The sequence below is a fragment of the Uloborus diversus genome, chromosome 4 (assembly GCF_026930045.1).
Source record: "Uloborus diversus isolate 005 chromosome 4, Udiv.v.3.1, whole genome shotgun sequence".
In the NCBI taxonomy this organism is placed as follows: domain Eukaryota; kingdom Metazoa; phylum Arthropoda; class Arachnida; order Araneae; family Uloboridae; genus Uloborus; species Uloborus diversus.
Window position 1 is genome coordinate 105,090,187 of NC_072734.1, and position 144,179 is coordinate 105,234,365.

The following is a 144,179-nucleotide window of genomic DNA, read 5'->3' on the forward strand; positions in this document are numbered from 1 at the left end:
GATTCAGTCTGAGTAGCGATTCTCATCGCATACTCGTCTGGAGAGAGCGGGGAAGCCGCAATCATCCCTCGAACATCATTGAAAGGGACAGGTATGGAGGTCGCAGTGTTCTCGTTTGGGGAGGCATCATGCTTGGTAGTCGTACAGACCTTCACATCTTCGACGCAGGTTCAGTCAACGGGACCCGTTATTGTAACGAGATTCTTCTTCCATATGTGCGTCTTTTTAGAGGCGCTATGGGTCCGCAGTTCCTTTTCATGGACGACAATGCACCATGTCATCGCACAGTAGCTGCCGAACAGCTCTTAGAGAGTGAGGATATTGAACGTATGGATTGGCCGGCACGATCTCCGGATCTCAATCCCATCGAGCATGTATGGAATTTTCTAGGCAGACGCTTGGTAGCTCGTACCTTACCACCAGTAACGATTCAGGAGCTTCGATTGGCGCTGCAAGACGAATGGGCAGCAATGCCTCAACAACTCATTGACACCCTCATTCTCAGCATGGGCAGACGCTGTGAAACCTGCCTAGCAGTCGGGGGAGATCATATCCCCTACTAAAGACCGGATGTTTCTTGCTGGACACCCATCACAGGGATGTTTCGGCCTTCAGTCGCATTGCGCTCCATGCTACTTTTTCAATAAAGCTTCTTTTTATCCCTCTGATTTCTCTTTTAGTAAGTGTTGTTTACATTACACATGTCCTTACGTATTGGGGATCTTACGGTATTAAATGTGTTGATTTGGAAAGCTTTTGTACAAAGTTATATTGAAAAAACCGTCTCGTCCTTAATTTTTGCACACCAGTGTATGTCATTTTGATTCAGGTTTTCAACCAGTTTATTTTCGCGTTTCCATGGTTATGCTTTTCGAATCCATTGTTTATTTCCTTAAAATGCATCTGATTTCTTAAACTTATTTTATTTCATGTTTCCTTGGTTACGCTTTTAAAATTCATCTTTCGCATTTTAATTTCTAAAAAGTATTTTAATATCTGTCGTCATTGTTTGTGATTGTAATTTTGCATGGTGTTATCTTTCTCTTACTTAAGTTATTCTTTAAGTTATTAAGTTATTCTTTTAATTAATTGTTGAATATATGTCACTAGACACAATTTTTGTTCTCAAAGTAGACCGGGAAAAGCCGGGCAACGCAGCTCTTAATATATAAAGATTTGAAAGCTACTGTTTAATGTGATTTTATACCTTTTTGTTTGTTTGGCGAAACATTTATTATTGCCAAAGAAAAAACATCCGCTCCACTCGCAAAAGGGCTGGGTTCCGGTAGCGTGGTCTCTTGGCACGTTAGGCGCTGAGCAGGTTCAATCTAGGATTATTGTTTCAAGGCAACCGTTAATGTAATTCATTGTTTTGGCGATTTGTTTTGAAAGAAAAGAATGTTTTGATTTGTTTTTATCCGAGTGAAATGTACAACATTTCCTTCTTTTTTTCTGACGATGATTTTTGAATGTTCCACGGGATGTTTTTTTTTTTTCGTTAGACGGATGGATTACGATAGCGTGGTTGCTGGGCACGTTTGGCGATAAACAATAGAGCTGCGGAATTATTTTTACATTTGAAAGATATTATTTGATGTCTTTTTTTTTTTTTTGTTTATTTGGCGAAATATTTTAAATTGCTGTAAAAACCGCTTCACTCGCTAAAAAGAGTTTTAAAGCAACTGTAAATCTAATTAAATAATTTGACGAAAAGTTTTAAATACCAAAGAAACTTAAATAGTTTTTTTTTTTTTTTTTGAAAAGGTGTGTACGCATTTTATACAAAGAAAAACGATCATTTCACAACAGAGGGGGAGGGGCGTCAACTTTTTTTATTCAACGGACATTCATTAAATTTTTAGCACGGGCATCGCTATGCGGGTACTGCTAGTGTGTATATATATATATATATATATATATATATATATATACAGGGGCGGACTGGCCAGGTCGGCTAGTCGAGGATCCCGACTGGGCCAACCGCCGAGTGGGCCACTTCCATCAATTTTTTATTGAATTTAATACAACTAAATTCACACCTAGCATTCTTTAAAGTGTTATAATATAAAAAAAAAAGCATGTAATTTGTTTACTCTATGAGAAAATAGCGTTTGAAAACAGATTTTTTTTTCCATCCTAGCAGTGACCAAAGAAAATAGCAGAAGTTCAGAAGAAGCTTTTCTCTCTTATCAACTTTCTCTCTAGGTTTTAGAGCTTTGGGGGCCATGACTATCAATCACATTGAGGAAACGAAAGGAGGCCAGAGAAAATGGGGTTCGACACGGCATGAAAAAGGGCCCGGGAGGAAAAAAGAAGCATTAAAAACTTAAATTTGTACATCTATTAACAAAAATTAAAGGGGCCTGCACCACTAAATAAAGCTGCCCGGCCCTTCCAATGCGTGGGTCATGCTTTGGGGTGTTGATACAATGAGCAGGGGCATGCACAAAGGGGGGGGGAACCCTGTTGGCCGGGTGGCCGGTTCCGAGTCTGAAGGGGGCGATTGAGATTTTTTAAATGAGGGGTTAAATAAATGTAGGGACGTCGGGGTAAACAAGATGGAGGGGGAAGAGGGGGCCGTAAAAGTCATTTGTGACGGGCCCCAAAATGTCTGTGCATGCAGCTGGTATTTACTGATTGTGAGATTCATTTGAATGCTGCCAGGCAAGATATTTCATTGTTCTATTGTAAATTTTCGCTATACGAGTATTATCATCTCAGAATCGCGTACGGGAGAGCAAGTCTGGACTACGATCAGGGACGTGCACAGAAATTTTGGGGCCCCTCACAAATGACTTTCCCTAGCCCGCTCCATATTGTTTACCCTTGTACTTCACGCCTATAGTTTAAAAAATATTGGGTCCCCTTCAGGCTCGGACCCGAGCCAACAGGTATCTCTTTTCCCCGCCCCCCCCCCCCTGTGCACGCCCATGAGGGGCGCATACACAATTAGTTTTTTAAGGGGGCTAAGAAATTGAAAAGTTCACCCCTCCCTCAGTACAATTTCCCGTAGCGAAGTTTTCATGACTTTATTTTCAAATGTGTTTGATTTTTTTTAAACTTTTTTTTTCTTCAGGATCTTTTAAGATCAATTAAAGTACTTTTAAGTACATGAATACTATGCACTTTTCTGTTTTAAATGTGGAAGTAAATTATCTTTAACATTTCAAGACAATTAAACACTAAACGCTGCATAATTTCACCGAGATGCTGTAAAATGAGTGGTTTTAATTAGGAATATTTTCATAATGATTATGACACATGGACAAGGTTATTAAAGAAACCCATGCATCATTTGAGTTTTTTAAATGAATTGATATTTTAACCATAAAATATTATGTAAATAAGATAATTATAACTTTATAAATAGGTTTTACTGAATAATTCAGAAGTTACTTCTTTGAGAATTTCAAAGAGTTGCTGATTTGTTCTTAAAAATTTAAACACTACATGCCGTTTTAATTTATATTATGATTTTGCCAAGAAACTATCATGCATGATTTATTTTATTTTGCATTTTTTATAAGCTGAAAAAAAAGCTTTGATATCGCAAATAGATTCCGGGATTAAAATAACTTTTCTAGGAACATTTTCACGCATGTTTTTTTTTTTTTTTTTTTTTTTTTTTTTTTTTTTAAGAAGTCAATTACTGATTCCATCAAAAGAGAATTTATAGACGAATTGCGGTGTATTACGTTCCTTTTAGTTCGAAGTTGGTTAAATTGCCACTGTGATCCCTGACTCTAGTATTACTTCTTTAGCAAACAAAAATGCGTTTATTCAAATAAGATGTGTCTTTTGTGTTCTTTTTAAATAACTAAAACATTTCTTCATGTTATATAGAGGAATAAATTTTAAAAGCAAATGATTAGTTAAGTTAATTTTTACTTTTGGGGGGTGCCCGGGGCCCCTGTTCCCCCCCCCCCCCCGCTATAAAATCCGCTACTGACTACGATAAACTGAATCTTAAACAGGACAAAATTTCGACTTAGAAGGGAGAGCTCTGATCATTGGCAGAATTAGGAGTAACTTCGGTGGGGGGGGGAAGCAAGGTTTTTTTTTTTTTGAGCAACATTAGTTATAATCAGGGCCAAATTTAGACTTAACAGACTTCCTAAGGTATTTCAGGTATCAGGTCTCTTTATAGTCCTAAAGTCACCAGCGATAGTCTTCAGTCTAAAATTGAGGACTTTGATACAAGAAACAGTTTACGCCCAAACATTTTCCTTTTTTAAAATTTATTTTTACGTGTGGAGAAGATATATGTTCTGACTGGTGCAACATCGAGACACAAATTTAAGATTAGACCTCTGCTTTGTAGTCCATTATGTGGAAAAGATATTAGCCTTTCTATCGGACAGTGATGAATATTTGTTGGTCTTACTAAAAATGAATGAGTCTGGACTTACCTGGTTTTTGCATCAAGTCCCTCATTTGTGTTTTTCAGATTTAAATACTGATAAATTGCCAAAGACTTCGAACCTTCACCATTCCCTTAAAGTCACTAAAAATAGTTTAAAATTTCACTTACAGAAATTTCCGTGGGAAAACTCCGAATTTTTTTTTTTTTTTATCTGCACTATAGCCTAAAATTGATTTCAGTTTCAGAAAAAAATGCCCAGAGGGAACTGGTGTTTTCCTCAGACCAGAAAAGGGACAGTGCGCTTTCAGATAAAAGAGTTTTAAGAGAAGTTTTGACAAATAAAAAAGATGCTTCTTTTACTTTTTGGTATACTAGGTACATACAAAGTTCAAGTGTTTTCGATAGTAATTATTTTTAAAATTTGAAAAGCTTTTTGATGTTTAGTTTTAAAGGTAATGCAAAACACATTCAGATATATTCTAATAGGATTCTTGTATGATTGAAACGAGGGAGTTACGTTTCAAGGGCAGGCTTGTGTGAAATCTTGACCTTTTGAAAAAAATTCGCTTTTGTGAAGTTTTGTTTAAACTTTTAAGGGGCAAGGAGGGTTGGTTAAGTGTTGGGTCAAAGGTTAGCTTAAAAGTGGAGGGGCACGGCGCCCTCCTAAAAAATCTTGGGGGAAACACTCGGGAAAACTTTCCCCTTTCCTTTCAATGTTTCCATTATGTTTTTAAAAATCGAGTATACTTCAGTTTTTAAATGCTTCCAAATGAGATCACTAAGCACCTACTCCCTCAAACGTGACCAAAGATAGTTTTGCGTTTTTTAACAGTTCAAATTCGAAACGTTTTCGTTGAGAGCTTCTGATGCTTCCCTGTTCGATTAATTTTACCATGGGTAGCCTAAAATTGCATTTTTAAAATTCCCATTTCGGAGAATTTCTGAGAAAATATTTTCTCAGATATTTTCTCAGAGAGCCTCCGACATTCTATTGTAAACATAGATAGACTAAAATGGACTTCAATTTTGAAAAAAAAAAAGTTTAGAAAACCAAATCGTGGTGGAACCCCTTCTTTTCTCACTCCTCCAACGTTACCGAAAATTGCAAAACTGCGGTTTTTGACATCAACTTTGAAAATATCGCTTTATTTTACGTTTCACAATTTTCTTTTTTTAGAACTTTAAATTAGTTGTATAGAACTATAGTTGTAATGTCTTTGCTCGACTCAGAAGAATGGAGATCCGGTACAGTTTAATTTAACTTTTTTAATTTACAGAGGTGGGCCAATATTCTTTTGCCGACTGGGCCAAAGTCAGCCAGTCCGCCCCTGTATATATATATATATATATATATATATATATATATATATATATATTTTAAATCACTGTGGTGACAGCAGGATATGTTCAAGATACATCTGGCACATGGTGCAACCAGAAATAAATCTTTTTTTGGAGGGGGGGGGGGAGCACATTGAAATAAATCTGATCCGAAAATCTTTTTTATCTGACAGGAGAGGGAGGTCCGGGGTTCTCCCCCGGAAATTTTTTTAAAATTTGTAGTCTTAAAAGCGCAGTTTTAGATTTTCTTTGCTGATATTAAGAGAGGGGGGGGGGTATAGCGATCTTAGCAGAAATTTCTAGAGATTGAAGACTTAAAAACGCGATTATAGGCCATATTTATTGACGTTAGGGTAAGTGATGGAACTCAGGGACTGTCCCGATCGATTTCTTTTTAATAGATCGAAATCAATTCCTCCTCCCCCTGCAAGTTTTCGAAATTGAAGTTTAAAAATTTTAATTGTAGACAATCTTTGAAGATTTTCGGTAGAAGATGATTCTGGTGCTCTGCCCAGGAAAATGTTTCAAAATTTTGGTCCTGAAAACTTAAGCAATGATTTATATTCAGGAGCTGTTCCACTTCATTTTTTGTGAGTATGGTTTAAAAAACCTAATTGTGTATGATATTAGAGAAAGGCGGTATAGGTACCCTTGCCCCAAAATTTTCTAAAATTCAAATCTTTAATTCACGATGTAAGACCGTATTTTGTTATAGCAGTAGGGCCAGTAATTTTCGAAGATTAAAGCTCCAAAAACGCAATTTTAAGCAATTTTCGATGTCGCTGAGTGTTTGGGGGTTTCACCAGGAAATTTTGCGAAGTTAAAGATTTGGAAATGAATTATCCGATTTTCCATTAGTCTCATAGTAGTGAGAAATAGACAATAAAATTATCTGGAATGGTTTTGGTTCTTCTCTTTGTATTATGTATGATTTTCGAAACCCTATTAACTACTAACTACAAATATTTATACACCCTAATGGCGGGGGTCTTCTCTAAATATTGGTCAATGAAAAGGGTTAGCTGACTATAAAATTTGGGAAGCCCTAGTATAGAGCAAATAATGAGAAAAACTCTGTATTGCTAATTTTCATAGCGGTTTATTGCTATTTCAAAGTAAAAATATAATGAACGATAATGTAGTAAAACGATCAGTGATAAATTCGTTCGTATAAAAATTAAGTTAAAAAGTAGCTTAATATGGGAAAATTGCTACATTGATTACCCAGAATATTAATGATTTTTAGGAAGTAAAGGTGGCCAAAAGGTTTAGCACATTAAACAATAAGGAGAGATTTCAACAGTGTATTTTTTCTTGCTAAGTTATTTAAAATTTCATCAAAATTTAGGTTTTCCATCAAAATTTGTGTTTTCTAATTTTATCAAAGATCGCCTATAAGGCGGTTTTAAGACTACAAATTCAAAACATTTCCGTAAGTGGGCCACGAATTTTTCCTCTTCTAACATCACAAAGTTCTTCTAAAACTGCGTTTTTAGCGCTACAATTTCGAACATTTCCGGGGAAGAACCTCCTAACTCTCTAAGATAATCAGACACTTTTGTAATACATTTGTCGAGTTTCAATTTTGAAAAATGAATGGAGGAGTATTACATCCCAACCTTTTCTTCTCCTAGCCATTACCTAAGTTCATCTAAAATGCATTTTTAAGGCTGCAAAATAGAAAATTTCCGGGTTGAGAAACCCGCGAACTTCCTATTTCTGAGTGAATACCTAGGTTTGGTAATGACTAATGACTCCCTCTTAAACCATAAGCTGAATCCTCCTCATCTTCTTTCTCTTTCTGTATATTGTATACACACATATATCTTTATTTAAAAAAATAAAATAAGAAGTCACCAATTTCATACACTCTTTTTTTTTTTTTTTTTTTTCGTGACGGCGGAGGTCCTAGCTCCCTATTTCTCAATCCTCAATCTTTTGCGCTGAGTTACTTGTCGGAAGATATGGTCTAATTCTTCCCATAATGGGAATCAAGCTCGATCGCATGGGACAACTAGTTTAACACAAAAGTAACTTTGCTAAATAATTCATACTTCAATTGATTTTTTTTTTCTATTTTAAGGCCCCCTCTCTCCTTGCGCATGAACATTATTCAGCTCAGAAACATCAATGTAGCTATTTTTCACATTTTAAATTTTTCTAGATAGATAGTATTAGCTAGTTAGCATATTTTGTTATTTAGTTTAATCACAAGACGCCTTATTTGATGCAGTTTTGCAATTTCGCTCCCCTTTTTCAACCTAGAGTTATGAAATAAGTAAAGAATATTCAATGTTTCCAAATTGGAAATGAATACCAGCCAAAGAAAAGAAGTTAAATAAATAGCATGCTGCATGTTCCAGAGGCGTATCCAGGAATTAATTTTAGGGACTGCAGCTCTGTCAACCCACTCCTGAGTACGCCACTGCACCCTTCTGTGTGATAATCATACAAAGAGCAATAATTTTTTTTTTCGAAGCGTTAGTGAACGGATCATTTTTACAACACCGACAAGAATAATCGATCGTTAACAAATCTTAACAAAGCATTCTGTCAACAAGATAGTACAAAATAAATTATTATATTAAATAATTACAATAAATCAATTAAAGTATTTCTACGTATATACCATTCTTTTTACTTACATTTCAAAGTACTTCCAAGCAGTTTTTGTATAATAAATTTATATACACTTCTTAAAAACACATTTGGGAAAAGTTTTACGAAAGCAAACGCATGCATATGGTTCTCCTCATTTGTCTCAAAGAGCTAAAATGAAACTTTATTTTGGGCAAACACTGGAAATCTCAAAACGCGGCGTCCTGCGGAAGGGCCATAAGCAATAAGTTCAATAAAACTCTCTCGGAAATCTTCCGACATAGACAGTGCGGAGCCTCGAAGCACTATCGGAAACAGTCGACCAGGGCCTTTTTTAGCGGCGCACCGGGCATTTGCCCAAATACCCGCGTAGCCAGTTCGACCATGCCTCTGGCTTGGGGGTGCTGGACCAGGGATTGCTCGGCTTGTGGTCTGCTATAAAAAATCAGAGTTGTCTTCGGGTCCCATCCAACTGGTTAAACAACAAACAGTTGTAGGTACAGGGGAGCCTGGAGTGAAAAGTGAAAAGTCTGCACTGGTAAGTTTATTTACAAACTTACCAACAGACTGGGCTGAATGCCTAGAGTCTCAAGGGATTCTAATGATGCTCATCATCCACTCTCGGCGCTCGAGTCTTGTTTGACTCACCCTGTAGTGTCGTTTTTCTGAAGTTTCTTTTGTTTTAATTATACGTAATAAATTATGTATCATGTAATTGCAACACATTCTCTTTTTTTAAGGGACTGTACTATAACCAATTGAAGCTAACTTTTATCTCCATGAAAATACAGCGTCAATGAAATGAAACGAAATGAGAAGATTTCATTTAAATTATTCTTGTTTTCCCAAGCTGTCTGAATAGAATTTACCGCAGCAGACGTATTTACAAATTTCAAAATTTGTTGTAGCAATCTTTTTTAGAAGGAAAAGCTTAATGTTTCTAATGCTTATTAATTAAAAGAGTGATATAATGTTCAGAACCAAAAAAATAGCTGAGCATATACGAAAGTTTGATGCATATCCTAAAACATTAGAAGATTTTCGAATTAAAACATTTTCCGGCGCGGCTGGTTTGTGTTTCATTTCTTGTCAAATATATCTTTCACTTCGTATGCTTTTAAAGCAATTCCTGTAGCTGTTAAGTGTATTAATTTCATTAATTGAATCTCTTCCCCCCATGTTTGTTGGTTTTCCTCGGAAAATTACACCTTACAATGTAAAAATTGGCATCTAATTCATAATGTTCTATTTTGAAAAAAAAAAAAAAAAAATGTTACACGGTATTAAAAAAATTATTTATATTTTCGCTTATTTATTAATCTTTTTGTTTTCAAATTGCACCTCCGTGGAACCAAATTTCGATTGATTTTTTTTCAAATATTATTGAAACTTTATTTAAATAACAAAAATCAAGAGTTGTATGAAATTACGTTATTAATGTTTTTTAGTGTTTCTGTGTAATACCAGTATAGATGACTGAAGAGTATGTAATTACATCAGTACTGTTATGCTATTTTAGTTTTCATTTTGTATGTCCATATTAGTTATCCAAAACTAAATGAAAGGATGCATAGAGAGAGCATTACACACTTTTTCTTTGTAACTACTTTGATATACCACCCCAAATTGTAAATTTGGCGACTTTTTTTTCTCGCCAAGCATTATACCTGTACAAAAAATGGTACAAAATACAAGAAAATACTACGTTTGGCAACAGCAAAAACCTAAAAGCTGAAAAAACCTAAATTGTCGACACCAAAATAAGAAACAGCAACCCTAAATAGTTCTTAGGGAGTGCCAGTTTTGGCGCGTAATTTTTGGGGGGGTATATCAAAGTTATACCTTTTCGGAATTTGTGCGTTTGCTAATTTTTCCTATTTCAGGCAAAGTGTTTTGAAAATGATATTTGAATTAAAAACAAATGAGAAGTATCCAAGTGCATTTGCTCAGGAAAACAGAAATTTGATATTAACAAGTTAGCACATATTTGCTGATTAAAATGTCCCTGTAATTTTAGTTTCAATTTAGAACCTGATAATTTTGTAAAAGTTGATTGCAAAAGGGCGAAAAATCCAAGTTAAATATAACGATAACTCTGAAGAATGAAATTTTGCTCTTTGTGAAATACTTAGTTGCAGATATATATGCAGTTTGATAAAAGTTTGAAAATTCATAAACGGGGATTTTGTCCACATTGACCTTGATTATAGCAAATAAATGCCTGTTTTGTTCAAAATAAGTTGAATTTAAAATAGCAAATGCAATTTACAAAATGTTACATAAAATTTTATATAATAAATTTTTTAAGCAAATAAAATATTTGCTAAGAATAAAGTGCACTTAAATAGAACTGTAACAAAATAGCTCTTACCTTTTTATATTTGGCATTACTTTAATTGGTATGGTTGAAAGCATAGTCGGATTTATTATTTTGTTTAGAGGCCGATGGTATGAAACCTAATTGAACAACCATATACCTATGAATGAAACAACTGTAAATAATAAGGAAAACTAGCAGTTGTCGGTTCTGTATTTTGCTAATCTTACATTCATTGTCTTAGACTAGTGGAATTTGTTGGGGACCTTTCCGTATGTTTTGATTATTGTAAATCAAATTTTCTTCTCATTAAATGACCTGTAGTATTTCCAAATTCTTATATAATATTATCTTTATGTTTATTTCAGTTACCATAGTGAGTGCGATCCTCATCACATTACTATTCATTTCTGAGCTCAACTATTATCTTACACCTGAAGTGACAGAAGAGCTCTTTGTAGATGTCTCTCGCAGTGAGAAATTGAGAATCAATCTGGATGTCACATTTCCTAGAGTAACTTGTGAATGTACGTTTTTCATCATTTACAGTATAACCTCGTTTATCCGGACTAACTGAGGCCAAAGGGAAGGTAAAGAGCAGTAAATGTAGAAATATGCGTTTTTGCGATATTTGAAGAAACTCATTTTGGATTCCATACAATAAGGAAATGTTGGAAATTGGAGGGTTTTTTTACGAGCTTTATTTTGAGCGAAAACCAAGTAAGCAAGTTTCTACAGAAAGCAAAAGTACAATAGTTCAAAAAATTACAGATAATGCTCATTACCTTCCCTCATCAGAATGAGATGCTACATACATTTTATCATTTTATTATATGTTAATATGTGAAGCTGCCAAAGCTTTGGCATATTTAGAGCTTTGAGCAAGCCCCGCTTCGTGCTATCACTAAGGTACTTCATCATAAGAATGTTTCACAATTCACTTAAACTTTTCGAAAACTTTTTAAAATAAAGATACAGGGAAACCCTAGCATTCCTCCACCTCTCTCTTTGTACTACTCGCTATTCATCCAACTTGTTCAAGTAAAATTGAACTCATCATTTGTACACTTCTTCACTATTCACACAGTATCACTTAAAAGAGTTTGTGGAGAACCACAGAAATGTGAGAGAACTGACATTTGAAGAACTCTAAATACTGTGGAGGGAAGAACTAGTTAAGAGACACAGGGAAGCAAGAAGATGTGGTTAAAGAAATTTCTTCAGGTGATTTAGAAAGTAGTAAATGAAGCATTTCCGCAGCAGAAATTAAAGAAGTGTGCCACTGGAAGAAAACTCATTAGAAAAATGCCATTGTAAGACTGCTGTGGTCAACTGCAACTTGTTCAACGCCATGGTTATTGTTCAACAATATTGGAAAGGTTTTCATAGAAGAAAGCCAAAGATTCTTCTAGTGCAAAAATAGATAAAAGATATATAACCTGAAAGAGAGGAAACACCTGAAGGATTTTTTGTGGAAGGCGACTCCCCTTCCTAACAGTGGCATCAACACCCCTCTTTCTTGTCCTCACATTCCACTTATGTATTTCATGTACAGTACTGTTTATTTATTGTTTTTCATAGGTTTAAATAAGCAATCTTCCGTAATCTGGAACACATTATTTAAATTTAGATACAGTGGACTCTCTCTATTCTGAACACTCGTGAGACCGAACAAAAGTGTGGGGATTCAGATTATGGGGGTGTTCATTACAGAGGGAGAATGGATAATCCGTGTATATGTGTTCTATTTCTCAAATAGACTATGTTCAGTACTTTGCCTAGCAAGCTATACCAGTTATTGAGATAAAAGTGCTGTATTTTGGATTGGTGATTAGTGCAATGCCTAATTCAACTGAGTAGGACCTAAACCCTTTCCTTTCTTTCTTTCTTTTTTTAATTTAAAAAGTTTTATGTAGCATTCACTGATAAAATATTACACTACAGCTATTGGTACAGTACCTGAAAAAGAAAAAAGAGTAATTTTTAATTGGTTTTGCATTGTGTATTCTCTTACTCCCCAGGAATGTGCATCTAGATATTCGTTTCATTGAGGTAATTGTACTTTAAAAGTATTGACTATTGGTACAATGGGAAGATTCTTGAAACATATAGTTCACTTCCAGAAACTTCAGGCTCATATTGCTCAGTTGAATGATTTTATGTGATACAGTTTTATCCAGGAAAATATAATTTTTCTTTTTCCTCTCTCCATCTTCCCTTTATGCCCTTCAATCATTGTGTTCATTCATAGGAATTCCTGAGTACTGATTGTGAACATGCTCAGTATATGGAGAGGTAATTCTTGAAGGGGGTTGAAAATAGTGTTCATAATACTGGGGTGTTCATATTATAGGGTGTTCAGAGTACAGAGAGGTCAGCCTATGTTACGTCTATGGAGTTTCGCCGGGACCATCAAAATGGGTTCAGAATATTGCTGTGTTCACATTAGAGAGTGTTCAGATAGAGGGTACTGTAGTAGCTTAAAAAATGATTTGCCTTGTAAAAATGATTTGCCATTCGAACTGCCTTCTGGAACAAATTGTGAATGAATAGCCAGATTCTACAAAAGAAAAATTGAAGTTATGGTTTTCTAACTGCAAGAAATGTTTATTTGTGACAGTAATGAGAAGAATTTGAGAAAAAATTAAGATTCTAAAGTTTTGGAAATTCTGTGCAGAGCTGTTTTTACCTATAGGCAAGACTATGCAGTCGCCTTGGGTGAGATTCTTGGGGGTGGTAAAAAGACCTAAAACCTAAATTATAATAAAATTTATAGCAAAATTATTATTCTTTTGAACTTAACCTGTAAGTAAATTAAAATATTATTTATAAAACTGTAGATAATATCGATTTTATAAAAGTGTGTGTGTGTGTGTGTGAGTATATTTTCTTAAATTTTTTTCATAATAGAAAACAAATCTTTAAAACTTAAAAGGATTAAGTAATACAAATTATCATGCAACAGTGTTTCTTCAGGTTGTTGGGGGGGGGGGGGGGGATTGTTTTGGGCCTTTTAAAAGCTAAAATTAAATGATAAATATGTAAAATAATTTATCTTTTCTCATCAGTGATGTTCTCATCAATTTTTCTGAGGATATACTCCCAGTAATCAGTCATGCACAATATGTGTATGTAATCATATACATAATATGTCATAATATGAAATTTTTTGAAGTTTGAAGGTATACACTACTGTAAAACCTGTCTAAAACGATACTGTAGGGCCTTAAAAAATATTGTTATAGACAGATTATTGTTATAGACATTTTGATTATTCATGCTGACATTTTTCTGAGACCAAAGAAAATATCGTTATTGACAGGTGTATTGTTATAGACAGTATCGTTATACACAGGTTTCACTGTATATGAATAAAAAAAAAAGTTTGACTGTATGTGCGGTATATGGAGTATAACTGTATTTGAACACCACTTTGTTTGGCATATACATTTCTTTAAATGCACTGTTTTCTAAAACTTGCATTATATTTAGTTGTACATTGAACTTATTTGCAATAATTTTCTTTTTTTAGTTCTTTCCATTGATGCAATGGATATATCTGGTGAGCAGCAAATTAACTTAGATCACAGTATATATAAAAGAAGGTTGGATGAAAATGGAAAACCTTTAGAGAAACCAGAAAAAGAAAGAAAGTATACATTTTACAGTTTTTAATTTGAATGCCCTCCTTGAGCTACTCATTTTGCTTGAGACTAATGTTTCATAGCAATGGTGAAACTGTTACACCAATCATATGTGCCATTTAATCACTCTTATTGTATTTTTAAATTAAAGTCAATTGCTTTTGATTTTGAATTTATATTTTTTATAACAGTTTATAAAATGGGAGTTGAAAATCCTCCTTTTCCCTTGAAATTCCACTTTTTTTGTGATTTTTACCTGAGTTTCGCTGTTATTATTATTTCTGCCTTGTTTGTTATTTTGATACAAATTCCACTTTTATTGTAATTTTTCCATGATTTATGTGTTGTTTTTATTCAAATTTCTCAATTTTATGATGAAAACTGAATGTGTCATGGAAGCAAATTCCCACTTTTTTGAACAATGTGATTGTAGAATGAAGCAAACCAGAATAGGACAAGAAAATAATAATTTTACTTTCTATTTTTCATTATTTTGTATCACAGCATGCATATCTGTCGGCTTTAGTCATTAATCCTAAAATTTCTGCATTTTAGCTGCTATTGTGCTTTTACATGCTAGTCCAGATTTTTTTCGTATTTTGAGCTCAGAGTACATCTATTTTTGTTAAACTCTCTTATTTTAATCTATTATATGATTCTACTTCCTAGACATAACTTTGTGCTGAAAATTATTTTCAATCCTTCTTATATTTTATTTTTTGTTGTGGACTTGCCCTCTCATTCGAAAATTTCTATCCAGTTGCATCCAATTCCTAGTTAGCTTTAGCCAATACAGTTTTCAAAATTTAGCCTCAGTTAATTCTTACCTGGTTTACTAAAAATAAAGTTTGTGCGGAAAATTAATTTTACCTAGTAAGTATTAAAAACATTTAGTATGACAATAGATTTTAGAAGTCAAGGAATTTTATTGTTCTCTGGAAAAAGTTAGGCAGAAGACTAAAAAATGTGTAAATTATTCAAAGACAGGGTCTTATTTTCAACCTTTCTTAAAGAGAGTTTTTTTTTTAATTGAGCATGTGAGTATGTTAATGTAGTAAGTAGAATTTACAAAGCAAATTTACATGTTCATTATTGAAACATTACATTGAGGTTTTCTCAAGCTGTTTTTGCGCATTATGTTGTAATTAATATTTCTATGTTCTATTGAAATATACCAAATGGTCGTATTTTGCTCCTTTCGTAATAGTTAGAGCAGGCAAATCTCAACAGTTTCAAGACTACAAAATAAAAATCATTTTTGGTTCTTCTAACATTGATTTTCAAAGACCTAAAACATTTTGATGGAAAATTTCTAATTCCAATATTTTTTTTAGCTTTTTTTTTAATTGTGTGCTTTTATTCCTGTGAATAAAACATAGCAGTTCAAACAACGTACAAACACAAATTTTTTAAATGTTCATGGTGGTGTATGCTTAAAGCATACTGTTATTCAAGCATTATTATTAATTGATTTGTTGTTAATTCATCTTTTAAATATGTTCATATCTAGTTGCATTTCAATTGCTTTGATTTCTCACCCCCCCCCCCCTTTTTTACAAAAAAATTTCCATTTTTTAATCCACTTTAAAAATGTGTTTTTATTTAAAAAAAGTCTATCAATTTTTTCCTTTTTAAATTTCAGAAATAGGATCCTCTGCTGTTCTGAACATGGTAATTATAATTTCCATGTTTTATTTACCCTAAATATCATATCAACATATTATTTTTAAAATTAAATTCTTGATAATTTTGTGGAAATAGTATTAGTCAAAAGTTAAAAGTATCTCTAAATTAAGTTTAATGCTGTTCTAGAGTTTATTTATTTTTGCACTACCATTAAAGTAGAAAGTGAAACTACTGTACCCATGGGGAGGAAATTTACTTTTAAAGTTTTGCTGATCACTGAAAGGGTAATCGGTTGAGAAATTTTTCTGTCAGAACATACATTTTTTCATTTGAAAATTTCAAAGCTAAGATTTTAGTACCTGTTTTGCCTCAGCAATTAAAATTAAAAAAAAAAAAAAAGCTGAATGCATTACCTGAAAAAAATTATCAGAGTAATTATCTTTGTGTACCAAACAGTTATTTACTGTAGTTTTTGTTTATAATCCAAACAATGTCTGAAACTTGAGGTGATATTGGGATTCTTGGCAAATGTTACTTTAAAAAATGATAAAAATGGATCAGCTAGAGATAGAGAATGATAAATGCAAGTTAAGCATAAAAATTGGTGTACCGCTAGCTACAATGCTTCTCATATAAATAAATCAAATCCTTTTGTCAATTGTCTGTTGCCTGATCATTGCATTTAATTTCAAAATAAAACATACCGCAATTTTATGTTTTCACTTCATAAATAACTAAAGTTTAAACTACATTGTCTAAAAATTTGTTTTAAAAAAATCACTTCTCTTTGAATTATGCTCTAAAACAGAATTATGGTGCATTACATTTGATGAAGCAATAGTTATTTATTTTAAATAAAATTACTTCTTTTAAGGAGCCTTTAAAAAGTGCTTTATTTGAGGAAAAAAATATTTTTGAGAATCAACATTAATTGAAATTTTTGCATACTTGCATTTCATATTTGATTTTATAGACAAATAACATATGATTGGATGAAACATGTTTAAGAAGTTTGTGTGCTTGCCATTTTAATCGTGTGACTTAGCCGCTGGTTGTTAGGGTTGTAAGGCATGTTAACTTTCCTGCTTTTGGCAAGAAAGTTCTGATTTTCCCCTCATTTCTCTTACTTTTTTATAATTCTTGCATATTAAATGCAAAATTTACACATTTTTCATGTTTTTTATGCTTAAGTCTTGCTTTTTTAAGCATTTTAAAATCCAATTGCATCTTCTGCGATAAAACTTGCCCGCTTTTGCTAACAATCTGATTCTGCCATTTGAACATTTCTAGTTTTGTACTCTTGATTATTTTCAATACTTTTTATTACATTAGCAACTGTCTTGCAAGCTTGTTATTTATTTATTTTATTTTTTGTTAAGTATCCAGATTAAAGAAAAATCTCCAGATTTTGCTGTTAGATTGGCAAATATGGATTGTATTAGGCTGATGGATTTCAGCAATATATTAATCCATGATTGTCTATGAAATAACTGTTCCATCATCACTTGTGGTTCCATTGTCAGAAAATACGCTGAATTAAATGTCATTATTCTATAATCTATTCTTTTCACACGTTGGCTGCCAACTACAAGATTTTTAGTAGGTTGTGTTCTTTTCTAGGACACCAACTGCGAGTTATCTCGTTCTTGTTTACTTGCCATTTTTGTGCAGATACGATTAAACTCAGAATATATTAGTGCAAATATCGATCGATGTCTTCTGGGAAAAGAACAAAAACTCAATGCTGGATTGCACAAACAGCAAATTTATTTTAAAAATAACAAAAAATATAACTATAAAAATTAATTCAAATTCAAGAAATAAAACAATATTTTATTGTTTGTGGAACTTCTTTAAACAATCTTCCACACAAAGGACTGGCTTCTCTTTTCATGCTAGACATAAATAATGCTTTCTCGCATTTTTTTTTTTTTTTTTTTTTTGCTTCAGTACATATACAATGTGTCTTTGTCGGACGCTGTTTTTTTTTTGGTAGGTGGTTTCATTTTTCATACTTTTTGATGATAATTATGCACTAGAATTAGAGTTTTTAATAATAAAATGTGGTTAAATTAAATTGTCATTTTAGGGCAGATTCTAAAAATTGCTGTAATGTGTTTAAAAAAAAATCTCTTTTTGCTTGAATAATTGGATATTTACCTTATATTTTATTTTTAAGACTGTTCCTCCTACGTTGGATCCAAACAGATGTGAAAGTTGCTATGGAGCTGAACTCCCACCAAGAAAGTAAATTGATGACAGATTTTTTTTCCTTAATATTTTCCTGATACAATCAATCAGCTTCTACCAAAAACTGATGTCATTTATTTGTTTGACTGTTTTCCCATGAGAAAATGTAGGCTGTTATTGTATTGTTATACAGAATGTCTGAAAAGTCGTTGACACATTTTAAAAAATCATAGAAAAGCTACAAAGTGTCATATGAATATGCAATTTGCCCCAAAATATTTCCCAGATTCAAGAATTTTTATGACATTGTTTAAAAAGAAAGAAAGAAAAAGTATAAGTATTTGCTGTATCACCACATTAAGAAAAAATAGCTTCATGTGAGGTATTTAAATATTTTATTAAACACAAAAAACACAAAGCAATATCTTTCTTTACCAGCATTCAGCATGGGCACCATATGTTGCTCAAACCACATCTAAACAGTGCTCAAGTTCATTCCATGTCCACAAATGGTACACACATTGAACTTGAGTAATGAAAGAAAGTATTGCTTTCTGTTTAATAAAATGATTACACACCTCACATGACGTTTGATTTTTTTACTATGTTGATACAGCAATTACTTGTTAGGTTTTTTTTTTTAAATGACTTCATAAATTCTTGAACCTGTGAAGTATTATGGCTCAAACCGTATATGCATACAATAATTTGTTGCTTTTCTATGAATTTTTTAAATGTGTCTAAGACTTTTCAGACACCCTGTATTTTTTATCCGATAGCTTATGAATTTTGTCTGTGCGTTTCTTTGTTAAAGTGCTCATACCCTCTATGAGAAAAGTTTCAAAAGTTCTTTACAAAACTAAACAAGTAGACTTTTCCATATGCTAGTATAGGTTTTCTTATGATAAACAACATATGCACATAATGTTATGAGAGCTCAACAAAACTTTCAACAGTCAAGCTGCATGCCTGCCAACTCTTCCGTTTTAAAATTTATGTTTTTTTCACTAAATCTTGCAATCTAAAGCCAGTAGATTAAATTCGTTTTTTTGATTTTTCATCGAATTTATTGTTCCTATGGCTTTTTTCTCTCCCACAAACCCTAACTCTTTTTCTGTGGTATTAATAATATTGACAAAGTCTTATCAATACTGCTTTAAGTATGTTGGAAAGTGAAACATTTCCTCAAAAGCGCCGACATAAGGACATAGGACATGCAGAAGAAACTTGTTAACATTCATCCAGGGGTGAGTAAAATGGAAATTTAGGGGGGGGGGAATCATGATTACATTTTGACCTGTAAGTTATATACAGAAGTAAAAAAAAGAGGCTAGGATTGGAACCAAAGTTCATTATTTCAAAAAACTGTTTTGTGGTTAATTTTAATACAAGATTTCACCAAATATATTTTGCTGCTCTTTGAAGAAAAAGAAAGGGAAAGTTTTGTGATCTCTCTCTCTCTCTCTCATCCTTACTTATGGCTTATGATTTGCCATATATTTCTTACATTAATGCATTTGAGTTAGGGTTCATGGGGATCATGGACAGGACCTGACTAATTCCGGGTCCCAGATCCCCAGGGTGACTAATAAAATACCTTAGTGATTAGTTCTATCAGAACAAGCATCTTTGAGAAGCCCTGTTACACTCAATTTCCCTATAAACTCTGAGAAATAATTTGTCTAGCAGCTAAAATGTTTTTCTAGCTCCCAAGATTTTACAATTTTGTGTGGTCTCTGATCGTGAAGCAGAGTTCAATGGGGTTGCTTCCTTCCCTCAGTCAAAAGTACTACTTTTAGTCACTAAAATTGATAGAGTAAGCAAATAATAATAATAATAATAATAATAATAATAATAATAACATGGAACAAGAAAAAAAACTAATTTTCCCAACGCTTCATTTTTAATTAGTTTTTTAGAATGTCCAATTTTGAAAATAAGGCGTAGTCTTTATGACGTCACAAATGATGTACTTTTCTCCGCACACACTGCTTAGCGGGTCCCCCACATGGCTGGGTCTGATGGTCAATACAAATGATGTATTTTGGCACATCTGTCTACCGCGTTTCCAGGTTATGATAATCAAGAAGCAAATTAAATATTGAACTCTATGCTTGCTATCAACCATATCGTTGCCAGTACACGTGAGTAAAGATGCGAATTAAATATTGCGCTGTGTGAATGGCATTTCATCATTTGTGATGTCAGTGGTAGAAGTGTAAACAATGAAAGTGCATCAATTAAAATAATGTTTGAAAAGATATTAAACTTTGTCAAACTATTTAAAAAATGGTCAGATCCTATGTTTTAAAGCATACTCTTTCAGAAAAAAATACTTCTAAAATTTCAGAAGCGACCCCATTGTATGAAAATTTGTTTATTGCAAGAGAAATGGATTTTGCTCCATTTTGTATCATGTGTGCTGCAAAAAAAAGTATAAACTTTGGCAGCTACAAATAATTCAAACTGGAGGGCTCTGCCCCCTGCTCGTTTTGCTTGCCACCTGCAGCGGATTAGAATCGATGATTTTAATGTTTTCAACCCAGGATGTCCAGCCCCTTAAGGTTTAAAGGGGTTAGGCAGGGCAGTATAGCTTTTCCCGGATGTCCTGCATCCAACAATATCAGTATTGTCCTGGGTAGATATTGCCAGTTTGGAAGAGATAAGGTTAGATAAGGTTACAAACACACACACATACAAATTATTAGTATGTATCAATAAATTAGTTTTATCTTAAGATAAATCTAAGTACTCAAATGACGGATAAATTATTTTATTTTTCCTGTGCTAAAATTTGTTTAGCCAAATGTAAAGTATTATACAGTTTAAGTTAGCACAATGAAGTTTGAGGATTAATGTACAATAGCCTAAAATATATTTGCTAATTGCATCACAGATTTTATAAAAGTTGAATTTCTGTTGACTGACTCTTTTATACATTTATGCATATATGTATACTGGTATATTTATTTATTTATTTATTGTTTAGCTGTTGCAATACCTGTGAAGAAGTTCAAAATGCATATCGTTTAAGAGGATGGGCTGCTCCTGATGCAGATAGTATTGAACAGTGCAAAAGAGAAGGTTGGAAGAAGAAATTGCAGTCGGTGGATAAAGAAGGATGTCAAGTTTTTGGATATCTTGATGTTAATAGGGTTGGTACAAACGAAAGTTTTGCCTGAAATGTTAATTGTTTTAACAGACCTGAAAATATACACTCATTAATGTTTCCCCAGATATTAATTAGCTCATTTCTACGGGAGATACCTTTCTGGACAAATCATTTATATTTTGAATCTAGTAAGATTAAGGGGCAGATTCAACTGAAACATTTTTCGAACGTTTTCCCCTTTTCCATCAAACGCTTCAATCAAAAGCAGCGACTCCGGCTTCAACTGAAAGATTCGAACGTTTTGTACTACGTGTGACCCATCCGAGTGGTAGGATTCGAACGATTGGGAAGATTCGATTGATTTTTGTTTATCTTCCAGCAATGGCGTACGAAGTGTAGCGGCCAGAAATCGCTATCGCCGATGAAAAATATTTTGCTATATTCGCATCCGCAGTTGATTTGCAGGTGAGTGTTACATTTTTATTACAAATAAATACTTTTATGACTTCTGTAACGATGATTGCTGCTTAAAATTAAGTTTTTATCTAGTTCGAACATTCATCCTTTTTTTAAACTTGATAACATCGTGGCAAGCTTCCAAAATTAAATCAAAATTTGTTTGCCAAGAAGCTATTTTATAAAAGTTCCTCTAATTACAAAGTAATTGTAACATATGACAGCATTGAGTCTTGATTATTTTAGGAAATTATTTAATGAATTATGAAACTATTTAATGAATTATGAAATTATTTAATGAATTATGAAATTATTTAATGAATTATTACTTTATTTAATGAATATATCTACTTCCAAAAATTCTTTCACTGCTTACATCTAAGGTTAATTAAAAGATATTGCTTATTACTGAAAATACTGGTGTTTTTTTTTAAATTTATTTTAAATTCTATGAATAACAACTATGTCTATAAAAACTTGCTTCTTGTAACTGATTAGATTTCAATAAACAAATTGAAGCATCTAGGTTTAGTTAAACTACTTGGGTTTTCAAGAAAACAGTTTCGTATATTGCTCCTCCCTCCCCCCTCCCCTCTTCCAAGCGTTTAAATGCTTGTTATTTGTATAAATGAGTGTAATATATATTTTTTTTAAGGAAATGAATAAACAACTATTATTCTTCATTAAAAATACATTATTTTGAGAACTTTGAATCATATTATTCTTAGCAATTTCTTTGACATTCTAGATGCTGTCCACTTGCACCTTCTCAACGCTGGAATCTTCCAAGGGGGGCAGGAGAATGGAATTCTTCCAAAAGTTTCAGTTCCCAAGAAATATGAAAATGACGGACGGAATGCAACTGATCAAACAAAGGTGCAAGTACCTATTATGTTCCCAACTTGAACAGAAGAGGTAAATTTGTTGTGAATATCAAATTGTGAGTACAAAACATGTGTTACATATGCATGTAAAATTAATATAGTATATACACTAGGGTGGTCCTTATTTTTGAAGTTGTTGATATTTTACACGACGCCCCCTCAATTTGTTCCATTATACAAATAAATGATCCATGCAAAATTTTAAGTCAATCCATGAATATTAACACGTGCCCCTAGGGGCCCCTTTTTTGAGTTTTGAAGAAAAATTTGGGGATTTTCTCATTTTTACGTAAAAATATTCCTAGGTTTCATATTTAAAGTAATTTTGAACCTTAATAGATGTTGCTACTTCCAGATGAACCATTCTCCCACTTTCATTCTGTAAAATTTTACATATTACATAGGGTACATGTACACCAATGGCCTTGGGACAGGCATACCGCTATTCACGCTCGTTTCAAACCAAGCGGCATGGGAACATTTCTTTCCACCAAGATGGACACAAGGGATTCTAAAGGCTATTAATGAATGGCCTAGGCCATTATTAATTATTTTTGACAACAACAAATAGTCTCCTTCAGGCTTTGGGGGTGTTGATTTAGAAAATTTTCTGGGTATGTAATAGGTGTGGCAAATAGGGTCACTATGTTTCCATGCTATAAATATAAGTAATGACAATTATATTTTAATTCGTTGTTCTTTAGTTATATACTTAAAAGTTTATGCATTCTTATAATTTAAATTTTGAAAAATCCTTGATTACCCTACCATAAAAATAAATAATATCTAAAATATAAATTAAAAAAAATTCCAGATCGGAATAATGTAAAAATCTATCCTTTAAACTGTCTTCTATTTCAGAACTTAGTCCTTTCTTATCATCAAATTCCTCTTGCAATTCACAAGATTTAGAATCCGAAATGGGTATCTATCCTAACCTGTTGAACCTTTTTTCTATATCTGGTCTACCACAACGCAAAAAAGCTTGACAACTATTGAGATCTGCTGGCATCTCATCAATGTTAGACAAATGTCATATTAAAGACAAAGATGCTGCTCATTTATTAACAGCCTATGTAGATGCAGTAAATTTAAATCCAAATAACCTTATGATCAATTGTACATCCCTTAAGAGAACAAGAGAAAATCCTTGAGAGGTAAAATTAGATTTCATGAATTTAAATTTAGATTTTTTAGTTATCTCCTGGAATACAAAGCTATACATCCAGATGTAACTGGAAAAAACGCCGATAGGCTTACCATGATAGCTTCAGGTTCCAATGTTGAACAGCTACTCAGAATTTCGGAGATATTTCTTCAGTCGTATATGATATCTTAGATGATTGCTCTTTATTGCTAACTGTTCAAGCTGTAGTGTTTTATACAGCGGCTTACAATACCGGCCGTATAAATTGTGCAGGTAATTTTTTAGAGCAAAAGCTTAACGGTGATATATTGCATTTGTATTGCTATCATCATGCACTTGAAATCGTACTGCAGAGTGTCTTTAAAGAAGTTTTTGCCTTTCTTAGATCTACACTCGATATTCCATTATTTAAGCGCTTCAAAATTCAAAAATTACACATACCACTTAAATTCTAAAAGAAGAATTTGATGACATATTATTGTTCATAGAAAGCGGAATTAAGAAATATTACAGAGAATTCTCCTAACGTGTCATAAAATTTCTTGGTGAAGTCCTCCCTCCTACAGGGACATGTTTTCGGCAACCTGGAGCTTATCTGTGAACCAGATGGGTGGCAAAAGGAATTTATTGTTTGAATATTTATATATTTAGGAAACCATTTAAATTGACCTTACATGAAGAGATTGCCCGTAAATGCTGTTTTACAGTTAAATGTTGTATGAAGATATAGTTTTTCGCAGCAATCCATTCCAGGCCTTTTAAATTAATATAAAGTCTAGTGTCTAAAACACCTGCAGCGTACAAAATGATGACAAACATGCAGCAGAAGCAGTGATTGAAAAATTCATAAATCACTTATGGTAATTCGGGGATGAAGTAGTAGCTTTGTCCGTATTGGATGAAGGAATTAACTTTGAAGATAGGAAAAGAGTACTTCAAAAAAATGCTTGCTGAATAGGAAAACGTGTCTGATGACTGTATAAAAAATTTCAAATAACCGTAGATGATTTGATGGAATACTTTTTTTAGTAAAGATCTTCCTCTTTTAGAATCAATTACAAGTCAATAAAACTGTTTGATAAGTTACAAACACCAAAAGATGTTTTCCTATTTGATCCTGATTCATGGCGATGCATTAAAATGAAGGAAGCTATTTAAAGGGAAGAGATATCGTTAAAATGCTGAAAGTTGTGGATGACACAACTGAAAGAGGAGCACAATTAATCGAAGAATTTCTCAATCAATTTACCAAATATGAGTCACAAAAGCAATTTAGTATTTTACTGACACTCCAAGACTATCGGGAAAAAAAATGCACACGATTGAGATACATTGAGAAAAGCGTACGATTAAGGTAAAGTTTCTAAAGCAATATTTCATTCTTATTCAATGTAAAATCTTTAGACGATATGAAGTAATTAAAAAGATTAATTTTAGTGCTACCTCGCTGTCAAAATATTTTGCAAACATAGGAGAAACGATGTATGTGGTCTGAAGTTAAAACTCGAAGATTTGTGGGAAAATTATCAAAAGTGTTCAAGTTCAACGTCCTAGGGGCACGTGTTATTATTGACCGATCGAGTTCAAATTTTGCACCGATTACTTTTTATTATAGTGTCACAAAACTAGGGGGCGTCACTTGTTGAATTCCGAAAAAAATTTTTTCCCATATACATAAGGACCACCCTTATATACACGTACAGTGCATGTGCAGAGTCGGACAAAAATTGTGAACTCTTGGTAGCCAGAAAAAAATTGTAGGCTACCAACAAATTATTTATCCGAGTTAATAGGAAAAATCTGAAAGATCTTCTGAAAGAGTCTTTGCTCTAAAACAACTTGTCACCTAGACTTTTTTTTTTCTTAAGTCACCTGTGTGACATGTTGGATCCAGTATATTTGTAGAACTGGTGCCTGACCTGTTACTTTGAGATTTCCCATGCTGAGGAGATCAATTTCAAAGCTGCTTTTTATTTGGCTTTTCTTTGATTAACCTTGTTGTACCAGAAATTGAGCAATCCCTGGTCCAGCACCATCGGAAGTATCGTTTCACTTCGAGGACTTTGTGACTACAGCATATTTAACATGCCCCAGTCACCATCAGCGAACTCGGAACCCTCCAGTTACAAGTCCGAGGTTTTTCTGATCAGGCCTGAGCATATACTTTAAACAGGGGTGTCATAGCGCAGACTGCGCCATTAAATTTTAGGGGCCAGTGAGCATATCGTCACCTCAGAGCAACAGTAGTGTTATTTCTGGAATTAGATAGCTCACTGTTGCTCTGAGCAACGATATACTGAATACTGGGTACAGCACTAGGTATACGAATATATTAAGCTTAAAAGAAACTGTAGACAAATGAATATGAATTGTTTATAAGGTCACCCACTTCTAAGATCAGTTTCAAACAGTCCGGAAGGGTGACCTTATATCGAGATACAGCTCGATTATATCTATTATGATTCATTTTACGACACTATTTTTAAAATTATTGATTAATATATTCAAACTAATTAATATAACTTTCTGAAATATATATTTTTCACGGATAAGTTTGTTTTCTTTCTTCAGAGTCAAGTAATGAGGTTCGGTAGAAAAATCGAATTGGCAGATAAAATGTTATACTTACTATAGTTGGGGCAAACCTAACTCGGCAGTATTGTGAAGGCTAGCCAGATCCTATCTCAGTATTGCATCGTTGCCAGGTTAGGTTTGGCCGAACTATAGCTACCTGAAATACACCGCCAGCTCAGTCATTCCAACCGAGGACTGCAGTTTCGTGCTTATTAGCACTCAACAGCCCGGCATAGGAAGTGACTGAGCTGGAGGTGGAAAACCTCTTAAGGAAGCCAAGAGTGCCAAACAAATTGAGTGCTAATAAGCACAAAAACTGCAGTCCTCGGCTGGAATGACGGAGCTGGCGGTGTATTTCATGCATTTCTGCCTTAGCCCTGGCCAATGGGCGGTAACTTACAGAAATTATAGCTACCTACTTGGCGAATCAGAAGAGATTGAAAATTGTTTTTGAGTTATTGGCTGGCACATTCCATTCTAACATATTTACTACAGACTGCTGCTTGTAAAAATGAAATTATTAATTAAAAAAATTATAGCAAAAAAAAAAAAAAAAATCATGCAGCAGTTTGACAAATTAACTATATATTTAAAGTACAATGCCTAATATCTCTTCAAACCTCGACACAGTGCTTTGAACTACTTATTTTGCTTGCTGTCAGCTTATTTTCCTGTTGCCAAGAAAAAATCTAGTCAAGTATCCTACCGTAGGTAATTTTTTTGTTTTGACGTGTATGTTTATGTCGGGACTCCTGATAGTGTACTCAATAAAAAGTTTATTTGTTACCAAGAGTGTGCACAGGAGAGGGAAGGGACACCCGTGCCCAATAGGGGCCCAATATTTTCAAAACTAGGCTTGGAATATAGAAGTAAACAATATGAAGGGGGGGGGAGGGACGGAAAACTCATTTTGTGATGGGACCGAAAATCTGTGGACGGCCTTGTGTGTTACATATTTTTGATAATGCATTGATACTCTTATCCTTCTTTTGTAATTTAGGTCTCTGACAATAACTGCAAATAATTGGAGTTGTTGAAAGATGGTCAGGTTGTACCTACGATTCTTACGATCTCAAAGTATGAGTGCCAAAGATACTGATGATGACAGCAAAGGAAACTAATAATTCCGCATTTGTGAAAGCAAATAATGTTAGAAATTGTGTAGCACAAATCTGCAATAAATGAGTTTGTACTTGTAATAAATGTTTTGTTTTATTGAAAACAATGTTAACTATGCACTATTGATAAGTTTATATAATTTTGATAAATTTAAAATTAATGGTAGTTATTGTCTAATGAAACATTGCATGGCTAATTACAGGAACTGTTTTTTTTTTTTTTTTTTTTTTTTGGAGGAAGGGGGAGGAGTGTAATTTCTGTGAAGACTGATTTTAAAAAAAAGAATAATTTGAATTTTGACATCTTGAATTCAAATTATGTTTTTCGCAATCATATTTTTTACGTGTGTGCAGGCATGTGTGTGTGTGGGTATTTGTCTCTGTGCAGGCGTGTGTGTGTGGGTATGTGTCTGTGTGCAGGCATGAGTGTGTGGGTATGCATGTAAGTGTGTGTTGTGTAGGCATGCGTGTGTGTATGTAGGATATGGACGCAACCTGGAGACGGTTTTTGCTGGAGGAGCAGCATCGTGAGGCCAGTCGACGGTGGTGCTGGCAGAGGGAGGCGGTGGGAAAATAAAATTACAGCACGCCAAAAACAGTCAAGTGAGAACAAAAAGCAATCGTGATTGCTCAAAAAAAAAAAAAAAAAAAAGTTGTAATGCTATTTACAAAAAAGCAGGAAGTATTTCAAGGTTAAAATATTTTTTTATATCGTTTTGCCGTACTTGGTTATTGATTGCATCTTTCTCTCAATTATACTGCTACTCGTAAATTGCATTTTTTGTCATTTTCTAAACCAAACGTTCTCTCTTTTTTTTTAAAGTAATGTTTCTTATAAAAAAAAAACAATCAGTAAAAAGAAATTTAACAACATTAAATATTTACAGAATACTGAACACTTAACTGTAATTTGTTTCGTAAAAATATTAAATCCAATGATAAAATGAAGTTCTAATTATTTAAAAGGTTACTTTTATACAGAAAACATACATATCATAAGTGTAAAAATAAATCAATAATTTGCAATTAATAACTATTCATTAAATTTCAATATTTCAACTATGCTGTTGCTTTTAATAGATGTAATACACCACTGAACAATCAAAATGTGATTGAAAAGATTTTTTGTTTCAAAGTTTTATGTACAGGGTATCTGTTATATTCAGAGTTTTCAAGTCCATGACTTTCCGTTGACATTTCTCGCAATAATTGTGCTTTGTGAAAATAAAATTGCATCTGAGCTGCGGTTACCCCCCCCCCCCCCCCCCTTCAATATACTTCTAAAAATTCAACTTTAAGCAAAATGTATTGAGCTAAGCTATTATTATAACTAAAAACCAATTAAAGCAACAATTGTTTGTGATGCAAGTTACATGGAAAAAGTAAGATCAATATATTTTTTTGCGATTTACAATGAACCATGAAAATTTAAAATTACAATACATTTTAACTTCATGAGATGAAAAAAATATTTTTTATTCTAAGAAGAAAAAGAACCACACAAATAAATGGTTATGGTTATAAAGTTTCGGTAGCTTTCTAGAAAAAAAAATGTGTGTGTGTCTTTTTTCAGATTTGTATTTAACACTAAAAGATAACTTGCAGATATCCGGAAAAATAAACACGAAACGAGAATGACATGACAAACGTAAACAAGGACAACAGCTGCAGTTACAGGTAACTTCATTCCCTCATTCAATTTTGTGATTGGCTGCCTCGAACTTCCGGCCATATGACGAAACGTCGAGCAAGGAAAACATTCGATTGCAACCCTACGCGTTTCAATCGAACGTCAAAAAGCAAGTTGAAGTGCAAAATTCGAACGATTCCGAAAACGTTCGAATTTGAAGGAGAATTTCGACCGTTCCTGATTCGATCGAACGCGTTTCAGTTGAATTCCCCGCTAAGTCATTTCTGCCTTTATTTATTAAGTATTCAGTGTAACATTACTCTAAAATTTACATGAGGTACTTTTCATTTTGCCTAGTGAAAAGAAAAAGAGAAATAATTTAATTCCATTTCACCAATTGATAACAGCCATTACTTATGAAAAGTGACTACTAAACTTAAATTTTCTGGTTATTGACTACTAATTTAAAATTTAAAATTCCAGATTAACTTATTATAGTGTAAATAGTTCCTCTACTTATAAAGAATGAAGTTTTGGTTGGTGTGCTTGTGTGTTTAAATTTTTTTTTTCATATTTTTTTTTCATTCTTGTTAAGAATAAAAATTTTCCTATCTAGCAGAGAAAGTGGGGAAACATTTCCATTCATTCATGCTGAAAAAGCATAGAAGTTTCCTTTATGTAACGCTTTGTCATACGAACATTTCCAGTATGAAATTTATCCTTTTTCAATACTGATGGCAGCTTTATCATTTAATATTTCTTGCTAAATTTCATGGGAGGGGAGGGGGGGCATGATAAAATGTATAGATGTCGCAGAGTCAATAGATATCAATAGTGCTTTAGTATTACAGTTTGTCTAGACATGAGATTAAGTACAGTCGGACCTCCATACATCGAAGTAGCAAATTGATGGAAAAAAATTCAATATATAGAATTTCGATCTATAGAAACAATCTTATTTTATCCTAAAATTCTTCTAAAACATTAAAATTAAAACTCATCCCTATCACAATTTTCGTGTATGAAACCTAATTTTTAATTTATATGAGCATTGGATTAAATGAAAGTTAATAATTAAAAAAATAACAGAAATTGCATTTTTGTGCTTTCATACATCTTCATTCTTCGGCAATTCAACTTGATCCACAACAATAGGGGATTTTCATTTTGACGATGTAATCGCAAGAAAATAAAAAATCAATCTGCTTAACTTGAATGAGTTTTATTGCAGCTAACAAGACTAGGAATGATAATCAATGGACAAAAGGGCTAACTTGAAACTGATTTTACAATGTTAGTGGTTAGAACTAAGATATTTGAAATAAATTTGAGGGAATTGAAGAACTCCAGAACAAAACAACCAGCTATCTACACACCCCTCAACCCCAGATTCTTTATGAGTTTCGTAGCAACCTTTAGTAAACATAATTTTCTCCCCTAACCTTTATTTTTCATGAGACAAACAATCTAAAGTGGAAAAAAAAATCTTCAAATGTCTCAAAAAAAAATTCGATATGTGGAGATTTTTTCGATAAATAGAAACAATTTTTCTATGTAATGGACATAGAAATTTGTTGGGATTTCGATATATAGAAAATTTGGATATGTGGAAGTTCGATATATAGAGGTTCAACTGTATTCAATTTTTCTGATATTTTTCATTTTTTGTTTGTTTTTGTTTTGTTAATATATTGGTGTAAAAACATTTTAAAGTTAGTTTTGATCTTTTATTAGGTTGCTGGAAACTTCCACATAGCCCCTGGGAAAACGTACAGTCAGCACCATGTTCATGGTACGTATTATTTCTTCTCGTTATTTATAGCAGAGTTGTTTTTATTATTCAATTATTTGATTTCAAAAGGAACATAATTCCTATATATATATATATGAAGAAAGTTGGAAGTTTTTGCTGCAGATTTTCATAAGAATAAGGGGGGGGGGGGGGCATCTTTTTTAAATGAGTGTTGTATGACTTTACCATGGTCAATTTTTTTTTTTTCACTTTTTTTTTGAGAGAGAGAGAGAGAGAAATGTATGAGTACTATTTTTTACATAAACTGCATTTTTCTTTATTAATTTTTGAGTTTTAAAATGGAAGTGACGCTAATTAATGATTTTTAGAACTTGGTTCAACATTATGATCAATGCATAAGTCAGATAATTTGGGTTATCCTTATTTAAATGAGATTCCCTAATCTAGAAAGAGTTGGTTCTTTCTACATTTGATAGATGTTTGTGTAGTTTTTAAACTGTTCATTTGTGTCTTGCTCAAAATTATGTTTGATAACTGAATACTTAAAAAAGTGAATAAAATTGAATATTAAAATGAAAATCTCTAACAGCTCTTTGTGCTAAAGTTTGACCTTTTAAAAAGTAAATTCTTATATCTTTTTCCAAAACAAATGGTATAACAACAACTTTTTTCTTTGGAAATGGGTTTTTTTTATAACTTCCAGACATATATGTTTTGCAATTTTCTCTCTCATTATTTATGACTAATCAGTTACTAAATCTTCAATAGGGGTTAGTATAAACCATATTAGCATCAAGAAATATAAAACTTATTAACTAAAATAGTTAAAACTGAAAATTAAAACTAGTTTCAAGGAAAGAAAAGAAAATTAAAACTTTTTCTAAACCCGGCCTCACTTCACTATGGCTCAGTCTGGTTTTGATTATAAGGGAAGTAAATTAAAGTATTCCAGTGAACATAGATTCACCGAGAAAACAGAACATTTAATTTAATACATTACTTTGTGTTGCTGTTGCTTGAGTTTGCAGTGAAATGAAAGTAAAAAATAAATCAATATTTTTCACTAAAAATGTGAAAATCATTTTATATTGCATAGATAGTAAATGTACTATATTTTTTTGTTTGTCTGTTTTCTACATATTCTTAAAAACCAGATTTTTACTGATTTTTGTGCTTGCAACATAAAACTACCCATGAGAGAGAAAAATTTTTCAATCCATTCAAACCCCAAATTTGCAAAAGTTGTCCTTGTATTTTATTTCGACAGCAATACCAAATGCAAAGCGTGTTTGAAATTGCTCTTCATTGAACTTAAAATCCTTATGTGTACAAATAATGGCTATTCTTGGTAGTACTGTCAAACCTTGATATCTCGAACCTCCTTATCTCAAAATCCTTGATATCTTTAAAAAAAAAAAAAAAAAAAACCCCAGCATTTTCTATAAAAACCCCTATGTATTTTCTATAGTTACCTCAAATTTATTTTTCGAAACCCTTGATATGTTGAAATTTTCGCACAGAAGCAAGTTTCAATTGTCGTTTTTCTTTGGCAATGTTCATAGTGAAACCAATTCCAGAGACAATTGCTTAACGTTTTCGTCCCTTTTCTTAGAAATTTTGTGAATAGGGGACTGGGGCAAGATAATAGGGGAGTGTTGGTATGAGAGGGTGCTGCAGGACATAAAACTGGTCAGTAAAAGTGGTTAGTCCAAACTTAAATCCAATGTTAAGCGCATGGCATTATCAAGGACGGATGCAAGGGGGGGGGTGATAGCCTCTCCCTTGAGGGCCCTGCGCCGATAATTTCTCCGAATTGAGGTCCAAAAACGATAGTGTAGGCCATCTTTGACATGACTTTAAGGAAAGAAATATGGTTCAAATCTCCCTCCCGGAAACTTTTTGGAAGAAAAATTTCAAAAGGGCAATTTTAAACGGTCTTTGTGTGCTATAACTACGTTGGTTTTCTCCAGTTATTTCTCAGCATAGGGTTATTTCTCGCTCTTTGGTGATGTTTGGAGGCCTTCCGCCAGGCATTTTTCAAAATTTAAATCTTGAAAGATAAGATTGTATGTATATGGGGTAGTGTTAGGGGAAGGAACGGGTTCAGTGACTTTCCTCTGGTAGTTTTGCAAATCTGATGTTCCAAAAGGCGAAATTTTAGACGACCTTCAATGATATTAGGAGGAGGGGGATCTGAAACTTTTTGCCGGAATTATTACAAGATTGAGTTTATAAAACGTTTAGAGTAGCTGTATATCAGATATGTTGGAGAGGTAATGGTAAAAAAAACAATAGCCTACCCCTTGATAAATTTCTGGATCCGCCCTTGGGCAACATTGGGCACCAAAATTAAGCTGGAAGCCAATATTTTTTCGCCCCAGGAATAACTTGATATTTACCATGGAAAACCATATGTTTGAAGTAACTAGCGGTAATGGAAACACAATTTCATAATTTCATTTGTAACTGTGTTTCTCAACCTTAAAAAAAATTCATAAATTAAAAAGTGTTTGTAATTATAGAACACCCTATTTTTTAGTTTCCCATTCGTATTTTACTGTGAATTGTATTTTATGCTTGTATCTACATTTTCGGGACAGAAGGTAGTTTTTGTACATGCAAAAATATTTGCTTATTAGTAAAATTAACAGTCTGCTAAATGTGTTGTGAGTTTACCAAAAGGTGTTTTAACTATAAACTAACAGAAATAAGTGTATAATTTATACATTTTTTCCACTTTGTATTTCCTAATTTTAGAATGTGTGTTACAGTGAAACCTGTGTAAGTTGACCACTTGCAGTGCATTACTTTTGCAGTCAACTTAAATAGGTGGTCAACTTATAGAGGTTGAATTATATGATAAAATCTAATTCTGTGCCCGAAAATAGCGGTCAACTTAACAGGTTTTACTGTAATAGTGAAAAGTAGGGGTGCAATGAGAAAAAATTCTAATTCTTCGAAGGGTGTTATAGAGGAGATGGAAAAGTTAGGGAACCCCTGCTGTATATATGCTATTCCGAGTGTGAATACAAGGATACAACTGATGTGCACATGGAAGTTATTGTGATTTTAGATAATTTATAATCATTTTTTCATTCTGGAAGCTTTTATTTTTCATTATTGAAATGATTTACTGTCGGCTCTCTGTTTAACGACTTTCAAGGGACCACAAAAAATCGTCCTTAAGTAGAAAGCGTCCTTAAATAGAATGATTTTAACTCTATGGCAGACCAAATGGGTCATTAATATAGTTATCTTAATATATAATAATCTTCTGTGCGGACGTTTGTCACCATAAGGCTTTTAAACGGCTGGACCGATTTTGATCAACTTTTTTGTGTGTAATTAAGTAGTGGCAAGCATGGTTTCGAAGCGCGATGGATAGAATCGGAAACGTTTTTGTTAATTAATTAATTTAAAACATTGGATGGTTATATCTCCCAAATGATTAATATTTATCTTAACCTATTGTTGAGCGAGAACTGAAATAAATATTTAACCCGTTGCCAAAGGACAATAAGAAAGCCAGCTCCGCTTTTTGTAATAAAATTTCCTACTGCGATATGTCATTTGAGAATAGATAAATGAGAGAGAGAGAGTGAAGCCTTCATTTCTTGAAAGCAACGATTTTATGTCCTGAGATGTATTTTAAAGTAAAGTACCGGAAGGTTCACGCAATATGTTCTGTCGTCGTAGTTGAACCATGTGACCAGATCGGTGCTTTAGGTTTTCCTAACCAAATAACCAGAAAGTACCGTACCTAGCAACATTTGTTTCTCGGCTCAAATCCATCTGAGTTTTGGCACCAATGTCAAGAATACTTTAAGGATTATCTAACTAATCAGTACATTATTAAAAGAAAAGATTATGGAATTTAAAGACGAAACAAATTTTATTTTCGTCCAGATAAATTACAACAGATTAGAACAGAGTAGTTCTGTACGCAAAAGATCAGCGTAGTGGAAGATCTTTATCTTTCGTGGAAAGAATAAATTAGGCAATGTATGAAGATTTAAAAGTTTTTGTTCAAAAGATCAGACTGCTAACCGGTCGTAGTTGGCTTCGCCCACTCATCGGATGGATTACAGTAACGTGGTGGCATGACGACTTTGGCTATAAACAATAGAGTTGCGTGATCATTTGTTTACATTTTAAAGCTACTGTTAATGTAATTTATTGTATTTTTTGTTTATTTGGCGAAATATTTCAAATTGCAAAGAATTGCTTTTTGTTTTTAGTCATTTCAATTGAAGAATATGTTTTTTTTACACCAGGAGGGGGGGGGGTGGAGGGATGAGTGATTTTTGCTTAATCAGAGAATTGTTTTTACCTTTATCATTTTTTTAAACGATATCTTTTCCATTGTTTTATTCTTTTTCATATGGGGGATGTTGCTGCGGGATTTCCCGTTTGTTGTAGATAGGGTAGTTAATTTTTTACACCTAATATCTGACTACGCTTTTTATCCTTTGAGTATGGCTGAAAGAACAAACCATCAAGTACAGGAGAAAAAATAGTTAATAAAATAACTACCCAGTGGGCATTAGATAAATCAAGTTGTAATAAATATACGTATTCTGACACCCAGCAGCTATAAACATTTTCTTTTTACTTATTTTTTTCCACAAAACGGTTCACACACTGATAGTTAATTGAAATTTTTTAACTTTTCAATTTACAAAGTTTGAACAGAACAACATCTCCTCTAGTATAAGTTAAATATAGTTAAAGTCGTTAAATAGAGCGTCCTTAAACAGAGAGCCAACTGTATTTTGTAACCTGGTTTGCTATATGAGTTTTATTTTAAATGCTTTACCTAAACACTTTTTTAAAGGTCTTACAAATTGCTCATATTTTATTTCTTGTATTTTTAGTTCATGATCTGCAACCCTTTTCTGCTAGTCAAGTAAGTCTTGTGCCATTATATATTTATTTGTATGCTTAGAATTTTCTTTTTGAAATATAGTGTTTGTAATAAGGTATTTGTCAAATGTTCATTGAAAGTAAACTAAAATTTCTACTACATTAAGTAAAAATCTATGTTTTGCAACATCAAAGTAGTATATGTTTTGCCAATTAAATTAAAAATTTAAAAAAAAAAAAAAAAAACACTGACTGAGTCGCAAATGTAGAATCAAAAATGAATATTGAAAATACTTTTAAAAGCCTTGTACTATTAAAAATCAAATGAAAGTATTTTGTTTGTTAACAAATAGAAACTGGCCAACAATGAATTCAGTTACCAATAACTTGAATAAGGGCTTAGCCGTATTTAAAATCTGCTTTAAAAAAGCATTATAATTCTAATTCTGTATAACATGGAAGATCCAAACTCATTCTATCAGACACAGAAAAAAATGCTCTTTATTTTGGTACTAAATCTTAGAATTTTTAAATGTGTTTTCACTGCAAAAATCGCAAAAAACTTTTTTGAGGTTTTTAATTAATATCTTCCTCAATTAATGTCATCCGAAGACCCAACCTAACAAAGAACATTCTTGATCAACTCCCCTTTTAAATAAAATGTTTTTTTTTTTTTCAAAATCAGTCCATCTTTTTAGGCGCTAGAATGCCACAGACAGATACACAGACGTGTCAAACTTATAACCCCCTTCCTTTGTGTTTCGGGGTTGATTTAACTTAAGCTATCTTAAGCTAACTTTTTTGTTTTTCCGATTCAGTTAATGTCCCTGTGCATTTTTCAATCAATTTGAAAGTTGCAAGTTCATTTAACATACAAGCTATCTTAAGCTGACTTATTTGGTTTATAATTTCAATAGTATTTATACTTAACCTGAATTTAGTTATTGTTAAATTATTGGTAGTTACTTATTTTAGGAAAATATTAAAATTTAAATTTGTGATAGTTCAACTAGATGTACAATTATGTGCATGCATGCACAAACACATGCACATATACATGTACAGCAACCCCTTATTGCATTGTGCCTCATTATATTGCTCATTTGAATACAGTGAAACTTCAATAAGTCGGAAGTTGCAGGGAAAGCGGAAAAATTTCGAGTTGTCGAAAATTCGGCTGATTGAAAACAAAAACAAACCTATAGAATAAAATAAAATACTACCACTGACATTTTTGTTTTTAGTAAAACCCATTTAAAGTTGCGGTCCTAGATAGGCTTTCATTGAAAAGATTTTCTAAACTGTATAGCAGCACTTACCAAGGCTACTAGCATTAGGTCTTGCAGCAAAACAAAGGAGAAATTCACTTACCATTTGTACAGGTTATCTGAAATTTTTTAATTTTATGACTTATATCCCTTTGCTTCTCATTTTCTCAATTACATATAATTTGTTCGATTGTTCAGTTATTCTGTGTTATAAACTTTTGATCCACTCCACTTGAAGTTGCACTCAATGAATATTAGCATTTTTTTGTGACCAACTTTCTGAAGTTGTAAAATTATCATATTTATTTTTCCCCAGCATGTTCAAATGTTATCTATATACCAGGGCAAATCAAAAAGTCTTCGCGCCTATTTTTTATATGCCAAAAACAGGTACATACAGGTATTTACATCTGTACGTAGTGTACTACGTATCTTACATTATTTCTCCACATAGTCACCACACCGGTTCAGGCATTTTTCCCATCGCAGCACTAAATTAGAGATCCCCCTGTGGTAAATTCTTCCGGCTGCCTGTGGAACGACAGTAAGACCACGTTCTTGGCTTCTTTGTCGCATGTGAATCTCTGTTCTGCCAGAAACTTCTTCAGTAGACCGAAAATGTGAAAATCATTAGGGCAAGGTCTAGGCTGTAGGTGACACTGTGAATTGCTATGGGTTTTTGTCCATTGCTCCATACAAAACGAATAACACTTCGCTGCTCATAAGTTGTGGACGTCTGTAAAACAGCTGTCATCTTAAATGACTGATAGCAGCTCTGCTTTTCCGAGCAAAAAGCAGATATGACTGGAATGGTTCAAGGAACTGTCACTGCTGGGAATGTATATGTTTTCTTTGCATTCACAGCCATATTTTGGCTGAAAAAAAAAATAAGCACAAAGACTTTATCATTTTCCCTCGTAAATATAGTCAGACCCCGATTTAAACGAACCTCTATTTAACTAATTTTGCGATTTCGCAAATTTTTCTTTTTCCCCGACGAAAATGAAGTCAAAACCCTCTATTTGCCGAATAATAAACTCTGATTTAAGGAATTAGTTAAACAACCGATTTTTTTTTAAATTAATTTCAGTTAGGTAGGTGTTTTTCAAATATTATATCCACATTGTCCGAAACAGAAGGAGACTTTTCTTGGAGTCGGCAATTTTTGACAGGAGAGGAGGCAACCAACAAATAGTGATTCTGATGCAAAAAGCGATAATGAAACTCTCATTAAAACTTACTTTTTTTTCAAATGATTTTTTACATGGCCTGGAAACTAAAAACATATCAGATGCAGCAGGCTGCAAATGACACAGTATTTTCTTCTCTCCATAAAGTCAAAACAGAACTATTTCGAGTCAAGAAAATTGTCAAACATCTATTACTCAGTAGTTTAAAATGTGAAATTTAAATTGTGGAATGCTGAATAAAAAGTGTGCACTTTGTAATTATGGATATTCTTGCACAGTTGCATGATAGGGATTTTAGATAAGGTAAGTGCAAATTGAAAAAAAAAAACCCTTTTCACATCCCGATATTACGAATAACCCTGATTTAACGTATAAAAGTTTCGGTCCCAATGAATTCCTTAAATCGGGTTCCAACTCGAATTTTGAAGTAACCAATATTTTTGTGTGACAAGTATCAATGTAGTACTTTTTTTTCTTTAATTGCATTTAATTTGTTTAAATATTAGTGTGCAATTTTACTTTTTGAAATCTTTTTAGTTTAACTTAACGCACAGAATAAGGCATTTATCATTTGGGAAAAATATACCTGGAAAAACGAATCCACTTGATGGCACAATGCAAGTTGCAGATAAAGGTAAGTTCATAACTTTTTTTTAATACTAAAATAATAACAACAACAACAACAACAACTGATGTTTCCTTGTTGGTTTAATTTAAAGTATTTGACCTAAACATTCAGGTATTCACAATATTGTGTTTTGAGCAATTGATATTTAATATTTGTGCATAAATGGCCAGTGCATCAAAAGATTATGGCATCAAACTAGGTGTGTGTGTAACCTCAGGTGTGTGGAGAGTGTTTGATTTACACTTTTTTTTTAATGACTTTTTTTTTATTTCTTTTTTTGGAAAATTGGACTATATTACTGAATTTTAAGGTTATAATTGATTAAATGACCTTTTCCAAAAAATTGAGCCCATAGGCTGAAAAGCAGGATGAATGGCTACATTGCAATGGGTAGGTAAAGAGCAGTAACTGCAAATTTTTCATTTTTCATTGTTTTGCATTTTTGTCATCTATTGTATCAGACCTTGAAGAGTTCCTATTTTTCCTACTTTTTCCTACTTTTCAGATCTCTCTCCTTATTTTCCTACTTTTTCCCCTACTTTTTCCTTTTTTTTCCTACTTTTTCTTTCTTTAGTATAGAACTTTTAATTGTGCATTGATTCTTATTTTTACAACGCCGCACCGATAATTTTCTGCATGTTTCAATTTTGAAAAGCAAAAGAAGCAAGCAGATCCTGAGCTTTTCATTGACTGACTACATTAATTTCTGGAAAGAACAAGAACACTGCGGCGTTTGCCTGTTTAAAAGTTAATTTTTCGTAAGTAACTTTTTTGCCGTTGCGGCGTTTACGATCGACTTTTCTTTTTATCGCCCCGACTTCAGCCTACTGTTTTAACGAAACTAAAAAAAAAAAAAAAAGACACTGACACATTCTGATGCAATTATATATTATTTACTCGTCAATTACAAGCTTTAGTTAAAGCAAACGGCCGACTGTTCAAAAAGTTTGGGAAAAGCCGAATTTCCTAATTGGCAAATTGTTTGTATGACTACAAGTGAAATGGAGCTCTATTTAAACAGAAAGGCAAAAAAGGAAAATAAGGAAGCAAAAAATGAAAAATTTGTACACTGTACATATTTTATTAATGTTAGTGCAAAATAAAATCGACAGACAACAGAAATTGGCAAAAACGGACCACTTCAAAAATAATCGTGGAAACTAACTTTTTTCGTACATAAATGTGATTATTGTTCATTCTAAATCGTAAACATTATTATAAAATTCATTAAATTTAATTTTCTTTCCTTGCAAAGAGTGTATTTGCAAAAAAAAGTGGCAAAACCTGGATGGGCAAAACATTCCCAATTTTTGGAGAAAAATCGGAAATCAATTTAAATGGGAGATTCTGTTTTTATTTCTTCACATTTTTAAAAGTTGATTGATAGAGCCACAAGCGAATATGTATTTTTTTTTCTTTTTAATGAGTATTTTCTACTCTGATATATCATCAATATCGAGGAGTTGCTCATCATTCTTATGTGCTGGGTTTATGGCAATGGGGTATTTCTGAACATTTAAAAAAATTTTTCAAAGACTCTTACTCCTTTTGGGGTGCGGCAATTATACCGATGGGGCGCATCTACTGTAAGTTATTGTACTTAGTGCTTCTGATCAAAGGGTGGGGGGAGAAAGAGATATATGTAGGCATTTGATGCCAGTGGGGGCCCCCTCCCTCACTCTCAATTTCGTGAACAATTTCCGAATGAATATTTTTGTTGTATGGTGAGAATTGAGAGAAACTACATTCTTTCCCTTTTATGCACAGAGAAACATTAGAAACTGATCTTTGTCTTTGATAAAAATGTTATGATTACCATGCATGGATGTTTCCTTTTTTTTTTTTGGTGACAAAAATTTTTGAACAAGAGGGAGATAAAAATCACCAAACCATTAAAACAATATTCTTTTTTATTGCTTGATTAAAATTAAAACTTGCCGTAACATTGATTCCCCCCCCCCCCGGCCGTAACATTGATCCCCCCCCCCCCCCCGAGGTGGCTAGCGAAGGATGTATACTAAATGCAAATTTTATCTGAAAACAACAAAAAGTGCCCAAACTTTTATAGTTAAGCATTAATTTTCCAAAGCCAGGGAGGTAAGAAATTGACCCCACTGACCCCCATAAATGACGTGCCTTAAACAAAAATGTATGTTGAATGCTAAAAATACAGAACATAGTACAGTCGACTCCCGCTACAACGCGATTCGACTTACGCGAAATGGCTATAAAGTGATTATTTCACCAGTAAATAATATTTGACCTAACGGGAATTCCTCCCCCGCAACACGAAAATTTTCAGAAGGGAATCACGGTGTGAAAGTGTCAGCTTTGTTATTGGCTACTAGAATATTAATGGACCTTAATCCCTTTAGCATCACTGGCAGTAGAAGTTCCCACACCGTACTAGTCTAAACATAGCTGTGTTTGTGTGTACAACTTACTACTCCTCATTTACCTTTTTTTTTCCGTTCTAAATGCGAAAGTTGATGAAATATAATGACATATCTAAGAGCACAGTTCCATCTAAAGTTTATGAAAAGATAAAGAGAAAGTTTCTGACATTTAAAGAAATGCTAAAGTTTCTCAATGTGTTTGAACAAGTAGGAAGTGGAGCGAAAGTAGCACGACAATTAGGTGCGAGTGAATCTCCCATACGTACAATTAAAAGTCGAAAAAAGAAAATCCGTGAAAGATCGCCGCAGGGGTATGCACAGGGTTGGAGGACACCTGTTGGCCTGGGTCCGAGCCTAAAGTTGGTCCTAGATTTTTAAAATGAGGGGAAATATGTGTAGAGATGTAAGGGTAAACAAACAATATGAAGGGGGGCAGTAAAAGTCATTTGTGACGGGCCCCAAAATTTCTAAGCACACCCCCTGGTTCGACTAGTAGTGTCTAAGCAAAATGCAAAAATTTTGAAAATGGAAGCTCCTTTTGTATTGAGAATGAAAGAAACCAATAGGAGGGGTGGAAGCGTTATAAAAGAGCTACCGAATCAACTGAATTTAAAAATGTATTAGAATAATGATTTTATTACGGAGTATAAATCATCAACATCTTCATTTTTTAAAGTTACAAGTATCATTACTGGATCTACTGCACAGTATTATTATAGTACATCATTTTATTATTACAATACATACAGTACGTACCGTACTGGTTTATTTTATGTCACGTTGATCACTGATTTCGTGCACCTTGACAGTATTTTATGTTAATTAAAACACCTTTTTAAAAAGTACAAATAAAAATTCAGTTCTTTATGTAAGAAACGATAATGTGTAGTTAAGATATGGTTTAAAACAGTTTGAGGTGGTGTTAACAAGTGTCCAAAAAAACTAGGTATGTTACAAAAAATTTTACACTTGCACAACTTATACAATGCGAAATTTCGACATACGCGAGAGGTCTTGGAACACATCCCTCGCGTAAGTTGGGATTCGACTGTACAAACCCTTTAGTTTACTTATTTCTTTATTTATTTAGTTTAATTATTTTATTATAAATTTTATGTCCCATATTTAAGAACAAATTTATTTTAGTTCTGCATTTTCAGTCTTTTTCCTTTTTTTTTTTTTTCAAATTTAAACATCTGTCTCTGTTTATGCAAGAATGCATGTCAGCTGCTGATTATTTTCAACTAAAACTAATTTAATATTTGCTTTTGTATTATAGTTTATGACAACATGAGCTGAAAGTCTTAGGGTATTTTCAAATGATAAATAGATGCTCTCGAATGTTTTCGTCTTTGACAAAACAAATCTTTAACAGAAATTGGTTTTATTGCACCAAAATAGGAGTTTTTATTATTATTATTAGTTTTTTTTTTTCACACTTAAAAATTTTGTTACTGTATTGTTGAAAGGTGTTTGTTTGTTTGTATTTTATTTTCATATTTTTGTAATTAAGATCTTTGTTTCCACCAGTTTATTTTTCATACTAATGATTGTCAGTCGTCTTGACGTGTGTGTAGTCCTATCTCTTCCTATTTTTTCCTACTTTTTTAAGTGATTTTTTTTTCCTACTTTTTAAATTTTTGATTTCCTTATTTCCTACTTTTTCTCCTCAAAAAACCACTTCAGGGTCTGTTATATGTTAGCATTACTGTACAATCATTTGCTTGTTTGGTTTCTACTAAAAAACGAGCTGATGTGTGCATCACATGACTTTCTTTTATGCTAATTTAATGATAATAGTGCCTTGGACTTGAAGTAGGCAAAGAAACACTTTACGTAGTTTCACCCCAAGTTTGTTGCAAACTGAACCGAAGCAAAAAAAAAAAAGTTTTTTTAATGTGATTCAATTAACTCTAAATATCGCCAATAGTGTAAAAAATGAAACTAGAAAAAAAAAACGCCAAGTTGGTGACAAAACTTAGCGACCAAAAGCTTGATGATATATTGCCAAGTGTTTGTCAAATTATAACACCACTTGAGTTTGCTTTGAAATTAACAACGATTTCCCTCCAAAAAGGTGTAAAAAAAAACCCTTTGGAACATCTGAATGCAACCAAAAAGGTGAAATGCACAACTAGATCCCACAAGGAGTCAACGTTCCAAATTTCTACTTTCTAGGACATACCGTTCTTGAGTTATGCGACATACATACATATGCGCATACATACATACATACATACAGACGTCATGAGAAAACTCGTAGTAATCAACTCGGGAATCGTCAAAATGGATATTTCGCGTGTCTATACATTCTTAGGTACTTATCCACGTGTGGTCGAGTCAAAAAAAAAAAAAACTCAGCATTCATTTGGAGGTGAGCAAAATGGAAATTAAGGCCGATTTTTGAGTGAAACTTTTTTCGCAAATATAATACTTCTTTTTTTTGTAAAAAAAAGTAAAAAGTGGGAAAGAACCGTCAAATTCCAACACTTTATTAAGTTGACCACTTTTGGTGCATTACTTTAGCGGTCAACTTAATCAGGTGGTCAACTTATAGAGGTTGAATTATATGATAAAATCTAATTCTGTCCTGAAAATAGCGATCAACTTAGACAGGTGGTCAACTTACAAGTGTGATCAACTTAACAGGTTTTACTGTATTGAATACAAAACATGTTTCTTCAAATACCTCAAAAACTCTTTTCAGAAGATACTGTCATTTACCTGCCCATGGCAGTACAGTGGGACTCCCTCCATTCAATTCAAAGTCACATTTAAATTTGTATGAAATAGTAACATAAGTAAAAAATGAGATACATTTATCTACATATATATAAATGGATGTTGGTAAATGGGGGATGGATGTGTGTGTGTGTGTGTTCCCCAAGATCTCAGGAACTACCCGGCAAATTTGGCTGAAACTTTGACCGTTTGTTCTTTTTGGTACTGGGAAGGTTTATAGAGCGGTACGAAAAAAATCTGATTGATAGTTCCGTTTTTATTCCAATTTAAGTCCCAATTTTTGCATAAATGACCCAATATGGGGGTGAAAAAATCCTTGCACGTGTTAACATTATGTGTCCATCGAAAGCGCTAATTTTTCTGCTGAAGATGGCATCTGTTAGAAAGTTCAAAGTTGTGTAAAAAATGAGTTATAAGCTTTTTAGTTCCATGTTTGAAGGCTTTCATCAACATAATTCATTATTTAATGTATCATCTCAACTCCCAGTTGATAGTTAAAATTGTTGTATTGTTGAATAATTTTGCATTTCTTCTGACTGTTTGAGACTTTTCTCAAGTCAAATCTTAAAGTAACGTTTTTCCACAAGATTGGCTAATAATAAATGGATTTGGCTGATTGTTTTCCTTTTAAATGGAATTTTAATGATTTTTTTTTTTATTTTTATTATTATTATTATTATTTGCTCTGATCAGACACTTTCTTATTATCCAATCTACCAGTCGAAATCTCACCAAAATTTTTGCAGAAATATTTCAGTAGCTGATGCGTTTGGCAGTTTTTTCGACTGCCTCTGTTTCTGAAGCTAAAGACTTTGTTATAATGTATCTCAACTTCTACCATGTAAACAAAATATCGCCATTAAAAGAATCTTTAAAACTTTTTTTCAATATGTGAAATAGTCCATCAACTAAATTAGACAAATCCATAAACAGCACAAAAACTTCCATTAATTTTTTTTTGCACAATTTCAAACAATTGCCAAATTTTAGTACTTATTTTGCAAGCATTTCGGATGAAACTTTTTAGCGCATTTTATGGTGACCAAAAGAATCTCAGCATCTCTTTAACAAAAATTAGTAAAATTCAGTTTTACGAAGTAAGAAGAGGGATCATTATCCAAGGTATCCCAAAACGATTCCCGCAAAATCGGTAACATTTTAAATCTCACCAAGAACCCACAATACTTGAAATTTCCCAAAATAACTAAAGCAAGTATAGTGGGATTATGGGCGGCTACATTTTCCAAACTGTTCGTACTTCAATATTCATACAGAGATGGTAAGACTAAAAAATAAGTATTAACTGATAAATTTTTTTTTAACATGTGAAGTTTAATTTCATATTTCGAAAATTCTTCAATTTGTATATTCTTTAAATTCTTTCACTTAAAACAGAAAACAAGTGCAAGTAACGATTGTTTGTCATAATTATTACTGGCCTAGGCAACACCGGGTATTTTTGCTAGTGCACTTATAAAGTAAATTCTTCTTTCTCTTTGTAAATCGATTGACACTATTGTTTTTCAAGCAGCTGTTAATTTTCAACTTGAAAAGTGGTGTGGCAAGGCTGCTTTACTTTCGGAAGTGAGTTGGCACTTGCTTCACCCCCCCCCCCCCCTTCCTCTGTGCGAGCTGCCTATGTTTAATGCAGGAAACGAACACATTATTTGACTTTCTAAATGTCAGAATTTCTCCAATTATTGCATGCTTAAAGTTTTTTAAATGCAATATTTTAGTTGCTTCAGTTACAAAGATCTCAAAGTGTTGATGAGTGACCCTATCCCGTACCTCAGGTATGCTAAGAAGAAATTTAAAAAATAAACTAGACTGAATTACTACTTTCAAGTGCATGAAAGTAAATTGCTTTTGTACATGTAAAACCTATATGCATTTGTCCTTATAATACATAATTATTTCCTTATTTAAATCCATTTTTACCCACTTGAAAACCTGGAAAAGTCAGGGAAAATTTCAGCCAACTGAACAAGTCAGGAAATTTATTAATATCTGAAAAAAGTCAGGTAATTTTTAATTCCTAAAGAAAGGATTGGTTTTTTACTGTTTAAAAACTAAACACAAAGCATTGCCTTTACTTTGCTTAACTCTAGAGTATTTTTATAGCAATCAAATCCCATTTTAACCAGGGGGTGCTGAGGAATAATTTCACTGTTTAGAGAATTTCATTGTACTAATGTTATGAATACAGTTGAGTCTCGACTTACCCAAGGGGAAAAGATCCAAGACCCCTCGCGTAATTCGAAATTTCGCGTTGTGGAAAAGGAAGTGCTCACACATTTTGTGTAAACAAACTTGGTTATTTTATGCATTTTTGTAAACTCTCAAACTGTTTTAAACCATTTCTTATATAAACAAGTGAATTTTTTACTGCATTAAAAAATTGTATTACTCAACATTACAATGTGCAAAATCAATGGAAGAAAGAGGCATAAATTAAAATAGTATGGTATATATAGTATGTAGTGAATAATAAATTGCAGCACTAATAATAGTACTGTACAGTAGGTACAGTAATGATGTTTGTAACTTAAAATTTGAAGACGGTGATGATTTATGCTGCCCAATCAGATTGTCATTAGTCTTCCCCTTACACTGCGTCAGAAGAAGAGGAAGAACAAGAAAAAGTGAAGAATTAATCTTCTGCTAAAAATCTGCATGTTGTGGGCGTAAAAATCGCGTTAGCTCTAAAATTCGTGAAAAACGCGCGTTATAGCCATTTTGTTTAAGTCGAATTACGTTGTAGCATGATTCGACTGTATTGATCTAGTCCTATATAATTTGAATTGGGGAGAACCAAAGTCTCTACTAAAACAAGACTTTTGCTGCTTACTTCGTTAAAATGGGATTTATTTCTTTTTGAGATAAGCAATTTCAATTTCTTTTTAATAATTAAAATTTTTATATCAGACAAAATTATATCATGGAAATTGAGTGTTGAAGCTACTATTTGAAACTTGAAATTTAAAAAATGAAATAGAGTAATTTTAATGCAGTAAACTCCCGATTATTCGCGGAATAGGGTGGTACAGTAACCGCGGATAATTCGAATCGTAGGTAAACGATACTTAGTGTGTACAAGCTAAAAAATATTAATAACACTCACACATGCATTTAAATTCTAACTAAAAACATTGCTACGTTGTATCTATTAACATTTAATATAAAAATGTATCCAAAATCTAAAAGCACACAATAATACAAGGTTGAAAAAAAAAATGTGAAAAGACCCTCGGACAATCCAACCATCGATTATCGAGAGTTTACTGTATATTGATAGAATTTTATAATAATTTTAAAAGAATGTAAAAAGATATGTATAAATCAATGGAAGGAAATATTTTACAAATACAAATGTGACGACCAGCAACAGGCTCTGGGCCCAGCTAGGCTGGTCCTAGTCAATTAATTATTCCTCAATGGAGATTAATGGCCATCTTAAAGCTATCCCTTGCTCATTACCGCCTCTTCTGGTAAGCTATTCCAAGTGACCATGACCCTACTAAAGTAGTAGTTTTTCCTAATTTCCAAGTTAGCCTGAGATTTAAATAGCTTAAAACAATGATCCCTCATCCTGCTTTCCCTGCAAAAATTTGATCCATTTACACCTTTCATTTTGATAAATTTAAATTACTGAATCATGTCCTCTCTGACTCTCCTTTGCTCCAGGCTACACATGTTAAGCCTATTAAGTCTGGTATCATAACCTAAATCTGAAAGTCCCCTTACTAATCTACTTACCCTTCTTTGAACCCTTTCCAATACAAAAATATCTTTCTTCAGATAAGGCGACCAAAACTGAACAACGTACTCTAAATGAGGTCTTACTAAACTCCTATATAAAGGCAGAAGAACCTTCTTAGATTTGTTTGAAATAGATCTATTGATAAACCCAAGCATTTTGCTGGCTTTGTTACTAGCAATGCTGCTTGACTAAACTTGAAGTTCTGATTTATTAAGATACCCAGATACATAACATTTTTCTGCCTGATTAATGACTGAACCCTGTAAACGATATCTCGTACGCTTATTTCCATGACCTAAGTGTAGCACTTGACATTTCCCTACATTAACTGCCATACCCCATTTACCTGCCCACTTAGTAATATGATCTAGATCCTCTTGAAGTTGTTTTAATTGGTCTTCATTTTCGACAATCCCCATAACTTTTACATTATCAGCAAAACAATTAATGCTTCCAGAAATATTTTTATTGATGTCATTCATCAAGATAATAAACAAAAGAAGCCCTAAAACTGATCCCTGAGGAACCCCGCTTAAAACATCACTCCATTTAGAATGATTTTCTCTCACAACTACTCTTTGCTTCCTACCAGTGAGCCAATTTCTAACCCATATCTATTTAAATGATAATTTTTAAAAATACATTAACTTTTTGATATCTGGAAATTTAATGTTGCCAGAATAAGAACATCAGGTGGAAAAGTCAAGGAAGTTGAAAGCTGATCTGGAATAGACACCCTGTTTCGATTGAAAGAATTTCTTGCTTGTTTTGTGCTAAGGTTTGTTCATGAATAATGTCGCCCTTTTTAAAAGATTTTTGTAACCTACCTTCCACCTTTGTCACAAGATGTCACACTTCACCTTATCTACTTCCCTCCTCGTCTCACATGCCATGCGGTATTGCATAAACATATAGTTATGAAAATGTTTTTATTTAAAAGAAAATGAGTGATGTCACACTTCTTGTTACACCTTTCCTCCCCCTTGTCAGGGATATCTTGGCCCAGACCCCCACCCCCTTCCCATTTTGGCCCAAAAAAAAACTTATGACCACCCCTCGGGAACTGACCCCCTCCAGAACCAGAAGCTGAATCCGCCCTTGTCTGGAGTATATTATTTTGCTCCTAAAATGCCAAAAAATTCTTCAAAAGGAATAGTGTGCATTGAAGGGGGGAGGGGCATTGGTGAGATAGAAGTTTTTATTCTTGGTAATGAATATGGGAAAACTAGCTCTTCTCAAGCAATTAATGGTAGGAAGGGCATTGTACCTTGGAACGATCAGCATAGCCCTGCCGCAATTTGATGACTGACAACACTAGCCTCTGACAGTTCTTCGCTAAGCTATTTTAGTCTGTAGTTTAACTAGCAACTTTAAAACAAGATTTGTAGAATCTAAAAAATAAAAGAAAAAATTTCATCTGTAAGAAATTTATTATTGTTACTATTTAATTTTTTTTCCTAGTTGATTAGTGTTAAAATTAAGTTAGTGTATTAAACTTTTAATTGCGTTCTACTTATTGGTAAGTAGTCAATCAGAACAACTAACCACAAACACTTTTACAGGCTGTGTTTTTTTTTCTTTCTTTTTTTTAATGTGTTGTATACATTGAAAAAAAAAAAAAAAACTTCTTCTGTCCTTGGGAAAACTCTGCAATGTCTCTGATATCAAAACTAAATGAAGATAAGCAAAGCCTCAATTTGTCTACTATAGTAAAAAGTTGTATGTTGTGGCCATTTCACGAAACTTTCTTCTGTATCTATCTTATAAATTCTTGAATCTAACATATAACAGCTCATGTAATAGCTACTACAAAATTCTACTATTCTCAAAAGCCAGAAGATTTCAATAATTAGGCTAGCAAATGATTTCCCATGCGATTTTTGTGATACAATTTAGTATGGGAGTTAGTGTTTCTGAAAGGTACTGGCACGAGGAGAATGGATTTGGATGTTAGCACCCCTGAAAATAGTGAAGGGGAGCGGTTATAAGTGCACTTGGGAGCAAGTGGTTTCCTATTCAATTTTTGTGATACGATTATGGGAGTTAGTTTTTCTGAAAGATATTGGTACAAGAAAATCGAGTTTGGATGTTGCCAACCTTGAAAATGGTGCAGGGGGCAGGAGGACGGTTATAACTGCGTTGGGTGGGAGCAGGTTGTTTTCCATTCAATTTTTGTGCTACGATTATGGGAGTTAGTTTTTCTAAAAGTTATTTGCACAAGGAAAACAAATTAGGATGCTGCTACCCCCAAAAATTCTGCAGGGGGCAGAAGGCGGGAGTAATTATAACTTTGCGGGGGCGGGGGGGGGCAAGTGGTTTTCCATTCAATTTTTGCGATACAATTATGGGAGTTTTTCAGAAAAGTATGGGTCCGCGAAAAACGCATTTGGATGTTGCCAACCCTGAAAATGGAGCATTGGGGCAGGGGGCAGTTATAAAAGCACTGGGGAGGGAGGGCAAATGCTATTCCGTTCAATTTGTGTGATACAAATATGACTAATTTTGCCCAGATAAATTCTAATCCAAATTTCCACGAATATACAGGTTTAACATGAAAGAATATCCCGGTTTTAAAAATTTATATTTCACTAACTATTACACTTACCACTATAAATGATAAATAAAAATAAAGATAAGTTGTCAAAGTTTTTGAACGCACGTAACTAAGCTTGCACTTTCTACGCTAGAAGCGCAGCCAGAGATTCCTTTGGGAAGTGGTTTTTTGGTCACAACAGTCCTTACACGTGTATTGACTACTGAATTAGGATTGGTAACATTGTTAAAACCGAGCCCTCTTGGGGGGGGGGGGGGGGTTACCCCTCACCCACTTTGCTGTGCCACTGACGTTCCACAAAAGTGGATTGGCCTTGCAGGTGATTGTGATTTACCCTGTATGCGTTGGCCAGCCAGATCCCCAAACCTAACCTCATGTTTGTTTGTTTTTTTTTTTTTTTCATTTTATGGTGTTTTGTCAAAGACAATGTTTATGGTGCTAAATGTAATAGTTTATAAAATACAGTGAAACCTGTGTAAGTTGACCACTTGTGGTGCACTACCTTTGCGGTCAACTTAAACAGGTGGTCAACTATTGGAGGTTGAATTATATGATAAAATCTAATTCTGTGCCTGAAAATAGCGGTCAACTTAACAAGTTTTACTGTACAAATTTTTAAAACCAGGATGTTCTTTTATGCTAATCCTGTATAATCGTAACCCGTAGGAAGCAGGATTCTGACCCATTGTTGTGATGTTGCATTTTAATCAGTAAAAAAGCATTTCTTTTAACATAGTAAGTACATCACAGAATTAGAGATCCTATATGGAGAGATTGGACAACGGCGTGCCGCTCTCCGCCATGTTTAGTCCAAGTGTTGTCAGCTCGAAATGCTGCGCTGTGTGAATTTCTAGCTTTCTCGCGGAACATAGGACATGAAATCTTCTAAGAACAGACTTATTATTTCTTCTCCTCGTATTTTCATTAAACGGAGTGAGCACTAAGTCTGGCAATCCGATGCCAATAGTTTCATATCGTCATAGCGCTTAGAAAGAAAAAATATTTTCTCAAATACTTGTTCATAAAGATAGAAAACAAACGCATATTTGTGATCTGCATATTGTATTTCATAATATCATAACTAGCTTCTAATTTTTTCGATACAATGTACAGTGGTATTTGGGTCAGAAGATGCATTACGGTCTACGGGGAGTGAACATCTTTGGACATAAGATGGCCGCCGTTCCGAAGCTGTCCAATGTCTCCGTATTTAGGATCTCTACACAGAATCATAAAAATTATTTCTTGAGGGTGTTTTTTGTGGGTGCGCCATAACCAAAATACTTAATCGAACTTCAAAAATAAGACATCGATTTTAAAGATTTGCTCATCTCCATCATCAAAAAGGAAACAAACAAGTCACATTTTGGCTGCTTTCCGAAAAATTACTCTTAAAACTCCGGATTTTTGAATTCCTGCTGCCGCGTGGGAATACTTCGTACAGCTCAGCCAGTCACTTGTAAGAATTAATTAATTTTTTTTCAATCATGAACATTTTCTAATTTTATCCGAACATGTTATTAATGTATGTCGCATGTGTAAACTTTTTAAATAGCATTTTAAATTTCTTTTATTGTTGAGAACTTAAGCTGCCAATTAAGATCATAAAGTTGTTGATTTGCAAAAAAAAAACAGAATGGCACCTATCTGTTTACAGCTGTAATAAATGGAATATCTTTCTTTCAAAGCATTCGAAACTGAAAAGTAAAACTCTTTTAAATTTTAGATTAACTAATATATTATAAATTTTTTAATCATTGTTGTGAGCTTTCAGAAAAAATGTACTTTTAGAATATTTCAAGATAAGGAGTTTTCTCGCTTTAGTTATTGTTAGTTTTAGTCTGATTTTCTTTTTAAATTGAAAAATTGCGTTGCTCATCTCAAAATGATACGTGGAGCAGCCATGCCATACCGAATTTCTCTTCAAAAGCGATAATCTCTAAAAAATAAATTGTCATGTGTGGCGCCTAAAATGAAAATTTTTACTGTTTTATTGAACTGTGGATATGAATTTAAAATCATTGTTATCAGCTGGGTGAAATAGTCATGACTTCGGTGAGTTTAAAACCACCGACTCCCGCTAAATATCGGTTGGATGATGATTCCAAACAATAGATGTTTTTCATTTCAACACAAAATAAAATAATTTTGTGAAAACTGAGATGCTAACAGGATGTTATTTTATCATGTATAAAGTAAGTTAACTTTTTTTTCCCTCTATGCTAAATAATATTAAGCGAATGTTAGCAAATGTTCTTAACTTTCGAGTTTTTTCCTTGTGTATGTTTCAAAGGCAAGATGTTTTGATACAGTGGAGGCCGGTTAAATGAATCAGTGGTTAATTAAATAAGCCGCTTTATTGAGTCAAATTGCCTAACACAGAACAAAATCCGGCTTGATTGAATAAGCCGCTTTATTGAATCTGCAGCTTTAATCAAAACTGTTTAGAGCAAACGTGATTCATATAAGCCGCGGCCACTGTATTTTCTCCTAAAACAATGTTCTGTAGAAAACTGACATGAAATAGAATAAGATAAGTTGGTTAATCTATTAAAACAGTGGTTCCTTACCTTTTTCACGTCGCAAGCCCCTTTTCACCAACTAAGAAATCTGCGACCACCTAAGTATAACTCAATGTGGTTGAAATATTGTATTTCAACTTAATGTGTGTGTGTGTGTTTTTTTTTTATATATATATGTATTTTATTTCTACAATAAATGCAGAAATATATTTAAAAAAAATAGTCGATAATGTTAAACATACATTTCGGCACTTTCAAAATTCTTGCGGCATAGCAGTGGCGAATGCAGGATTTGGTTTTATCCAACTTTCAATGAAGTGAATAAAGCATTTTCTTTTAACAAGGCCGTCGCGAGATCAAAAAATTGGAAGGGAGGCGTTTGGAAGATCCTCCGTTTTTTTTTTTTCAAATGTGTGTATAGCAAGATAGAGAGAAAGAGTCCAGATTTATATTTGGAGGGGGGAGGAGGAGGTGTCATTACTAGCATTATGAACAATCAAATTAAGAGAATTGCGTTGCATGAGCGAAAAAAGAGAATTAACAATATATGAATCTGCAGTCGTAAGCGTAACATTCACGGTGGTCCTCCCTCGGAAATTGTACGAAATTGTTGTTCTAAAATTGCAGTTTACACGATTTCTGGTGATGTTCAAAAAAGGAGACGTTCATTGGCTTTTATGAACGGTTCAAGCTCGGAGACTTGCCTTTGAAATTTCTCAAAGTCCTAAAAATGAAGTTTTTAAACGATTTTTTAACGATGGAAGAGGGGGAAGTGGATAAGGATGCTCTCTAATTTTTCGAAGATGAAAATGATATGTTCTAAATAAGCTCAGTTGTAGACTATCTTTGTTGAAATTTAGGAAAAAGAAGGGGTTCAGGTGACCTTTCCCCAGAAAAATTTTTGAGTTTGAGGTTTTAAAAACGCCATTATAGGCCATCTTAGTAAACATTAGGAATAAGGTTTGGATTCGGAGCTTCTCCCCCCCCCCCGAGTTTTTTTTTTTTTTTTTTTTTTTTTTTTTCGGAATTGATGTCCCAAAAACGAAATTTTAAACGAGTTTTAAGAATGTGTGCGGGAGAGAGGATCTCGGGTACTCCCAAAAGTTTTTTTCGAAATTTAAGTCTAAAAACCAGAATCGTAAGTTGCCTTTGATGTCAAGGGAATATGTTCGGCGACCCTCACCCGGATCTCTTTTTGAAATTTAAGCTCTAAAAACGAAATTTAATATGATCTTTAATTATGTGAAGAGGGACAGCAGGCATTCCCCTAAAAATTTTTTTCGAAATTAAAATCCTAAAAATCCATTTCTTGTCTATTTTTGATGAGGTTTGAGGACGGGAAGGGGTGCGTGGCTCTTCCCCAGGATATTTCCAAATTTAAGCTTTAAAAATGCAACTGCAGGACACCTTTCAGGACAAGGGTTGGGGCTTAGAGAATTTCTCACAGAAATTATTCGAAATTGAAGTTCAAAAACGAAATTTTAGACGATTTTTGATAATGTTAGAGGGATGGTATTCGGTACTCGGTCGTGGAAATTTGTAGAGATTGAAGCTCCTAAACCAAAGCTCATGATAATCTTAGAGGATGTTCTTAGATCAGGTACTCTGGCTTGAGAGGGGCAGGGGTTGCTGTAGTTCCCATATCCCTTTTCCTGAATTCACCATTGCGCTCAAGTATTGATGCTCCTCTAAACTGATATTTCCCCCTATGGTATTTTAATTTTTCAACTATGCAATAATATATTTTTAAATATAGGGATGATGTCGCGATCCCCTAAGAAATCCTTCGTGGCCCCATTGGGGGTATCGACCTACAGGTTGGGAACCCCTGTATTAAAAGGTAATTTAACAGGTGGGCTGTGCATTAGGGTGGGCCGAAAAACAACTTTTTTTTTATTTCGATGATGAGTAGTGCGGAAAAGGTGCCATTGGTAGAGCAAAGTGCACATAAAAAATTTGAATTTTTTCTGACAATTCTTTGATCTGCCACAACTGTGTTGAAGTTTCGAAAAAATGCTGCTTTTAAATGTTTTTAGCCAAAATTAGTAAAAATAGTATGTTTTTATTTTCGATGATGAGTCGCGCGGAAAAGGTACCATTGGAGACACTTAACTCCTATAAAAGTTTTGGGGTGTGTGGTATAGCTCTTTCCTTTGCTACAAATGAGTAGAAGCCTTGTCAATTTTCAATTTTTTTCACGTTTTCAATAAAAATTCTAAACTAGTAAAAATTTTGTTTTCGCCATTTTTCTTTGCCATAATTCTATTGTTTTAGCACATGTGATGCATTTTTAGATGGGTGTCATAAATTAACTACTTATTGCGTATAAAAATTTTAAATTTCCGCACTACCCATCATCGAAATTAAAAAAAAAAGTTGTTTTTTGGCCCACCCTACTGTGCATGAACGGCAGGAAAAAACCCACTGCTTGTCCGTAAAACTGTAGCGAGGTAAAGTGGATTTCCCTGCATTGACACTACGCTGGCAGCAAAGCAACTTTTACAGAGTTTGTTCTCTCTTATTGATAAGCAGGTGATATAGTACTTGGTGCTGCTGCACAGGTTTTAAATGCAAAACACCAGGGGCTGTGTTGAAGTTTCGAAAAAATGCTGCTTTTAAATGTTTTTAGCCAAAATTAGTAAAAATAGTATGTTTTTATTTTCGATGATGAGTCGCGCGGAAAAGGTACCATTGGAGACACTTAACTCCCATAAACGTTTTGGGGTGTGTGGTATAGCGCTTTCCTTTGCTACAAATTATGGGAGGTCACTGTGTCCTTCCAGAAAGTACCTTATTCGGCAAATTTTGTCTTAGAATTCGGCAAAATGTGGAGCCCCATTCGGTAAATTTATCCTCATTCGGCGAAATTTGGAGTTCCATCCGGCAAGATTTGGAGTTCCATTCGGCAAGATTTGGAGTTTCATTCGGCAAATTGAGAATTTTCACAATCCCAAATATTTAAGTTCGGGGCGCCCCTGAGTAAGATATCCAAAAACTCATTTACTTTTGCATTGAAAAAAAGAACCTTGTTACCCCGAAATGCGTTATTTTGTGCTTGTTTGACGTTATTGATTTTATTTTCATTGAGGTGGTAGTTCGAATTAAAATGATGCGTATACTTTTCATTGCAAAAAAAAAAGCGATTAGTACTCTTTTTATTTAATAACCTTAAATTAAATAGTGGTTGAATTAAATGAGATTGTCTTTGAAATTAATGCACTTGCACCAACATTACTTCAGATAGTCTTTGAAATTAAAATATTAACGTATTGCAAAAATTATAAAATTTAGCATTGCTCCCCATAAGCAAAAATCTGCATTAGATCTGTTGAAAGGTTGTGTAAAGCAGAGATTCAGACAGCTGAACATAAACAAATATGTTTAATACGAAACATGGGGACACACATACAGCAAGACATAGAGAAAAGTAGTGAAGCCCGATAAACAAGACTGCGGCTCTTTAAATAGAATAGAGGGCAGATTTTCAGTATCCAATGATGTTTCTCAAATAGCAATAAGCTTTCTCCAAAGTCCGATAGTGGATTTAAGAAGAGATTTCGCGAACTCCGTGGAAAGCTGCAAATGTCTCTTCCAATAAGAAATAAGCACAGTTATTTCTTTTAAACCAATAGAGAAAGCGATTACATTCAACAAGATCTATATTTATCGTGAAAAAATAAGAATTTTCTCTGTATACCTAAAATGAAGGTGTTGTACTTTATTGGATTTGGAATGTAGAAATGCTTCAATTTTTTTCGCTTGAAATCTTTGTTTCATTAAAAGTAACATGGATTAAAGTTGTGAAACACAATAGCGTGAGAACTAAAGTAATTAAATTGCCGAAGAATTGTCTCTACTAATAATAAAGTTGTAAGTTGGTATGTAAGGATATGTCTTTCTGTATGTTTGTGACTTACCTAAAGCTAAGACCGGTCGGTCAATTTTTATGAAATTTGACTGAAGTTTTTTTTTTTTTTTTTTTGTTCTAATTGTAGGCCATAAAATGATAGGAAAAGGCTCTTTCTACGCGAACTTTGTATTTGAAAGTCTGTAAACAGAACGGATCCTAGGGTGTTGACGGTCCGTGTGCAAAGTCTTAATGCGCCACCCCTCTAGAGAATTTTTTATACTTTGCTTAATACTTAACGCCCTTATCCATCTTCCTTCAAATTTTCTGTATCAAGTTTAAAAAAAAAAAAAGAAAGAAAGAAACAGATAACATTATAAAACGTAAGAAGCGTTTTATAATGAGGAACACTTTGTGTGTACAATTTGTTGCTTAGAAGAAAATAATAGGTTCCAAAAATAATTCCTAAAAACGTATTTTAGTTCGCCTTCGATGACATCATAGGAAAGACGAAAGTTGGAGGATTGTGTGATCTCCCCAGAAATTTGTTGAAATTGAAGTATGAAAAGTAGTTTTAATTAATCGTTGGTGGTGTGGCGTCCTACTCCTTAGTCCCGGGGACCCGCAGTGGCCTGTCAGTAGATTTTCGAAATGCAAAAAATCGTTAGTGCCCATGTCGTATGACTGTGCGGCATTGCAAATGGTTAGTAGCCACTACGCGCAGCCCCATTAGAAAGAAAGAAAAAAAAATCTTTGGTGGTGTTAGAAGAAGAGAGTCGGGTAGGTTCAGTTCTTCCACTGCGAAACTTTCAAAATTGGTGTCGAAAATCGAAATTTTATTTGCAATTTTACTATTAAGTTAATTTTAAGCTGCTTTTGGTAATCTTAGAACGGGTGGCGGCTCTTCCCGGAAATTTCCCGAAACTGAAATTTTTTTAACACGTTTTTGGGTATCTTTGTTAATGTTTAAGGAAAGGGGAGGTTCGGGGCTGTGCCCGGGAATTTTTCGACATTGAACTTTGAAGAAACCAATTGCAAGTTACCTTTGATAGTGGAACGAGAGGGAGAGGATATGGTCTTTTCTCTTCTTCATTCAAAATTTTCGAAAGTGAAGTTTTAAGGCATAAAGTCTTTGGCAAGGGTTGGGTTTTGGCGACTTTTCTCTCGAAATTTCATAACACTGTAGTTTTAAAATCACATTTTTTGGCTATGTTTGTTAACGATAGTGGAAAGATGATTAGAGGTTCCCAATGAAATGCTTTTTCGAAACTGAAATCAGTTTTAGGCTGCGGAAGGAAGGGTTTGTGGGATCTCAGACAGGTATTTCTTAAAACGCAATTTTAGAAAATCTTTGGTGACTAAGAAACTCGGGCTATTTTTGAAACTAAAGTTTGAAACATCAATTATTGATTACCTTTAATGACGCTGACGTGAGCGGGATGCCCTAACATCGTAAAAGTTAACTCAGGCGATCCCAAAAACGCAACTTTAAGCATTGTTTAAAAACGATAGGGAAAAAAAGGTTGCGGGGGGGGGGGGGGGCAGGGTGCTCTTTTTTTAAACTGAAGTCAATTTCAGGCTGGCTTTGGAAAAGAAGGATGTCTTGGTTCCATGGAACTATCTAAAACCGAAATTTTAAGCTATCCGTGACTACGTTAGGGAATGAATATTCTCTTCCGAAAATTCTTCGTAACTAAAGTTTTAAAAACACAATTTTAGTCTATTTCTGAAGACATTAAATGAGGGGGGGGGGGAGTTGGGTATCTTGGAAATATTTTGATAACCAAAACTTAAAGGCGTAATATAGACTAGCTTTGGTAGTAATGTCTGGAATATCGACAGCCTTCGCCGTAAAAATTTTCGAAAATTTAGTAGAAATGAATTTTTTTTAGGCAATGATTGATGACGTTAGAAGAAGAGACGGTTTGTGGGCTGTCCCCGGATTAAACATTTTAGAGCCATCTTTATGGACTTCGTAAGAAAGAAGGAATAAAAGTCTAAAGATCGGCAACGGTTCACCCAAGAAAATTTTCCAAAATTAAAGTCCTAAAAATGCAACTTAAGGCTCTCTTTAGTCTTTTCAAGGAGAGACCTGCTTTTGGATTTGTGTTTTGGAACCACGCTTGAATTTGCTACCCGTGATACGAGCTCTGGACCCCTCTCTGATCTAAAACCGAGCAGTTAGTTCATTAGGGATCTTCACTATCTACCGAAAAAAATGTTGTAAAGTGGAAAAATTATGGAATTTTAGTTCGGAATCATGTATGTTTGATCCGCAGGGTGGAGGAATTCCCTATCCCCCCCCCCCCCCCCGTTTCCGCGATTATTGAAAAATATAATTTTATATTTGAAGGTGTATCTTATTAATATAGTTATTTTATTCTGAAATAATTCTGATTGTATAAGGTCTGTTTAAGCTTGTAGGTGGCAGGCGAGGGGGGGGGGGGCAGTAGTGGTCGCCATTGGTACCCCTTATAGAAAGCCCCCTTTTATCCTTCGGAAGGAGCAATTGCTCTTATTGCCCCTTCTCTGTATCTGCGCACGGTTGCCTGCCCACCTATGGCTCGAATTTTGCAATCAAATGAAGGATATTGTCAAGAGAAGACACAACTGTGCACTAACTTCCCTTTTTCTATGCAATGCTTTTGGGAAATCGGTACTCAGTTAAATTTTCAAAGTTTTCAGTAAACTTTTAAAATTTAGCATATTTATGCGACTTACTATAAATTTTGCTTTGAGAAATTTTGCTTGACTAGCTGACCCGTGCGAAGCATTAAAAAATTCAAGAAACCAATTTTTTAAGCAATATTTTGAATAGATAAAATGTGATTTGTTTGTTTATTTTTTGCTGATAGCAATGAAAAAACTTTAAATGATGTTTTTCGAAGTTTGATGAAATCCGTTTTTGCCTCATCTTTTAATTGTTTTAAAGAAGATTTTTATTTAAACCGCAAAAATGGTTCTTTTTCGGCATTTAGATATATAGAGTTATAATTCAACTCTAAGCACATCAATGTAAAGCTTTGGTTGAAGTGCTGAGAAAAAAAATAGAAAAATCTTTTTGTCAATGCTGTCTGCTGTTTTTTTTTTTTTTTCCTCACAAAAAAAGTGTGTGATTGAGATCAATTGTTCTAAATCATAGCATTGTCTTATTATACCAGTGTAGTGTAGTCCTAGAAAAATAAATTGGAAAGACATACAAAAAAACATAAAAATCATTTAAGTTCAAAGAAAGGGGGAGGGGGCGAGCGTAGGTTCAAAATAAAAAGTGGGTATCGCTGTCCATCCTCGACTACACTAAACTGTCTAAAATTAAAAAGCAAATTTGTAGAATTTACTAGATTAAAAATATTAGCGATTGCTAGTAATTTTTTCAATTCCATATTATTGGTTTCAGAAAATAACGGTCACGGAGGGGGCGGTCGGCACCACCGCCCCTAGTAAATCCGCCACTGGTGATCCCCCATACGCAACGTGGTGAAACATATTTTCTACAACACACTAACATACTATTAAAAAACGCATTTTCAGACCCCGGGCGGGACGATGGCGTAGATTGCACCATTGAAAATTCAAGAGGAGGGGTGTTTTAAATAGTATTTCTTTCTGTCTTTGAAGGGATCTATCTCATTCTGAGACACCGAATCTGTCATTTAGGGGTAACCTGAGTGGGGGGGGGGGGGAATCCCCCCTCTCAATTTTAGAAAATGTTGAAAAAGTATGCATACAGTGGGCGTCAATTTGTTTTTTTGAGCAATCACGATTGCTTATTGTTCTCACTTGACAGTTTTGAATTCCTATGATTTTATTTTCCCCCCGCCAGCACCACCCGTCGGCCGGCCGCCTCACGATGCTGTTCCTAGAGCGAAAACCGTTTCCAGGATGCGTCACTTACTTGCCTATACTTACACACACACCTACACCTGCACACATACATCTACACACCCAAACACACACCTACACACACAAACACATACACACACAACTACCCACACATACATATACCCACCCCACGCAAACACATACACACAACTACCCACTCACACATGCCTACACACATGCACATACCCCCACACACAAACAAACATACCCCCCCCCCCACACACACACACACAAACACTCATGCCTACATACACACACTCGTGATTGCGAAAAACATAATTTGAATTCAAGATATCAAAGTTCAAATTAATTTTTTTTTTTTTTTTTTTGGTTTCATTTACGATGAGTGATTTCCTCATAGAAAAATTGGAAAAGTCGGGTCTGCATGTCTGCCTTGTGCCGTTTATGCCTCAGAGCAGGAATTATAATATTTTATCTCTTCTCGATGTATACAGTAGCAGAGATAAACTTCCGTTTTTTAATATTTATATTGCTCTAGTTTTCTCAGTTAGTCTATTAATTTTCGATTTGTGCATGATGCCATTTTTTGTTTTAAATATTATTCTGTTATAACTCTACTGTAAAAGCAGAATGCAGCTCACCAGAAAAAGAGAGTTCTGATACTTACTTTAGTATTGAACTTAACGCGAATTAAATATTAAAATATCTGATAGACTGTCGGGTCTCATCATGCACTGCTTTTTCATTGTGGAGATATGAAACATTTCATCTCCTGGAATAATTTTCAACCATTTCACAATCATTTAAATCTTTCAATAGTAAATCAAAATTTATTATCTTACGCGTTAATGTCTTTGATTCTCTGTCAGTTGTAGTCGGTGGCTCAGTGGTCTAGGGGTATGATTCTCGCTTCGGGTGCGAGAGGTCCCGGGTTCAAATCCCGGCTGAGCCCCATTTTAAAGAAAGCTTACTTTTTTTGCATACTATATTGGTGTTCTTTTATGATTGGCCTTTGTATATTGGTCTTGTATGATATTGTTCACGTATGATTCTTTTTCCCATTCGACCTGCAGTATTGTAGCTTTAATATCTGCGAAGAAAGAATTGATTTTTTTTTCTGATGAATTGCATTTTTTTCCATATTGATTCAGTACTTATCATGAAAAAAAAAAAACGAAAACACTACGTGAAACTAAACAAATGTGAAACTAGAGTTTCACATTAGATACCATGTCCGTCGTTCCAAATATTTTTTCTTGGTCAAAAGGTGTATATACTCATTGCAGAAAAAAATGAAAAACCGCAAAACACTATATGGATTTACATTGATTAATCAAAGCCAGAGGGAATCAATTACCCCTTCCTGACCCCCTTAAATGTCAGACCTGTTTTTACCCCCAACAAAATCTTTTAGTACTGCATTAATATTTTTTCCTGAATCGATTCGTGTTAGAAATGAACAAGTGCTGCCATCTATGGTTTTTTCTTGAAGATATTAACCCATTCCTTACTACATTTGTCTTGTTTACGAAATTCTAATAGTATAAAAAACATTTGTTTCTATTTATTTATTTATTTGTTTTTAGGTGCTATGATGTTTCAGTATTATGTGAAAATTGTCCCAACAATGTATGCACGAGCTGATGGTCAGGTAAGAAAATGTTAATCTATCTAAATTTTATAAATTATTTACGTCATGAGTTTATTAACAAAAGTCTGTTTGATAGTGGCCCGCGCCAAGCCTGATCGGCGTCGTCGTGCAAATGGCTTTTGAGTGCCTTTATGCAGTAGCGTTTGATGCAAATATAGTTGACAAATATAATATAGGAAAAATACTTGACATTTAATTTATTGAAAAACAATGTGCGGAAATTTTGTGATTCATCAAAATGCAGACTTTATTTATTTAGAAGCTAAGCAGCTTCACATACATAGAGGACTGCATGCCAAGTGCCTTGCCTAAATGTAGACTTAAATGCACTTTTTGAAACATAAGTTTTTTTTTTTTTTAATAGCATTAAAAGCAAATTCATATATAATGTATATTACATAATAAACACATTTATGCTAATAAACTGATTGACACAATCAACTTACAGTTCAGAACAAATAAATTTAATATGTTTCCCGACACAAATTTTAAAATACAAGGGGACTCCGCCCCCTTCTCCTTGCCGCTCACCAACCCCCGAAGATTGCTCCGGGATCTTATTTGATTCGCAAAGATTTCAGTTGTTTAGAAAAAATAAGTTTTGAGTTCCATTTTGAACAAAATGAAAACCCTGCTCTCCCTTCTATAGGAAATGGAGTTTAAGTAAAGAGCTCATAATTAGAGCACAATCCGATCCAATTTTGCTCTCACCCTAGCACAAAAAGAACTTGATAGAAACATGCACAACTGACGTATTAAAAAAAAGCTTTGAAGAGCACCCTTTTCCCGAGTTCCAAATCAACTTGTACCAACTTGCACAAGTTAAAAGGGGTTAACTGGCTAGAGGATGCAAAACCGCAGTTTTGTTTGAAAAGTCACTCTCAAGTTCGTGGTCTTTAGTAATATATTTTGCTCTTTAGCTCCGAGCTTGAAATGAGTTGAGCCTAGGACTTTCCTTTAAAATAGAAACCCTTATATTTGATGTTCTAACTATTCGAGAAAATTGGGTCAAGCTTGGTTTAATGCAGAAAGAAAATCTCTTTTGAACGACATCAAATGTTAAGGAGTGTGGAGAACTCTTTCATCCCTTTCACAGGCAATTGTTGTGAAATTTTAGCTCAAAAAATTAATAACAAAAAAAAAAAAAAAAAAAAACTGAATTTGTAAAAAAAAATAATAAAATAAAATAAAAGTGCAGGTGCAAACCCCCAGGACTCGAAGTAATTTTGTACAAAATTTCAAAGCTGTTTGTGCTATAGAATCTCTTGTACGCAGGCCCACCACAGACATCCTTTCACTATTTCTTTGACGTTACTTTATATACAGGGTTTGTACGGGTCATGGAAATCCTGGAAAGTCATGGGAAAAAAATAAGCAAATTTCAGACCTGGAAAAGTCATGGAAAATTGAAATTTTCAGTCTAAGTCATGGAAATTTATTTTCAGTCATGGAAAAATGTTCCGAGAAAAAGTAACAGTAGCTAAAAAAGAGTATTCGAAATCTTGAGTGATTTAGTATTGCACCATGAAAGGTATCTAAACTGGAAAATTGAACGATCTCAAAAAACATTGCATCTAAGTTCGTTTCCATCACACCTAAATCTTTATTTTAAAATTTATCAGTGTTTATCTCAATTTGTTGAAGGTTTTGGACAATCATTAGTTATGCGATAGAATACAGAAATATCAGAATTCTAATGCTCAAAAACAGTAGTGCCCAATATACGGCCTGCAAAACTAATCCATGCGACCCACTGGTACATTCAGTGTCATTATTCAAACATGTTCTGGAATTTCTGAACCTATTAATTTATATGCATTTGAAAATGTACAAATAAGTAAAAAAGTACATTTAAATCAAAAGATTTATTTACTATGAAATGTTTTTATTTTTTTAAATAAATATCTGGTTTAGAAACATGAATTTACTAAAGAATGTGGTTTTATTTTAAATAACCAAAAAAATGTCAAGTTGACACTAAAAGGCAACTTTTGAAGCAAATTTATTGAAACTTAGTAATGATTCATTCAGCCTTTTCCCCAATCATTATCATTCTGCCTGTTTATAAAAAAATAGTCAACATTTAAGTATCATTCACTGTAAACTGAAACCCATAAACTTTTACTTAACAAACTTATATGATAAAAACAGGTAAGAATTATTCAGTTTTTTAGGTGTACACTGATATTTTTTTCAGTCAGGTAGGGGTATTCTCATAGAAGTTTTGCTAATGCTCAAAATAAATAAATAAATAAATAAAAATTAAAATTTTAAAAAAATGGCAAGTTTGATAGTACTATTCTCTTCATGTAACAAGGTCATGAAAATTTTCATGAAGTCATGAAAAAGTCTTGGAAAAGTCATGGAATTTTTTCATCCAAATAGAGTATGAACCCTGTATTTGGTTACTTTATATATATTAATATATAGAGATAAAGCTTATGATATCTTAATGAGCAGTATAATTTTACCACCACCATTTTATGTTATGAAAAATTTAATTTTATTTATTGGTTCGAAATTCTCCCCATTTGTGGCATTTTTGAACGGCAGAACTCGGCGCCTTTTTTTACTCTGGTGCCGTCGTGCGTCGCACGACCTTGCACATAGGGATGGTATGGCCCTGGTTTGGTTTACTTTAGTAATATCTAAACAAAAGTTCAATGTTTTTATGTTTGCCTGTTATGAATTACGTTTTAGAAACAAAGTTAGCGTCTGTCTGGAACTTTAACAAAATTTTAATTTTTCTATTTGTGCACAGAAACTAGAAGCACAATAAATTTTTTGTGCATGATTTTGATTTATTTTCCTGTTTTTTTAGACTTTGCACACAAATCAGTTCGCTGTTACTCGCCATCAAAAGCAAGTTTCTACTCTATTTGGAGACCAAGGACTTCCAGGAATATTTTTCATTTATGAGTTAGCTCCTTTAATGGTGAAGTACGGGGAAAAACAAAAGTAAGTTGAAAGTTTCTAAGTAAAGCAATAAACTATTTTCTAGACATCACGGGAAGGAAATTTTTTGCTGGCAGCTAAAAAAATTAAATATTTAATCGTTATTTTGGACAAGATAAAGTTTTCAATAATCTTGAAAGAAAAATACAATTACTCACTGAAGGAATATAAATTTTCAAATTCATTACTTAATGACTTGTTGTCATGTACAGGCATTTGTGTTAACAACTAAATCTATTTAGAATTTATTATCATAGAAGTCTAAGTGCTGAATTTGAAGGCAGAATATTAAAACAATTGTAGTCTGATTAAATAAGATTGCAGCTAAAGATTCTTTTAAGATGTTTTATTTTAAATAAACAGGATTAATAGCATTGAAGTGTAAGTTTTCCAATGTATAAAAATATTTTTGAAAATATATATCTATGCAGAAAAAAAACAGTAGTTTCGTTTCATCTATCACTTGTGGTTTGTTATAAACTGAATAAGGTTTTGAGAAGACCAGGCCAAGAGATCGATTAATCTGGAATTAAAGAGTTAATTGCTCATTCTTTCTAAAAGTTAATGTAATGTTATTATTTAGTCTTCATATTTATATTTAATGCAATATTGAAAATATATATGTATTTGCTTTTTATTATGATTTTTTTTAATATCCATTATTACTATTCATGAAAATTTTCAATTTCATAATTTATTTTAGAAGCATTTGTTTTCTTTCTCGGAAATTTTTTGGCATATTTAATTGAATTGTAAGACTTTTATACCTGTATAAATTATTTACTTTTGTAGGTCTTTTTTCCATTTTTTAACCAGTGTTTGTGCAATCGTTGGTGGAGTATTTACAGGTAAGTTTTTGAAAACTATAAATGCTTAACTATATTTCTTATATTCATAGTTGTCACCCCCAGCACACACAAAAGGGGGGGGGGGGAATGCATGAAAACGGTTTTGGAAAATTTAATGCAGTGTACTTTCAAGTTAAAAGTAGCTTAAGAAAGAAATGAAGATTAAAAAGCTCATTTTAGAAATTTATGAGCATTTGTCTTGAGTAAAAATGCAACAGTGGATTACATAACTTCAAGTAAATTTGTCCTAGATATGTATATCACAAATATTCTGAAATCTTTAAGAGTTCAGCAGCAGCATGTTCAGTCATTTTGACGGCTCAGAACAACAGTAGGACATCATACCGTTTTTTCTGAGGTTTAGTTGTCTTACTAATGCTCAGAGTGCTTATTGCCTAGCATGTCCCCCAGACAATTTAATAATTCCCACAGGATCACTTACTCTTACAGCAACAATGGCAGTAAGGCAACGCCTCTGAATGGGCTCGCTGCAAAAAAAAAAGCAACTCCAATTTCAATGTTTTCACAATAGCTGCATTAAAGCTGAAAATTCAATCAATTTTTTTCTTTACATTTTAAAAACTACCCTTGTATGCTCCTTCTTAGTACAGTTGCAGAAGAGGAGTCATAAAAATTTGAAGGAATTTAATTATGTGATTTGTGGTGTTTAAAGCTGTAATGCGGACCTTTTGAAAATATTGAAATTAGAGCTACCTTCTTTTCGCAGCAAAGCATTCAATTCTACCAAATGTGGTGTGGGGGGCTTATACTGTTCTTCATGAATCATCATCGCTAAGTTTTGTCCTAGTTCAAGTTCCACGTGTAAATGGATCTAGTTTTTCTTAGCTGATGACAGTTTCAAAATAACTTAATGTAATGCCACCAGTAGTTGAAATTTAATAAAGAAATAATATACAGTGACCACCGCTTATTAAAATCACATTCGTTCTCAGGACATTTGATTTCATAAAGCGGCTGATTTTATTAACCGGCATACCTACATTTAAAAAAAAATAAAAGGTGTTAAAGTTTAAATACTTTAAAAAACGTATCACGCCATTTATTTTTGTTTTAAGTATTTCAAAATACAGTTGTCATTTTTACTGAACATTAGAGGGTTTTTTTCTTTAACACAAGGGTCTTAAAATATTGGCGTATTGCAGTTTGATTAACAGAATTGGAGAGCAAAGGTTCAATATCGTTTACTAATTCTTTTGTAACATTCAACATTATATTTTCTTCTTTGCTGTAAAGTGCATTGTATGTCATCAAGTGCTTTTTTGACATCCATTGAAGATGTAAATTTGGCACTGAGATTTCCTCATCTTCTGAGAACAATTCCTTCACTTTATGGTTCTCCTTTATCAATTTTTTACGTATGACGTCCAAAATTTTGATTTTATAAAACGGCGATAGTGATTTTATTAAAGGATGGTTTTAACATGTTTTGGTGTTGCTATGACTCTGTTCTTCTAGATTTGATTTTAAAAAGCGGCTGATTTTATAATTTAGTGATTTTATTAGTGGCGGGTACTGTATTGGCTAAGAGAAACACAGGAACCTAAAAGATCAAATAAAAATAAGCTGAAGTCAGAGGTGATTGTGAGTTCATCAAAAAATGCCTGAAGGTTTCAAAACGAGAACGGGGGGGGGGGGGGGCGTAATCTTTGGCCCCTATTACTTAAGTGCACCTTTGCTATAGTATTAAATAGTTTAGTTCTGAGTCAAAATATTTGTGTACATTTGATTAAATTTTTAATGGGTTACAAAGTTACTTTTGAGCTGGTGTTATACAAATTATCTTGACATTTGTCTAAGGGATAGGTGTCCATCTTAAGGCTCTTGGCTCTTGCAGGTATATTTAATGAGTATTATATAATTTTAAAAAAATTGCGGAGATGGGGAGAAAAAAAACATAATTCCGGTATTTTCGGACATAAAAATACCGGAAATACGTGTGAAAATACCGGAAATTCGGTAAAATACCGGAACACAATCACCCCTGGCAGCTGAAGGTAAGCATGGTTTCAGCTTAATTTGAAGTTTTGTTTTATAATTTTGCACAATTTTATAATTTCTCATGAATTTTTTTTTCTTCACACTATAGTTGGGGCACAGCATTGCGGTGCTGCCAGGTTAGGTTTGCTTCAACTATAGCGCAGTGTCAAATACTGGTGGTTGCACCTTAAATGTAATCAGTTCTAAAAGAACTAATTTTTATAAAGCCTCAATGATTTTTTTAAACAAATTAGAAAATTTAGTAATTTAAGCTTTTGAGAAACAATCAATTAGAATATTTCATGCTCTTCAAACAAGAGAAAGACTGCATAACCACTGCAGATAGGGTTTTATTTATTTTCTTAACTGTAAAAATATTAATAAAAATCTATATTTTTTAGTTGCAGGTATGATTGATTCAGCAATATATCATTCATCTAAAGTAATACAGAAAATAGAACTGGGTAAAGTGAGTTGATACATGTTGTCTCTAATCACTCACAACCAATCCTGAAAAGTACAGCTTTTATTAAGATGAAATGATTTTAATTCTTTTTTGAAATTCAAAAGAAAATGATCTGATGTATTTATTATGTTATTAAAGTATTTTTTTAATTAAATATCACTTATACTTTTAAAAGATTTTTCTTCATGATTAAATGTAAATTGTCAACGTTATTAAAATAACTGTATAAGAATTATCTGAATTACAAAATAAGATTCTTTATGCAGGCAAGTGTCATATTGGCTGAAAAAGAATGAACCAATTTATTTTTACATTATCTTAGGATTACTTTAAAAATTAATGCAATGTGTGAGGACTGTGTCGTTATCCATTTTTTTTTCATTGATGGATATAAATTGGATTTTTCACCAGTGAGTGTGGATATGTGATTCCGTTGTACATACATTTCTGAATTTCATGATACATACTAGTAAAAGTATTGTTAAACAAAATTAAAAACACATATTATCCATGTCTCAATTTTTTTTTTATTGACATGCAATACAGTGAGAAATGAAAAAGTACACAATACATGTAATGAGAATTAAAAGCTTCAAGAGCAGTTAACATTGTTGTCAATTTTTTAAACACTGGGGTATTATCAGTTTTTATAATAACATTTCAATTTTTTACCAATCATTTTATAACTAAGAAACACCCAATTTTGTACAATGCTGGCCATGAAGAATTGATCTTTGCCTAAAATTTGTATTATCCAAATAACTGAAAATTTGGAATGCTTAGTAATTCTGATAAAACTGGTTTAAAAAAATAGATTGCAACAAAAATAAAGCATTTAATAAGTTAAATATTCAGTTGAAAATTAATTTGTTGTAATTTGATTAAGTGTAGTTGAAGGTATTCTATGCTTTTTATTAGGTTTAAATAAGTACGTCAATTGTTTTTGCTTCTATAAAATGAGATTTGATTCAATGGCAACTAAAGTCTTAATGAATATAATACAATGAACATGATATGCTTTCGTCTCAACACAAAATGATGGCTTTGAATTTACATTTTGTGATTATGCTGGAAAATTGATTTGAAGTGAGAGTGAAATTAAGATTTAATGGTAAGATTAATGCTAAAGTATCGTGGTCCAAAAAGTTAAAATACTTCGTAGAGCTGGAATTGTAAGCTACCACATAGAAACAGAACTATATACAGTAGAAGACCGTTATAACGCACACCTTGGGACCTGAGCTTTTGCGTTATACAGGTTTCTGCGTTATATAGATCATTTCACAAATTTTGAAACTAATATTCAGAATAAATCTATATATTAGCCTTTCAGAATGAGTTTTATCTGCAATGACTATTAAAGCACCAATATTACAATTAGTTTTTCACAAATAAATATGTTTCACAATCAAAATCCTGCACTTCTACTAGCTTCATGGTTTGCATAACAGTTGCATTTTCAAGAGCCATCTGGTATTTTCTGTTTACTATGAGGTACTAATTTTCAATTTAAAAGCTTTGAAATAAGATGGAAAGATGAAAAACTTTCAAAATTTAATTTGCCTAACAATTTTTTTTTTTTTTTTTTTTGCAAAGCAAAACAGGGATTTTTTAAACTTCAAAACCTATTGTTTACTTCTGAAAAGTAGTGCGGTTTATAGAGAATTGCGTTATACAGGTCGGCGTTGTAATGGTCTTCTACTGTATCTTTAAATTCATGCAACATGAAAATTTGCCAAACTGATTACTTTAACATGTATGGGTTTGTCTTGAAAATTTTTTACATTAAAAGTGCATAGGTAGTTGACATTCTAAATCATCCCACAGAAGTTCTAACCTATACTGAGAACAAATACATTTTCACAATCACCAAGATAATATTCTAGAATACCTAAACTTCTTTTATACATATGTCTAATGCAAAGAAAAAAACTGCACTGCAATTAATAAATATTAATAGAAAAAGAAAACTTATAAACATAATAAAGAATTTTCAAAATTGAAATTTACAACAGTTTGCAGTCAGTTTGAATTTTACTTTGCCTTAAACATACAGAAACAATCATCTACATTATGTACAAAATTATTTCTAACTCACCACAGAGTATACACTGAAACAAGTCATTTATGTTTCATTTTGAAACAAACTTGATTGAAAAAATGAATTCGTAAACTAACCTCTTTCTTTAAAAACGTTTAATATATTTAATCACAAATTTTTGATGCATTATATGCACCAGACAACTACCAAATCAACATGAAAAATTGATGCAACAGAATTTTTATTCTTACATCAAAACAAGAAGCCCTTTTTAAATAATTTTATCCTATTTTAATATGTTAGACATTAACACTATGAAACACAAGTTTAACAAAATTTCATTTGCATAAAGTAAAATAGAATATTCATAAAGAAACTACTTTCCTTTTTAATATTGCTTGCATCGTTAAACTAAATTAATATTGAGAATTTCTTAATTACTCTATGCGCCTAAATTTGAAATGAGGAACAAAGTACCATCAATGAAAAACAAAGTACTATCAATTTCTCAGTTAGACTGTAACTACCTGAGAAAAAGCGTCGAAGACGAAACAACAATCTGAAGCCAAGAATATCTGGCATCACAGAAGAGAAAGACCAAAGTTTGACACAAAAAAACAATTGTCAAAGTCTACAATTACCTTTTTACAACATGAAACTTTTTCCACATCACAAGACATCAACACAAACTTCTTGAATTGACACTTCATGCATGAAACACCTCATAAAGTCAAATGCGCTAGTAGGTGCTATGGCAGTGCAAAAATGCAATCATCTTACAACAACCTGGCAACACCAAACATAAAGGGGAAAAAAGAACATTCTCTATGCCATGCAGAGTTCATGAAGAACAATACATTAAAGGCAATTGAAATTGCATTTTAAAGCCCTATATGTTGCTTTTCTACAAGCTTAGCTGATTCATAAATATGATCATATTTGGCATTTCATATTCATTTTCAAAAATGATTCTAGTCGAGAAATTCATTTCACCTGATTTTTATATACAGTTAATAACTGATTTATTGCATCATTCACATTAAAAAAATAATTAAATGATTTGTTTAATGAGTAATGAAAAAATGCAATGGCAAAAATGGGAAGAAAAAAAAACTGTGCACAACACTTATAGTTACCAGGTAGTTTTTAAATGGGAAGTGATACTGCATGAGTAGCTGCCATGTTGGAGAACAAAATACCAATTATAAATAATCACATAAACAAAGGAGAATCTTCTTCATTGCTAAATTCTGCATCAGGAACCATCTGATCTGTTGATGCATTAAGTTCATCACAAGATTTAAAGTTACGAAACCACGGATGATCTAATACTTCTTCAGCTGTTAGTCTTTCAGATGGGTCCATTCTGAGTAGACTCCTGATGAGACATTTTGCTCTACATGAAAGGTGTTCTGGTACCGTGTAACAACCTCTACGAATTTTATGAAAAAGTCCTGTGGGTTCTGTATCATGAAAAGGATAACGACCGACTAACATTGTATATAACATAACACCTAGACTCCAACAGTCTGCAGCACGACCAGAATAGTAATTAGTAGGACTTAGGATTTCTGGGCTCACATAGGCAGGACATCCATGCTTATCCTTTAACCAATCATCTTTTTCGTCTAATACAACTGCATCATCTAAAGTTTCCAATTTCAAAAGTGTTCTGAAAAAGAAAAAGCAAACATTGATGATATAAAATACGGCTCTAAACTAATCAGACATAATTATACATTTTTTTGATAATTCAGTTGCTTTTCAAGTTTTTCTAACTTCTTAATTACTATTTTTTTACCATTTTTCAAAATAGTTTTTAATAAAAGATTGAACTTACAGATATGTGTGCAAGTTTGGTTAAAAACGTCTTAACTTATACAAACTTTTAAGAATAGCTGATTAATTATTATTTTATTTACATTGAAAAAGTGGAATGATTTTGAGAACTATCAAATTGTAAGATCAGTTTTCAATCTTAATCAAAAATTATGTTACGTAAGCAAGAAACCGCATCTTAATATAGAGTGCAAGAAATAGCAGTCAATATCATTTTTGTAATTCCTGAAACTTTTCACAAATAATGTAAGGAAGCAAAAATTCTTTTTTTTTTAAATATACTGGTGAATCCTTCAAAAACTGCATGTATGAAGCACACAGTGGCATATACAATGGGAGGGTCTGGGTATCATGACCCCCCCCCCCCCTCTAAACTGTCAACCATAGTATCTGTTCATAATATTCAAACAGTGTATGAATAAAATGTAAACAATTTCAGTAGAGTTTTTTATTTATTCATTTTTTCATTCAATTCAATCATTTTTAGTGGAAAGGACTTAAAGGAAAGCATCAGGCATTTGTAACGTTTTCAGTCATTTGTTTCCACAGACGTAATAAAACTTTTTTTTTTATTTTTATGCCCCAAAACTTTTGATACACTTTAGTGCACAAACACATTCTTTTGTACCATAAAGTTCCTCTCATTCAAAAAATTAAAAATTTACTTGTAGTTGTGAAAATTTTCAGAACACAAATTTTTTCTATGAACATGTGTCTCGATTCGACTTAAAATAATATCAAAAAGTTGTCATCTGTATAATAAATATTAATAGTAAAAACCTTAAAGGAGAAAATTTTAATGTTTATAAAGGATGCAAAAAGATTGCGCATTTCACTTCATAAGTGCTGTGACAAAAGATGTAGAGGTTGAAAGTAAGAGAAAAAAATCATGCAAAAATAAATTTTTCCATGTAAGAGGTACATATTATCAATTGTTGATAACAAATCGATGCAACAGATGGGAGAGGGGGGGGGTCCAACTTGGTATCTTCGTGGAAGCTTACCCGAATGAACTATTTTCAGAACGGGGGATCAGAGAAATGCCCGCGGAATCATACAATAAGAAAGTAATTGTATCTTAGTTTAATTAGGAACACACAAAAGGGGAACAAAAAAACTAAAAATAGTAATGAATGTTCTGTAAATTTAAAAAAAATCAGAAAATAGCACAAGTTCCTAAAGCTTCAATTACATACGCACACTTACAAATAAAAAGGGCAGCATTGTAGATGAGTATTCACGTGTTGATTTCATGCTTGGAAGAGTAAAATGATTTTAATTCCTTCTGATTTGCTCAAAATGTTTCAAAAGTAGCAATATTTCTTTTCTCGCAAGAGAGCAGCAACATTTGTAACAATTAAATATTAGCTAACATTTAAGTACAATTTATTTCTATTATTTTATTATTATCACTATTATCCCCGCCCCCCCCCCCTCCTTCATTAGTTTGATATATTTGAAAGTATTCCTTTTGCACTGGTTAATTCCTTGTTTTCAAAAGAAAAAAATCAAGTACAAAAATGGGATGATGTAAACTTCTGAAACAATCAAAATTCTAAAATTTCATAAATTAAACACTTGTTCAAGATCCCCCCCCCCCCTTTTTTTTTCTTTCTTTCTTTAACCAAACTTCAGAAGTTGTTAACAGTTAAAACAGATTTGCAAAATAGCCAAAGAACTCTTCAAATACAAGGTTTTTTTTTTTCTGAAGTCCCGACCCCCATCGTTTATTCGCAAAAACATTTATCAACTTATGTTAACTAAAGGAATTGAAACGGCCTGAAAAGAAAGAAAAAATGAAAATTATCCTCATCACTTTCGAAACAATCATTTCCGGAACATTTGAGCGTGATATGTGGAACATAAAACTAGTTCTTTCACGTCTTGCTTGAAATTGAGAATATCGAAATGAAACTATTACATACAGATAAGCAACATGAATGGTTGAAAGGAAGGTGAAAATTGTTCCGGACAGCTGCAAGACGACCTCAAAAAATGCATCAGGAAGTTCAGTAAGGATTTAGTAAAAAAAAATATATCATGAACTACGAGGGGAAGTTATTCGAGCTTTCTCTCAAATTTTAGCCGATTCTCTTTTCCTTCTCACTTTTTTATCTGCATATGAATTTAAAGTTTCTATTATTTCCCCTCCATTCTTTTCTTTAACCCTTGAGAGGATTATAATTTGTTTTGTCAAGAGTTAGATTTCGTTGAAGTTCTTAAGTGGCGTTACAATATCTTGGTTGGAAACAATCCGTTTTTAATCAACTATTTTAAACGTTTAATCACTGAAACCAACAGCTGCTAACTAAAGAGAGCGAGAGAGGTTACAATTTTTGCTTAGCTACGTGGTTTTCCCGCAGAATCAGCTTCACAAGAAAAAAGTTATGACATTTTAACGACTTTTGTATGATAAGCAGTTTTTAAATGTTCATAAATTACCTTTCACACTATGTCATTTTGTGTACAGCAATGCAGTAAATCTGCTCACATAATCATGTTTAAATTCGTTAAGATACAAATAACAAAACATCGATGTGTTTTTCTTTTCCGCCAACTCCACCTTTACTGCCTTACAACACTTATTTTAAAAAGACAGAGAATTAAATTTAGTGAATATTTTAATTCCGAACAAATTTGAATTCAAAATCGTTTACTATTTTAGCATATCTTTCTTTCCGTTGAATTTCTCGTTCATCTCTTATAGGCCATTTTGAGGCATTTAATCACTCGACATATGAAGTTTTCCGGCAGCCAGCTTTTTAACATAATCCTTAAATAACGTGCTTACATTTAACTGTTAAAATACAACCCTAAATGGCGCTAGGACTACTGTTCTGACACCCGTCTTAAAATGGAAAAAAAAATGCTCTCTTACAACAACTATTTTATGCTGCTATTGCTTTTTATCTTCCAATTCCTAAAACACCCATACATGGCTGGCATCAGGCCACACCTTAATTCAAACAAAGCGTCCTGGCATGGCGTTTCGTCTGCGGATTTGAAAGAACGCCTAATTTCCAACGTATGTAAAACTGCTGCGCGCAATAACGAGAAGGCTAAAATTATTTCACAGCTTCCATTTATAGAAGCATCAAACTTAGGTACAATCTGCACTAAGTGGTTTCCTACTAAAGAAGATTTTATTTTTAGATGTATGTTGACGATGATTTCCTCCGAAGGAGTGACTCATTGCTTTAGAAATTGGGGAGAAAAAAAATCAATTCAAGGCAATAACCTCAACGGAGTGACTTACGTTAAAAATAAAACATTACCATGACGACTTAAATGACGCAAGGCCACCTAGTGTGGGAAAAAAAGCCAGCGCTTCAAAAAATTGGAATCTTTTCAAATATTGCGAACTTTATGACTTACATCAGCAACGCAGTTTCAATTTCATAAAACAATTATTAACACTGCACTAGACGGGGGTTCCCAAACTGCGGCAGCGTTTCAAGAATTGGCATTTTCTCACGGCACCCTAGCCTATCTCTGTTGCATTACATATATTCGACACCATAACCCAGTGGCGTACATAGCACGCCCCGTGGCGACAGAGGTATGTAGGCGCACGCTCTGAAATATAAGGGTTAAAATTTAACTTAAAAAAAAAAATCTTATGGGGGGGGGGGAGTGCACCGAAGTCTATGTAAGCTATCACCATGGATGTTTTGCGGCACCCACTTGGGGAACGAACCCCTGCACTAGACATTAACTAAAATTCTTTCGATATTACTTAGTACCTTATGTCCCCTTTTATTTCTGAATTAAATTTTCTCGAAGCTACTTATTGCATTTGGTATATACAGGGCCGATCCTAGGGTGTCAGCCGCTCGTGTGCTAAGCCCTAATGTGCCGCCCCTCAAAGAGTAATTTGCATATTTTGACTAATCTTTAACGTTCATATAAATCTTTCTTCAAATTTGTGTCAAATTTTGATTCAAATAACAAAAAACAAAAAAAAGAAAAAAAAAAAAAGAAAAAAAAACCGATGAACTTATAAAAAGGAAGACAAGTTTTATAGTAAGAAACTACTTAGGTACAATTTGTATCTTTGAAGAAAGTAATAGATATACCAAAATTTACTAGTCTGTCTGTACCATTTTATAGTCTGTCTTCGGTGACATCAGAAGAAGGACGGAGGAGAGGAAGCAGGGAGGGGAGGGGGGAATTATCCCAGAAAATTATTGAAATTGGCGTATGAAAAATTGTTTTAATTAACCTTTGGTTGTGTTTGGTTGCAATGACTAAAGAGTTGGGTATATTCATGGTGCATGGAAAAATTTTCGAAATTGACGTTAAATATCGCAATTTTGGGAACTTTTTCAAGACTTCATGGAAAGTACTAATGCAAGCTGAAGTTCTTTCCTAAAATTCTTTCAAAATTGAAATCAATTTGAAGCTATTTTTTGTGACCGTAGCTTTGGAAGAATCGGCACTCTTCCCGAAAATTTTCCGAAACTGAAGTTTTAAACACGCAATTTTGGGCTATCTTTGTCGACGTTTCTAAAGGGAGGGAGATTCAATCGTCTCTCATCGAAAGTTTTCGAAATTGAAGTTTAAAACGCAAATTTAGGCTGTCTTTGGTAACGGTAAGGGGATCTGGTGGCTTTCCTTCGGTAATTTCTCGGGACTATTATTTTAAAAACCCACTTTTGACTATAGTTGAAAACGATAAGGGGAAACGTGAAAATATTCCTAACCGAAATACTTTTCGGAACTGAAATCCATTTTAGGCTATTTTTGGGAAGGAAGGATTTTGGGGTTCCGAAGTGGATATTTCTAAAAGCACAATTTTATACTATCTTTGGTGACGTTAACGAAAATGGGAAGCTTCGGCGGATCTTTCGGATATTTTTCGATATTAATATCTGAAAAATACAACTATAGACTTTTGTCCACCTCACTTCGACAATTGATGGGTCCCAGCGCAGTGAAAAGTTACATAAGCAAGACAGTTCTCCGGAATTCTTTAAAAATTGAAGTGCCAAAATCGTATTTTAAGCATTGTTTGATAACGATGGGACACAGAGAGGGCGGGGGTTCAATGTGCCATCACTAACTGTTTTTTTGAAACTGAAGTCAATTTCAGGTTAGTTTTGGCAGGAAGGGTTCTGTGGCTCCACGGAACTGTCCCAAATTTGAAACCGAGCAGTTCATCTGTAATTTTAATTAGAAAAAATTGCTGCAAAGGGAGAAAATTACAAAATTTTTGTTCGTCAATCGTATATGTTTGACTCTCAAGGGAGTTGTAATCTTCCACTGTCACTCTACCCATCCCTGATTGTTGAACACAGAATTTGTTGTTTTAAACGCTTGCGAGAGTATCTAATCAGTATAGCTTTCTTTGTATATAAAATAAAACTATATCTATAGTCTATAAAAACTTGGGGGGTGGGGTAAACATTAGTGGCCGCCCTCGGTGCTCCTTTTAGAAGGCACCCTTTCATGCTTCAGGAGGGGGCCATTTCCCTTCCCCTGTATCCATGCCTGATTACCAGTTCTGTCACAAATTTTACTACCAAATGAAGCATGTGTGTAAAGAGCAGATAATAATGGACAATGAAAAAAAAAAAAGAAAAGGGTACTTAACATTCTATTTTTTTTAAACTATGCTATGCTGTCGGGAAATTGGCACTTACTTTGATAATTGAACATTTAAAATTCAGCATATTTATTCGAAAGTTATCTTGTGAGAAATTCTTGAGGAATGTTTCTTGATTAAAAGAACTATATGATGCGGGCGGCCGGCGGTCGCCCCTTGCTTTGGCCGCCCTTGTGCGGTGCACACGCTGCACACCTGCTAGGATCGGCCCTGGGTATATAAAACGAAAATAATACTGACGATCTGAGAACTTTCAAGTAAAAATACCATTTTTTACATGAAAACGCAAATCCAACGCGTTAGACTGGTCGAGATGGTAGGACGATTTCTCGTTGGTTTGCGTAAGTTATCAAATAAATCTTACTTCACAATAGCTACATAATACTTTTTTTTTTTTTCAAGAAGAATAATCATCTATCAACTCCTTTTATTCATTTACTAAAAACTGGGGAAGACTTACTTCTACATCACTTCTCAATTTTTTAACACTTCGAATCCTAAAACCTTCATATTTCCAAAAATTTATAAAAACCCTCAATCGTCATGTCTGGAAGAAAGCTTGCTTTTCGGCATAGAAAATAGAACGCGATCCATATTTCAGAAATAAAAAGAATATTCTCTATTCCTAAATACAATCATAGTCGCATCATCTTTCTTCGGAAATGATTTGACAACATTAAATTCTTAATTTTTTTAAAATGTGCTTTAGAGAAACAAACATTTACTAAAGAACTTACCGTTCGGGATCTTTGAAAACGAATTTCCTGAGTTTTAGATCCCTCAAGACGATGCCTGCTGAATGACAAGCTGCAACTGCCGAAGCCACCTGCTTGAACAAATGTAGGGCCTCTTTTTCTCGAAGGTTTCTTTTGTTTCGAACATAAGAGTGAAGATCACCATAACACCTAGGAAACACTACGTAGGTACTCGATCGTCCTACAAGAACCTCTTCAACGGTATTTATATTGGGGTGAGAGTCCAACCGGAAGTGGCCACGTAGAACGTCACGATACCTTTCATTTGGCACAACCTAAAAATGGAGGAAAAATAGGGCTTGTTATATTTGCATGCTTAAATACTGCATTAACACTAGTTATCGGAAATGAACTTCAAAGCTTTGTTGAAAACTATTTTCAATCTACTTTCTACTACATTGCCAAGCTTCGAAATCAAGAAAAAGTTTAAAAGCTATTTATATAATTTTCTTTAATAAATGATAAATAAAATAATTTCTTTTGTTGAATACATGAAATTCGACATATGTCGAAATCCCTTCACGTTTAATTATTGATTACTAAAATCGAAATAAATAATTCGTAAAGAAAACCATAAAATAATGCCTGCAAAAAAAAAAAAAAAGCTTAAGAACGACGAATACAAGTTATGCTTGATACAGTCGACTCGTCAGTTGCGATAACTCGAATTCCTTTTTCTTGAAGTTTCCATTGGGTGCTAAGCTTTAGAGAAAGTTGTCCGAGTTTTCTTTTAACTCGAAGGTTTTATCTGGTGCCTTAAGATTTTCAAGTTATCGAGAATTAACAGTAATTTCATTCTTTACAGTTCATTCTTCTCTTTCTGAAGTACCCATTTTTTTTCACGGGGAGGGAGAGGGAAGTCTAAAATGTTCTTTAAGGTCTCGGAAAAGCAAACTCACGTTCAAATTCAATCAGTTAGACTTCATATAATAATAGTAAAATTTCAAGTTTTTTTTTTTTTTTTTTTTTGTAACTTGAAATGCTGCGTGTTTCCATTTAGCCAAGTACTAAATATTAGTCTTCTAAAATACTGCAAGAACAAAACTGAAACTCTGCTGTTGCCAATAACAAACGTACTGAAGATGCTATTAAATCAAATTTTTAACGAGTAGATAGCATCTTTACTAGTGTAGGTGGAAAAAAATATTCGTCTCCCCCCCCCCCCATTTATTGCATAAACGTCTTGTTTATTTATGTACGTTTGAGACTTGTTCTGTCTTGTTCTCACATGCTATAAGTGCGGGTTAAAATGCGTCAGGCGCGAAATGAGGGGGGTTGGGAGGAGGCTTGGTTTTAAGCCATACTGCCAATTCAGGTATGGTATTTTAAAAACAATTAAGGACTGTCATGACCCTCCCCCTCCTCGGAAAATAATAGAAACGGTTAAACAGCAGTACAATGTATGGAAGTAACAATTCACACCTGGCACAAGCATGTTAAAATAAAGTCTTCCAATTCGTTGCAATGAAAGATAACAGATGTATGAAATACAACATATTATGAAAGCGATCATTCATCTCCCCCCCCCCCCCCGCTCCCCGGTTTTAAAAACTATTCCCAACCCTTATATCGTGTTTTATTTTTGCGTAAGAAGCGCTGTTAATACCCCCTCCCCCCCCCCCCCCATATAGTAATTTCTGGCTGTGTCAAGGGAAATATTATCACTGTGATGAAGCAGCAACAAATACGAATGAATCTGCCGAATTGGCTACCGACATACTAATTTTTATCAGCTTCATTCTTTATCTTGAACTTTTTCAACAATCAGAAATAGAATGTACATACGAATTATAAAACTTATTAAACGGATACAAAAATTAAATTTTCTAAGTTATTCATTATTTAACTTGATAACATAGCTCATCCTCTAAAAATTCTCAAAATTTATAAATGAAGAATTTTATGAAAATGAAAAGATTTTTTTTCCCCCTAACTTTTCTCTAACAAACATCGAAAATAAAAACATTGAATTCCGACAGCGGGGTGCCCTACCCGAACTTTTTCTACCCGGGCGGCACCTCACATTAAAATGTTCTCGCGGGCCAGAACACATGTAAAATTTCAAAATATTGAAAAATTTCCTCAACAACATGAGAAAGTGTAGAAAAGGGAAAAAAAATTTACAAACCAATAAATCATTGTCATCCATAACTAAGCTTATTTTTTAAAATCATTCTGTTCTTTAGAAACCAATTTCTGAATCCAAAGGAGGAGTTATTATTTAGGTTATTAGGAGCGAAATATGGCTCCTAATTTGAAACATTAAACAAATTTACGGGCCTGCGAATCAGCTTCGTGCCTTCGTGGGCCGGATATGGCCCGCTGGCTAATCGATTTTTTTTCCAGTTAAATACAGGGTTGCCAGATTTAAGAACAGTAAATACGGGACAGGCTTCTGGAAGTGAAGGGGGGGGGGGGTATTTTTGAGATTGCAGGCAAAAACTGAGTATTTTTAAAAGGGATGATTTACGACGTAGAACATCTCTTCACGATAAATCTATAAAATTCAATCGTAACAAAGCAATCAAAGCATTAAACCTATACAAAATGTCGCCGATCAAAGTACAAAAATAGTTTTCATTGTGATTGACGACGCATGCGCATGGAAGGCCTCGGCATGAATATATTTCCAACATTAGTCAATGAGCAACGAGGAAGCAATCATTCTGCTCCTCATGGTCTGCCGCCAAAACAAAAACCAAATTAAATCGAAAATAATTTTTGCGTTTGTTGCCACAAGATTTTCTTATTGCTCTTTATTTCACATTTTTTGTTTTACTTTATTTTTTTCCCTTAAAATAATGTCTCGTTTTGTTAAATATTGTTATTAGCCAGAATACGGGACTTTAGCCGTCCCATATGGAAGTTTCCCGGGACGCGGGACAATTTTTCAAAATACGGGACTGTCCCTTGAAATCCGGGACGTCTGGCAACCCTAGTTAAATAACTTCAGAGTTGCGTTTTAATAAGGCATATGATAATTAATGTTCAAACATATTGTTGAAACTTTTGTGATAAAATTTTTATGGCCACAACAATTAAAATAATTTTGAGTTTTTAGGGAAAAAAAATAAAGCTTTTTTAAAAGTCCCAAAATCTGTTACAAAATTGAGGGTTTTTTTACAGGTCATTCGCAACTTGAAAATTAATTAAAATTCAATAAAATAGCTCGTTTCACAATATTTAAGAACTTGCATGCGGATCAAAATTCACCAATTTCAATGACCCTGAATTCTCAAAACGCAATCCTGATGGAATCAGTTCAACAACTACAAATGTGGCATTGAATGCTCTTTCGGACGTCTTTTTCTGTAGCGAATCCCTCGTCCAGAAAAAGAACAAAGCAAACAATAACTCCGGAGGAAAGGAAAGAGAAAAAGAATAAAAAGAAACTATGCCGATTTCCGGCTTCAACTGGCAAAGAAAGGAGGGAGGGGGAAAGAAGAGCAGAAGAGAGCGTGACGGAAACCGAGATATCCGCAACGAAGCTTGGTTTACGTCGGGAGTCAGGTAAAAAAAAATTGGCACAAGGGCAGAACACGTCGACTTTTTTGAATACCAGATAGCTAGATCCATTGAGAAGCCGCAATTTTCACGTTAATTTTAATTTTTAACAAAACAGTCATTCACAAAATAAACACTTCGCATCAAGTCTTCTTGGGCGATAGATATAACAAACTAGATGTGCCCTACTAGTAAAAATTACCGTAGAGTCGACCAGGTTAATCCACCTTTTTCTACAATACATCATTACAATGCAAAGTATGAAGAATGTGGTTTAAACCTTTGGTATTTTGAAGTTGAAAAATTAAGAGACATCATATTTTGAAGGAATCATTGTATTATGGCTGGTTACGTTGATTCAATTATTGTTAAACGAAAAATAATTGGAAAATAGCTCCACACAGCTTTCTTTTCTAGGGGAATGAATTAATTATTATGTTAACAACCGTGAAATAAACACAAAATTGCCCATGTGTGATGCTTTCTTTCTCTCTCTCTCTCAAACATAAAACTAACAGCTTTACAGCAAATTTGTTGCATACAACTTTTGAAATGAGCAAATAATACTGCACATTAGATTTACAGAATACTAGTAGTAAGATAACAAGGACTAAATAAACAAAAAGGCAAAAAAAAAGGTAAATCTTTTGACAATAACTTTTTAAATATTGACATGTGCTCGAACATCAGTTATTAAAATCCTCTTTTTAAAAAAGCACTCTTATGAAACATAAACATGTTTCTAGTTATATAAAAATTAAGTTTGACAGCAGGGAAAACCTTATATGATACAAGAAGTTCCGTCTCTAACTATACGAGCCTACTTTCCCATATACCCATACTACTTTCTAGTACTTGATCAATATTCTCAAAAATAGCTAAAATCGCAAATTGTTTCAAACATATTTTTTTAATATCTTAAACTGATTTCTAGGAATAAAATATTCCTCACTCATCTTTAAAAAAAAAATGAACAAATAAAATAGCTTTTACACTTTTTTCCATTAAAAAAAATTCTTCAACAGCTTTCAAAACGAAAAAATAATAATTAAAATTAATAAGCTCATTAAAATAAATACATCATATCAAAAAAAAAAAAATAGTTTCTTTTTCCCCTGTTGCCAAAAATAATTTTTTAAATGGATTAATGCACTTACCAAGATAAATAAAAACAATAAAATGTCAACTTAAAGAATTACTTTTAATTGTAAAAAAAAAAATCGTCTGCACATATCTTTATGTAGAAACATAAATGACTTCGAGTTTATTCACCGAAAACTGAATACCTAAATTAAAACTTTAGTGTTAAAATAAAAACAAATATCAACAATAATTATTTTGCAGTTAAAACCATAGCTGCGGAGTCGGAGTCAATCTCATTTTGGGATAAAGGGGTCGGAGACGAATATCCAAGAAATGGAAGTCAGTGATTTGTCCTCCGTGTATAAATTTTTGCCAAAGCTACGAAGTCAGAGTCGAAGTAGGGGAGTCGGAGTCCGATTAATTGTCGGGCACAGGAGTCGGATTCGGAGTCAGGTGCCCCTAAATTCTCGGAGTCGGAGTCTGGAGTTTGGCTTCAAGAGCTATTTCCAACAAAATTTGTTTGAAAAAAATCCGCCTTCAAGTACGGAATCTACATTGACTTTCAGTTTCCCCGTAGGCGCTAATATTAAAGGATTTGAACTGTTCAAAATTGAACGGAAAATTGTTCAAATCAAAAATATATTTTATATACAAGTTTTTCATCAAAAGCTTTTTTCCTACAAAGTTTGTTTGAAGCAAATTTGCCTCACAGTTCGGAATCGCCTTGAATTTCCCCGTAGGAGCTAATGTTAAGTTTTTTTGAACTGTTCAAAATTGAACAAAAAATAGTTCAAATCAAACAGTGAAATATGGGAATAAGGTGTCCTCGCTGAGATCTTTCGAACAAAAAAAGTTTGTTCAAATCGGACTATTCATTCAAAAGTTATTAGGGGGGGGGGGGGGACAGACAGACAGACCGACTGACATTTTTCCCCATCTCAATACCCTACTTTCCAATTTTTAATTTTTCGATATTTATTTAATTATTGTATTTATTTTTGACTTTTTTTGGTTTTTTGCGATATTTTTAAGATGCATTAAAATTAAGCCTTCTTTTATGCTTTTTTCTTCTTTTTCTGACTTTTACCGGGAAAGTAGGCTACAAACATGATTTTCCATTTCATTATATTTGTTAAGTAAGATCAAAGAGAACATAACATTCTGGCAGATTACAGTAGTGTACTTGAGGGGGACAGTAGCCCCTGCTTTGTTTTCACACTGGGGTCCAACCACTTTTTGAAAATTTTAACACAAGCATCCTAACAAATTCTTGATGCCAATAACTTATACTTGTATTTAGAAAAAGCTTTTTCACTGTTCAACGACATTCCCTTCCACTTAACTTTTGAAAAGAATTCCTAAAGAATTTGCTTCTTGTAGTTTTCCCTAGGCAACTTGTCCCACAGAACTTAGAGGACTATATTGTAGCCTCACAGCAACAGTAAGATATCTAATCCAAGAAATAACACTAAAATTTCTTACGGTTGCTCTGAGGCGACAATGTAACTGGCAATGTTAAAAAGAAAGCCTTTGGCTTTCAAATTATGCTACTGATAAAGATATTTGGGGGGACCAAATTTGAAAATGACAGCGTAGTGGGAATCCGAGACATAGATGTTTTAGAAAAAATAATGAGAAACATGGGGCATAACATTGAATTTATGCAGTAAATGTAGCGAAATTGAAAATTTTTCACCTAGGGAGGTTTTTGAGATAGACAGGTTCAACTGCCTTATATTATTTTCCTAAAGAACTTTCTTATAGTTATATTCAGAGCTACCAACTGCTACAAAAAATCATAGTTTCTACGAATTACAGCTTTAAACTACGACGCTACGAAAGCGGGTCCAAAAATTACAATTTTCTGTTTTTTTAATTTATAATCCCAAGAACAAAAAAAAAAAAAAAAAAAACTGCAGGAAAAGTAATCCGGTGAGTTCAGAAAATCAAACTTCTACATGTGTGCTGACGGTCTATGCGCATAAAAGATTTATCCTATTTTCAATAGCAATTTTTCAGTTGAACATGGTGGTCCTGACGATTGCCGCAAGCTTGATTTACTCAAAGGCATGCCGACCGGGTGAAAGGTAAGCTAATAATCAAGAAATGAATTTTAATATTTTATCATCTTAAAACATACTGAATAAATTTTTTTATTCTGTATTACTATTTTCTGTACCATATTGAAAATTTGTTTTGTATCATTGTTTTCGTTTTTTATACTGTTGCTAATTCATTACTGTTTAAATCTGCAGCCACGCCCTCTCTCCCCCTCGGCAAAATGCTGCTACAATTTTGGATTTTCAAAAGTTGGCAGCTCTGGTTATATTAAGCAGTTGTTACACTTGAGATGCAAAATTTCCAGAAACTTTGGGACGAAAGAAAAAATGGAAACATTGATACAGTAGACTCTTGATGTCTCGAAAACCTTGATACGAAGAAATATTATTTTTCCCCTTGGTTTTGTGTATTTATCTAATGTTATTTTTCATTCTTATGTAGAAGAGTTTTTAATCAAAACCTTGGTATGTCAAACATTTTTCAAAGTCAAATATAATTTTTCTGGAAAAACAGGCAGTTTATTGTCTCGAAGCATTACGAGGAATGTCTCCAAAAATTTCTTACACCCTTCATAACTTCTCTCGGGGGTTAGGGATGATTCAGAGAAGCTTATCTACTGTCACTTTCATACTAGAGCCCGGGGTGTTGAAAAATGTAAAGCTCAAAAATGCTACCTAAAACTTTTGCTCCCTTATCACGCCATTTCGGTGGACCTTTTGACCCTATTTCCACTGAATAGGCCGACTAGGCCATGGCCTAGGGGACCATAAATAGCAAAAATTGTTTTAGTCAAAAGCTAAAATTGTTTTATCCAGTAGCTAATATTGTAAAGTCTGAGTACAGGGGGCGCAAAAAGAATATTTGGTCTTGGGCCCGATGATACCTTAATCAGGCCCTAGGGAATGGTGCAATCCTTTGTCCCACTTCTTTTGTTTTGGGGTGCTTGAAACCGTTCTGCAACTTTAGTAATCCAAATCTCTGATTAATTTAGTCGTGGTAAATCACTACATTTTGCTGCAGCACTCAAGCGTTCTTTTTTTCTCTATTGCTTTTTGGCTCATTTTAAAAATTAAAACTTTTGTTATTGCATTTTTAAGACTTTTTTCAACTTTCATTTCATGTTTCATACTTATTTTTTAGTATTATGATTAATTTTTAGAATATTATTTTATTACGACTATGAGTTTGTTATCTTGATAGCAAATTTTTTTACTGTCCCTTTGACTTTGTGGTATCGAGAGAATACTGTATTTTACAAAATAAATGCAGTTTACTAGTTCTACTTTCTTAGAAAATATAAATAAGGTTAAATATTTAAAAATATGTATGCAATCCATGTCATTTCTTCTTTTCAACTGAAATATACGCAATATTTTTAAACATATTTAAAAAGTCAGCTCATTACTTTCTTTGTTCAAACACCAAAAAATTATCTAAATTATTCAAATCAACATTCAACTGCTATATTTGAACAAAATGTGATTATTTTGAAAAGATTTTTAAATTAAACTGTTACTTTTTTTAAACTTTAGCAATGCTTAAAAAAATATATTTACATATTCCACAACACTTAAAGTTCAACTTTTTACCGAGACATTTCCACTAATTAACAGTATTGATATACTAATTCTGTCCTGTGTATACTTAACAGTTTTAGTGAGAAAGGCAGCAAAATATTACTTGTACAGGGAAATTAAATTATCTTACAGCTTGCCTTTTCAAATTTAGTGTTTTCATGTGGGATACTGATTTGCTACTTTTTACTTTTCATACAGGTAGATATAATTTTAAATCATGCTTTCATCTAATCTTTAAAAAAAATTTAAATGAAAAAATTAAATTTAAAAAAATGATTTTGAGAACATTTGAACTTTTAAATGCAATACAGTGGAATCTGCTTAATTGAACCACGGGTAAATAGTACCAGCCGCTTAATAATTAACTTATTGGGACCAAAAATCTGTTCAATCAGATCAAATAAGCCAGTAGTTAGGGAGCGAAAAAAGATTGAATATGGAAGTAATTGATAGAAAGCTGGAAATTGCTTTAATCTGTGCCATATTGATCTATAATGACCATACTAAGTTTTCCCCCTTCTACTAAGTGAGCTTTAGCCGTTACGGCCAAATTAGTGACAAAAAACACCTGTTTTTTCATTTATATAACAATATCTCAAAAATAACGCTTTCAATGGCCATACACATAGGCAGATTACTTGTAGATATTAAAATTCTCGACAAAATGAGTATCAACAATATATAACTTTTATTAAATACTAAGTGCACAACTTCATTTCAAAGTTAGGCACAAATCACTAATCAAGCACTTTAAGAAAGAACGTACCTTTTCCACTCGCACTGGCATCCCCCGAGACACTTTGGGATAGAACGCCGTAACACAAAAACACACTGTGGTGCTTTCCTACCTACGGAAGCAGCTACACAGGTGCGTAATCATCTAGTTTACATACTAAGATATTGTAGAAAACAATTTATTCCATTACAATATAACGAAAAAAACAAAAAGGGATCGAATTTTTATACAGAACTCATTTTATTTCTCAAAAGGAGAAACAAAAATACTGATAGGTTAATTTCAAATAGAATTATCTAAAGAAAATAACTGATTTTAATGACATAATTTGAATTAGAAAATTAGTTTTTTTGTTAAAGGTAAAAAGTTTTTCAGTTTGCTTCTTGAAGTAAATCAATTTTTTACTTTTAACAATTTAAATATTTTTCTATAATAATAATAATAATGTTTTGCTGTGAGACATGGTATTATATGAGATGCGGTTTGGGAAATCAACATAAAATATTACAAATTAAAAGTTTTAAAGAAATGCATGTTAAAACAATATATTAGTATTTATAAAAAAATGTATTGTTACAACTAGGATTGAAAGTACAAAATGGCAATCTAGGCTTCAAAAAAGTTATTATTCCTATTAACAGAGTAAAATATCAAATATTAAAGCAAAAAGTTAATATATGCAGCAACTTCTAGTAATTTTCGAACTATAGTTGAAAAAGCTTTAAAAATTCAGACATATAAACCATCACTTAAGAATAAGCAAAAATTACTATAAAAAAATTAGTTCAGAAATGTAAAAATGGTTTCTAAGAGTATGTATATAGTGAAATTACATTTGATTCATATTTAATATATTTTTTTGCTACATCAGTAGCAATTAATTAAAAAATATTCATCTATTTAACAAACGATCGACGATAAATAAAAATTCATGGCTGAAACATTTGAAAATATGCGAAAGTTTAACACTGTGTGGGATGGGGTGATAGAAAACAACATAAATTTTCTTGTTTAATTTGACATGATAGAATTTTATGGCTGCTTTTAACAAATTTTTGAATTCCAATCTTTGACTTCAATCACATCACCTTCCGTATATAATTTAACCCAAAATCAGACACAAGTCAGTCATGTTTTTCCCCTAAGTAGTTCACTCGCATAATCACTGATTGAGCTATATTGTATGATTTCTCACAGCAAAACATGTAATGTTATTAAATTTTCTTCAAATTGTGTAAATTAAAAAATTAATTTACTTAAAGAAAAATGAACTGGAAAACTTCTCTACCTTAAACATAATACTGATTTTCTAATTCAAATTATGTCACTCAAAATCAATCATTTTCTCTGGCAGATAGTTCTACTTGAGATTAACCTATTAGTATTTCTGCACTTCATTTTAAAAACTAAAATAAGTTCTATATGAAGATAGGATCCTTTTTCATTTCTTTCTTACATTGTAATGATTTAAAATGTTTTCAGCAACATCTAGTATGTCAACTTTATGAATACGTACCTGTGTAGCTGCTTCCGTAGGTAGGAAAGCACTGCGTGTGTTTTGGTGTTCCGGCGTTCTATTCCAGGGGGTCTTGGGGAGGGCCAGTGAGAGTGGGAAAGGTACGTCCTGGCTTGAAGCGCTCAATTAGTAATTTTAGTTAAACTTTGAAATTAAGTTGTGCGTTTAGTATTTAACAAAGATATATATTCTAGATACTCATTCTGTTCAAAATTTTAATATCTGCAAGTAATCTGTTCATATGTATGGCCATTGGAAGTGTTACTTTTGAGATATTGTTATATGAATGAAAAAGCAGGTGTTTTTTGTCACTAATTTGGTCATAATGGCTAAAGCTCACGTAGCAGAAGGGTGAAAAACTTAGTATGGTCATTCCAGACCCATACGGCATAGATTAAAGCAATTACCAGCTTTCCACCAATATAACTATATAGATTTTTTCCTATTCAAGTTATATTTTAATATAAAAAATAGCATATATAAATATGTATATACACAATTGATTGTAAGGTATTTTAAAGTGAAAAAAAAATTAGGTCAGCTGAAGGTTATGTAAGTGTGTTAATAAATCAAAGAGTTAAAAAAAAAATTATAATGCATGTAATAGCATTTGTAAAACAAGCACATCAGCTGTAAATTTTAAGATGCTTATTTGTGATATAGAGGTTTATTGCCCATAATAAGTGCATTTATAAACTTAAAAAGTAGAAATAAAAGGTTTTTAAAGGTTAGAGTTTCAAAACATTAAAAATCGTATTTAAAAAAAAAAAAGAAAGAAAGAAACTACTTGATATTAATAAAAAGAAATGTCGGCATGAAAAGAAATGACCAGGCTGTTCTCAAGTCAATTTATTAGTTCTCAATGAAGATTAATGGTCCTTTTAAAGCTATCTACTCTCTTGCCTATTATAGTCTCTTCCTGTACACTGTTCTGAGTACCCACAACACGACTAAAATAGTAATTTTTTCTTAATCTGTATGACATTAACATATCCATAAAATATGCTGAGTACGTAAATATTTTACTATGGGGTGACATCAATAAAAAATGGGGGTGACAATGAAAAATATTTTTAGTCTATATATAAACCTTTGTTTTGTATGTATATCTGCTAGCATTTCATTTGACTTTCCCATTGAGTTTATTTTCTATTGTTGTATATAATAGTCTAATCATGCCCAATAGCTTATTCACATGTTAAAGTTATTACTTTTAAGTAAATTATGATCTAAAATTAGCTGCACCAATGTGTAATTAATTTTTTTTTAGATTTACAAAATTCTAAAGCTAATGATTCTAATTTAATTAAATGATCAATAGAAAATGTATTAGAATAATATACTAATATTATTACAGCATAACAATAAATTTATGTATGTATAATCAGTTTATTTTTCATTTTGTCTAGTTTCTTCTGGCATCCCAGACTTTTTACAAAAAAGTGGACAAAATAGCAACCCTGGTGGTCTAAATAGACACCTGTTAGCAATCTACAGCACATTCTGAAATTTTGATAAATAAGAAACATTCACGGCTGTAAAACTAAAAAGAAATTATTACACATCTTCCTCTCTCATTCTTCTATTTTTTGATAATAATCACTTAAAATCTGAAGAAAATATCATCATAGATCCCAAGAGCAGTTTATGCTAGTATGGAATGAACACGGGAGAACAAGTTGCTGTGCCAGAGATATTACAGAAAGATCACGAAGTACTATGACGAAGACTTAAAATGAATGGACATAAACTTTAAGATATTTAAGAGGACAATTTCTAATTCTGAACTTAAAAAAAGTGGGGGCTAGACCCTTTTACTATTGGAAGTAAGGGGACAGTTGTTTCCCTTGCCTTGCCCCTTTGCTGCAAAATAATTTCAATAAGCAGAAGGTCTAGTGCAGGACATTAAAAAATACTCTAATAAGGAGGATTTGAAGATTAGGTTTTTAAGGTGCAAACTATGCAAATTAAACAATCCATTCCCTAACCTTCAAATTGAATTTAATAATTTGCAACACAGTATACAGCATTATGAACGTTCAATATACATAAATAAAATAAAGAAAAGCTGTTACCTTGCAAACATATTCTTGCTGACTTTGAATGTGAATGCAACGTCTGAGGGTGCTGCCCTCCAGTCGATTTAATAGCAAATATTTGTCTGCTATCTTGGTGGCAGTGAGAGGTTCTTTATTTGGAAATGAAGGGGGTGTAGCAGGTTGTAGATTGGGACTAAGGCTTCCAGAAGTGCCACTTTTTTCAAAATTTGTTTGCTGTTTGTGACGGGCATCTCGTAAATTTAGTCGCAAGTTTGTCTTGACAATTCGTGCGGCACAACTCATTGAGATTACAGAATTTTTCTCCATGAAATAGTCAAATATGTACGGTGGAAGAAGTTGTGAAAAATTAATCCAGTGAAAACGTTGACTAATGATTAACACACACACACAAATGGTCACTTCACAGAAGACTAGGAAATATCACAATTCTTTTATTCCAATGATTTTATTCAGGATAAGTATTCTTTGTGTTTCTTAAAACTTCGTTTCAATATCGAGATACCTGGGGGAAAAAAGAATTCATAAATATCACATGCAAAAGACCAACAAAGTAATATTAAGTGTTTTTGGTTCAACAAGTTAACCATAATATAATCTATACTTTCTCCCCCATTGCTATGTAACCATTTTGCAAAAAAACATTTTTTTTTTATTATTATTAATTTCACAGTAAACCAACACAAAATCAGACAAACATAAGATTTACCTAAAATTATATTAAAAATTACTTTAAACCACGTTTCCTTCTTCGAAAACAAATAAGTTCATTAACTAATCTACTAGCATTAAAATTCACCAGCATGCTCAAAACTGTTGATGTAAACAAGAATAGAATCTCAGAGTTGTAATCCTTAAACTTGAAGTTTTACAGAATACATTAATTGTGACTAAACCCTAGTGCAGCATTGAAATTAAACTGAACGTTAACTCAAGCTTTCACTATCGAGCATGCACTGGAATACAGACCTGGATCGCTTTTGAGGAAACGCGGATGTAGTATTGTTATCGATCTCAAACACCAACCGTAACGCCATATGCGGGTCAAACAGGCTAGTTCGATGACAGGAACCGATGTTTGACAGGTATTTAAATTTAAAATCGGTACAAGAAATGCAAAACAAAATATTAAAAAATTCAGATGCTTAAAATGAATGCAATGAAAGTATGCTTTACACCAATGACCTTTGATCAAGAATGCAAAATGCCTTTGCTAAAACTTACCCGATATAAAGTGATGTTCCATTGAGGAATATAACTTAAAACGGGTTCGGTACTTCCAGATAGGAAGTTAATCGAAGTAATCCACACTGCTTCAGTCTAGGGACAGGCCGTAAACTGTGGCCACCCTAGTCAGAAGACAGTACAGATAAGACCGCACCTCAAAGCTGAAACCTCCATCATTGTGCAACGATCTTCAGACTGCGCATTAACAGCCTGAATTGCATCCGCGAAAGTCAACAACCGGTGCTAGGGACATCCGCCCTACTGAGAGCAAAAATATTTTTACAAAAGTCACAAGCAGAGCGTTTCAAACCAGAAATATCGACAAAATGTATGTTTTTAAAAATATTAATCCTAGTTCCGCTAAAAATGAAAACACGCGTACATTACGACGAGTGGAGAAATATGGGACTCTTTACTCAGCGCGGAGGGGAAAAATCAACTGAGCGAGGTTTCGAAAGGCGAAATCATTGAAGGATTTTAGCAGATGACGCAAGCGGATGGAGGTACGTAGATGCGAGAATTAAAGCTTTTGTGTCGTCATCCATAATTTCCACAATAGAAGATAGGATTTCTTGCTACATTTTATACATGTACGTTTAAGTGACTAGATGTGTCATTTTTCATAAAAACTTCAATGTTAAAACGTATTAAAATTGACAACTCTTCTTAAAAAATAAAAAACGATAATTCATTCACATGTGGGAGAAAATTGCTTTGCTGTACACAAAATGTAATCTATAAAATATCAATAGTTGTGAAGTTGGAGATTTTTTTTCCCATGGGAAAGTACTTTGTTGTTGTTAAGGTTTTTTTTTCTAATTGAAATCGAGAAGCCGTTGGGGAAGGGGGGGGGGGGGGGAGCTGGGCGAGAGGACGCCAAACTTGACTCCCCAAAAGAAAAAAAAAATGACGAGGTTTCTAACGCGCAAAACAACAAAATATAATAATAATGAAGGCGCGCAGGTTAGAGGGTACCGTGGCGGGGGAGGGAGGAGCGCACCGGCCGGCAGGCCAGTCTATCCCTGGTCGCTGGGCACTAGATGCAATGTGCAATACAAAGTTAAACACACATCACACGTAAAATATTGGATCAAATATTTGTTTTCATTTGTAAAAATTTCTAGGTAGCTTTAATTAGTGTGAATACCACTATAAAATGATGGGAACGTACAAGATCTTTCCATAAAACTAAGCATTATAAAAAAGGAGTAATAAACCAGTTTTCAAAAAACTCACTAGAATTTTTTTTTAATTTGCTAAAGACAAAAAGAATCACTGCTTTTATTTACTTGAAAGAAAAACAATCACACATGATTTCATTTAAACTTCTAAACTGCAGAGTGCATGCTATAACGAAACGTCTATGAATAATGTTTCAGGAAAAATAATGAAAAATTAAGTGTGGAAAGATTTATCCGTCTGCAAAAAACATAATAAATAAATAAATAAAATTCTATAATAAGATGAAAAGAAAAAAATCACGAAGATACTATAATATTTATCGTTTATAAAAAAAAAAAAAAAAACTAGCAGTACCCGCACGGCGATGCCAGTGCTAAGAATTTAAAGGAATTCCGTTAACTTAAAAAAACCCACGCTTCCCCCCTCCCCCAATATGAAATGATCAGTTTTCTATAGTTTATGGCTTAACGCGCGAAACAACTACGCTACCGTAACCCTGCTGTTTAGCGAGTGAAGCCAGATGCGAAAATAATTATCGTCAACAAAATAAATAAGAAAAATTTTTCCTGCATGAATTTCATCGGTCATGACTTTCATGAATCACGTGACTCGCTATCTACCAACCACAAAAACAATAGAATGAAAACCGTCATGGTAAGGCAAAGTAAAATAAATGAGCAATCTTGATAGTTCATTGATTGAAAATTGCGTTAAAAAAAATGTATGTAATTTTTTAAGAATACACATTTTGCTCAATCCATTTGCACTGATATGACATTTTTAACTCAAATATTACCACTTTATTCTCGGAATTTTAAACTTCGGCTTTAATTGTGATGTATGTATTCGAATAAAAGGAACGATTATGTATCATAACATGTATCAAGTTTCTTGAAAAAGATTTTGTTTTTGACAAATAATGATTTTTTGTATGTGTTGCGCGCGCGTGGATGTGACCGTACGGTCACACTAGCAATACGTACAAATCATCATTTTTTAATAACAGAAAACTGTTTAGACAGTTGACACTTTAAATTTTAATACATAATTTTTCCTTTTATTCGTATGTATCACAATCAAAGCTAAAGTTGAAAATTCCAAGAAGAATAAGTGATCAGTACAACTGAGTCCTACATTCCGTAAACAGGAAAGCTTTCACTTCTTCGTTTAACAGGTTTCAGCAGGGCTGTGGAGTAGAATTGACATGGATTCTACGATTCTACCATGAATTTTTTTTCTCTGAAAATTTTTCAATCGCTACAAATTTTTTGTGCCGTTTAACTGCATGCGGTTCCGTTTTAAGCTACTAAGGAACAACATTGGGTGGGTTTTTCGAATTTTGGGGATGGAGCTAGAATATAATATACACGCACTATGGCCATGCATGATGCGTTTTGGAAATTGAATTTTTTTCAGCACGTGCAATGGAATGCTGGAATCCGGTCGATCTCAAACCACCATCTTAAACTGTGTGATCGCCAGACTGTGGCAGAGTTTCCAAACCACTGGAGATGTTACATGAAAACCAGTACCAGCTCGGCCAAGGGTAACAACCGTTCGTCAAGACCAATATTTAGAGAGATAGCTGCGTGCGCGGCATCAGAGAAATTGTTAGTCGGTGGACTGACTGACTTTTCAGTGTTCAGTCCTTAACACGAGTCACTCAGAAATCATCCCAAAATCAGATAACCTGTTACAAGAAACTCCAACAACCAGTGGCATAGCCAGAAAAAAATTTCGTAAAGGGGGGGGAAGCATGATCGGTCTTTTCCAAACATCATCAAAGATAGTTCTTTGAGCTTCAATATTGTAAAATTGTCAGAGCAAAAACTCTATTTTCACACGGTAAATTGCAATATCATATACAGTCGATTCTCGATAGCTAAAAACCTTATAACACGAATATTCTATTATCTCGAAGCAGGGACAGATTAAGGCATGGGCACATGTGGCACAGGCCCAATGCACCAAGATTTAGGAGGCACGAGATCAGTAGCAAATATTTTTATAAATTGTGTAATTTCATGCTTTCACTAAACCAAGATGCAAATATTAAATCTAGAAAACCTTTTTTCTCTATCAAATGTTATAATCGTTATAGAGCTAAATTGCATATGTGATTCATCAAATTTAGAAAATATATTTATTGGTTACAATTAAACTTAAAAAGAAACATTTTAATTCCAAAAAAAATTATTGAAAAGAATTATTGCGTAAAGTGTGAGTGTGTCTGAACTAGTGATGTTCCGGATATCCGTATCCGTATCCGCGGATATCCGAAGGAAAATAAAGATCTGTATCCGTATCCGTTACTTTTTTGACGGATCTGAAACGGATCATTTCTATTCTAAAATTTTTTAAATATTTGAATAAAAGACTCTTCAATTCCGTTTAAATTAGGTTTTATTCCCTATTTGAATTATAAGGTATCATTTCAGAAGCCAATTTGTACCCCCCACCCCCGTTGCAAAAAGGCAGGGGAAATAAGTCTTAAAAGTGTGTATCAGTGTGTCTTTTTGTGGCATCGTAGCTCCTAAACAGATGAACCGATTTTGATAGTTCCATTTTCGTTCAAAAGGTGACTCGATGGAAAGTGTTCTTAGCTTGGTCTCGTTTTTGTAGAACTTGAATTACCAGAGATATTAATTAAAAACCGATTTAACGTTTTTCACAATTATGGTAGTAAAAATTTTCACGTACGTTAAAAAGGTTGGCCCTAATTGAAAGAACGAAATTTGCTGCGTTTGATATTTATTTGAAACTTTCAGCTTATATACAGTTGGAGCTATAATCTTGTTAAGTAAATTTTAAGTGCAATTCTAAGCTTTTATACGCGTGATTGGTAGCGATTTCATAGTCGGAAGATAAGGAGAAAAAACTCAATGATTTAAAATTTTTACCTGCTGTCAGTTCTTATTTGTTAACAAATGTGTGTTTTGACCCGCGAAATTCATCTTAATATGAGATCGGCTCTCTAGGACATGTTTTTTTTTTTTTTTTTTTTTAAATTTTTAATTTAATATTAGTTTTTGTTATTGATTTGGGGTTTTGTTTTTCTCGGCATCCTTTAAAAAAAGTTAGACTAAATTCTCTATTTACTGTTTGTGAAGGTGTTCCCGGCTCTGTATTTCGTCGGTTGGAGAAGTTCGGTGGAATGGGTCAGCGCTGCATTTATGCTAAAATAAAATGGGAAAAATTATTTCTAGCCTATACAGTAGCAGCTTTACACTCTTGCTCCTGTATCCTACATCTACTGAGTAAGCTAGAAATAATTTTTCATATTCCATCTAAGCATTAATGCAGCGCTGACCCATTCCTTCTAACTCTTCCTCAATTTTAACGGAGATTTCTTTAAAGAGTAAATCATAGTCTTGATTATATTTTTGCCGCAGTTGACATTTTTTGAAGAAACTGCCATTATTCTGACGGAAATACATTCCGTAACGAATTTTACACTTGGATAGTTGAATTGGGTAAAAAATAATTTGAGATCCGTATCCGTATCCGCGGATCTTGACACTGATGATCCGTATCCGCGGATCTACTTTTTTAACGATCCGGCACATTACTAGTCTGAACCATTTTAACTACTTCATTTACTGTCTTTTAAAATTAAATTGTTTTTAAAATATTTTTAAACAATCAAAGCATTTAAATTAAAATCAAGAGTAAATTTGCTTTTAAAGAATATAATCTAGTTTATATCTGCAGAATTTGAAATTTGAAAAATGAAATTAATGTTTATCAAGGAGTTACTGTATTATTGTAATGTTTCGAGAAATGTGGTCCAGTTGCGATAAGACCATAGACATGGGAACCGGTTCGCTTTCGCTCACTTAACTAGATGGATCAGCCTACCGAAGTTCGGAGGGGAAAATGATTCTCCCTAGGAGTAGACGCGGCAGACATTGTGAGGGCAAATACAGTAGAACCTCTCAATAAGGGACACTAAGGGGACCGAAAATTTTCACCCTTAAATAGAGGTGTCCCTTCTTCGGAGGTATATGAAATGATTAGATATTAATTCAGAATAATTTCGTAATAAACATGAACTATTAACATTTAAGATAAAATGATTTATGTATACTGAATAAATTCAAAACCATTCAAATTTCAAAATTTATTCTTTAAATAATTAAAATTTAATCAAAAATTTGATTATCCTAAAGTTTTGGAAGATACATGAACTATTTTGAAGTAATTTCTTACATGAATTTATTTGATTTCATGCAATTTAAAATTCAATACAGTATAAATTTCAATCAGTGTTCACACCTCAAGTTTTTTTCACAAAGCTATTCGTGGGCCGTTGACTATCCATCGGCTGTTAGCCTACTTGAATAAAGTGCTCAGAGAGAAAATGAACAGGCATATAAATTTTAGCAAGACTTTTAGAATACGTCAGTATACGTTCATGTCAACCTTTCTCCAATTGAGTTAAAGACTCAAATTCCAGTAAATTCAATACTTTGTATGCATTAATTTTTGTATGTTTTCTCTGTAACTGTCCCTTAAATAGAGTGTCCCTTATTCAGAGGCAAATACATGAAGCTCCCAATGACCAGAAAAAATGTCCCTTAAATAGAGGTGTCCCTTATTTGGAAATGTCCCATAGAGGAGGTACTACTGTATATTGGTGGGTGAACACCATTTGCTTCATTTCTCAGCTTTTTTCAGGTGGATGAAACTCAATCATGCCGACTTCGTGTTCAGCATTTAAGTGTACGAATAGAGCAAAGAAAGGAAGCAATGTATCTTTCTACAGATAAGAGTGAGTTTGTATTTAGAAGCGTAGAATTTAGTTTGAGTTACTATAAGGTTAAATAATCAACAGGAGTAAAAATATTGTAACGCATACTACTATTTGATAGGAAAAATAAAGGAGGGCTGACGAAACCGACTAAGGATAGTGTTAAAATTTGCTCAGAAACAGAAAAGTGTATCCGTAAGTATATTAACAAAGGTTTACCAAAAATGTGTGTGGTCAAAATAAGAACCAAAATTGTCAATTTAGTGGTAGCCAATTTTACTTGCATTTTATTATTTAAAGAGATCAATCATGGCAATGATGATAAAGATAGGGAGCATAAACTTCAACTAATAAAATTACTTGCAAACCAATATGTTAAAACTAGATGTCACCATATTTCTAAGAATCTCAATTGTAAGCGTAGTAGAATCAGACAAAAATTAACAAAAACTCTTTAATAACGATTAAATTATGCGTTAAGTGTAAAATAGCATAAATAAACTTATACCAAACAGCATTTTATTTTAATTTTGCTTGAAGTAAAACATGAACAATTACTAAGTTAACATATAAGCTGATTACGTATAGTTTTATGCAATTTACTAGCTTTTAGAACAATATAAAGATAACTAATGCTTCAACTTTAAGTTTGAAAGATACTAGGAAACCATACGATAGTGTAATAACGAAAAAATATTGATGATTTAGTAGCAATGGAAAGAGCTAAGTACATCATGTGTCTAGATTCGTAAATTTTTTGCATTCGTGTCCCCGTAACCGAAATATGAAGTTTGTAGTTCTCTCGTAATTTTAAGAAAAGTTTAAATTTAGCAAGTTTCAGTGAGAAATGGATAACATTTTTCACACGCATGCAGGCAGATACCGCTCAAAAACTAAAGTCTTTTGTATTTTTAAGGACAAAAAACTTTTAGATCAATCAAAAAATAGCGTTGAAAAGTTGTCACCATTAAAACCTGCACGTAATAGAGAATTAATAGCAAATTTTCGTGTTTTATCAACAATTTAGTTGCAAGTGTTACATATTATTTTATTTTATAATATTTGTTATTGATTCTGATCCGAAAGTGGATGTGAGATTTACAAATCTATGTACCTTATGCCATTTTTGTTCAATAAAAATATTTTGTAAATTTTACTTCTTGCAATTTAAAGTACATATTCTGTTTACGAGTAATTAAACATGTTATCATGACTTTAAAAGCCATTCAATATCAATTTTGATTTCTTAAATTTATAATTTATTACCAACCAAAAGTACATATAAATTTACCCATAAATTGCAAATTTTATGCAGTAAACTTCACAGATATATCCGAGTTAATTTAAAATCCCTTTATTTGAAAATATGCGAGAATTCACACAAAATACGAGATGCAGCGTAAAAAATCCTCGTAATGATTAAAACTGACTTATCCGTTACCCAAAAATTAATTTTTCGTTAAAGACAAAAGTATACTTTAATGTTTCGCATAATTCCGAATGACGAATGAGTTACAAATTAAGAAGATGCGAAATCTATTTTCTGTTTTGAAATTACCTCCAATAGTTAATTTCGAACAGAAAAATTATTTTGAGGATTTTTTTTTTCAAATTGAAAAAAAAAATCTTTCACTGAAAGTACTATTTTAAAACAGAAAAATCCCAGAAAATTGCGGAAAACGAACCGATAGTAAGCTTATGTGATGCGCGGTGTAAAGTTCTTGCCCTACCAATGGCGGACGATCGCTGGTTGAAAAGGAATCACTTTTCTACCACAGGATGATCCATCTAGTTAAGAGAGCGCGAGCGAACCGGTTTCCATGTCTATGGATAAAGACGCATTTCTTACGAAGAAAAATAATTTTTAAGCATCACATTAACAAGATGGAATTATTACAATTTAATCAAGTTTTACAAGGTTTTTTTTTTTTTTCTTTTTCTTTTTTTAACACTTTTTGTAACAAAAAACAATTACAGCAATCTAGTTGCGATAAATTGGTTGATGCAACATATGAATCAGGTAAAACCGACCTCGAATTATTTTCTGATAGTGGGAAAGAGAAAACTGAAAGGGAGTCTGTCATTTCCGGCTGACTTGGCATCGGCAACCGGAAATTTGACGACGCGGTTGCTTTGATCAGGTTTTCCAACGAAGTACCTCCAACAGAAAAGAAAAAATAATATTCGAAATTATCCCTGAGAGTTGCATCATTGTTACCGAACAACTGCTTTAACTAAGCATGCGCTTGTAAACTTCAAGGTTGGGTTTGACGCCGCATGCATTTCTTCCTAAAATTTCTTCTTTCATGGAATGCTTCAAGTCGCATTGAACAAAGTTACATAATTTTTTTAAGACTATGTGGATAAGTTTAAGAATTGAAAAACTCTCTTCATTACCCAATAAATAACTTTTAAAATATTCAGATTAAAAAGAAAATAAAATCTCATGGTTTTTCTCACTTTCAAAAGATAAATAAATAAAAAATGAAAAAAAAAAAAACTATTTGCATCAGTAAAACGACTTTGGAGAAATAATATCAATTGAAACGAACTGAAACATTATTAGTTTTTAATTTTTATTTCGAAAGGAAAAAAAAAACTGCGTTCGCGTTTTAGTTCTTCTGCATAGTCTCAAAACAATAACAATAACCTCACTCGGTAAGCACATGCTAATACAATGAAAAAAATTAAAAAAAAAAAAAAAAAAAACTCACAAAGTAATAAATGAAAACGAAAAGTTGAATACAATCCAATTTAAAAAATGTCAATTTATGAAATTTATTTCTCTGCAAAATAGTATATTTACCAAAGAAATAAACATGACATGCTTGTTCCAATCCTTCCATTTCACCATCAAAGTATCAAATCATTCGAGACACACTTTCATAGAGAGTTGACGGAAAATAAAAATTCTTTCATGAAATAAATCTTTCATTTGTGTAGTAAAACCATCGATTCATAAAATCAAACGATTTAAATTTCTGAACATTTAAATTAACATGGAAATCATAAAGCACGTGTTTATTATAATGAGAGCGACACAAATTTACGCGAGAAATGATAATTATGCTAATTTCTTATCCGATTTCTCTTTTATTGGTTCTTTTATATCAGCTGATATTTGAAAAGAAGGAAATAAATAAAAAAAATCAATAAACCTATTATTTTTCCTTGGTCAATTAAAAATGAAAATTACTTGAACCATCCAGTTCACGGTGGCAACACATAAACTAATTGCATTACTTATTTTACCACGTTTTTATTAGCTTGGTTCAGTGTTGCCAGATTGGGGGAAATTTCCCCATTTTGGGTAAATCTGGTGCTCTCTGGGGAAATTTTGGGGAAATGGGTTTTGAGGGGAATTCTATGGGGAAAAATTTTTTTCTTAGGGAAATCCCGGGGGGAAAAGTTTTTTTTTTTTTTCGTATTTAAATTCGCGTCAAGAAGTAATAGTTACATTGTTTGTATCAAACAGCGTTGGTTTAGCTTTTGCTCAACTTTATAGAATTCGCATCATTGTTCTGTGTGAGAAACTAGTTAATAGGTGAAAAAGGTAAATATAAGTGTGATGAAGAATGTTCTTGGATAAATATATACAAAAATCATAGTTTAAATGTACATACAGAAGCAGTAGTAAATGCGAGTAGAAAAAATAATATTTGGTTATTTCTTATCTTTCGGTCAGGCGCTTGTATTTATGACTTGAGGCACCCGCACGGCTTTGCCCGTAGTAGAAAATTAAAAGGTCTATTGGTTCCCCTGTATATTTACAAATAATGCATGATGAATTTCTCACCAATTGGCTTGCCCACGTTACGGTTCCACGATATGATAACTTAGTAATTTACTCGTCCATCTTATGATAATTTTGCTGGGGAAAATGTTCTTAAAATTGGAAAAGAAAAAAAAAACCAAATCGAATTTTCGAAAAATTGCTTAAAGGTGCACACCCCCATGCTACAAACTAATTCTTTTCCAAATTTCATGAAAATCAACCGAACGGTCTGGGCGCTATGCGCGTCACAGAGATCATGACGATATCCAGACAGAGAGACTTTCAGTTTTTTTTTTAAAGTAAAGATAAAGATAAAGAAGACAAAAAAAAAAAAAATAATAATAATAATTTGAATTTTGACATCTTGAATTCAAATTATGTTTTTCGCAATCACGAGTGTGTGTCTGTAGGCGTGTGTGTTTGTGTGTGGGGGGTTTGTGTGTTTATGTGTAGGAGGTATGTGTGTGTAGGCATGTGTGTTTGTGTCTGTGTCCTGGCATAAGTGTGTGGGTAGTTGTGTATATGAATGTGTGTGTGGAGGGTGGTATGTGTATGTGTGTGTAGGCATATGTGTTTGTTTCTGTGTGCAGGCATGAATGTGTGGGTAGTTGTGTGTATGTGTGTGTAGGTTATGTATGTGTTTGTGTGTGTGTGTGTGTGTGTGTGTGTGTGTGTGTGTGTGTGTAGTTGTGTATGTATGCGCGTGTGTGTAGGACATAGATGCAATCTGGAGACGGCTTTCGCTATAGGAGCAGCATAGTGAGGACCCGGTCGACGGTGATGCTGCAGAGGGTGATGGGAAAATAAAAAGATAGGACATCAAAACAGTCAAGTGAGAACAATAAGCAATCGTGATTGCTCAAAAAAAAAAAAAAAAAAAAAGGAAAATGGGAAGGAAAAAAAAAGTTGGGGAATTTTATAAGAAAATTTGGCTATTTGGGGGAAAAAAAATTTTTTCAAGAGACAAAAATATTAGAGGGAGTCGATTCATTTTATAAAAATATTAGTGGAAATTTCTTTTTTTTTTTTTTGAATTTGGGAAATTTTGATAGAAAACATCGTTTTTCGGGGAAAAGTTAAAAGGGAAGTGGGAAAATCTGGATTTGACCATCTGGCAACACTGGGCTTGGTTTGGTGTATATATGTGTATATATGTTCGAGGTCCGAGTCGAGTCTTGTGATCGATTTTTAACCAACTTCCCGATGAAATAGAAACTTGAAATTTCGAACATAGTTTAGAATCAGATCACAATGCAAGAAATTGAGTTTAAACTGTTCCATAGTGTTTTTAATCTAATTTTAAAGTCATAAAATTGCATAAAAAAGTTCGTCTCTGAGCGAAATAAATACAGAAATACAGTATCATTTGTATTTATTATCGTAGGAAAACTCATAGAAAAAAAAAACTTCTCCAGAAAATGTTAGTACGAAATATATGTAACAATTACAACGTTTGGAATACTTATTTTTAAACGATTGTAAGCGAAATTTGAATTCAATGCAATGTTTTGCAGTGAATAATTGTCACCAACGTGAATTTTTAATGTAATGTAATAAAATGCACGTGACGTTTAAATTCAAAACTGCGGGAAGATTTCGACAACTGGAATTCTCGCAATCGCCAACTTATTATCTATGTTTTATTAACTCGCTTTCTAGTACGTCTGTTCTAGTTAAATCTTGTGATTAATTTTAAACTAACTTCCCAATGAGCCACAGACCAGAAATTTTGAAGAATATCCAGAATCGGATCAGTGGAGATTTACACAAATTTGGGAGCCCGTTGCAATGCATTTAAGAGGAGCGGGGCCAGACCCGCGCCAAGCCTTATCGGCGCCGTCGCGCAAATGTTTTTAAGCGCCTTTATGCAGTAAAGTTCGGGCAAAATATAGTTAACACCTGACTAGGTTTTGTAGACAAATGTAATATGAAAAAAAAAAAAAAAATACGTTTGGCATTTAATTCAACAAAATAAAAACATTCTAAATTTTTACTTTTGGAACGCAGTGTACGTTTTTACTTCATGTCTCGAAATTATTTCGAGTAAGGGCGGATGTAAGTGGTGGGCAATGGAAATTAACTTTTGAAATCTGACTTTTTCTCTTGGAAACCTTGCATTCAGCTGCAGGAAAAAGAGGTTGCCAGTTTCAGTTAATCAAAACATTTTCCCCAAAAATTTAAAGAAAAAAAAAACCTTGGAATTTGATTGAAATAAGTTATTATTTTAATTTTAGTCTAATAAGTACTTCAAAAAAGGGGGGGGGGACGGCAGCTTAAATTTCTAATATTTGTCCAGAAAGCAAGATGTCTATTTCAGGAGTTCGTATTGATCAATATTTAGTTTGTTTCTGAAGTAAGCGTTTAAAAATGTAGAAAATTGTGAAAAACCTACTTTACCGAGATTCAAAATTAACGTAGCTCTAAATATCTCTCTAATCTCTAGATGATAAATATTCAGAGTTTTATGCTGTCAAACATGATAACGGAGTACTGAATAGATTTATAAATTGACGTACAGGACCCCTTAAAATATGAAACTGAAATCACCCATTTCCGGTAAAATCAAAAATTCAAAAATACGTAACCATTACAAAAGGCATTGAATTTAATATCAAAAACAAATACATAGTCTCTCCAAAGCTTTTTTACTTCCACTTACAAAAAGGGAAGTATTGTATTCGCGAAAAAAAATTCACTCAAAAATCGGGCTTAATTTCCATTTTGCTCATCCCAGAATGAATGTTGAGATTTTGTTTCGACCCGACCACACGTGGGTATATGCTTAGGAACGTACAGACACCCGAAATATTCATTTTGACGAACTCCGAGTTAATTACAACGATTTTTCTCGTGACGTTCGTATGTACGTATGTATGTGCGTATGTGTGTATGTGCATATGTATCTCGCATAACTCACAAAAACGGTATATCCTAGAAAGTTGAAATTTAGTACGTAGACTACTAGTGGGGTCTAGTTGTGCACCTTCCCTTTTAGTTGCATTCGGATGTTCCTAAGGGGTTCTTTTACACCTTTTTTTTTGGGGGGGGGGAATCATTGTTAATTTCGATGCTAACTCAAGTGGTGCTATAATTTGGCAAACACTTGGCGATATATCGCCAAGCATTTTACCGCTAACTTGGCTAAAAATTTGCGATTTTTTTTTTTTTTTTTAATTTTTATATCTGGTTTTAATTTGGCCAAGAAGGTGATATTTAAAGAGTTAAGAACTGAATCACATTAAAATTGCCAATAATGCGGAAATAAATCTGTGTAAAACGTTTTTTTACTTCGGTTCGTAAGAAACTAGGGGTAAAAATATTTAGTGTTTCCTTGCTTACTCCAAGGCGCTATTATCATTAAATTGGCGTAAAAAGAAGTCATGTGATGTACACATCAGCTCAGTGGCGGATGGGAGAGCATGAACCGGCCCTGGCATTTACAGGCCAGCCGGCCCCTTAAGAATTGCTCGGCGCTCCCCCCCCCCCCCCCTCTACGTTTTTCAAATGTAAAAGACGGAACGTTTTCAGCTTCTGGTTTTAAAAGGGAATCATTACTAGAATTTGAGGAGTCAACATTGGAGAATTGCCTTTACGAATGAGAAGAAAAATAATTAGTATTATGAACACCTACATAGGAAAAGGTGTAATATTCTTGCAGAGGATGGGGGGTCCGGGGGCACTCCCCCGGAAAAATTTTGAAATTATAGCTCCAAAAACGCATTTTTAGATGATCTTGGGTGACGTTTGCGGGAGGGAGGATTTGATGAAATCCTTAAGAAAATTTTCGAAATTAGAGTCTTAAAAGCGCATGTGTAAGCTATCTTTGGAAACACTAGGAGAAGGGGTGGAATTCAGGAATTCTTTCTAGACAAAATTTTTCAATTGAAGCTCCCAAAGCGCAAATTTTGACGATAATTGACGCTATTTGGGGGAGGGGTATTTGTTTTGAAATTGAAGTTTTTTAACAAGTTTGTTTCCGATAAACTGACCACCTGACTGAGCACACCTTATATGCAAAAGCGATTGAAGAGGAGGAACTTTTCACGTGATATCGTGTGAAAACAGAATGCATAATTTGTAATGAACGTGAGCAATCCCCCGGAAAATTGTTGGAACTTTTAAGTCCTAAGAACAGACATACTGAATAGGTTATTTTTGATGGCAGAAGAAAACGTAAGAGGCTAAGGTAAACAGAGGCTAAGGTAAGGAATAGACTTTAAAGTAGGTATAAGCCAGAAAAGAAGGTGTCTGTCTCTACGGGCTTCAGATGGTCTGAAGATGTCCAAGGCCTGATTACCCAAAAGGCTCAGGAAGCTTGAGCTTCCTCTCAGAATTAACAGGAGCCAAAAAATGACTGAAAATTTTTAGTTTCTGCTTTTGAATGTATTTCTAAAAGTATTCAAACATTAGAACTCGCCAAAAAAAATTTTTTTGAAGAATTTAAAAAAGTGAGGACGGAGGTCACGGTTCATAAAATGTGGTAGCAAGCTATTTTCAACTGTGGAATTTGCCCCAACGTGCTACAATATACTTTTATCACATTTGACAAATTTTATGAAGTGATTAATCTGAAACAACAAAACCACCCTTATCTGCTGGGAATGGGAGCACAAAAATATGCAATGTACAAAAGTTCAATATGTCTAGGGTGGAGGGAATAAACTTCAATTGGAAGTCTGCTTGGCCGTTTTAGGAAATAATGATATAACATTCGTGAGTTTTGTTTCAATGTGCGTATAGCGTTTTTAAAAAATATACACTGAAAACAAAAAGTGGGGGCCCCTGACATGAGACTTAGCTTCCCCTAACTTCAGAGGTTAATCGGGCCCTGGACATGTCAAGTCGTCATGGAAACATTATCCCTCTGTTAACCAGGGCCGGATCAAGCCAGTGCGGGGCCCGTAGCAAATGTTTCCAAGGGGCCCTCGTTTTTACATGATATAGTAAACAATAGTACACTTCTTCATGGAGGCGGGAGGTGCACTTATAACACCCATGAATACATAAGTATGGATATGATTTTAGAGCTTTACGAGGGTTATAACCCCCTTATAGCCATACATTGCCCCTCGTCTTCCCGTCACTACACGTTTTTAGCTTTTAATTCCAAAAACGCAATTTTTCGACGATCTAAAAAAGGGGGGTACGGGGTTTACCCCCGGAAAATTTTTGATATTTCAATTCTAAAAACTCATTTCTAACGACCCCTGATGACGTTCGGAAGAGAGAAGGTTCGGAGTTCCTTATTCGGAGATTTTTTGAAACTGAAGTCAAAAAGCGCGGTTGCATCCTATCTTAGGTTAAATTAAAGGGGAAATTTTGGGTTTACAGCGGCTCTCTCCAGGCAATTTTTTAAAATTGAAGTCTTACAAAAAACTGTAGATTATCTTTAATGATGTTGTAGAGAGAGGGGAGGAGGGTTGTTCAAGGAGGCCCCATTGGAAAATTTTCGAATTAATTATTTTTTTTAATCTAAAACACAATTTTAAGCAGAACATTTTTAGACTATAAAATGGTAATATTATACAATCTTTGCTGATTTTGGGTCGGGGGTCCCAACCCCGACCCAAAATCAGCAAAGGGGAAACCGAAATCATGAAAGCCAAGAGATGGCTTTTCGTGCCACCCCCCCCCCCCCCCCCCGAGTTCACGAAAGCCATCCCCTGGAGATTTATCGAAATCGAAGAGTTGAAAACGTGATTGTAGCCATTGTAGGTTACGTTTATAGTATGGGATGGAGTTCAGGCACTCTTCAAGGCAACTGGAAAATTTTCAAAATTGAAGTCTTAAAAGTGCTTTTTAGTCCATTGTTAAGTTAATGTTGGAGGGGGAGAGGTACCCCCCAAAAATTTTTTTTGAAATTATAGTTCACAATACGCACTTGTAGGCCACTTTAGATGACGTTATAGGAAGGGATCGGGATTTCAAAGTTCGAATAAAAAAGTTTTCAGCTACCTTTGATGATGCAAAAGAAATGGGTTAGGTTTGGGGCATTGGCGGCAGCTTTTTAGTCCTCTCCCACTCAGAGGAAAAAAAATAAAAACGAGATTTAAAGTTTTTCTTGTACACATAATTATTTTAGTTCTTCAACAAATAATACTCTATTAACAATCTATGTATTTGTTTCACTCAGCACACGTGTGAACAGACTTTTTCTCCGTTTATGTCATGATCTCTTAATTTTGCTCAATGTTGTTTACAGCGTCGCGGGCACCAATTTTTGAGGGTGACAAATTGACATGAAGTTAAGCGACCAAAGAGAGTTTAAGGATGACTAATAATAACCTTTTCAAGACTCCAATTTCTAAAGCTTTAAGACGAAAGCCGCTTTCAAACAATTTCTGGATGTAACCCTTTTGCCCTTTCTTGTCTAATAACGCCGTGTTTTTAGGATTTGTGCTTTAAGAGTTTCAAAATCCTCCTTCTCCTGTTTTCCCCAAAAATTGCTTAAAATTGTGTTTTTAGACCTTAAATTCCGAAGAGAGTCATTGAACCGTCTCGATTTCAAAAAATTTAAACCCACCTACTTCCATAGCTTATCAACAAACATTTGGGGGAAAGGATCCAAACCACCACTCTTTACCTAAAATTCGAGCTAAATTTAGTCTGCGTTTGAGGAATTCAGTTTCTAACATTTTGCGAAGCAAATCCGTGTCCCCCCCCCCCCCTATAACGTCTCCAGTGGTAATCTGAAATCGCGATTTCAAACTTCAAGTCAGAAATTTTCTGGGGGAGTTTAGTTCCTCATCCCTTTTCTAAACTTCCCACATAGCTTGAAATTTTGTTTTCAGCTATATTACAGGTCGATCCCTCAAACCTTTTCTTCCCAAAGATAACCTGAAATTGACTTCAGTTTTGAACACAATTTCAGGAAAGAACCCCAACCCCTTTCCTCTATTGTAATCAAACAGTCTAAATTTGCTTTTTTTTAGGCTTGAACAGCTGAAAGTTTCAGGGAGGATACAGGATACCTAAAATGTAAAAAAATATATTTTTGGGAAAAAAAATCTAAGAGAAAATCCTATTATACGTTCTCCTAACACTACCAAACATTGCCTAAAATTATAATTTTTAGGTCAGTTTTGAAAATTTGCTGACCCAACTGAATTTTTCTCCTAACACTAAGAAAGATTAACTAAAATTAAGACTTCAATTAAAAGAAATTTCTGGAAAGCATCCAGCGATCCCCCACGTCCCCCTTTTCGTGCTTCCTCTGACGTGACTAAAGATACTGTTACTTCAAAGCCTCTTATACCTAGATGGGCCAAAGGGCACGTGACGTGACATGTGGAGTTATAAAGTAGTGAGTGTTTTGAATCTTTGTCAATTTAAAGGCTCCTACCGTCTCCAAATGACGCAAGAAACCCCCTTCCCCCTCTCTGCACCGATAATACTGGTCAGCATGGTATTATTCCGTAATGAGTCTGCGCTTTAATGAAAAATGATTTTTAATTTATCTGAAAGATTTTTAATTTACTTTAATATTTAGAAAACTAGATCTAAAGAGAGAAATTTGAATGGGTAAAAGTAGTTTTCTTCTGTAATTTTTTTCTCATGGCGCGGGGCCCCCAGAAGCGCGAGGCCCGTAGCATTTGCTACTTCTGCTCTATGGCTAATCCGGCCCTGCTGTTAACATTAGTCGATGTATCCTGAACTTAGACCCGCCGCGAGGTCCAAAAAAAAGTACCTTCTACAGTTTTTACACTTACTTCCCGTGTATGAAAAGGTTGGTCTTTTAATTATTTCAGACGTATCTTAAATACAGAGGTAGAGAATGGGTTCAGCTTCTGGTTTAAGAGCAAGTAATTAGTAGATCTGAGCATTGACAATCTGAACCTAATCGTATAATACTAACTCCGGGGGTTTCTCTTTGGCAGAAATGGGTCCGAATTTGTCTAAAAATGCACTTGAGGCAATCTTTGGTAGGAGGCGAAGGGGTACGGGGGCTCTCCTGCAGAATTTTTGCGAAATTGCTGCTATAAAAACGCAGCTTTATATGGTTTTGATTGTTTGTCTAATCTTAACGCCTTCTAGATGGTATTTGCATAAATTAGAAGGAGGGGGGAGTTTCCGGGAGATTTCCACCGGAAATGTTTCGAAATTGAAGACTATAAAACGAAATTGAAGACGACCTTTAATGATGCTAGCCTGCGTGTTGTGGACGCTCCAATGAAATTTTCGAAGATAGCTTTTAAAATGCAGTTTTTAGACGATCCTGGTGTTAGTGGGGGAAGCTGTTCGGGGACCGCCTTCGGTAATTGTTCGAAATTTGAATTCTAAAATGCCGTTGTAGATGAACTTGCTGATGCTATCAAGGGGGGAAGTCCCAGAAAGCTTTTTGGAATTGAAGCCCTAAAAACGAGCACGGCTGGGATCTGCGGCCGGTTTACCGCTACATACCGGTGGGACTATTCATTACTATATTTTAAATCTCTCTTAGTGCATTTTAACTTTTTTTTTTTTTCCAATTTAAAATATGCTTTGGCAGCCCCAACGAAACTATCACGATTATTTATGTATTCATTTCTAATATTAAGCTGAAATTTGTCAAGTATTTGTATTATGTAACTGAATACTTCTTTTTTCGTTAAAAATTGTTCGAAACCTACATTTCAGCAACCTTCAGTTAGGTAAATTATAATAAAGAACCGTGGATGCTCCGAAATGACATTCAAGGGTCTAATTCAAGGGTCTATATTCAAACGTTGCGTTTTCTTTTAAAATTTTGCTAAAAAAAGTACTTTTTGTCACTGGAATTTCACTTGTTACTTTATTTTTAACATTTTAATTTTTTGATACTAAGAACGTGTTCTTCCTTTCTTTTTATTCACCACTAAATAAAAATTGGTAGCCTCGGTTCGGTGCCTCTCCTGGCGACGGCCCTACCTTGACATGTTTACTGTCCCCCATGAACTTGAGGCAACTGTTAGGCCTTAGAAGGTCCTGGACAGTTATGCAACAAAATTATCTTATCAGCCCCAGTGAATTTACCGACACACAAAAAAACATCTTATTACTCACAATATAAATTTGCAGTTTTTTTTTTTTTTTTTTGAGCAATCACGATTGCTTATTGCTTTCATTTGACTGTTTTTGGCGTGCTATCATTTTAGTCTCCAGGTTGCATCCATGTCCTACACACACGCGCATACATACACTACAGACGCACACACACACACAAACGCATACATACACTACAGACGCACACACACACACACACACACAAACACATACACACACATACACATACATACACACACGCATACATACAGACACCTACACATACATACACCTACCCACACATTCATGCCTGCACAGACACAAACACGCATGCCTACACACACACATACACATACCCCCCACACACACATTCATACACACAAGTACCCACACACTTATGCCAGCACACAGACACGAACACACATGCCTACACACGCATACACATACCCCCCCACACACAAACACACACACGCCTACATACACACGCTCGTGATTGCGAAACACATAATTTGAATTTAAACTGCCAAAAATTCAAATTAATATTTTTTTTTTTAAATTTTGTAACCATTGCTTTTCTTGCAGCGATTTTCTTATAAGTCGTTGAGAAATTTATCGTATTTTTATGATATTGCCACACATATTTAATTTTTTTAGTAAGGAAGAAAGAAGGAAAACAAAGATTTTTTTATTTTGTACTTTTTAATTGTAAAATTCAATGCAGCCCAAACAGAGGCGGCCCACCGGGCAAATGCCCGGCCTCCCACCGGACCAATCCACCCCTGCATCAGCTCGTTTTTATACACAAATAGTTAAAGAAATAAAAAGCGAGGGGGAAGAGGAGAATCCAGTAATTACGGTCAAGTCGTTACTTTTCGGAACCAAAAAGTTAACTTTAATTACTGCTTCAATATATCTTACTACTATTATATATGCGAAAGTTTGTCTGGATGTATGGATGTTTGTTATTCTTTCACGCAAAAACTACTGAACGGATTTTGATGAAACTTTACAATAATATAGCTTATGCCTCAGAATAACACATAGGGTAGTTTTCGTCCCGTTATGGGGAGTAAAAACCCCTTAGAGGGGCAATATAACACAATTTTAGTATAAATTCTCTATTATGGGGATGACTATCTTTGCTTTTCGTGACCGTTCAAGGCTTTTCTCAAGTCAAATCTTGCACAGAAAAGATTTTTGCACAAGATTGGCAAATACATGGATTTGGCTGATTATTTTCCATTTTAATGCAACTTTGAGGCAATTAAGGCGGGTTTTTTTAATTTATTTGTGTTGACTGGGTATTTAATCGATCAGTAGGAATCTAGCCAAACTTTTTTTGTGGAATCATTTCAATAGCTAAGGCATTCGGCAATTTTTTCAACTCTCGCTGTTTGTGAAGCTTAAGAATACGCAATACTGTTTTTCGGTTTTCACCATGTAACCAAATATCGCCATTTCTTTAATATTTCTTTCTTTAAATTTGTTAACACGTAAAATTATTCGCCAACTAAATCAAGAAAATCCATAAACAGCACAAATACTTCCATTAATTTGTCTTTGTGCACATTTTCAAACAATTACCAAATTTTTACTCTTTACTGGAACATTTCGGGTAGCAACATTTTATAATCACCAGAAGTATCTCAGTATTTGGCGACACTATCTCTTCGATTAAAATGATAACACACAGTTTTACAAAATAGGGAGGGGGAGCCTCATTTAAGGTATCCCAATACGATTAATGCAAATTGAATAACATTTTAAATCGCAGTAAGGGATTACAGGCGGCTACGTTTTTTAAAAATTTGTACTTCAATAGCAATATACAGAAAGTTTTAGACTATGTTTGAAAAAAAAAGTTAAATCTTTTTAAACAAGTGAAGTTTAATTTCATATTTTGGAAATTCCTCAAATTTGTATATGTTTAAGTATTGTTTTTTTCGTTTCTAAAAGAGTACTATTTTGTTCTTCATACTTATTGCCATTTTACTTTTATGGGTTAGAAAAGAGCTCTATTTTTAATCACGTCAAAGCGATGTGTTTTGAGTTATTTCAGTTACAGCAGAGAACGAATAAAAGTAGCGATTGTTTCTCATAATTATAACAGACCCAGGCAACACCAGGCATTTTTGCTACGTACAATTATCTGGTAACTAAATAAAGTTATGAAATAGAATCGGTCCCTCTACTCCCAGTTACCGTCGAATAAAGATTTATTTTTCGCCAGGAACGGCCAAATACATACAAACATTTTCTTTATAGCGTCTTCTGTTCGGAATTAAAAATCATATCTTATGAATATAGATTAACCAAACATTTTCGCAGTTTCATAAACTTGGCAAGTCTCTGGCGAATGTATGGTACTGTGGTCCTTTGGCGATTAATAATGGATTAGGATTTATTATTTTACATTTTAACGTTGCTTTTAATTGCAAGAAATATAAAATGAAACTAAACAAAATGACAATTTTAAAACTTATTTGATAGGCAGAGTTATGATAACGTCTTCGGGACGAGTGTTCAAAATTTGGGCGCTACAGCTATTACAAAAGTTTAGAGACGTACCGAGTAGCACTTTGGCCGAGTAGCCGAGTACTCGGCCTTTCACTACTCGGCCGAGTACCGAGTTACCGAGTACTCGGCCTTTCACGACTCGGCCGAGTTAAAAAGTACCAATTATGTTTTAAGAAGAACCAACGACACACATGTGATGAATTTTGAACCTATTGGAATAGTAGTATAGACCTCCTTGTCTATATAATAGTTTTTAAAACTAAATTCCTGCTGAAATTTAATTATGCATTACATAAACAATTTTGTTTGTCAAAAATTTTGCAAAAAAATTATTTTTAAAATTAAAAATAAATAAATAAAAGGTATGATTAATCAAGTTGGAATTAAAACAAATAACAGTAAAATCCCTCTTATGCGGACACTAACAGGATAATTTTTTTTGTCCGCAATCGAGAGGTGTCCGCAGGACAGGGATTTAATAATGTTAGTATTTGCATTGGAACTGGGGAATCAAAAATTGTCCGCATAAGAGGGGTATCACCTTTGAGGGGTGTCTGTTAGGAGGGGGTTTCACTGTCATATCATAGTTCTAGTCCGCCAAACATAAATAATTTTTAAAAGCAGATAAAACAAATATGCAAAAACACTGCAGACCTGTGTTTCTGCCCCCCCCCCCCCCCCGTTACAAGGAACGTCTTTTTCAGTGCATAACATGTGAGTTAAAGAATGTAAAGACATTCGATAAAAAAATCAGACTTTGGTCGGATGCCTTTAAATCCACGAGCTCCCATTTTGTGCTTTGAAAAAGGAATTCTTTGTACTGTGCTTTTAACACTGTTTTATTTCCTTTTATTTTTTAAGCAAAGCTATTTTTATATTTTTTATAACTAATTTTTGTTTGTAGCAAAAATCCATTTTGAATATAAAAATTCCATATTTTCTGTACTTACCTTTTTTGCATAATTTTTAATAAATAAGTTTTATTTACTTTAGGGACATTAAAATAAAGATTTATTCTATTGAAGCATTACAAACTTCATTATTCTCAAAATTTAAATTTGACTTATAAATTTTAATTGTAAATGATCGCAGAATATAATGCTTGCTCTTTTTTTTAGACATTTTAGTAGCTGTCTTGGACAATATTCAATTTTTTGCAACTACTCAGTATTGGCCGAGTATCTGAACAGAATTTGGCCGAGTACCGAGTACTCGGCAAATTGGCCGAGTGTACCGAGTAGTTACCGAGTACTCGGTACGTCTCTACAAAAGTTCTATTAAAATGTAAAAATTCCGCCAAATTAATTTTGGTAAAAAGATCATTAAGTACTATGAGATATTGAAGTTAAAATTAATCCGCCAAATTAGTGAAGCAACACTCTTAAATAACATTAAAACTACTATTAAAATGTAAATTAATCCACCAAATTCATTTTTTATTTCCAATCTTACCAGGCGACTACGTTAGTGCATTGGCGAATTATTTAAAATTTTTATGAAACTTTTCATTTTCTTTTTTCTTTTTCCTGTGTGTATTTTTAAGGGTTAATGATGCTAATTAGGATTTTGTGGAATTAATGTCCCTATTTTAATGGCGACAATGGAGAATATTGTTCTTTCTTTCTTTCTTTCTTTTATTTTGTTTTTATTTTTTTTGTTTTTTTATCCTATCGAACCTGTACTGATGAAGATTTTTGGAAATAATTATGACTGCATTCATCAGAGGGAAATGTTATTTGAAAACGCTGATAGAGACCATTCTAATAGAGACTTTTGGGGATTTTTCTCTTTGCGAAATGAGAAGTTTTTTGTACTATTTCCTCATTTAAATGGGAACTTTAAAAAAACTGTTGTCCTTACTCTGATTTTAATGGTATTTTCACTCTGAACTTTTTGGTATTGTAATTAGGATCGTTTACGTTATTTAGAAACAGTTTATTTCCTTCTAATGGTGATTTTAAAGGTTTGATGTTCTCACTATAAAGAGACATTATTAGAATCAGGATTTGTAGTTATTGTTGACCATATTTTGCGACGATATCTCCGGTAAGAAGCTATACATTACAGATTACACAATAATTTAGATAGCCGATATAGCGCTGGATATTATTTGACAGAGATCGGGATTATAAGGAAACTGTTTCACTTTATTTAAGAATAATTGACCTCACTCGAACAGGATTTTTTGAGAGTTACCCAAACTAATTTCTTAGAACTCCTGAACGTTTTCGTGATTTATTTTGTGTGATTTTTTGGGTGTCTTTCCAGTTTCACCGACATTTCATTTACTCCCCTTCCCCCTGATTTTCAGTTTTAATCATACCTTTTGATACATTTAAAGGGGCAGGCCATTTTAAATGTCGGCGAAACTGGGGAGAAACCATTTTTTGGTAACTATTTGACCTCTGCCTGTTTAGACCGTTAACTTGAATCGATTGAAAAAAAAATACATCAACGTGAGCGAAGCCGCGGGTAAAAGCTAGTAAGACTATAATGGGGTTATTTCCTTCAGTCTAAAGTGTAGTCCTTTTTGTCACTGAAATTGATAGAATAAGTAAAAAATATAACATGGACTCAGCAAATACTTTCATTTTCCCAACAGTTATTTTTTAATTAATTTTTTAAAATGTCCGATTCTTCAAACAAGGCGTGGTCTTTATGACGTCACAAATGTTTCCTTTTGGCGCATCTTTCTACCGCAATTCCACGAAGCGATGAATATGATAACCAAGAAGCGTATTACTATTGCGCTCTACACTTGTTATCAACCATATCGTTGCTAATACACGTGAGTAAAGATGCGAATTAAATATTTTGAACCGTGAATGGCAACACTGAATGGTATTTCATCATTTGTGATGTCATCGGCAGAAGCGTAAACAATAAAAGCGCACCGATTTAAGTAATTTTTTAAAAATATTAAACTTAAACAAATTATTTGAAAAAATGGTCAGATCCTATGTTTTTAAGCATGCTCTTCTAGAAAAAAAAACTTTTAAAATTTTAGAAACGACCCCATTATAGTTTTAGGATCCGAAAATTACGTTTTTCTACACTATAAGAGCGAAAAATGCTCGCAAAAATCAGAATAAAATATCCATAGAGGCCCCTGATTTTTCTGCATCAGATGAAATTTGTTCTAATGTTCCAAGGTAAACAGATCGTGAATTATAACTGTTTCTAACTAATCTCGCGCTAAAATGTGGGTAAGCCTTCGATTATAGAAACCCATTGTTGATCTCGGTCATTGTTGAATAATGTTTTGATTAAAATTTGTAGCGTGAAGAAAATCATTAAGATCTGTTGTCATTTTTTCTCAAATATGAACAAATAAATTTCCGGCCGTTGTTATACGGCTTTTGCTGAAATCAGGGGATTTTTTTTCCTTTCTGATTATTTTTCCGCAATCTGTCGTGAAATTTTACAGATTTTTTGTGTTCAAGCCTGATTGTTGACACGCGTCACTTGACATAACTTTTGTTTTCAAGGTAGACCGTGCAAAGCCGGGCGACGCAGCAAATTAGATTATAAAATTAGGCGGACCCAGGCGACTCAATACCACTGACATATATTATTGATGACAACATATTCGTGCCTACATGATTTTACTTTTCGTTTTTGGGTCAACTTCAAAAACTATACTTAAAAGTATTACCGATGATGTTCAAGGAACAAAAAATAATTTTTTACTTTTGGGAGCGATTTTGAAGTTAGTTACATTTTTATTTTTTCAAAAACTTTTTTTTATGTAATTTTAAATATTTCCATTCAAAGCATTAGTTTTAATCAGTGCTGCAATTCTTATTTAGGGTCCATGTCAATACAGCTAAGAGAAAAGGAATCATTAAATTCCAAAATTATCAAACCAGCAAACAAAAGAGAAAACGCTTTCTAACGTTACGTTTACAGTAGGATGTGCTACCAAGTTCCACATCACGTGGTTTCTGAACCTTGCCTTAACTTTCTGAGCATGTAGAAATCTAACGTAATAATCCAAGTGCAGATCTTTCAGAACCGGTTTCAACCCAAACTTATCACCATTTAGCAACTTTAAAGTGATAAATACAGAAACAGATAAGGAATTGAAAAGAAGCGAGATTACAAATTAAAAGTTTTACAAAAAAAAAAGTCGGTACAACAATACATATAAACATCAACAGAAATCCCTTACCTGCCAATATTTGAATTTTTATAAATTCTTTAACAATTTCTTGGATTGAAGTTCAAGCACTTTATCATTTCAATTGATATAACATCAAAATTTAACTTCTAATGAGGAGACTAAGGCTATAAATGTGTTTAACTAAGGTCACAGGTTAGGCCTTTATAGTTCGTTTACACTGATCATACCAGCTATTGTCCGTTTTTCACGAGAAGGCACTTCGCCACTCTCCCTTGAACGCAGAGTTCCGTTTTACGCGGGGTGATCGGTACGCAATCCACGCGCTTATGAAAGAGACAACCGGACAGCCTTAACTTGGGCGTGCATTTTAATGTGCAAAAAAGTCTTAGTGTCCTTTACATCACTTGCTTCACTTGTCCGTTGTCATTTTAGTTATTCTTACATTTTAAAAACCGCTGCTTTTACAGCAAAATGCTATGATCCGGATATACCTTCTGTCGAAAACAGCGAAATAGAATCATCGGATACCACGTGACGAGGGAGGAGTCAAGTGAATTCTTGTGAAAAAAGGACTATACCAGGAGGCACATTCAAACTGCGATAAGAAAATTCACCAAGCTTATTTTTTTATTTTTTTTTTAAGCGGATATTATTGCAGGTAGTATTTTTGACTTATTCCTCACCACGAGGAAATCGAGTTAGCTCAAGCAGTGGTGAACTAAAAGTTGCTTTGTAAACGGATGTTATCGGATGTCTGTCAAGTCAAAACCGCTCGTTTTCTCTTGAGCTAGGCGACGACTATTATTTTGATGTGACTGTAAGAACAGCATGCAAAATAAACTTGATATGAAGTTATTCAAAGGATACTACAACAGTTGGGGCAAACCAAACCTGACAGCATTGTTAAAGCTATGCAGATCCTAATACCAGCATTACAACGTTGACAGGTTAGGTTTGCCCCAACTATAGTCAGAAATTAGTACTAAGATATGCGGATTAAAATGCCTTCATATTAACGTCAAAATAGTTGACAACAGTAAAGATCAAGATTAACTGTCACCAGTCGCACAGGGCCCAACTATAGTCAGAAATTAGTACTAAGATATGCGGATTAAAATGCCTTCATATTAACGTCAAAATAGTTGACAACAGTAAAGATCAAGATTAACTGTCACCAGTCGCACAGGGCCTAAACGAGAAGCTATTTCAGCAAAGTCGGAAACTAAGGGCCCGGCTCAGAATCGGAGTAGGGTCATTTCACAGTATTTGGGACAAATGTCGAGTCCGTAACATGACACTTTTTTTGCCATAACTATTTAATTTACAGTTTCATTTGCAAATTACTTTAATTTGAGTTTGTCTGTTCGTAGTACAAATTCAAAACAAAATAATTTGCAAATCAAAACAGTAAATTAAAAAGTTATGGCAAAAAAGTCATGTCACGGACTCTACATAATTGTCCAAAATACCTTGAAATGAAACAGTATTATTTTATGAGGAGAGGGGGGGGGACGAAACTGACATGGGGCATCTTTGGCTCTCAGGTCACTCGTCACATGAAAACTAAATAATAAAAAAAGTGATCACTAATAAATATTTGAGTATCATTCGCCACCCGGTCTTCACTTTCTCCATCCCCACTCGTGATATCGACTTACGTTAGTGCCATTATTTAGTTATATTATGTATGGCAACATTGAAAAATAAAAAAATTGGGTAGACGTGCGTAAAATTAAGGCGACTTTTGTGTGAATGAATTTAACAAAAGTTGGAATATAAATGGAAGCTTTTTTTAAACATAAGTAGGGATTTCAGAAAATAAGCCTATTTAGGACCTAAAATTCGGCTTTCAGAAATGAGTCATTCCACGTCAAATCAACACAATTTGGAGCAATTTTAGGACGCACCGTCACAGATCTGGATGAAACTTGGTACATCAAGAGATTTAACCTAGTTATGAATGAAAACGCTAAAAAAAATTTTTTCTTTCTCCTCATTTAGCAGTTATTAATTATTGATTATTCAAATTTTTGTTAAAAAATGCTACACTTTGAGACTGTTAATCCTTGTTTACTCAGAAACTATAAAAGATGCAAGCCTGATATTGGTCTTGTTTTAAAGCTCTTTTAATCTGCTTCAATTTGATATGCAACTTAATGAAATTCAAAATTTTTTAATTTAAAATTAAATTTAAATAAATTTTAAAATTTAAATTTCTCAAAAACGGACAATTTTAAAATTTTGAAAAAAATCACAAAATTACTTTGTGTTATCCTCTCACATCTCACCAAGTTTCATATTGGGATCTTAATGGGATCAGTTTATACAGGGAGGATAAGTTTCACATATCTGCCAAAATATGGGTTATTGTGCTGAATAGTTATTATTTTATGTGCAAAAAAAATAAATAAATATGCTTCATACATGTTCACTTTTTTATGCAGAACTGTCTACTAGAAATGAAATTTTTCTTAGTACGCTTTGTTCCTGAAAAATAACTCATTAATAAAAATATTAATCATCTAAATCTCATTTTATTGAGAAAAATAAATTAAAAAGAAATAAAATTTTAAAAAAAGAAAGGAAGAAAGGGGAAAAAAAAGAAAATATTTTCTCTGGGGATGTGAACTTAAAATAATCCACTACAAATTCAGATCTGAAACAGTAAGCTACTCTTTTCACCCCCTTTGCTAACAAAATGAAACAGACTGGGGGTGGCTATTGAGAATGAGATCCAATGGTTCATTCTGCCTCACTGCTTTTTTCTCCACCTGTCACTGGTTTGGGATTGACCAATTTTTCAACATGTTTCATGTTTTTGCTTGTGGAGTTCAGTCAGCAGTACCATAAAATCTCAAAAGCACCCCCCCCCCCTTAGTTTCAAAAGATAACTTACTAATTCCAAAAAAAGGGGGGGGGAGGTTATAATCAAACTTTGTTTTTGTAAAATTTGCCAAAATAATTGTTTGTAGCAATATTAATTTTAGAGTACACAAAATAAATAAGTAAATAATAGTTACTATTAATATTAAAGAAAAGGGAGAAATGAATTAATAAAAGCCTGTCATAATTTTATGGCATGGGGGCGACAATATTTTTTTGAAAGAAAGGATTTTGCACCTTAAGTTACCAAAACCCCTTCCAAAAATAATCAAAAGCAGTACACTCACATGAACTTCTTTTGTAACACATATGAACTGAACAAAAAGAAAAGTGCCCTTGCATCAAAAGGCGTCTAGACTTTTGGAAGGAATAAAACTGAAACTATTTTTTTTTTTGCAAGATCCCTTTTTTTTTTTTTTTTTTTTTTTTTGTTCTGTTTAAGTCATAGTGTTTTCTTTTCTTCTTGTTGTCTTTTTTTAGAAAAGAAAACCAGCACATGAAGAGGGAAACTAAACCTCTAGAAATGCTTGCCAAATAGAGCATAAAATGTTCATTTTTATTTATTTATTTGGGGGGGGGGTGAAGGGATGAAGATGATCTGAAAATTTTTAGGAGAGGGGAGGGGGAGGGTATATTTGGGATTGCAAAATGATCCTTCCACAAAAAGGGGGGGGGGGATAGAGGGATTCTTTCTGGTGTTTATAATACTTTCTTGTTCTGTAATACACAATTCCTGTTGAAACTATCTTCAGTCAGCATTCAAGCCTTGTCTTCTGCTGTGCAAACTTCATTTCTTTAACTTTCAGTTATTTTATTTCAGTTGGTTTATATCAGAACTGAAACAGTCTATTTTTAAACTAATTTTGACACTCAGCGTATTTATATTATTTGCTAAGTATTTAATTTTATCATGACTCATTTAAATAGTTGCAATCCGTTCAAAAAGTATTCTCACTCACACATAAGAAAAGGATTGAGATCTGCAATGCCATGGATGTATTCATTTGTACCAGAAATGCCTGAAAAGTAAAATATGTGACAGATGCAGAAAGGAGCTTTCCATTATTATTTTAATTTCATTCAATTTTAAAGTAGGTGTAAGACATTAGAAGGTTTTACATTACTATTAGCAGTTCATTTATAGTTTCCTGTGCTAATTTAATAACTTAGAATAATATTTGAGTAATCCATCAGAAAGGTATTTTGTCCAAAATGCAGAAACTTTGATAGATGTAAAACTTGTCCTCCCTGTATCATCTGATCCCATTAAGATCCCATTATGAAACTTGGTAATATGCTAGAGGATAACACAAAGTAATTTTGTAAATTTTTTCAAAATTTTAAAATTGTCCATTTTTAAGAAATTAAAATTTTAAAATTTAAATTAATTATATTTTAAAATTATTATTTTTTGATTTTATCAAGTTGCACATCAAATTAAAGCACATTAAAAGAGCTTCAAAACAAGACCAATTTCAAGCTTGTATCTGTTATAGTTTCTGAGAAAATGAGATTTAACCGTCTCAAAGTGTAGCATTTTTTGATGAAAATTTGAATAATTAATATTTAATAACTTTTGAATGAGGTGAAAGAAAATTTTTTTTTAACATTTTCATTCATAACTGGGCTAAATCTCTTCATGTACCAAGTTTCATCCAGTTCTGTGACGGTCCGTCCTAAACCGTGTGATGATCTGACACGGAATGACCCAAATCCGACAGGAACCGAAATTCGAAAGTTGTAATTACTATTTTTTCACCCCTGAAAATAAAAATGTCTGAAATTTTAGAGTTTAAAAAAATGTTAAACAAGACGCCCCAAAGCAGAATGCTTCTAAATTTGCGACGTACGTCGCAGAACAGATACCTGAGCTACAGAAAAACAATTCTGTTCAAATGTGAGAGGAAAACTCAGACAAATTTTCTGCAGAAATTCTACAGCTTTCTGTGTAATTTCTGCAGAAAAAGCTGCAGATTTTCTACAAATATCTTCCAACATTTCAATCTTTTTGCATCCTAAAAATATTTCAATTATTTTGAAAGTTTTGAAGCATTTTATTATATGCTACCCTAACTCGACTCATCTAATTTATTATTTTAGTAATTTATTTGTTTATTTATTAACATTATTTTAATTCCTCCTTTTTGCTATGTAAAATTCACCAAAAAAAAAAAGCGGTTTGACACCTAGGTTCGGATATTTATGAAATTCTGTATCTGTGCTCTTTCAATGCATTTTAGAAAGCATATAAAAGATTTTGAGAATCTCAATCGGTTAAGGTTTTACAGAAATTCATAGTAAAATTTTAAAAACTGATTTAAAAAAAACCCCTCCTGTAAGAAACGATTTTGATTTAGGGCTCCCAATTTGTGGAAAAGGTCACGCTGGTTGCTTGTGTATACAATGCTTGAAGTACTTGCAGAACAATTTTGGTCAAATGATTTTACGTTGCAGAACATCATCAAGTATTCTGCTTTGGAGAACAAGAGGAATATAGATGACGTCACACTTTTTTTCAACATTTTTGCTCCTCCGGCCCCCTTTGTTCGCAAGTGTCATACTTCACCTTACCTCTTCGGAAAAAACTGCCTCTTTCTGAAAAATTTCCGCAAAATAAAATAATATATATATATATATATATATATATATATATATATATATATATATATATATATATATATATATATATATATATATATATATATATATATATATATATATATATATATATATGTGTGTGTGTGTGTGTGTGTGTGTGTGTGTATCTAATTTGAATTCTGACACTTTGAATTCTAATTATGTTTTTCGCAATCACGAGTTGCGACAGGAACGTACTCATTGTTTCTAGAAACGGCTCATGTCCTCCCAACCCTGCCCCTCCTCCTGGGCGGTTACGTGTGTGTATGTGTGTAAGGACTTGTTTGTGTGTAGACGTGTGTGTATGTAGCAGTGTGTGTATGCAGGACTTGGACGCCACCGCCTAGGAGGTGGGGATTCCGGTGGACACAGGGCCGGATTAAGGATTTCGGGACCCATAGGCATTATAAGTGTTGGGGCCCCCTCACGCGTGTATTTTATACATAATCTCATATATTATTTCTCTAGCCTGTATTTCTGTCACCACGCAAATCCTTCATCAAATTTCATATAGCTTACCCCTCATTTTAAAACTTATAGTTTAAGGTTCCGATTACAATTTTAAGTATTACCAATAATGTTTATTAACAATTAATACAGTAACTAAAAGGGAGCTCCATTTTTTTACTTTTTCCTTTCTTTCCTTTTTTTTTTTGTCGAAATGAACTTTTTTCTTACATATTTTCAACTTTAAGATTTCTCCGGGGCCGCTCAGAACCTCGGGGCCCCTAGGCAACTGCCTACATTGCCTATTTAGTAATCCGGCCCTGGGTGGACAGTGCTGCTAGTGGAGGCTAGGACCAGAGGAGCAGCTCCTTCCTCCGGTGGGCGGCGGTGCTGCAGAGGCCCCTGGTCCATTCTGAAAAATGAACCGGACATCAAGGACGCTCAAATGAAAGCAATAAGCAATCGTGATTGCTCAAAAAAAAAAAAAAATTTAACTTGAATTCTGAAATTTTGAATTCAAATTATGTTTTTCGCAATCACGAGTTGTGACAGGGCCCTACTCATTGGGGGCTATTGATTGTAAAAACAGTTCCTGTTCCCCCAAGCCTACCCCTTCTCCTGAGCGGTTACGTGTGTATAGTTGTGTGTCTGTGTGCAGGCGTGTGTGTATGTGTAGGAGCGCTTGCGTACATATGTAGGCTTGTGTGTGTGTGTAGACCTGTGTGTATGCACGTTGGCGTGTGTGTATGTGTGTAAAGACTTGTGTGTGTATGTGTGTGTGTGTGTGTGCGCGCGCGTATGTGTAGGACATGGACGCTCCCAAACAGGAGAAATGGATTCCAGGAGAAATGTGCTCGGAGCCGCGCCTGCAGAGGCCGGTGGGCGAGTGGTGCTGGTGTCCCTGGTCCAAGCTGAAAAAGGCACGGACGCCAAAAATGGTCAAATGAGAACAATAAGCAATCGTGATTGCTCAAAAAAAACTGAAACCAAAAGACGAGATTGAATAATTTGGAAACAAATTTCCTAAACAGCAAAATGTGCATTAAAAAGTGATCAAAGCATTGCTCTAAGAAATTAATTGAAGCAATACGACTGTAAACATTAAGCAAAACTAAACCTGTTAAATTCATAATAAACGTTATTACATTTGGAAAATATTAAATTCTTAATTGTAATATTATACTGTTTAAAAATAAAAATCAGCAAGAACTGTTTGAAGTTAACCTCAAATAAAAAAAGTTCGCAGACAGTGCTTTTCAAAACAGTTTTAATTAAAGATGGAGATAAGTAAAAGTTCTAATCAATTTTAAAAATTAAACTCATTTTTTAAATTTAAAATGGTATTCCTTCCGCTATCAAGATTACCTAAGATAATTATCGCAATCTCGCTATGCTTTTCAAAAATCAAAACGAACTTACATGATTTCCCGAACATTTTTGCTCGTTGCTCGATTACATATTTCGCAGAGTTCTCAAACAAATTGACTTGAGTTTATTATTCACTTCTTTAATCAGAAATATTTCTGCTTTAAGCATTTGTTTGCTTGAACTTGAAAACGTACCAAACTTGAAGAGCAGCATTCTCTGCATTATTTTCGGTTTCAAAAATCAGTCTAATCTGGCTTCAACTGAGAAGAAGCAATTAAAATCACTTTCCGTTTTAATACATAGTTCCGTTTCAATACAAAAATTTCACTTCCAAACGCACAGAATTTATCCATATTTGCCGTGATTACTTTCTTATTAAACAACATATTCTACCCCCTTATTACTTCCAACGACAAAGCTAATATTTTGCTAAAAATTTTCGTATGTGTCTTGGAATAACAAAGCATGACCGCTGTAAGCATTCTCATTCGGAACAGATACTTCTATTACTAGCTTTTAAACTGTTGCCAATTTTTCCTTTAAAATGTTTGCCATTTTGCTACTTCGTTTCCCTTTTGTGATGCTTTTTTTTTAATGAATATGTTTTTAATCTGGGGAAAAAAATGGTTTTAATGTTGCAAACATTAACGACACCTCGCCTCGTTCACTTGTTACTTTCTTTCTCTTTACTTCTGATTTCTATTATCAGGGGCGCCCCGATGGAAGGTCACTGTGACCTCCCCAAAATTTTCTTTATTCTACAAATTTGTTTTGACGATTCGGAAAATTTGTAGACAGATTTCGAAATTGCTATTCTCTTTAACCTGAAAGGAAAATACTTAAAAATTAGTCTAATGTCTTTTCTCATCAGACGTACAACATGTGTGGCTTTGGGTTATGACCAGGTTGTCAGGTTTGGTTAATATTAGTCATTTTTGATCACATTCGGCTCAAATTATTCAAAAGTATTCGCAACTCCAACAAGCTATTAGGGGCACTGCCAGGGTTGCCAGACGTCCCGGATTCCAAGGGACAGTCCCGTACTTTGAAAAATTGTCCCGCGTCCCGGGGAACTTCCATACGGGACGGCTACAGTCCCGTATTCTAGCCGATAACAATATTTTACAAAACGAGACATTATTTAAAGGGAAAAAATAAAGTAAAACAAAAAATGTGAAATAAAGAGCAATAAGAAAATCATGTGGCAGCAAACGCGAAAAATATTTTCGTTTTAATTTAGTTTTTGTTTTGGCGGGTAGATCATGAGGAGCCGAATGATTGCTATTGCTTCCTCTTTGCTCATTGGACTAATGTTGAAAAATACAGTGGAAACCTCCCTTAACGGACACTCCCGAATAACGGACACCTCTAATTAACGGACATTTTTGCAAGTCCCAGTCCCTCAATATAGGCCATTCCATGTAATTCACTCTGAATAACGGACACTCCGAACAACGGACCAGTTATTTCACAAAAAATTTCCTTTGCGATCGTAACACTTCCGTTTTTTTTTTTTTTTTTTTTCTTTCTTTTCACAGAATATCTTAGTAACTGCTTGCATTACAAAGCTTTTCATCCTCCACAACTGATATCCCCCCCCCCCCCCCCGTCATTCTCTTATCACTGTTTCTTGGAATTAAAAGGGTGGTAATGGGCAGAGGCAGCGATTGGGGCTTAAAAGTTGGGGACAGAAAAAAAAAGAACTAAAAGGCATGGTACTTTTTGCGGGGCAGCAAAAAATGGAAAAAGAAAATAAAAGTCATAATTTTGTAACGGCTACTTTTGAGAGTATTGAAGCAGATAAGTGAAAACTGATGTCAGTCTAACAATTAACGTACGTTTTTTCTTAAGATTTTAATGAATTTTGTACACAATAACTATTCAAAAGTTACGATAAAAAAGAGGAAATAGGGCGCTTTTTCTAACTGGGGCTCTCAGGGAGATGCATTTGAGCAGACCGGCGCCGCCGGTAGTAGTCGGCTTTATGGCGCCGTGGTTTCGTTGGGTTGTTTAATTTTTAGACATGAAAAAGATTTGCCCATATTCAAGGTCATATTGCCAACTGTCAATCATGCATCATGCAATAGTGATACTCGAGATAAAATAAATAAATTAACCATAAAAATTGTGTGTGTGGGGGGGGGGGTTGCTCCGCCGAATCGCCGCCGTTGGTAATGCAAAAAAAGAGATGTCAAACTGTTTTTAACTGTTTACTTTAATTGATTAAATGCTTTTTAAGACAAGTGTGTGCTGTCAGTATACCTTTATTAAGAAAAAACAGATTAATTACACTTGACGTAAAATGTAGTAAACCTTTCGCAATTGTTTCGATTGTGTTCTAAAAAGGAACAACAGCCCATTTTGAAGAAGGTAAAATTAAGTAGTTCCTCCTAATAGCGGACACCTCCCAATAACGGACAAAACTTCTGGTCCCGAGTCTGTTCGCTATTGGGAGGTTTCACTGTATATCTCTGCGCATGTGACGTCAATCGCAATGAAACCGATTTTTATATTCTGATCGGCGACATTTTATAAGGTTTAATGCTTTGCTACGATTGAATTTTTCAGATTTATCATGATGAGACGTTCTACGTCAGAAAGCACCCCTTAAAAATGCACCATATCTAGTAATTCCTTCCCCCCCTTTCACACTACTAGAAGCCTGTCCCGTATTTACTGTTCTTAAATCTGGCAACCCTGGGCACTGCAACCACTGTCTAATGGCGGATGAAAAAGGTAAAGCAAACGCATGCTGTAACGTAGAAAAGGCTAATAAGCATAGTAATTTTTGTTTGTATGCATGATTTTTTTCGCTTTATTCTTTTAAAATTAATTTTTAAAGTCTTGTGGATATTCTGGCCCACGTAGAAGAAGAAATGAGAATTCAAGAAGCATTACTAAACGTCAGAAATTAATGCAAAGTACGTAGTTCGTAGTTCTAAGCAGCCATTTCCACGATGTTGAATTCGATATTTATCAATTCTTGATGGAACTACATATTCATTGTGGCCATAAGATTGACAAGAATTAACATTAAATATGCTAGATATTTTAATTACATGACATTACGAATTATTACCAAAAGAGGAAGATGATACTTCTTTGTCTTGTTTGGGCTAGGGCTCATTGTTTTGCATTTTTAGCTGAGTTATTTTTTTCAAATTGCTGAATCGGTTAATTTAAAAATTTTCTGTTTCGTATATTTCTAATTTCTGAATTATGATTTAATTCTTTCATGCTATGTAAATCATCAACAAAATTCTCACGGATATATGATGGCAGTTTTCTTTTTTATTGGTCTTTCACTATTTCTTTAAACTTATCGAATTCTGTAATTTTTCTACCATTTTAATCCACTAATGATAAAAAATAAGAATGGTTAAACTGACATGCAAAATCTCTCCAAGTGTTTTTTGCTCGCACCATACTAAAACTATAACCCTAAACAAATTTTTAGCTGAATTCTTCAGCTCATTATGTAAGCAATAAAATAAAGTTGGCGATGAAAATTCTCAGCTTTTGTTTTTGACATTTTAAACGTTCTTTCTCGGTTAAACATTTTTTATTTTGTTCTACGATAATACACTCAAGAAAATATTTTGCATATTGTCCATTCTAACTAAATGCTGCTTGCTGCAGTAAAATAAGGTTAGTTAAATTAATGATTCTTAAACTAGGTGGAGATGTAAGCCCTAATTCTTCTGCTAATGTTATTAAATCCTTCTTTCAAGCTTAAGATTAAAAAAAAAAAATTTCTTACAAATTCACACAAAACAATAAAAAAATTTACCTGGTATAACGTTTTCTTGGTATAGAGTTTTCTTGTATTTACGCTTTCGCCATTTACGACAATCAACTTACTTTTTAGAAGAAAATAATGAAAACTAACATTATTTTGAGAAGCTCAAGAATGCCATTAAGGAACGAAACAATTTATGTTGCTGAAAGCAAGCTGAGACACATCGAATGCGTTAATAAATACTCATAAACAAACTGACTATTTTTACCAACAGACACACGTGGAACACGATGTTTTACCTTTTTCTTTAATTTTGTAAATCACCGCAAGGTAGCGTATTCGAGGGGGGGGGGGGGAGTTGCGAATTAAGTCACAACACACTACATTTCGTTTTTCTTTTTTTTTTTTTTTTTTTTTTTTTATTTATCATTCATAACACGATTAATACTAAGACATGTAAATCAGAATTTATTGATCAGAAGAATTAAAAAGAATATTAAAACAATTTGCATCTCCAGAGCTCAAATACGTTTCCTTGCGGTGATTAACAATACTACCGTAAAAGGTAAAACATTCCGTTCCACGTATTTTCTTTCTGGTAAATTACAGGTTTCAGACAGTTTGTGTTGCAATGTAATGTAAGAGGAGTAGAAAAGAAAGCTTCCCACAAACACACAATGAAAAATTACTGTCATTCACTAAGCTTCAAAGCAAGTTATAAGTTCTGGCATTTGTTTGTTTTTAACCTTTTTCATCCGCCATTAGACTGTGACTGCAGCGCCCCCTATAGTTTATTGGAGTTGCGAATTGCTTAAACAGTAGATTTCGAAAAAAACGTCAAAGCATTTAAATTTAGAATCAATAAATCTCGCACAGAAAAGCCCAGAAAGCCCCCCCAGTCTTTTTTCTTTTTCGCATTAAAAAAAAAAACTCATTTTGACAAAATTACTGTTCTAGAAAGAAATTCTACTAGTAATTTTTTTTACGATGCTTCATTTTACAGTGTACAAAAAGAACCTCAACAAATGAATTTTCCTTATTTCATTTTTTTATTTGTCCAATTAAGTATTTCATTGCTTAAGTCATAGGCGGCTGGTGCACCAAAAAGGGGGGGGGGGGCAAAAGATGTGTGGGGGCTAGGGGGAAATGTTACGAAAAATCTGATTTTTCCTTTTTATTTTTCCTTTTCAAAATAAAATTAGGCTTTGTTATTGGATTTTAACACTGCTGATCAAATGACTTCTAAAATGTGTGACGTCAAAAATTTTGACGGATGGTCACTGTAGACTTCCCCTTCTCATACGAAATGCCATTTTCATGAAAACACATGAGAAAAGTCCATTTATTTAAAATTTTTAGTTTTTATTTTCTTCTAAATCAATCCACCGAAGAAAAAACAATTTTTTTCAATCGATCATTAATTTTTAACTCTGGAAAGTGAGAGGGCAATGCTTAACCTTTGAGAGTAAGGGGGCAGTTGACCCCAGGGTTGCCAGACGTCCCGGATTTCAAAGGACAATCCCGTATTTTGAAAAATTGTCCCACGTCCCGAGGAACTTCCATACGGGACGGCTAAAGTCCCGTATTCTGGCTAATAAAAATATTTTACGAAAAGAGACATTATTTTAAGGGAAAAAATAAAGTAGTAAAACACAAAGTGAAATAAAGAGCAATAAGAAAATCATGGGGCAGCAAACGCAAAAATTATTTTCGTTTTGGAGGCAGACCATGAGGAGCCGAATGATTGCTTCCTCCTTGCTCGCTGACTAATGTTGGAAATGTATCTCTGTGCATGCGTCGTCAGTCGCAATGAAAACGATTTTTATACTTTGATCGGCGACATTTTGTAATGTTTAATGCTTTGTTACGGTTGAATTTTTCAGATTTATCATGAAGCGACATTCTACGTCGGAAAGCACCCCTTAAAAATACACCAGATCCAGTAATTGCCCAAAACCTCAAAAATATCCCCCCCCCCCCCCCCGCTTTTACTCCTAGAAGCTTGTCCCGTATTTACTGTTCATAAATCTGGCAACCCTGGTTGACCCCCCTTGTCCCTCCGAACCGAGCCGCCTCTGCCTTCAATAATCAAGTTCGCGGCGCCCCTGCTTCCACCTAAAGCCCTGGATCCGTCTCTTAAGTGGCGACACACTTTGATCCATGCACTCCGCGCCGCTTTCGACTGCGATTGGAGGTGGGCAATCACGTGGGTTCAGTCCGCCATTTTGTGTCGTTGCCTGTGTGATTTCACTGTGCGGAATACTAGATATTTTCTCTTTGCTATTCGTATTTTTCATCAAACGCTATCTTTAATGTGAAGATGCCTTGGTGTAGTGCATTAAGATGTTCTAAACAGTTCAAAATTACTACATCGAAGTACATTGAAAGATTATTTATGTATTTTAAATGTTTTCATGAATACTGCTGCGCAATTTCAGATACTTTATGAAACTCTTGTTAAAATTGTAATATTTTTTACTTTTCATGAAACTGTCTGATGGTTTGTTAATTTTCATGGGAAAATAAGGATATTCACTAAAATCATCATAAATAGTTCCTTCAAATATTGTAAAGCTCAACTATGTAACGGCACCTAATAAATTGCTAGCAGTAGTAAAATATTTGCCCTGTTTTTAAAACTGATTTTTCTGAGTTTAAGATAACAAAGCCGTCAAAATTTAAATATACTAATTATTTTATTTATTTTTAATGTAAATTTTCTATTGTTTAGTTAGTTTCAAAATGTCTCAATAACTGTAGCAAAAATATTTTAAGAACACGTCGTTTTGCTTTTAATTGTGTCATAGCCATGAGTTTCAGTGTGTTGCCAAGTTAATTATTTATCTATTTTTGCGCGTAAAAATTAAGATATTAAAAGTATGAAATTATTCATTAAAAAAAATTAAGCTTCTTTGAGATTACTGTAACATGTAACTTTAGCCAAGTTATATAATTACGTGAAAAAAAAATTTTTTCCCGGAAAAAATCTGTTTTCGTTTAATTTTTATTTTGATGTGAAAACTTTTTTAATAAATAAGATATATATATATATGATTTATCCCAGTATCTGTTATTTTACAAATTCATTATTACTATTTATAACAGTTCGTCACAGATGTAATCTGCACTCTTTTATTTGAATTCCTATTGGTATCAAATATTTCAATTATTATTATTTTTTTAACATTGATTTAAAACTGGTTACATTTTATTATCAGTTCGTTGAATTTTTAAGAACTAGTAGTATCCTTAAAAATCAGGTTTAAATGAAAGGCATTTTTTAATGTAAAATCGCCATGAGAAACAAGAAAGTGTTGGTAAAAAAAAAAGAAAGAAAACTACACACATTAGTAATATAAATGATACTGCTTTGCATGAATAAGTTCAAACTGTTTCCCACAAATAATTTATGACATAATTAATTTAGCACACTACTGTTCTACTCAGTAGTGGATTTAAAAGAATGAATTTATTTAAATATTTTATTCACAATTTTTTAATTGACTTCTCCAAAGCGTTTTTTTTATATAGTTAATTAAACAGAACACAAAACACACATAGAGCATATTTTGAATAATTTAATAGCATTTTTGTTTGCTAAAGAAGTCATACTGGAGTCCTAGAGTGGCAGAATACATTTATACATTTAACTCGCTGGTTTTGAATTCAAGAGAACATAATATCGCGATTCGTCCATTAATTTTTCTTTGATGGAATCATTAACTAACATTCTTCAAAAAATGTGCAGGCGTGCCTAAAAGAATTATTTTGATCCAGGAAGCTTTTTGCGAAATAATAGCTTTTTCTTTTTCAGCTTAAAATGCAAAATGAAAGAAATCATATCGTAGTTTGTTGAGAAAACCATGATATTAATGGAGGCGGTATGTAATATGAATTTTTATCTCAACTGTATCATGGCTTTAAGAACAATCAGCAACTGCTTTGAAATCCACGCAGAAATTGTCCTGAATTTTTCAGTAAAACTTATATGTTTAATAGCTATAATTTTCTTAATTAAATAATATTTTATAGTTAAAATACTATAAAATAACATTAAAACATCAAATGAGGTATGGGTATATTTTTTTATTGAATAACCTTACCCTCGTGTTATAATCATTACGACATTGTTCCTAAAATTAAAACCGCTAATTGTATAGCATTTCGGTAACATTATTATGGTTTAGTATTTAATTGGCTTGAAACGTTAAAGATGTTTTACGTCCACATTCAAAGTATATTGGTACATAATATGTATGTTCTTAGAAGTGGATTATTAGCTTAAGGGATCCTAAAAAATTTTTAAAAAAGACATTTTAAAATAAAATAATAAAAACTTTGTTATGAAACACCGTATGTGGCAGGGGGAAGGAGGAGGTGCTATTCAATTTCCCGGGTCCCCTCCGAGAGATTTTTCTGTATCCGCCCCTGGTTCTACTACACCAACTTTCTAATAATAAAACGTATATTTAAAACACTTCAAGTAATTTGTAACTCAGAAGGTCTATATGGGGAAAAAAAGAAATTACTCTTAAAAGTAGTCGAAAATTTCTTCAAAACACCTTTTTACTAATATTCGGTTTAATAATAAAAAAAAATATTTTACTAAGGTAAAATTCAACATTTTTTTATGTATATTATCAGTTACATAAGTTACGATCAAAAATCTGCAAACATTCGTTGATAAAAAGATACTTTTCAATGAGCGAAACTCTGCATTTTTCTACTGTTGAGATAGGGAGAAAGTTGCGGAACGACACAAAATGGCGGACACTGGAGCGTGTCGCCACTTAAGAGACGGATCGAGGGCTTTACTTCCACCTTCTAAGGTAACTCTGCCCCCCCCCCCCTCTGTTTTTTGTGATGTCTGAATCAGCTTAACTATTCATTTAGAATAATAACTATGATAGGATAGGAATAACTACATAACTTGATTTACACACGAAGGAAGAGATTTTAAAAGAGAACTTTTAGCAATGCTTTACATGGCTGTTCTGTTTACTTTCTGAATTATAGTTACAGTTACACTATATAATACCGCGATTACAGTTACACTTATGTTGCAAATATATTACAGTTTTAAAATTGTAACTATCATCTTTCTATGGAAATTGAAAAATTCAAGGATTAATTCATAAAATCAGTTTTTAAACAAAAATGTCCAAAACTTTAATAAGTTGTTCAACAATACCTGTAACGACTGAAAATATTTTTTGCCTTTGCATTTTCCAAAAATAAATCATTGCACTTACCTTCAACAAACTAAGTCCAACAGAAACTTGATTCTCTCTTGTTTGCCGGAAAAAGAGAAAAACACAAAACAAAAACCCGAAAACGCAAATATATCCTAGTTAACTTGCCAAGAGAGTCATTTATATGTCAAAGCTTTATAAAGAAGAAACTTCGCCCCGAAATTGAACTAAAATCTTGAAGTTTTGTTTCGTGATATTGCGTAAGTATCCGTTTCCTTCTACAGAAATAGGAGATTGCGCGATAATTCGTACGAGCGGCATTTACGATGCGTTGCGTAATTTCCAAGCGTGATATAAAACATTGTAATAACTCGTTAAATTGAAAATGTACACAAAAACTTTGATTTAAATTTCGCATTTTGTTTACATATTTTCGGCGTGAAGATTAAATTATACGATAAGTAAAAGGCAGTCATTGGGTAAATCTGTCGTCTACGCATTTAAAACATTTTTAGTTACTCATTTTAAAACTGCTGATGCCGTAACAAAATATTTAGGACATTACTTGATGCGTTTATTAGTAACATTTTGAATATTATTGGGGAATGTGGAGCAAATTAAAACATTTAGGAGAATTCCCTTTTTTCAAGATGAACAAGTTGGAAATAAAGTGTTGAAGAATATAGTAGGGAATGTGGGGCAAATTGAAATGGTGGAGCATTTACCCTGTTTTCCGCACCACCTATATTGTAATATTTCAACTCCCTCCCCCCGAAGGTAGGAGAGGGAGGGGTAGCAAAGTGTATTTACTCATACTCACTACATGCTACATGTTAAACAATGCATCCACATACGTAGGCTGTTCAATAAGTAATAAAATTAATTTTACTGCCGCGAAACAACTCATCGGAATATTAATTTCTCTGGTATGAGAAATGTCTGTTGTCTGTATTGAAAAAAGCTACCGATAGTCGGAGCGTACAGACTCATGCTTCTGAGTATCACGTGATTGAACTGAAGCCTATTGGCGGGCGCCTACAAGACGCAACCAGTCGTCAAAATGGAAGCGTTGTGGGAACAAAGTTATGCGATTCAAGTTTGTTTTCGTCTGCAAAAATCATCACCGGAGATCTTTGATATGATATGTGAAGTTTTCAACGATGAATCAATGTTTAGAGTCAGTACTTCTTGCTGGCAAAAAGCTTTGAATTAAGGCAGGCAGAATATGGAAGATACTGAGCGTGAGGGACAGCCTTCACCGTCCATCACAGAGACAATGATTAACACTACTGCTATTATTATCAAAGGGAATCTCAGAATTATTTTACATCAGTCAGTTCTGGCTATTTCCTCAGCTTAAGAAACCATTATACGAGGCAAACATTTTGAAAGAGCAACGAAGCGTGTCTAAACTCGACGGACGCGGTTTTGAAATAGCTCTCACTAACTTAACGTTCACAAGTTTTTAAGAAGTCGACAGAACGTTGGAATAAATGCATTTAGTCCCGCATAAGTTATTCTTAAAAAATCATGTAAATCATGACGATTAAAGTTCTTCTGTATTTTTCATAAATTTAGTCTTATTACTTATTGAACAGCACTCGTATAAATACTACTATGCAAATTATTTTCTCAAAGCGACACAATGGCTCCTCATACCCCTTCTCCCGAAATGCACCCTGACTGCGGCTTTTTCTTTTCTGCCTCACATTTCTAAATTAAGCAAGTACTTACTTACCACATTTATATTTTCATTTGACACAGATTAGATAATATCAGCTCACATTGAGGACCAGCCCATTGCTCATTAAGACGTTTCTAAATCGCACTATTTTTTTTAATTTAATTTATTTATTTATTGTATTCATTTACTTCATTTGTTTATTTTAACAATTATGAAATATTATTTTAAATTATGAAATAAATACGATAATAAATGGATTCTTTGAATTCATTTCATTTTCATTCAGTCATATTTATCTCTGACATGCGCCAGTGTCTACGAGATATGGTACTTCGATTTTTATTGGTCTTTTTTTTTTTTTTTTTCTTATTTTCTGAAACCAAAAATTGAGAAAATATTCAGAATCAGCACAATTTTTTCAATTTTTTGTTTCTTAAAAATAATTTTTAATGTTGTTAGTTTCTTAGATAAAACTGATAAAATCTTCGTCAGGCATCAATGTTCAAAACTTTTGAATTGTTCAAAATGTACCCTTAAAATATCCAAATCAAAATTTGAACGTGGTCTTCGTCAATAGCTTTTTCCAACTAAGTTTGTTTGATGCAAATCCGCCTTTAAGTTCGAAATCTATATTTGCCTTACATGGGGACGGGAGGCCATGTCAGCCCAATCAGAAACAAGAAACCGGAACCTTGGGGGGGGGGGGGGTGACGCGCTACAGCAAAAAAAGAAGAAAAAAAAAGAAAACAAAATAATAAAGAAGAAAGAAAAAAAGAGGGGGAGGGGTGGACTCCGAATAAGAGAAAAAGTAAAGATTAAGTAAAATTTACTTTTCTGGTATTAACTGTTGTGGCACTTAAAATAGAGTTAAGTGTTTTATAGTAAGCAGTTTTGATACCCAACTCCCTTTTTTTTTCTTCATTTTTCCTTCTTCTTTTCTCCTTTCTTCGTTTCGCTCCTTTTCTTTTCTTTTTCTTTTTTGGGGGGTGGGAGGGAGCCCGGCGACATAACTGACAAGGGGCCCACCTTGGCTCTCTGCAGCCCTGAGCGTCAATGTTACATTTTCTTAAACATTGCTGGTTTCTGAACATTTTCTTCGTCAGAGCTTTTCCAACAAATTTTGTCAAATTTTGTTTTCAAGTAAATCCGCCTTCAAGTTCGAGATTTATAATTGTCTTAAATTCCCCGAAGTCGCTAATGTTAAGTTTTTTGACCTGCTCAAAATTGAACAAAAAATTGTTCAAAGTAAGAATAATTGAACGAAGTATCTTTGAGAGATCTTCCTAGCAAAAAAAAGTTTGTTCGAATCGGACGATTCCTTCAAAAATTATTAGGGGGAGACAAACCGATGAACCGACATACACACATTTTTCCCCATCTAAATACATACCTTGCTTTTCAATTTTCAATTTTTCGACATGAATTTAATTATTTTATTTATTTTCGGACTTTTTTAATCAATTACGAATTGCTCAATGCTCTCTTTTGACCGTTGATTTTATTTACAATTTTTCGAAATGAATTTAATTATTTTATTTATTTTGGGACTTTTATAATCAATAATGAATTGCTTATTGTTCTCTTTTGACCGTTGAATGACGTTCCTATGATTTTTGGACCGGACGCTTCACATCGACCGGCTCTTCTTCATGCTGCTCCTCCAGCAAGCACCGTCTCCAGGTTGCTTTCATATCTTACAAACACGTCTGCACACACACACGCACGTCTACACACGCTTGCACACACACATACACGCCTGCACACACACATGTTCGGGATTGATATTTTCGAAAAACTTAATTTGAATTCAAGATGTCCAAATTCAAATTTTTTTATTATTATTATTTTTTTTATACTTAGCAATTTTTTTACGATGCATTAAGCCACCTTTCATGTTTCTTCTTCTTTTTTTTTTTTACTTTAATGAGAAAGTAGGCTAAAAATGATACAAATTATTTTTCACTTGCTGATCGCGAACAATATGTTGAAAATCGCTGGCTTAAACAAGTAAACGTCGTGTACTCAACAAAGTTTGAGACCATAAACGTTTTCAGATTTCAGTGTTAAAGAAGACTGAAAAGAGAACGAAATCTAGATCATTTTGCAGAGTTACGAAATTTTGGCACAGTTTTTCATTTTATGCTTTTGGTGCCTTCCAGTTGTAAATTTAGAGCTGGGAGATAAGATTAAAATATCCAAATGGTGTTAAGCTGAATTTTGAAACAAAGCAGCGTATCTAAACCAAGTACCTTAATTTTAGAGCGTGGTTTTTGAATTCTGAGATAAAGATAATTCTTTTTGAGGATATCTGTTTGTTCACTTGGTATCCCTACTTTTCGCCGGCACGAGATTTCCTTCCTCCCTGTTTTACAGTTTTATCTTTTGATATATTTAGGGGGGAGGAAATTTTAAATGTCTGCGAAAGGTAGGGTAAACCGTTCACTTAACCTTGTATAGACATCTTGTATTGTCATACACCTTACATTGCCACGGACATCTGATCAATATTCTCTTAATTAGCTAAGACTGCAAATTATGTCAAACACAACTTTTTGAAATTTTAAGCTGATTTCTAAAAACAAAATGTGCCTCTCTCATCTGATGAAATAGTTACGTAAAAAATGAACGAACAAATAATGTAGTAGCACCTTTAAAACAATGCAGCTAACATATAAATGTATAGATTTTTTATTTCAATACTGGGAGGCCCCGCCCCCTGCTCGCTGGCGCTCACCAACCCCTAAAAATTGCTTCGCAATCTTGTTTGATTGATTCACGCAGATTTAAATCGTCTTTTTGAAATAATCAGGTTAAAAAAGCCCTACAAGCTACGTTTGGAATAAAATGAAAATTCCCCTCTTCCTCACGCAGAAAGTCGTATTTCAGTTAAGAGCTCATAATTAGAACACAATCCAGCTCTCAGTCTAAATTAAAAAAAAAAAAAAAAAAAGTTGATAGAAATATGCATAACGCATAACCGAGATATTTATAATAATAATAACAATAATAACAATAATAATTTAAATTAAAAAAAAAAAAAAAAAAAACGTGAGCTCCTGGGCATTGCAAAACGGCAGTTTTGTACCTTTGAAACGTTACTTTCAAATTTACCGTCTCTTGTCATACATTTTGCTCTTTAGCTTCGGGCTTGAATTGAGTTGAACCTAAGACTTTTCATTAAAATAGAATCCCTTATATCTGCTGTTCTAATTAATTGAGAATATTAGAACAAGCTTTATTAGATACAGAAAAAAAAATCTCTTTGGAACGACATAAAATGTTAAGGCAAGGGGTGTGAGAAATCTTTCGTCCATTTAATAGGCAATTTATGTGAAATTTTAGCTTAAACAATTAATTGAAAAAAAAAACTAATTCAAATTTTAAAATGAAAACCAACCAGGGGCAAAGCCCGGGGCTCGAAGTAATTTTATATAAAATTTCAAGTCTGTAGGTGCTATTTGGTCTCCTGGACGCAGATCCGCCACGGACAACCTTTCACAATTTCCTTGACGTTACTGTTTTTTTAATATATATAGAGGAAAAATTATTTAATCGTTTTAAAAAAAACCTAGTATGTTGTGTGTCCTAATAGTATATGTGTTTTCCTTTGAATACGCAAAAAAAATTTAAATATCTATTTGCATAGGGTTAGCATAAAACAACAGGGTTGCTAAAAATAAAATTACTCACGCAAAAATTAGACGAGTGTGCCATTTTCTGAATTATCGAAATACCCCAGCAAAAGCACAATCAAAGAGCGAAGATTAAAAATCTTTTTAAAAACCTTGCTTAAATTAATGGGATCGTTCAATATGTTCGTCCGGTACGGAGTATTGCTTAAATTAGTGTAGTATATTCAAAAATATATGTTATACATTGATAAAAAGATCGATGTTTTAAAACATCGATGTTTGGAAGCATCGATGGTTTTAGGTCGATGTATCAATACCATCGATGTTTTAATTTCTAACATCGATGTTTTGAAACATCGATGTTTTGCCTTCGATGTCGCACCTCTAGTGTGTATGTGTTTGTGTGTGTATGTGTAGGTGTCTGTATGTATGCGTGTGTATATGTGTGTGCGTGTAGTTGTGTATGTATGCGTGTGTGTGTGGTTGTGTATGTATGCGCGTGTGTGTAGTTGTGTATGTATGCGCGTGTGTGTAGTTGTGCATGTATGCGCGTGTGTGTAGTTGTGTATGTATGCGCGTGTGTGTAGGATATGGATGCAACCTGGAGACGGTATTCGCTATAGGAGCAGCATTGTGAGGAGCTGGTCGACGGTGATGCTGCAGAGGGTGCTGGCGGGAAAATAAAATGATAGCACATCAAAACAGTCAAATGAAAGCAATAAACAATTGTGATTGCTCAAAAAAAAAAAAAAAAAAACCATTGACCCAGAAAATACTTTCATTTTCCCCAACAGTTATTTTTTAATTATTCTTTTAAAAATGTCCGATCCTTCAAACAAGTCGTGGTCTTGATGACGTCACAAATAATACTCTTCGGCGCATCTTTCTACTGCGTTTCCACGTAATGATAATCAAGAAGCGAATTAAAATTGTGCTCTACACTTGCTATCAACCATATCGTTGCCAATACATGTGAATAAATATGCAAATCAAATATTTTGCTCTGTGAATGGCAACACTGATTGGAATTTCATCATTTGTGATGTCATCGGTAGAAGCTTAAACAATGAAAGCGCGCCGTTTTATGTAATTTTTTAAAAATATTCAACTTAAACAAATTATTTTAAAAATAATCAGATCCTATGTTTTTAAACATGCTCTTTCAGAAAAAAAATACTTTTGAAATTTTGAAAAAATGTTCGAACCAAAAAGTGAAATATGGGAATTAGGTGTCCTCGCCGAGATCTTTCGAACAAAAAAGTTTGTTCAAATCAATCTATTTGCTTAAATCGGGGGGAGGGGAGGGGGGGAGACAGACCGACTGACATGCAGTTTCTCCGTCTCAAAACTCAACTTTCCAATTTTTTATTTTTCGATTTTTATTTCATTTATTTTTGATAAATTTATTTATTTAAGATGCATTAAGCCTTCTTTTATGCGTTTTTTCTTCTTTATTTTACTCTTTCAGGAAATTATAAACTAAACGAGCTGATGTGTACATCACATGACTTCCTTTTACTCCAATTTAATGTCATTTTCTCATTATTGGCAGTTTTTAGCCTACTTTCCCAGTAAAAGTCGGAAAAAGAGGAAAAAAGCATGAAAGAAGGCTTAATCCATCTTAAAAATATCGCGAAAACTAAAATAGTCAAAAATAAATGAAATAATTAAATAAGTATCGAAAAATTCAAAATTGGAAAGTAGGGTATTGGGATGGGGGAAAATGTCTGTCGGTCTGTCTGTCCCCCCCTTAATAACTTTTGAATGAATATTCCGATTTGAACAAACTTTTTTTTTTGTTCGAAAGATCTCGGCGAGGACACCTCATTCCCATATTTCACTTTTTGATTTGAACTATTTTTCGTTCAATTTTGAACAGTTCAAAAAAACTTAACATTAGCGCGTACGGGGAAATTCGAGGCAATTCCGAACTGTGAGGCGAATTTGCTTCAAACAAACTTTGTAGGAAAAAGCTTTTGATGAAAAACTTGTATATAAAATATATTTTTGATTTGAACAATTTTCCGTTCAATTTTGAACAGTTCAAATCCCTTAACATTAGCGCCTACGGAGAAACTGAAAGTCAATGTAGATTCCGTACTTGAAGGCGGATTTTTTCAAACAAATTTTGTTGGAAATAGCTCTTGACGCCAAACTCCAGACTCAGACTCCAAGAATTTAGGGGCACCTGATTCTAAATCCGACTCCTGTGACAGTTAATCGACTTCGACTCTGACTTCGTAGCTTTGGTGAAAATTTATACACGGAGGAGAAATGACTGACTCCTATTCTTGGATATTCGACTCCGACTCCTTTATCCCAAAATGAGATTGACTCCAACTCCGACTCCCCAGACATGATTTTAACTGTGAAATAATTAATGTTAATCTGACTTGTTTTTATTTTCACTCTAAAGTTTTAATTTAGGTATTCAGTTTTCGGCGAATAAACTCGAAGTCCTTTATGTTTCTACATAAAGATATGCGCAGACGATTTTTTTTTTTTTTGACAATAAAAAGTATTTTTTTAAGTTGACATTTTATTGTTTTTATTTATCTTGGTAAGTGAATTAATTCATTTAAAAAATTATTTTTGGCAACAGGGGAAAAAGAAACGATTTTTTTAAATAATGTATTTATTTTATTGAGCTTATTAATTTTAATTATTATTTTTTCGTTTTGAAAGCTGTTTAGAATTTTTTAATGGAAAAAGTTTATTAGCTGCTTTGTTTAAAAGGTGCTGCTATTTTATTTGTTCGTTTATTTATTTATTATTTTTTTTAAGCATTTTATTTTTTTAGATGAGTGAGGAATATTTTATTCCTAGAAATAAGCTTAAAATATTGGAAAAATATGTTTGAAACAATTTGCGATTTTAGCTATTTTTGATACATACAGTGGCTCCCAAAAGTCTTCGTACACCTACGACTTTCAACGAAATAGGGCCTAAATCATCGGTTAGAATTAATATTTCGGAATAGGTATTTAATTATAAGATTTATGATCAATTTTTAACAAAACTGCATGAAAAGTTTTTAAAAAATATTAAAACTTAATTTTTAAAAAATCAAAACCCGAAAAGTGCCGGAAATTTTATCTCACAAAAGTCTTCGTACACTTTATTAAATGTCTATATATTATTGAATAATCCAACTTTTGATTAAGTTATTAAACAGTAGAATATCATACAGTATTAATAACACCTTTTAAACGACTGGGAATAGATTTAATCTTTTTCTTTCTTTTTTTAGCGTAATTTCTGAGTAAGTGTTCTACCACACTTCGAGTATTACTATTTCTAGCTCTATTTTCGTTTTAAAGCCCTATTTTCGTAATCTGGCCTCCAGATATCTCTAAATACGTTACATTAAGTTACAATCTGGAGATTGAGGGGGTATTTTCTAAACTTTAGGACAATTGTCGAGTCACTAGACGCAAACGTTGAAAACCCTGTGCTTCTTATCGTTATCTTGATAAAAAAACAAAGTTGTTTCAAATAACCAAATTTTTGGCTAAGAGTTCAAAATTGGTTTTTAAAATATTTAAAGGAACAGCATGATGCATTATTTCATCAAAAAAATACAAACTACCAAGTCCTGATGCTGATATGCACCCTCAAACTAAAACACCTTCACCGACCTGATTAACTGATCCAACTAAGTTCTTAAGATTAAGTTCCTAATTTTTTCTTCTACTTACAGTTATACAACAATTTAACCAAAAATGTTGAATTATTTTTTTTTCTGTAAGTAAGACATAATTCTAAACTGTTTTTAGCTTATTTATTATTGATTTTGGACCGAAAAGCGTAAGCTTTCTGTTTTTCGCACGACCAAGAAAATTTCTGCAGGAAGAGGTCCCATTTAATCCAGCTAATCAAAGAACTTGGCGAACAATTTCAGGTGAAAATTAAATGTAAAATGTTTCATTTAACTCTGCAGAAACTTTTACAGTGCTCAAATGTGTATTTTTCATTAATTTTTTAACTTTAAATCTACGATCACGTTTTGTCAACTTTACCGGTTGACCTTTTCTTACCTTGTTTTCGGTCCGATTTCTTTCTTTAAAGCATTTTATCAAGCAATTTACTATACAAACAAATAAATTAACTAATTTAGAGACATTTCAAACCAATTTACCACTACTATGGGAAAAAATTCAAATTTTGAATGGCTTTTGTGTTTTTTTACGAATACCAGCCATTTCACAGTAATAAGCAATATATTAAGGAATAAATAAACAAAAAATTAAAGCCAAATGACTTATAAGGGTCAACATAATGCAAAAATGTTAATAAAACGGCATATGATAATTTTAATCATGAATTTATTCGACAATATTTGAGTGTACGATGACTTTTGTGGCGTGTTATTTCTCTGTCTCTTCGTTTTCTGACCCATTTCAAAAAAAAGATCCGTCAATATTTTGAAAAAAACCAATGGGTTATATTTAGAATGACATAGGAAGGATGTGAAAAAATATTGGACTTCATATTCGAATTCAGTTTTGAGTTATTTTGGTTTTACTAAAAAATTTCAAAGTGTACGAACACTTTTGGGAGCCATTGTAGATCAGGTACTAGAAAGTAGTATGGGTATACGGGAAAGTAGGCTCGTATAGTTCTAGACGGAACTTCTTGTAATATGATTCAATAGTTTACTCTCTAACTATCACCAACAGTTGCCAAATTGAAACCAGACAAAAAAAAAAAAAATTAAAAAATCGCTAAACTTGTCGCCAAGTTGGCGACAAAACTTGGCGACCAAAAAACTGGCAATATATCGCCAAGTGTCCGCCAAATTATAACACCACGTGATTTTACATCGAAATTAACAATGATTCCCCCCCCCCCAAAAAAAAGGGGCAAAAGACCCCCTTCGGAGCATACGAATGCACCCAAAAAAGAAGGTGCACAACTAGACCCCACTAGGAGACTACGTCTCAAATTTCAACTTTCTAGGACATT

General features: G+C 33.4%; 2 protein-coding genes and 1 non-coding gene across 3 annotated transcripts; 2 read left to right on the top strand and 1 right to left on the bottom strand.

The window, feature by feature from the left end:
• The first annotated feature begins 9,184 nt into the window (after window positions 1–9,184).
• LOC129219678 (endoplasmic reticulum-Golgi intermediate compartment protein 3-like) lies at window positions 9,185–69,873 on the top strand. The gene is made up of 13 exons (XM_054853954.1): window positions 9,185–9,372; window positions 10,988–11,146; window positions 14,152–14,268; window positions 15,906–15,934; window positions 18,069–18,136; window positions 21,069–21,234; window positions 30,735–30,792; window positions 35,628–35,659; window positions 38,612–38,708; window positions 61,953–62,017; window positions 64,839–64,975; window positions 65,765–65,820; window positions 68,220–69,873. The coding sequence occupies exons 1-13, from the start codon at window positions 9,273–9,275 to the stop codon at window positions 68,294–68,296; spliced, it is 1,161 nt and encodes a 386-aa protein (XP_054709929.1). The 5' UTR covers window positions 9,185–9,272; the 3' UTR covers window positions 68,297–69,873.
• Window positions 61,247–61,318, top strand: Trnap-cgg (transfer RNA proline (anticodon CGG)). The gene has a single exon. It is a non-coding gene; the product is annotated as a tRNA-Pro (tRNA).
• Window positions 69,874–70,029: 156 nt separating the features above from the next.
• Window positions 70,030–92,477, bottom strand: LOC129219679 (tribbles homolog 2-like). Its single transcript, XM_054853955.1, has 4 exons — window positions 92,283–92,477; window positions 91,077–91,563; window positions 78,507–78,799; window positions 70,030–71,997 (listed from the first exon to the last, which is right to left on the bottom strand). The coding sequence occupies exons 2-4, from the start codon at window positions 91,365–91,367 to the stop codon at window positions 71,538–71,540; spliced, it is 1,044 nt and encodes a 347-aa protein (XP_054709930.1). The 5' UTR covers window positions 91,368–91,563; window positions 92,283–92,477; the 3' UTR covers window positions 70,030–71,537.
• Window positions 92,478–144,179: the final 51,702 nt, after the last annotated feature.

Coding starts and splice junctions, on each gene's coding strand:
- LOC129219678 (XM_054853954.1), top strand. CDS start 9,273: ATGTTCAGAACCAAAAAAATAGCTGAGCATATACGAAAGTTTGATGCA. Junction 18,137..21,068: donor GCTGAACTCCCACCAAGAAA/GTAAATTGATGA, acceptor TTTATTGTTTAG/CTGTTGCAATACCTGTGAAG. Junction 62,018..64,838: donor ATGCACGAGCTGATGGTCAG/GTAAGAAAATGT, acceptor CTGTTTTTTTAG/ACTTTGCACACAAATCAGTT.
- LOC129219679 (XM_054853955.1), bottom strand. CDS start 91,367: ATGGAGAAAAATTCTGTAATCTCAATGAGTTGTGCCGCACGAATTGTC. Junction 78,800..91,076: donor AGCAAGAATATGTTTGCAAG/GTAACAGCTTTT, acceptor CTCCATTTTTAG/GTTGTGCCAAATGAAAGGTA. Junction 71,998..78,506: donor GTTTTCAAAGATCCCGAACG/GTAAGTTCTTTA, acceptor TTTCTTTTTCAG/AACACTTTTGAAATTGGAAA.